General features: G+C 44.2%; 2 protein-coding genes and 1 non-coding gene across 3 annotated transcripts; all 3 read left to right on the top strand.

Moving 5' to 3' along the window:
- Window positions 1-37,419: 37,419 nt before the first annotated feature.
- Epcam (epithelial cell adhesion molecule) lies at window positions 37,420-52,746 on the top strand. The gene is made up of 9 exons (XM_057781586.1): window positions 37,420-37,609; window positions 40,682-40,789; window positions 41,269-41,509; window positions 43,066-43,131; window positions 44,033-44,096; window positions 45,836-45,937; window positions 47,923-48,126; window positions 51,968-52,012; window positions 52,302-52,746. The coding sequence occupies exons 1-9, from the start codon at window positions 37,534-37,536 to the stop codon at window positions 52,341-52,343; spliced, it is 948 nt and encodes a 315-aa protein (XP_057637569.1). The 5' UTR covers window positions 37,420-37,533; the 3' UTR covers window positions 52,344-52,746.
- A 10,591-nt stretch (window positions 52,747-63,337) lies between these two features.
- Window positions 63,338-117,746, top strand: Msh2 (mutS homolog 2). Its single transcript, XM_057782475.1, has 16 exons — window positions 63,338-63,637; window positions 69,419-69,573; window positions 71,961-72,239; window positions 74,716-74,862; window positions 80,407-80,556; window positions 81,343-81,476; window positions 85,649-85,848; window positions 94,416-94,525; window positions 103,585-103,708; window positions 104,982-105,132; window positions 106,319-106,416; window positions 109,939-110,184; window positions 111,315-111,519; window positions 113,007-113,254; window positions 114,559-114,734; window positions 117,376-117,746. Exons 1-16 carry the CDS (start codon window positions 63,427-63,429, stop codon window positions 117,541-117,543), a joined length of 2,802 nt encoding a protein of 933 aa, XP_057638458.1. The 5' UTR covers window positions 63,338-63,426; the 3' UTR covers window positions 117,544-117,746.
- Window positions 98,417-98,522, top strand: LOC130889507 (U6 spliceosomal RNA). The gene has a single exon (XR_009058592.1). It is a non-coding gene; the product is annotated as a U6 spliceosomal RNA (small nuclear RNA).
- Window positions 117,747-143,673: the final 25,927 nt, after the last annotated feature.

Here is a 143,673-nt window from a genome sequence, read left to right as displayed (position 1 = left end):
GCATTGAATCTGTAGATTGCTTTTGGTAATATTGCCATTTTTACTATGTTAATTCTGCCTACCCAAGAGCATGGGAGATCTTTCCACTTTCTGGTGTCTTCTTCAATTTCTTTCTTCAAAAATTTAAAGTTCTTGTCATACAACTCTTCCACTTGTTTGGTTAGAGTTACTCCGAGATATTTTATGCTATTTGTGGCTATTGTGAAGGGTGTTAATTCTCTGATTTCTTCCCCAGCCCTTTTATCATCTGTGTACAGGGGGGCTACTGATTTTTTTTAGTTAATCTTGTATCCTGCTACATTGCTGAAAGCATTTATGAGTTATAGAAGTTACTTGGTAGAATTTTTGGGATCACTTATGTAAACTATCATATCATCAACAAACAGTGAGAGTTTGACTTCTTCTTTTCCAATTTGTGTCCCTTTGATCTTCTTTTGGTGTCTTATTACTCTCGCTAGGACCTCAAGAACTATATTGAATAGATATGGAGAGAGTGGACAACCTTGTCTTGTTCCTGATTTCAGTGGGATTGCTGGGAGTTTCTCTCCATTTAGTTTGATGTTGGCTGTTGGCTTGTTGCATATTGCCTTTATTATGTTTAGGTATGTTCCTTGTATCCCTGCTATCTCCAAGACCTTTATCATGAAGGGATGTTACATTTTGTCAAAAGGTTTTTCAGCATCTAATGAGGTGATTATGTGGTTTTTATTTTTCAGCTTATTTATATGGTGGATTACGTTGACAGATTTTCATATGTTGAACCACCCCTGCATCTGTGGGATGAAGCCGACTTGATCTTGGTGGATGATGGTTCTGATGTGTTACGGATTCGATTTGCCAGTATTTTATTTAGTATTTTTGCATCAATGTTCGTGAGTGAGATTGGTCTGTAATTCTCTTTCTTAGTATTGTCTTTCTGTGGTTTGGGTATCAGGGTAATTGTAGCCTCCTAAAAAGAGTTTGGCAATGTTTCTCCTGTTTCTATTGTGTGGAATAATTTGAGGAGTATTGGTATGAATTCTGAGCTGAAACCATCTGGCCCTGGGCTTTTTTTGTTTTGTTTTGTTTTTTGTTTTTGTTTTTCGAGACAGGGTTTCTCTGTGGCTTTGGAGCCTGTCCTGGAACTAGCTCTTGTAGACCAGGTTGGCCTCGAACTCAGAGATCCGCCTGCCTCTGCCTCCCGAGTGCTGCGCCATCACCGCCCGCCCGCCCTGGGCTTTTTTTGCTTGGGAGACTTTTGATGACTGTTTCTATTTCTTCAGCAGTTATGGGTCTGTTTAATTTGCTTATCTGGTCTTGATTTAATTTTGGTAAGTGATATTTATCCAGAAAGTTGTCCATTTCCTTTAAGTTTTCCAATTTTGTGGAGTACAGGTTTTCAAAATATGACCTGATAAATCTCTGTATTTTCTTCATGTCTGTTGTTATGTCCCCCTTTTTATTTCTAATTTTGTTAATTTGAATATTCTCTCTCATACATAATAAATAAATAAATATTTAAGAAAAAAAATGAAAAAAAAATATGGGGCTGGAGAGATGGCTCAGCGGTTAAGAGCATTGCCTGCTCTTCCAAAGGTCCTGAGTTCAATTCCCAGCAACCACATGGTGGCTCACAACCATCTGTAATGAGGTCTGGTGCCCTCTTCTGGCCTTCAGGCATACATGCAGAAAGAATATTGTATACATAATAAATAAATAAATATTTAAGAAAAAAAATGAATATTCTCTCTCTGCCTTTTGGGGAAGTTTGGATAAAGGTTTATCTATTTTGTTGATTTTCTTGAAGAACCAGCTCTTTAGCCGGGCGGTGGTGGCGCACGCCTTTAATCCCAGCACTTGGGAGGCAGAGGCAGGCGGATCTCTGTGAGTTCAAGACCAGCCTGGTCTACAAAGGGAGTTCCAGGACAGGCTCCAAAGCTACAGAGAAACTCTGTCTCGAAAAACCAAAAAAAAAAAAAAAAAAAAGAACCAGCTCTTTGTCTCATTGATTCTTTGTATTGTTTTCTTTGTTTCTATTTTGTTGATTTTAGCTCTCAATTTGATTACTTCCTGCCATCTAGTTCTCTTAGGTGAGTTTGTTTCTTTTTGTTCTAAAGTTTTCAAATGTTCTGTTAATTCACTAGTGCGGGGTTTTTCCAGCTGCTTTATGTAGATGTTTAGTGCTATGAACTTTCCTCTTAACACTGCTTTCATTGTGTCCCATAAATTTGGGTATATTGTGTGGTCATTTTCATTGAATTTTAGGAAGTCTTACATTTCTCCCTTTATTTCTCCCTTGACCCATTAATGAGTCAGGTGAGCATTGTTTAATTTCCATGTGTTTGTGGGTTTTCTGGAATTAGTATTACTGTTGACTTCTAGTTTTATACAATGGTGATCTGATAAGGTACATTGCGTTATTCCAATTTTTTTGTATTTGTTGAGGTTTGTTTTGTTACCAAGTATGTGGTCAGTTTTTGAGAAGGTTCCATGAGGTGCTGAGAAGAAGGTATATTCTTTTCTGTTTGGATGAAATATTCTATAGATGTGTGTTAAGTCCATTTGAGTCATAACATCTGTTAGTTCTCTTATTTCTCTGTTCATTTTTTGTCTGATTGACCTGTCCAGTGGTGAGAGGGGAGTGTTGAAGTCTCCCACTATTAGTGTGTGGGTTTTAATGTATGATTTAAGCCTTAGAAGTGTTTCTTTCACATATGAAGGTGCCCTTGTATTTGTGGTATAGATGTTCAGTATTGAGATTTCCTCTTAATGGATTTTTCCTGTGACTAATATGAAATGGCCTTCTTTGTCTCTTTTGACTGATTTTAGCTTGAAATCTATTTTGTTAGATATTGGGATAACTACACTTGCTTGTTTCTTAGGTCCACTTGATTGGTATTTTTTTTCCCAACTCTTTACTCTGAGATGATGTCTGTTTTTGAGGTTGAGATGTATTTCTTTTTCCTTTTGGCTTTTCTAGACAGAGTTTCTCTGTAGCTTTGGGGCCTGTCCTGGAACTAGCTCTTGTAGACCAGGCTGACCTCCAACTCACAAAGATCCATATGCCTCTGCCTCCCAAGTGCTGGGATTAAAGGCATGTGCCGCCACCACCTGACCGAGATGTGCTTCTTGTGTGCAGAAGAAGGATGGATTCTGTTTTCATATCCAATCTGTTAGCCTGTGCCTTTTTATAGGTGAGTTGAGTTCATTTACATTAAGGGATATTAATGACCAGTGATTGTTATCTCCTGTTAATTTAGTTGTCATCATTGGTGATGTTAATTTGTGCATTTTTTCTTCTTTGGGATTTGCTGTTATGAGATCATCAATTATCTGTGTTTTTGTTGATGTACCCATCTCCCTTGGGTTGGAGTTTTCCTTCTAGTATTTTGTGTAGGGCTGGGTTTGTGAGTAGGTATTAGTGAAATCTAGATTTGTCATGGAATATCTTGTTATGTCCTTCTATGGTGATTGACAGTTTTGCTGGGTATAGTAGTCTGGGCTAGCATCTATGGTCTCTTAATGTCTGCATAATGCTTGACCATGACCTTCTGGCTTTCATCGTCTTCAATGAGAAGTCAGGTGTAATTCTGATAGGTCTGCCTTTATATATTACTTGGCCTTTTTCCTTGGCAGCTCTTAATATTCTTTTTTTTTTTTTTTTTTTTCTTTTTCGAGACAGGGTTTCTCTGTGATTTTGGAGCCTGTCCTGGAACTAGCTCTTGTAGACCAGGCTGGTCTCAAACTCACAGAGATCCGCCTGCCTCTGCCTCCCAAGTGCTGGGATTAAAGGCATGCGCCACCACCACCAGGCTCTTAATATTCTTTCTTTATTCTGTGTATTTAGTGTTTTGATTATTATGTGGCAAGAGGACTTTTTATTTGGATCCAGTATATTTGGTGTTCTGTAAGCTTCTTGCATCTTCATAGGCATATCTTTCTTTAGGTAGGGAAAGTTTTTTTCTATGATTTTATTAAATAAATTTCCTGTGCCTTTGAGTTGAACTTCTCCTTCTTCTATACCTATTATTCTAAGATTTGGCCTTTTCAAGGTGTACCATATTTCCTGGATATTTTGGGTTAAGCTTTTGTTAGATTTAATGTTTTCTTTAACTGATGAGTCTATTTCCTCTATAGTATCTTCAGTGCTTGAGATTCTCTCTTCCATTTCTTGTTTATCCTTGTGTTTGTGGTTCCTGATCTTTTTCTCATGATTTCTGTTTCTATAATTTCTTCGGCTTGTGTTTTCTTTATTGTTTCTGTTTCAATTTTCAAGTCCTGAATAGTTTCTTTTATATGTTTGATTTATTTTTCTTGGTTTTCTTTAAGTGATTTGCTGATATCTTCCAATTTTTCATTATTCTTTTCCTCAATTTATTTTAGGGAATTTCTCATTTCATCTTTAAGAATTTCAAACATTCTCTTGTATTTTTCGGTCATTTTCTTCTGGTCCATCCATATTTGTTTGTTAGGTCTTGCTGTTGTAGGGTCTTTAGGTTTTACTGGTGTTGTGTTGCTCTTTGTGGTGTAGCGTGTGATCTTACCTTTTTTATTCATCTTTTCCTCTAATAGGTGCAGTTGGGGCTGTCTGAGATTCTGTTGAATAATCTTCTAGGTGCTAGTGAATCCAAAGCTCAGATGGTTGTTCCTCATGGTACAGTCAGTGTCACAGTTCTAGTTACCCCATGGTTACTCTGTGTTCCTGGAGATAGCTCAGCACTCCTGTGCCTTGCTCTGCTCACTTGGAATTTACAGTTTCAGGCCTATTTGGCCTAGGTTGCTGGCTTTGCCCTGTTTCTGTAAATCCTGGTCTGGATCCCCTCCTGTAGAAGTCCCTGCCTTGGAGTTGAATCTCTTCTGGTGGAGATCGCTGACTCTGGATCTGGTTGCTGGCTCAATCCTGATCTGCCAGTGCCCCAGGACTGGGTTGGCTCCTGTGACTGGATTTGCTCCTGGCTTCTGCTCCTGATGGAGCTTGTTCACTCTCTGTCCTAGGTAGCTTGTTCTGTCCCATTCCGGTTCTGGTGGAGATCGCTGACTCTGAGTGAGATCTCTGGCTCAATCCTGGTCAGCTAATGTCCAGGGACTGGGTTGGCTTCCAGGACTGGATTTGCTCCTGGCTTCTCAGTTTTCCTTATTTTTATATTATGTGTATGGGTATTTTGTCTGCATGTATGCCTGTGAACCTTAGGTATGCAGTGCCCAGGAAAGTCAGAAGAGAACATTAGAGTCCCTGGCAGTAGAGTTACAGATGGTTGTGAGCCACCATATGGGTGCTGGACCTTCCTGAAGAGCCACCCTAAATACAGAACGCAGTCAGCTGAGTACAGCTCTCCCTGTCTTCCACCATGTTATGCCAGACCACAGGAACCCCAAAAGACTGGCTCACCAAAATGCAAAAGAAAGGTTTATTGAGTGCACAATTACAAGCCAGCAAGGACCTCCTCAAAGCAACTGACGGAGCAGTGGCAGCAAGAGGAGGTACCCTCTTCTAGGGGGTATTATTTAAAGCTAAAACCAGGAAAGTTACATTAACAGGGTATGGGGTGATGGGTTCAATCCTGATTGACTCGTATCTAGGAACTTTTCAGAAATTTTATTTTCAAACCTTGCCTATTGCTTGTCAAGTTTTCTTATTGACCGACCTTCAGGTGAGGACACTGGTTATCTGCACTATCCAGACAACTACCCTGTTACTTTTGCCCCTAGCCGTTTCTGAGGACTGGAATGTTTTAGAGAAAGTAGCTTACATAAGACACAAAATGGAGGTGGAGGACAAAATGGAGGAACTTTGGAGATGGTGGTGCAGGCCTTTAATCCCAGCACCCAGGAGGCAGAGGCAGGCGGATCTCTGTAAGGTCAAGGCCAGTCTAGTCTATAGAGCCACACAGCTGTCACACAGAGAACCCTGTCTCAAAAAAATAAAATAAATAAAAATCAATTAATTAATTAAATAAAAATAAAGAGTAGCCGGGTGGTGGTGGCGCACGCCTTTAATCCCAGCACTTGGGAGGCAGAGGCAGGCGGATCTCTGTGAGTTCAAGTCCAGCCTGGTCTAGAAGAGCTAGTTCCAGGACAGACTCCAAAATCACAGAGAAACCCTGTCTCGAGAAACCAAAAAAAATAAAAATAAAAAGTAAACTAGACACTGGGGCCGGACGGATGACTCAGTTAAGAGCACTGGCTGCTCTTTCTGAGATCCTGAGTTCAATTCTCAGCAACCACATGGTGGTTCACAACCATCTATAATGAGATCTGGCATGCAGACATACATGCAAGCAGAACACTGTGTACGTAACAAATAAATAAATTTCTAGAAAAAAAATAGGCACTGTGGACACCTGGAGAGAGCCTTCCTGAAGTAATGAAGTCCTCTGGTAGCAGTTAAGACAAGTTGGGGCCGGGCGGTGGTGGCGCACGCCTTTAATCCTAGCACTCGGGAGGCAGAGGCAGGCGGATCTCTTGTGAGTTCGAGACCAGCCTGGTCTACAGAGCTAGTTCCAGGACAGGCTCCAAAGCTACAGAGAAACCCTGTCTCTAAAAAACAAAACAAAACAAAACAAGACAAGTTGGGGGAGGGGATGGCTCCGCATCTCAAAGCACTTGCTCTTGCAGAGGGCAAGGTGAGTCACAACCATCCCTAACTCCAGCTCCAGGGGATCTGACTCCTTCTGGTCTGCACACTGCACATGCATGTGGTACACATACGTACACGTAGGCAAAACACTCAGCTATATTATATAAAATAAATAAATCTAAGAGAGAGGGAGAGAGGGAGGAGTTAGCTGGCAAGATTCCTGCTCCCTTTGTGTGGGATATTTGAAAAGGCTTGAAGTAGTAAATTTTATGGCACTTGCTGGCCCTTTGGAGTGAGGAACCACAGGGCTTCAATTGTTTGCCTAAGGTCTCAGGAGCCACTGGGTCAGGCCTCCAGGGCTTAGCGAGGAGTTTCGCTTTTTCTTCTGGCTCTTTTAATGTTGTGCTCTTTGTCTCTACAGATCAAGTGACTAAGAGGCAGTTAGGGGGCAACGAGCATGTGGCATAGCCCTCCAGACCACGAACAACCGAGGAACTTCAGAATCTCCAGGTGTGGCTTTGGGAGGCTGCCCAGGGCCCGGAATCCAGGAGATGGGTGGGGCTGGCAGCCATTGTTCTTTGAACATTCAAGGCCCTGGAACCTAATCGGCTAAACTCCAACCCGAGAATTAGGCGTCCCCGTTTAAATTCAAAACCAAAGACATCGGGGTTGTTCTCTAAGGATCTTTCCGTATTTGTCCTGTTTCTTGTGCCACTTTCTTCCCAGATTAGGGGTCAGGTTCCCCGTAACGTCCCCGCTCCACCCCACCCCCGCGCACTTTCGAGCCGCTATACCGCAATACGGCCAGCAGAGGGCAGCACTGCATTTCAGAACGGCAGAGAACGACCGGAGAGTTAAAACAAGAACTGGAGGCCTTGGTGCCACGCTCTGGTTTCATAATATTGCCCAAGGGGAAAAGCCCTTGTTTTCCTCTGCTGCCTAAATCTGGGAAAACTAAAGCCAGTTGGAAACGATTCTGCTTCCTCTGTGGTACGGAAAGCCGCTTTATCTCCTCATAGGGACAGGCGTGAACAAAACCAGACTATCCACACTCTCAAAGACACACGCATGCACACGTGAGCACAACACTTCCTCTTCCTCTCTCTGGTTTATCTTCCCACGCCGTTTTAAGTTTGCTCCGCAAGTCTTGGCTCCCCGTTGAAGGAATGCTAGGCATCAGGGAGTGGGGCAGGGCAAACATTCTCGGGAAGTACCCAGCTTGTCCAGCACACCTGCTCTTAATCCTACCTTGAAGTCAGGTCAAAGCCAGTTCCTGATTCCGGAGTTCCTGGTCCCAGAAATACAGGCAGCTCTAATCTGGGGCCCAGTCTCCCTGCCTGGATTGCCCCACTGCTACCCAGCCCTGCCCCCCTTCTCAATACTGGCAGTTCAGACTTGTTCCTAACCAGACCTGTAGCCAGAGCCCGGCGGGACTGCCCCATATAAGAAGAGCCAGAGAATTTCCTGTGTAGGACATTCTCCTTTGTCCTTCCCCAGTGCCACCTTTGGACCATCGACACTGCTGTTTGGGGACTGTGAGCTCACTCTGGCCTCCCTCTGCTTTTTGGACACTTCTGGAACCTGTGCCTTTTCCCTGGCGCTTTGGGTGGGTAAAGGGGCATTTCCATTCAGCCTGCTTTCCTCCGGTTTGACTTCTGCAGCTCAGGTGGCAGGGTATGCTCTCTGCTAGAAGCCTGAATGAAAAGGGGAGTGGAGGGAAGGGGAGGGAAGGAGAGGGGAGGGGAGGGGAGAGAAAGAAACACATTCACCATTCATGATAACACGTTCACATTTAATAAGGGGAAAGCCCCCTAGGCATCGAACTGTAAATCGACTCCAGCTTTTGGAGAGTGGGTCACCCAAGTGTCTGTACCCAGAGAACAGCAACACACCTGGGCAGGTTTGGTAGGCAGCCCTCTGCCAACCACTGTTTCTTTCTCAGCTCACTCGTGGTGACCTCACTCTAGTGTCTGTTCCCAGACTCCCACGAAGCCTTCGCTTCGCCTCAGCAGCTCCGAGTGTTCACTGGGCTCAACTCCATGGAGTTTACCTCAGCTCTGTTTCAGGTTTTTTCTTTCCACAGGCGTGGGGCCCAAGGCCATGATACCTCACTTTGCTGGTGTAGATCATACCCTTGACCTAGAACCTTCTGGTTCCACCCACTCCTTCCAGCCTCTCTCTGTGTTTTTCTCAGGGACTTGAATGGGCTCCATTGAGCTGCACTGCATGCTGGGAAGGCTCATGTCAGACTTTATTGTGTGTCCCTGCTGTAACCTTCTCAGTGTGATATATACATGAGCACAGACTCTCAACAGGAACTCCAAGCCATTTATGGACGTCTCTGGCTCTTTTAGCTTCCACAGGAGCCCTGAAGGTAGGCGGGGTTTATCACCTGTAAAAGAGCGAGCTGAAGGGAACTTCCAGGCCTTCTCTGTAGAAGAAATAACCCGTCCCATCCGGTTGTTGTATTGTGTTGATATGGGGCATTTTAGTTTGACAATCCTGAGACCCTTCCAAGGAAACTGCACTCTGCAGTTAAGACAATCCTGAGTCAGACAGTGAGTATGAGGCCAGCCTGGTCTACATGAGACCCTGTTCCACATCACCAAGGGAGAGAGGTTTTGAATGTTCAGACCACAAAGAATTATCTGAGATGGGAGTTATGCTAAATGGCCTAATTTGATCATTATCTGATTTCAGTTTGTTTGCTTGTTTGTTTTAGTGTTGTTTGTTTTTTAAATACTGTTTCCTGTAGACCAGGCTGACCTTGAACTCACCAAGGAATTGAAGTTGGTCCTTGAACTCCTGATTATCTGGTCTTTACCTATAGGGCGTACGCCACTGTCACCTGACTACCATTGTACACAAGAACTAAAATGTCACACTGAGCTCCGGTCTGTGTCAGGCTTTGAAAAACAGCTGCAAAGCCGGGCGGTGGTGGCGCATGCCTTTAATCCCAGCACTTGGGAGGCAGAGGCAGGCGGATCTCTGTGAGTTCGAGACCAGCCTGGTCTACAAGAGCTAGTTCCAGGACAGGCTCCAAAACCACAGAGAAACCCTGTATCGAAAAACAAAACAAACAAACAAACAAAAAAAAAAAAACAAAAGAAAAGAAAAACAGCTGCACTGATTTCCGTTCCCAGCACCCATTCACAACCACCTGTCACTCTAACTCCAGGGGATCCAGTTCCTTTTTTAGCTACCACAGACACCTATACTCATGTAAGCAAACACACATGCATGTACAATAGGTAAAACAGCCAGGTAGTGGTATCTTACACCTTGCACTCAGGAGGCAGAGGCAGAGACAGAGATAAGAGGATCTCTGTGAGTTTGAGGCCAGTCTGGTCTACAAATCAAGTTCCAGGACAGCCAGAGCTGTTACACAGAGAAACCCTGTCTTAAGAAACAAAATAAGGGGCTGGAGGGATGGCTCAGGAGTTCAAAGCCCTGGCTGCTCTTCCAGAGGCTCTGAGTTCAATTCCCAGCAACCACATGGTGGCTCACAACCATCTATAGTAGGTGTGTGTGTGTGTGCGTGCAAGGAAGACAGATCTCTGTTTGAGACCAGCGTGGCAGCCTGGTCTACACACTGAGTTCCAGGATAGCCAGGACTGTTACACAGAGAAAACCTGTCTGGAAAAACAAAACCAAACCAAAAGAAGTAACCTCCTTTTGCAGTAGGTAGCCATACTGCAGACTCATGACTGGGCAAGGTGCTGAGACTAAGGACTGTCGAGTAGGAAGTCCTGTAACAGCCCTCCAAGGCTCAGGGGACAGGACGAAGGAGTGAAGGGAAAGAATTGAGGAGCTGAAGCCCGAGGTGGAGCGCGGTAGAACTCTGTCTTCCCCTGCCACCTGACCACAATGCTCTTCAACTCAGAGCCTGTGATTGGTTACCTGCTCCAGACCAACGCCCGCAGGCAACCTGCTGCTGGGCGGGGCGGGGAGGGGCTCTGAGACCTCCACTCATCCTGAGGAGCTGGGGGAGGGAGAGATATTTTCTTCAGTGATGAAGTCATGGGTAAGGTAACCATGCTCAGATAAATAAACTGTCATCATCCATGCTCCTATGAGTCACCCTGATGAAACTCATTCAGCTTTGGGACACACACATCAAAGAGTGATTAGCTAGGAGGAAAGTGATCAGCTACAACTGGAGGGTGGGAAGAGGGCTTCATGGAGGGAGAATATGATCAAAAATTTTTTTTCATTTTTTTTCAAAATTTTATATATCTATAAAAATGTCAATGAAATTGTCGTTATAAAAATATAAAATAAACAGATAAAAATATTTTAAAAATCTTCCTTTTTCCAGATGTTCCCAGGCTTTACCAGGTTGAAGAAATGTCACGGTCACTGAAGTGAGGGGCTGGCAGACATCATGTTGACAGAATGGATCCGCTCAGGATCTGGCCAAGGAGAAAGCAGAGGACACAGCTCACTGCACTGGTTTTCTCACAGCTCTCAAAGGACTTAGTCAAAGGACTGAATTTTAAAGGCATTGATCCAAATCCCAGCACTCGGGAGGCAGAGGCAGGCGGATCTCTGGGAGTTCAAGGCCAGCCTGGTCTACAAGAGCTAGTTCCGGGACAACAGGCACAAAAGCTACAGAGAAACCCTGTCTTGAAAACCAAAAAAAAATAAGCCGGGCGGTGGTGGCGCACACCTTTAATCCCAGCACTTGGGAGGCAGAGGCAGGCGGATCTCTGTGAGTTTGAGACCAGCCTGGTCTAGAAGAGCTAGTTCCAGGACAGGCTCCAAAACCACAGAGAAACTCTGTCTCGAAAAACCAAAAAAAAAAAAAAAAAAAAAAGAAAACCAAAAAAATTAAAAAAATAAATAAAAATTAAAAAAAAATATAAAGGCATTGATCCAGCCCTGTGTAAGGTAGTCTCGCTCTCCGGGGAAGCCAGATGAGTCAGCTGCCCTCTGCCCGGGAGGAACCCTTTCGATGGAGATTACCTGTGCCAGGTGTAATTGGTCAGAAATTAGCCAAGATGGGAGCAGCAGGCTGTGAGGGTTCAGAATCAGGAGGGTGATTCATTCCACCTGGGGAAAGCATCTCATCCAGTCACTTCCCTGCGGAGGCAACATCTCACTAAGCAATGTCTGGCCAGAGTCCTTGCCTGAGAGGGCAGCATTATGTGTCATGTCATTGAGAGACAAACAGAGAAAACACCTACCTACCCAGGAGTGGTGGGGGCGAGGGGGTTCAAAGAGTGTTTGGCTGGCAATGAGTTAGTGCTGTCTCCTAGGGAGGTCATGGTGGCACAGGCCTTTAATCCCAGCCCTCTGGAGGCAGAGGCTGGTGGATCTGAGACTTTGAGGCCAGCAGTCTACAAAGCAAGTTTCAGGACAGCCAGGGTTGTTAGACAGAGAAACTCTGTCTCAAAAGAAAAAAAATTATTTTTATTTTATGTGTATTGGTATAATGCCTGTATTTAGTCTGTGTAGTACATGTGAAATAGCCTCAGAGGCCAGAGGAGGGTGTGGGGTTTCCTGGAACTGGAATCACAGATGGTTGTTAGCTAGTATGTGGGTGCTGGGAATGGAATGTAGGTCCTCTGGAAGAACAGCTGGTGCCCTTAACGGCTGAGTCATCTCTCCAGCACCCTCAACTACATTTTGTTAAATGGCTGGGGGCTGGGGGAAGGCCTTTGTCTAACACTTTCAAAATATGGCCAGCATATCTAAGCTGTACCTACATCACTAAAAGCATCAATGACAACCACTAAACACAAAACACACCTATTGGCCCCATTTGGGCCTTTCTGAGGCGTGGCCCACAGTAAAGAGAAGTGACCCAAGGAGGAGGCCTTGTAAATCTTGAGAGTAGAGTTGACTCAAGCAGAGAACTTTTGTGTCCAGAATGTGGTCCAGGGGAAGAGCGCTGGCTGCGGTGGGCACGATCCTGTTGACTCTTCCTGGGAGAAGGAACATGGCTACAACAAGTATAAAGCAGACTCAGTGAAGCCTGGGGCCTCAAAGGAGACCCCATCTCCCCAGTTCCAAGAACTACAAGGAAACAGGGCTAAGCTCCACAGAAACTGACAGCAGTTCCTCATTTTGTCCTGGTCACTAGACCAGCGCCAATCAGCGCCACTACCCAGTGTGGAGAAATGCCTGGGCGAACTTCTCTGGCGCAGGACTTCTTAATCGAGGGACATTTGGAGACATTTTCTGTTGTGCCTGAGTCCAAGGACCCCAAGAACACGACCACAGAGCCACACTTCCGAATGCAAAAGAAGGTTTTGTTTATTAGATATGGGCTAGCACGGGTCCTCTGCCTTATATTCTGACACAGCAGATGGAGGGAGAAGGACCCCGTCTACTATTGTAAGGGGTTAAACAAAACAAAAAACACAAAGCAGTCACAAGGTTACAGTCTCAAAATACAAAATTACTTATCTTATATCTCCATTGTCTAAAGGTGAGGTAAAGCTCGGCCGTTAGCTCCTGATAGGTTGTTAGTATCTAAGGGGGATCGCATAGCCCCCCTGGTTATGTCCTCCAGACATCTGCTGACCCTGTGCTAACCACAGGGGCAAATGTGGTTAATCAGGTACCTACAAGGACGTTTGAAGCAAGCAGATGTAAACAGATGTACCCTGGTGGGTCACTTTGACCAGGGCAGACACAGTTTCTTGGTAATGTTTATGACTTTGCTGGACTGCATTCCGCCCCCTAGTTATTCCCTGTCTAAAATGGAGTTCTTTTTCAAAATGGAGTTTGCTGTGCTCCTTCATTTCCCACCACACATAAGCCAGAAGGCTGGCAGCATGGCTCAGAAGGTCAAAGCATGTGTTGCACTGCCTGACGTGATCTAAATTCAATCCCGTGAATCCACATGGCAGAGGGCAAGAAATTACTCCCACTGTCCTCTGACCTCTACACACACACCATGGCATGTATGTACACATCCACAAACAGACATAAGTAAATAAACAAACAAAAAATAAATTTATACTTTAAAAAAAGCATGGGACTGGAAATATGGCTCAGTAGTTAAGAACACTGGCTGCTCTTCCAGAGGACCTGGGTTCGATTCCTAGCACCCACATGCAGCTCAGAACTGTCTGTAACCTTAGTTCCAGGGACTCTAACTCCAAAGCACATAAAATTAAGTTAAATAATAATAATTATAGTAATAATAATAATAGATGTAGTGGGTGATAGTCAAGAATCTTAAAAATATCCTACTATACTTTCTTTTTTTTTTTAAATATTTATTTATTTATTATTATACAATATTCTGTCTGTGTGTATGCCTGAAGGCCGGAAGAGGGCGCCAGACCTCTTTACAGATGGTTGTGAGCCACCATGTGGTTGCTGGGAATTGAACTCCTGGTTAGGAGCACTGGCTGCTCTTCCAGAGGTCCTGAGTTCAATTCCCAGCAACCACATGGTGGCTCACATTTATCTGTAATGAAATCTGGTGCCCTCTTCTAGCCTGCATGTCTAACTGTAGGCAGAACACTATATACATAATAAATAATAAATAAATAAATAAAATCTTAAAAAAAGAAGTGCCCAGAGTTTGTTCCTGGGAACGCATCCATGCGAAGGTGGAAGGAGAGAACCGGAGATCTACGAGAAGTACGTGAGAGTAACAGGCAGGTGTTGCGGGCCTAAGATCCCAGCACTTGGTGGGGCAGAGGACAAGTTCACGGTTATCAACTGTAGTTTGAGTTCCAGACCAACCTGGATTATGTGAAAACTGACCTCAAGAAAAAAAGAAGAAGAAGCAATAAAACAATTTGCTGGTGAACTTGGGACTGCAGTATCAGACTAGGGGGCCAGCCGTCAGCTGTTCCAAGCTCCAGTCTAGATTTTTCCATCCCCTTTCTCATACAGCTTTGCCACCCACTACACCTCCCATTCTCTGCACAGAGACCACTCTCCATGCGACCAAACCCCAAATGATTGATTGACTTGACTTTTGCAGTGGTGGGGAGGAACCCACACCCTCACACCTGCCAGGCAAGTGCTCTACCATCAGTCTATACCCCCCCCGGGGGGGGGGTTCAATGAAGCAGAGTTGGAAGAGGTTTTTAACATAGACAGAAGCACGGGGATTAATAGGGCTTTTTAGTTTTTGTACCACCACACCCCACTCTGAATGCCACGGGAAAAAAGCTAACTGTCTGGTTTTCTCTGGAATATAACACGCAAAAGAGGCTTTACACAGCCTACTTTAGAACATTGTTTGAAGTGCTTTGGCCTGCATGTATAACCAACACACTACTTGGCATGACCGGTACCTGCTGAGGCTAGAAGAGAGGTCAGATGCCCTGGAACCAGAGTTACAGACAGTTACGGGCTGCTATGTGAGTGCTGGAAACTGAACCCAGGTCCTCTGGAAGAGCGGCCAGGGCTCTGAATAGCGGAGCCATCTCTCCAGCCCTGCACTGTCTTTCCCAGGTTGTTCTATGTAGAGCAGGGGAGAATTTAGTCTTAGGCTGCCTGACCTCACCGGCCATGTTCAGGGTCTGGGATGTATATTTTGAGTATTTTAGCAAGTGTTTCGGCCTCCCTCTGGCCTACGCAGAAGATGGTTTTCTAAGTCTCGACCCTCCCTACCTCATCCCCAGGCCCATGACTTTAGAAACAGCATATTACAGCCACTTACTTCTTCCAGACAAAAACAACCAGTAACTGTGGTCCACTCTGAGCCTGTGCCACATCACCAGTGTGGCACAGGACATCAGGACACCGTACAGGAACCAGTTCTTACCTTCCACCGTGTATGTGTCTTCCAGGGATCTAACACTGGGCTGTCAGACTCAGCAGCAACTACCTCAACCCTCTGGGCCTTGTCTCCACCCGCCCTACGGAGACAGTTGGCATGCAATTTCACCGGAGCCAAACATCTCAGAAAAAAACTTTTGGTTCAGGGGGGAGATGGTGGCGCAGGCCTTTAATCACAGCACTCGGGACAGAGGCAGGTGAATCTCAGTGAGTTCGATGCAGAAGGAAGGGGATGCTACCAGTGCTGGCTTGAGGCTTTTCCTATGAACACTAAGCGGTGTGCATTCTTTCATCATCTGGGGCCGATACTATAAGAGTGCGAGCTTTAGAAAGAACTGGACAAAACCGCTTTCCCCGAGTCAAACCTTCGCAGCTTAGCACTGCTTTCTAAAAACGTTTTCACTGACCTTAAAGCCACAGAGAGCTAAGAAACTGGTGTCTGGAGTTAGAGGGAAGAAAATTCCAGGGCTGCGATTACGCAGCCACATTAGCAACCAAAACAAAGGGGAAATCCTGGTCCCCAACACCCAGGAACCGCCGCACCCCCACCCCCGCGTGTCACGTGATCATCCCGTAGCCTTCCTCCCAGACAAAGACGAGGGAGGAGACTTGGGAACAAAGAGCGAGGGCTGTAGAAACTAGACCTGGCAAGGAAGTTGTCACCCTGTCTGAGTTGTCTTCGTGTTTTACCTTACCTAAAGAATATTAAAAATTAACTCGAGCTCTGAAAAGGCTGAGCCGCTGCACCTGCCCACCAGCCCACTTAGAGGAGGGGCTCCTCCGCCCGCTCAAGCCCCGCAACCAGAGCCTCCTTTTGGGTGTCCTTCAATCCGTCAGGCTCAGGCTGTCGCCTCCCATCTCTGGAGCGGTCTGGGCTAACTTCCTCTCCGCCTCTGTCTTCAACATTTATATATTTGGAAAACTACATTGCCCTATGACAAATAGTTGTCACCAACGGAAACCTGGGGAAAGAGATTTGATGTTGTTTAGGAAAATGCAAACAGAAGAATGAGCGTTGAATACCAGGACCCGCCCCCAACAGAGACACACAGAGAGAGGCAGACAGTGAGTGAATATTAATAAATCAGGACCTGCTTTCACACTGAGACCCATGTCCTCTATTACCTCGGACTTCACACCTACGATTTCCATTATCTAGAATATTTGTGGCTGTCATAATCCAGTTCTGTACTTCGAAATGGATGCAATTTATGAATACAATCTGTTGAGCAGACTGTGAATTTAAATTTTTTGAGACTGAGTTTCTCTGTAGCTTTGGAGACTGTCCTGGACTAGAGACCGGGCTGGCCTCGAACTCACAGAGATCCGCCTGCCTCTGCCCTCCCAAGTGTTGGGATTAAAGAAAGGCTTGCGCAACCACTGCCCAGTTTATTGTTGTTTTCTTTTGTGGTGGGATCTTACTGTGCAGCTCTGGCTGTCCTGGAACTCACTTTGCAACCAACCTGACTTTGGACTCATAGAGGTCCTCTGGCCTAGGAACCCCAGTGTTGATATTAAAACCATGCACCATCACACCCACACTAGACAGAGTTTCCTTGTGTAGCACTGGAACTTGCTCTGTAGACCAGGCTGGCCTGGAACTCACAGAGATCCACCTGCCTTTGCCTCCCGAGTGCTGGGATAAAAGGTGTGTGCCACCACCCAGTCCCATAGGCAGTCTTACTAGGGTGCTAGCCCATATGCATGAGGCAACACCAGGCCCACGGCTCCTCTACCTCCTAACAGAATTCCTCGAGTTTCCAAGGTCTGGGCCACACACGCACCAGGTAGAGGAGATCAGCATCTACTACAAGGGACCCACAGCGTCAGGCTCTGAGGGAACCAGAGTCAGGCCTGGCCTAGAATCAGTCTTCCTGGCTTCCCGGACGTCCTTGCTTCCATGAGTCAGGCTGTCTTTCCTGGCTGCCGGTGTGATGATCTACAGTGACCAGGCTAAACAGAAGCATCACCTGCTGCTTTCCACGAGTTCCCCCAATGCTGTGATTCTACACAGTCCCGACAAGTTCGACAATCTCTGCTCACCATAGCCCTGCTTCTCCACTAATATTGCAGAAGACAGAAGACAGCAGCCATGTGGACAGTGCATAGCTCTTTAAGTGGGAACCCCAGCAGGCCGTTGCTTCCCCGTGCCCCACGTGCTAGAACGTTCAGGACTGAGACACCTCAGCTTCTCCCACACAGAATCCTGTTCCTCCTTTTTCCTTCCTCCCTGGACCACATCTGGCCACTTCTCCTTTTTACCTCACTTCACGAACTTCCTCGGGCTTTGCTTCTCATCTCGGGCTTAAACCCCTAGATCGTCACCCTGCCCATCTGCTTCCCTGCAGGTAGCTCGGTGCTGGAGAGAACCCCAGACCTGAAGAAAAACCAATGACCGCATGCCTCCTCAGTGTTGGTTGGCCTGGTTGGACAGGCTCACCGAGGGTTATTCGGTATCTAGAACAAAGAATCCACTGTGACTTTGCTATTTCCTGTGATTATAGCCCAGATACCTGAAGTTACATGGTAATTTGCAGGTCGTCGTCCAATGGAAAAAGTTTTGTTTTGTTTTGTTTTAAGATGGCCTCACTCTGTAGCTGAGCCTGGCCTAGAATTTACTATGCTGACATACTCCAGCTCCCAACCCTACTTCAGCCTGCTTGAGCAGGCTCGCGTGTGCTGCTATGTTCAGCAAGATACAAATAATTACTATCTGGTGGAAATAGAAGCTATGTTTCTACTGTTCTATAGGACACTGGCCATTTTTGTAACTATTTTTATTTTTGATTTTTCGAGACAGGTTTTCTCTGTGTAACAGCCCTAGCTGTCCTGGAACTAGCTTTATAGATCAAGCTGGCCTTGAATTCACTGAGATCCACCTGTCTCTGCCTCCCAAGTATTGGAATTAAAAGCATACTCCACCACCACCTTGCCATATTTAACATTTTTGTTTGTTTGGGTTTTTTTTTTTTTTTTTTTTTTTTTTTGATTTTTCGAGACAAGGTTTCTCCGTAGTTTTTGGTTCCTGTCCTGGAACTAGCTCTTGTAGACCAGGCTGGCCTTGAACTCATGGAGATCCACCCATCTCTGCCTCCTGGGTGCTGGGACTAAAGGCTCACCTGCCAATTTTCTTTTCTTTTTTTTTCACCTGCCAATTTTCATTGAACAGAGTCTGAATGTTGAAAATATCGGATCATTGCTTTCTGGCAACACCAAATGAGAGCAAGGTTAAATTAGAACTGAAATATGAGGAGCGCTGCAGGACTCCCTGAGAGTAGCATGCACCCCTGTGCCCAACAGACACCTTAGTGTCTCAAATGCAGCGTCATGTGCCTCCATCTCTTGTACTTTTGTTTGTTTGTGAGAAGTTTTTACATCTCAATAAACCTCTCCTCCAACACAATAATCCAAATCAGACCAAATCAAACCGAATTAGAAGAAGCCCAGGTTTAATGGATACTGGAGCTCCCAGGTGGCATTCCAGACCTCAGAGAGGAGACAGGAAGGAAGACCAGAAAAACCACCTGTTTGTTCTATGGGGGCAGTTTAAATACCCTGTGGGAGTGGTCTTGAGCATCTCTGGGAAGGGGTCATCATTTGGCAGGCTTTCTCAGAGGTGGAGTCTGGACTGAGGGAACACCCAGGGGAAAGGGGATTGAAATGGAACTTTCCACCTAAACATTCCAGACTCTTTGGGTATAAAGATATTAGGGGCTGAGGTGAGACTTCCAACCAACAGTTTGTTTTTGGCTTTTCGAGACAGGCTTTCTCTGTAGCCTGTCCTGAAACTAGCTCTTGTAGACCAGACTGACCTTGAACTCGGAGAGATCTGCCTGCCTCTGCCCCTGAGTGCAGGGATTAAAGGCCTGTGCCACCACTGCCCAGCAAGCAGTGAGCTTTCATTACTTAGGTGTATTCATTTTCTTTGTTAGTGATTACAAACCTGGGAATCGGTTAAAATAATTTAAAAGACTATTATTGAATAAGGGGACCACATAATTAGAGTTTTTGGGGAGGAGAGACTTATTTAATGTGTGTGTGTGCGCGCGCATATGAATGCGTGTGGTCAGAGGACACCCTGTGGGAGTTGGCTCTGTCATTTCACCACGTGTGCTCCAGGAATCAAGCTCAGGATGACAGCTTTGACAATGAGCACCTCTGCCCTCTGAGCATCTCACCAGCCCCATAATTAGGATTATTAGGTGAGGAAATTTTGCTTACTTGTAGTAGCAGATATCATACAAATTACACACTAACACCACCACCATCCCCAGTCAGCTTTCCTTAGTGTTTGTGTATTTAATATGGTCCAAGATAATCCTGCTTTGTCCAGTGTGGCCAGAGAAGCTAACGTCCTGGGTGCTGAGAAGTAGGGTTTCCGCCTAGGAGCGGTGGGAAGCCACTGCTGTGGGAAGGGAGCCAGCACGTTCCCCTCTGGTCACCGAGCCAAGCGTGAGGTGCTCCGCCCATGAGGAAGAGTAGGGTAGGGCCCAGTGAGGTGTCCTAGACGCCTGACCAAATGACTTCGTCTCGCACCCTTCACTCCCCTTATCATCCCTCTGCTCCACCTTCATGGTGTGCAAACCCCGCTTCTGCCTCTACCCAGCCCTCACTTCAGTGTTTCATTGTTCATCGTATGTGCTGAGGCCAGTCTGGTCTACAAGAGCTAGTTCCAGGACAGGCTCCAAAAGCTACAGAGAAACCTTGTCTCGAAAAACCAACCAAACAAACAAATAAACAAAACAAAAAGCCCGAAGAACTCTTAATCTGTGAGCCATCTTTTCAGCTTCTGTTTTCTGTTTCTGTTGTCGAGACAAGACTTAAATAGTTCATCCTACCCTCTAACTCACTGTGTAACTCATTCCTCTTCTTGTCTCAGCCTCCAAAGTACTGGGATTTATTGGCATGTGCCACACCCAGGTAAGAAGTACTCCTCCTTCTCCCTGCCCTCCTCTTCCCCAACCCCCACCATCACCCCCGCTCCCACCTGAGACAGGGTTTCTCTTTCTCTGTGTAGCAGAGTCTTGATTGTCCTGGAATTCACTCTGTAGACTAGGCTGGCCTCAAATTCTTAGAGATCCACCTGCTTCTACCTCCCAAGTGCTGGGATTAAAGGTGTGTGCCACCACCTGACTGAGACTACAGGCTTTTTCACCATCTTGCCTGCTTATTTGTGGGAGGTTTTTCCCCCTACATTTATTTTTATTTCTGTGTATAAGTGTGTGTCTGAAGGAATGTATACTACATGTGTGGGGGCTCATGGGTCCTAGAAGAAGCTATCAATTTTCTTCTTTTTTAAGGTACTTAATTCACGCTTGAAACATCAGCCACAAATCTAATCTACTATATCTAGCTATCTAGTTATATTTAAGAATTTTTTTTTTTTTTTGAGTCTGTCCTGGAACTCATAGAGATTCACCTGTCCAGGCTGGCCTCGAACTCACAGGCCGCCATGCCTGGCTCAGATATAATGTCTTTCATCGTGCCAGTATCTATGTCTCTGTGTAGCTCAAGTGCCTCAGGCTCACTTTTATCTCCAAGCCAGGCTCCTCCCAGTCCTTACTCCCTGTCCTCCTGAGTGGGACAATTTACAGTGTCACCAGATCAGGCAAGTGGGAGTCATCCCAAATCTCCTCTCTAAGCTCCTACACTATGGCAGCCATATTTCCAAAGACCTCTCGAACCTGGTCCCTGTTTCCATGGCCATCTCCGCACCGTGTTAGCTCAGGTCCAGTGATCCTTCTCTTCCCCTAAGTCAGTCTTCCATATTAATACCGAAGGAATTTCTCCACACATCTGACCAACTACCCATCTCTCCCCAGGTGAGTCATCAGGAGATAACAGCCAAGCTCCAGATCATCCGCCCTTTACCCTGGGCCACATCTCCCTTCTTCGTACACTGTAATAATCTGGCCATGTCCAGCCACTTTCAGTTTCCTGAACTTGTTGTAGAGTTTACCTATCTTCTGGTTTTTGTTTGTTGTTTGTTGTTTTTGTTTTTTATTTTTTGAGACAGAATATTGCTGTGTGGTGGAGTCTGGTTTCTAACTTGAGATCTGTGGTAAATTGCTTGTGACTAGCTCCATGGTTGATCTTATGAGCGATTGGGCCAAGGCTGGCGGATCACACCCGTAATTAACAGCAGAGGTGAAGGAAACAGGCCAGCTCCAGTTACCTAGCGAGACCTTGCTTAAAGAGCAAACAAACAATAAAGACAGGTGACTTGGAAAAGTCAAAAAGCTTAATCAAGAAATGTAGTTTTTGTGCCTGGCACAGCGGTGCATTCCTTTAATCCCAGCACTCTGAGACAGAGGCAGGAGGATCTCTGAGTTCAAGGCCAGCTTGGTCTACTTGGTGTGTTCCAGGACAACCAAAGATGTGTAGAGACCCTGTCTCAGCATCCCTACATGTATAAACCCTAAAATTATGTTTTGTTTTGTTTAAGACAAGGTCTTTTGCTGTGCCTGTGCCTGCTGTGCCTGAGCCTGCTGTGCCTGAGCCTGTGCCTACTGTGTCTGTGCCTGAGTCTGTGCCTGAGCCTGTGCCTGAGCCCTACTGTGCCTGTGCCTGAGCCTGTGCCTGCTGTGCCTGAGCCTGTGCCTGAGCCTGTGCCTGCTGTGCCTGAGCCTGTGCCTACTGTGCCTGCTGTGCCTGAGCCTGTGCCTGAGCCTGTGCCTGAGCCTGTGCATGTGCCTGAGCCTGTGCCTGCTGTGCCTGCTGTGCCTGAGCCTGTGCCTGCTGTGCCTGCTGTGCCTGAGCCTGTGCCTACTGTGCCTGAGCCTGTGCCTGAGCCTGTGCCTACTGTGCCTGCTGTGCCTGTGTCTGAGCCTGTGCCTGAGCCTGTGCCTACTGTGCCTGCTGTGCCTGTGCCTGCTGTGCCTGAGCCTGTGCGATATTCTGATACTTGTAAACATTGTATAATATTTGAATCAACGTAAACGTATTTATCTCCTCAAATATTTCTATTTCTTTGTGGCAAAAAAATCAAAAGAACAACAACAAAAAATATTTAAAACCTTTTCTTCTAGGGGCTAGAGAGATGAGTCAGTGCTAAGAAGAACATTAACTGCTCTTCCAGAGGACCCTGATTCAGGTCCCATCATCCACATGGCAGCTCATAACCTTCTGTAACTCCAGTTCCAGGGATCTGATACCCTCACCTGGCCTCACCTGACCGCTCCTGTCAGGCACACAAGTGGTGCACCGACAAACCCCTAGGAAAATACCCATATGTATAAAAAATAAAAAAGAGCCGGGCGGTGGTGGCACACGTCTTTAATCCTAGCACTTGGGAGGCAGAGGCAAGCAGGTCTCTGTGAGTTTGAGGCCAGCCTGGTCTACAGAGCAAGTTCCAGAACAGGTTTCAAAGCTACACAGAGAAACCCTGTCTTGAAAACAAAACAAACAAACAAACAACAAAAATTAAAACCTTTGCTTTTTTTAAAGAAAGATTTATTTATTTATTATGTATAAAATGTTCTGCCTGTATGTCAGACCAGACCTCATTACAGATGGTTGTGACCCACAACGTGGTCGCTGGGAATTGAACTCAGGACCTCTGGAAGAGCAGCCAGCGTTCTTAACCTCTAAGTCATTCCTCCATTCCCCCATCCCTGTTTTTGTTTAGACAAAAGGGGGAAAATGTTCTGGAATATTTCTTTACAGTGTGTGAAAATATGTCACTGTGACTCACTTAATAAAAACCTGAATGGTTAATAGGCAGGATTTCTGGGTCAGAGAGAATGCTGGGAAGAAGGCAGAGACGTCAGGAAACGCAGAGCAAGCAGGATGGGCACTATGGAGATGAGGTAGTAGAGCCACAAGGCAGAAAGTGTATTAATAGAAAGGGGTTAATGTAAATTATAAGAGTGCCTGGCGGTGGGGCACACACCTTTAATCCCAGCACTGGGGAGGCAGAGGCAGAAGGATCTCTGTGAGTTCAAGGCCAGCTTGGCCTCTAGTTCCTGGACAGGCTCCAGAGCTACAGAGGAACCCTGTCTCAAAAAACAAACAAACAAAAAACTAGACTAAGCTATCAGTTGAGCTTTCAAAATTAACACTAAGTCATTGTGTGACATTTTTGTGAACTGGTGGCCCAAAAGAAAAATCTGTCTATGCTCCAGAGTTCGGAACCTGGAGGCAGGAGGACTCAAGGTCAGCCCCAGCTGCACAGTAAGTTTAGACTCTATCTTTAAAAAGAAATGGGGACTGGGGGTTTTTGAGAGATGACTCAGTGGTTTAAAGTCCTTGTTGCTCTTGCAGAGGACCTGGGCTCAGTTCCCAGCGCCCGCATGTTGGATTGCAACCATTTGTAATTCCAGTCTGAGGGGATCCAACCTGATTTGTAACGCACATACATGCATGGCAGCAAAGCATGCATTACATAAAGCAAAATACATAAACCTAAAATTAGTGCATTCTCATTATCTGTAATTACGCTATTGTATAATAAAACATCAGAACTTGGGAAATTTTATTTTAGCATTATTTTTGCTGCCTCTGGAGATGGATCCCAAGGTCATTAGCACACTAAGTGGACACTCTACTACCACTGAGTGCATTTCTCAAACCTTTAAATGATTTTTTTACGTTTATTTATTTGTGTGTGTGTGTGCTCACATGTGTGTGATTCGCAAATACACACATTTATTTGTGAATACCTTCAGAAGCCAGAAAAGGCTATTGGTCCCTCTGGAGTTACAGGCAGTTGTGAGTCATCCAACTAGAGCGCTGGGAAACCAAATCCATTCCTCTGCAAGAGCAGCAAGCCCTCTCGATCTCTGACCCATCTCTCCAGTTCTATTTTATATTATATTATATTTAATTTACAGATTTCCTTTCTTTAATACCCAGTTAGTTACACCTATCAGACCATTACTTTTATATTTAGTAGAAATTTCTCATCCAAAAAGCAAATAACTATCTGTCTCTCTTTTCCAGTACTGGAGATTGACATTAGGGTTTGGCAGAAGCTGGGCAAGGCTCCTACCACTGAGATATTTTCCTAGTCCTTGAGTAGATTTTCTTGAAAATGATTTTGTCATTTGAGGTGGAGTTAGTATCAGAACATACCATGATATCAGGACTTTAAATCAATGACTGTTTAATGTAACCCTGCTGTGTGTGGTGGAGCATACCTACAATCCCAACATTTGGGAGGCTGAGGCAGGATTGAGAGTTTGAGCCCCACTGGGACTGATTAGTGACACCATAGCAAAACCAAAATAAATAAGATAAAAATAACCCACTGGGGGATGTATGTGTAACTCAGTGAGAACACTCACCTAGCATGCACACACCCTGGATTCCGTCTCCAACACCACAAAAATAAAGAAATAAGTCAGTAAATATACAATCCATGTTTTCTAACACAATTACATGAATTATCTATCTCTTTCCAGCAGTGTGAAGGTCCCTTTATCAAGACAAACAACCAGTAACAAAGTCCTGCTGGGATCGATCAGAAGTACCTCTGCTTATTTAATTTACAAACATTTTCCAAGCCTTGAGTACTGAGACATCAATATATGGTTGACAAGAGTATTCACTTAGTCAATACACACATGCCAGCCATGATTGCACCAGTTACCGAAATGCTGTGTGTTAGGCACAGATCGCTAGAAGTTACTAAATAGATATAGAAACTTAGAACAGTAACGATGATGTTTAATCATTAGCCAAAGTACTTTTCCAGCCGAAACATTTGCTCATTGGCCGGTTGTGGACACTTTCAAATAATAATTATTCTCTTTGGTGCTCAGAGGTGATGTGTAGTCAGCCGAACTTTGGAGCTCTGAAAGAACTGTTGTTAACTTCCTCTGAACGCTCCTCTGGGAATTGGTTCACCACAGACTGGTGTCTTCTGAAAGAACTCTGAGCTGGGCCCTAGTGTTGTTGCTCTTAATAAATACATAGCTCTTTCTCTTCTTTTTGACGTTGTCTCATGTATCCCAGGCTGGCCTTGACTTTCTCAGCTTCCTGCAGTCGCTTCAATGCTGGGGTTACCGACAGGTAATCCTACTCCACACAGTTTGTTGTCATTTCTTTTAAACCCTCTTGAGGGAAGGAGGGCTGGCTCAACGGCTAAAGTGCTTATTGCCAAGTCTGATGGCTTGAGTTTGATTCCTGGAACTCACATGGTAGAGGGACAGAACGGACTCTCATAAGATGCCCTCTGATTGTGCTTTGGTATGTGTACACGCGCGTGTGCGCACACACAGAGAGAGGCATGCACACACAATAAAGTGTAAACATTGGCTGGAGAGAAGGCTCAGTGGTTAAGAGCACTGGTTGCTCTTCCAGAGGTCCTGAGTTCAATTCCCAGCAACCACATGGTGACTCACAACCATCTGTAATGAGACATAATAAATAAAAAAAATCTTTAAAAAAAAAGTGTAAACATTTTGGGGGCTTTTGTTTGGTTGGTTTGGTTTTTTTGAGACAGGATTTCTCTGTAGCTTTGATGCCTGTCCTGGAACTCACTCTGTAGACCAGGCTCACCTCGAACTCACAGAGAACTTGAACTTCCCAAGTGTTGGGATTAAAGGCGTGTGCCACCACTGCCCAGCTTAATTTTGTGACAAATTTCTATCAGGGAGTTTAGGACAAGGATTGTGTCCAGGGAAAGAGTCAGACAAAGTTGACCCCACTTCAGGGACGGTGACCCTGATGGGTCTGAGTCCACTTTCAGTATCTATGTCAGGTGACTCACAATTGCTTGTCTGAAGAAAGAAAAAGAAGAATCGTGTGGGAACTGGTTGAAAAGGCCTCTGAGTGCTGGGGCCCAAACACAGACACACCCATGTCTGTCTGTTCCATGGGGAGAGCCGCCATGTTAACAACAGGCTTTTTCTGAGAAGGCAGAAGTCAGCAGCAACGGAAGGGAGTGAGCCGGTGACAGCCACCAGGCAGAATCCTGTGTCCTCCCACAACACTTAGCAGGAAGCAGACAGGGAAGGTTCCTATGGTTACAAGGGTTATTATTCTTTATTGCTTTCATTCTGACTTTTTTTTTTTTTTTTTTTTTTTTTTTACAAGAGGTAAGCAAAGTCCAACTGTTTTATAGCCAGGAAGTCAGAGAGACTGATACTGACCGGTGATTAGGAAGACTAAAGGCTCTGGAGAAAGCTGAGCCCTGATCCACAAGCTCGTAGGTTCTGCTGTAGGTTAGGGGCTAGTGCAGATCAGACACACAAATGTCTCTCTCTCTCTAACAGCTAACTACCAAGACACAGGTTTCCGGATTGGCAGCAGCGAGGTCACATGGGCTCGTGCCTATAGGCTTTAGAGTCCACAGACCTAGGACCAGGTCTTGTCTTCATACCAAATAAAATAGCTTTGAAACCAGTTTTCTTTTCTTTTCTTTCTTTTTTTGTTTTGTTTTGTTTTGTTTTGTTTTTCGAGACAGGGTTTCTCTGTGGCTTTGGAGCCTGTCCTGGAGCTAGCTCTTGTAGACCAGGCTGGTCTCGAACTCACAGAGATCCGCCTGCCTCTGCCTCCCGATGAAACCAGTTTTCTTGTGTCATTGGGAATAAGTGATAAGTGTTCACATTCTGAAGACCGAGATAGGGAAGGAGAACGCTATGAGAACATACCTAACACTTTCTTCTCCCGATTTAGAAAGGCTCAACTGAGTGGGTCAGTTGCTTAGAAAGATTTCTGACCAGTAGCCAATGAGGCCCTGAAAATCCAGGGTCAGGGGATCCTTTTATTTTATTTATCTAATTTCATGCAGGTGTCGTGAAACTGGAGTCGCAGGCCCTTGTGGGGTGATCAGCGCCATTGTGGGGTGTTCAACGTCAGTGCTGCTTAGCGTGAGTGGCCACATGGGTAACAGGTCCTCAGTGCATGCTCTCAAGTGCTGAACCATCTCTCCCATTCTGGGAAACTTTTTCCTTGTAATTAACTTTTAGCGCATTTATTTTAATTATTGTTTTGTGTGTGTGTGTGGCTGTACTACTGTGTGTGCCTATGGAGGTCAGAGTGCAGCTTGTGGGGTCAGTTCTCTCTTCTACCAGAAGGGTCCCAGAAATTGAACTCATGGCTCAAGCTTGGTGGCAATGGCCTTCGCCTGCTGAGTCATCTCATTGCTCCCAAGGGCATGAGAATCTTTGAGAAAATCTGTAATAAAGGAAAGGAGTATGTCTCACTAAGAATTGTAATTATTTTGGGATTGGAGAGATGGCTCAGTAGTTAAGAGCACTGATTGCTCTTCTAGAGGACCGGGTTCAGTTCCCAGCACCCACCTACCAATCATATGTAACTACAGTTCCAGGGGATCCAATGTCCTCTTCTGCATACTCCCGGTACACAGACTTACAGACCCGCAAAACACCCATGCACATAAAATAAAAATAAAAAAAGCTTAGTAAAAAGAAAAATTATAATGGTCTAGAATTGGATAGCGGCCTGACTGATACCAATCCTGTCTGTTTTGTGCACTGGGGTCTGGCCACTGAAGCAACAAACTCCTTGAGAAAATGTTTAAAGACAAGATACCATCTTATTGAACCCCAGTCCCCACAGAACTGCCTAATTGCTCATTAAAATGGAAGCATTTCAAATAAAGGCACAGATCTATAATCCCAGAACTCGAGCAGCAGAGGTAGGAGGTGTAAGACAGAGAGGTCAGTACTGCCAGAAAAAAAAAAAAAAATTTGGCAGGGCCTGGTGGTACATACTTATAATGTGGTGATACATGGCAGTACGGGGAAGGAACGTAGAACCTGGTAGGGTCACTTAAAGGTTGAGACCAACTTGGCCTATATAGCTAGTCCCTAGCCAGGCTGAACTCTTTAGAGTAAGACCCTCTCAGAAATCAAACAAGACTTCTTTCCAGACTCCCAGAAATCCCTTTCTTCTAACAAACACACCTGCACTCTTGAAGTCTTTCTCCTCTTCTCTCTCTAATTCTCTCTATTCTTTCCTAGTCCTAAGGACTACCCATCAGGGGCCAGGGTAGTGACAGACAGGCGGACTCCCAGGGACATTGCCAAGTGCACACATTCTGAAACAGTGATGTTTGTATGTGGTTATCTGGACTATGACATACAACTCTGGCCTCCTGAGGAACACTGCAAACTCAGTTTGTGATGTTTATACTTTTTCTTAACTTATTTACTTTTGTTTTATGTGCATTGGTATTTTGCCCACATGTATGTTTGTGTGAGGAGTTACAGACAGTTGTGAGCTGCCATGTGGGCTTGGGAATTGAACCTGCATCCTCTGGGAGAACAGCCTGTGCTCTTAACCACTGAGCCATCTCTCCATCCCTGTGATGTTTATGCTTAACAAACATCTTGGTTTATAGGGACAGCTCAAGAATCGGGGCAGATTACTCCAGGAAGAACAGTCATCTAAGCATGTGTTTTATTTTTCTTTTCTCCTATTATGGCATGCAAACAGGCAATGCATTAGCTCTCAACCAGCTTCCTGAGAAACCATAGAGGCATAGTTCTTTGCTGCATTGTGGCTACTGAGAGGAGCAACTTCTTGTAGTTCCCTGTAAATGCATGGCAGCGATACCATTAAACATGAAAACTGCCATGTCTGAGCGTCAGGTTCCGTCAGGGCACATGCTGTAAATGACCCTTTATAAAGACCCACCCTCTCCAATCCTGATGAGCCAAAGGTGAAGGTCCAGTTCTGTTCCGCACTCTCATTTCCTTCTGTCTAAGTCAGAGTGCTCTCTGGAACCAACTGTGTGACTTGGTGCCCACGGAGGTGGGAAGAGGTTGTCAGGTCTCCTAGGCCCAGAGTTATGCATGGCTGCGATCCACCATGTGGGCCTTAGGAACTTGGGTCCTCTGGAAGAGCAAGGGCCCTTAACTGTTTATGCAGCCTCTCCCTTTCTGTCCCCGCGCCTGTCCTCCACTTTTTTGTGTTTGACAGTCTTACTATGTAGCTCAGAGAAGCCTCAGACTCCATCCTCCTCACTCAGCCTCTTGCCACGCTGACAGCAAATCCTTTTTACAGTGTTGAAGAGTTAAATTTTACACCAAGTAGATAATTCTTTGTTTTGTTATTTTGAAACAGGATCTTACTATGTAGCCCGGGCTAGCCCCAAACTCACAGCGGTCCACCTGTCTCTGCCTCCTGAAGTGCCTGCTCTGCCATATCTACTTTCAAAAAATCATTCCCTTTTTGTTATTTGTTTGATTTTTTTGTTGGTTTGTTTGAGGCAGGGTCTCATTGTGTAGCTCTGGCTGTCCTAGAACCCTGTGTAGACCAGGCTGATCTTGAACTCACAGAGATCCTGCCTAGACCTTCTGAGTGAATGCTGGGATTAAAGGTGTGTGCAACCACACCCAGCCCTAATCATTCTTAATGGTCATGCGAGATTCAATCTTTCTAGCTCACTAAGGTGAGCCATCACCAGCTGCCTCTGGGTAGGTAGAAGCCACCATCCCAGTATTCTGCAGCAGCGTGTCCAACCTTCAAAATTCCCCCAGTTGAAGCTGATTTCCCATCCGCCTTCAACAACCCTGCATGTTAGTCCCATGGTGCCATATTCCCTCTTGCCCTAGTTATTCCCTGAAGGGTCTTCTAGTTATCCAATACCAGTTCTGCATACTTAACCTGTTTCTTCCTCTAAACCCATAAAAGTCCTTTCTGTTCCTCTCCCAGACTCCCTCTGAGGCCTTGGTAACTCCAGATCTGTCACCACCACCCTTGCCCAGCCTACTGCATGTTGCTCTGACACCACAGGCACCACAATCCAGAGGCTTGCTTTTTCTTCCCCATGCCCCTCTGTCTCTTCTTCCTCCTTTTTGAGATATGCTCTAGCCATGGAGCCTCAACTGGCCTTGAACTCACAATCCTCCTGCCTCAGCCTCCTAAATGTGGGGATTATAATTGTGTCACCATTCCCAGCTACAGAAGAATGCCTACTTGCCACCCCTACCAATGCTCATGAGGAAGGGGCGTCCTGTCTCTAAGAGGTCTCAGATTGCTGCTGTCTCTGAGAAACCTCAGACTGTATGCTCAGACTGTGTGCTCAGACTGTATGCTCAGGCTGAATTCTCAGACTGTATGCTTAGTCTGTGTGTTAAGACTGTATGCTCAGACTGTATGTTCAGACTGTGTGCTCAGACTGAATGCTCAGACTGTATGCTCAGACTGAATGCTCAGACTGTATGCTCAGACTGTGTGCTCATATTGAATTCTCAGATTGTATGCTCAGACTGAATTCTCAGACTGTATGCTCAGACTGTATGTTCAGATTGAATTCTCAGACTGTATGCTCAGACTGTGTGCTCAGACTGTATGCTCAGATTGAATTCTCAGACTGTATGCTCAGACTGTGTGCTCAGACTGAATTCTCAGACTGTATGTTCAGACTGTATGCTCAGACTGAATTCTCAGACTGTATGTTCAGACTGCATCTGAGCTCCTGTCTCCTCCACCTTATACTCCTTTCTCCTTCAGCCATTTCTCTTATCTCCACCTCCCTAGAGCTGGGATTAAAGGCGTGTGATCCCAAGTGCTGGGATCACCTTTGTGTAAACTCTGTTTCTCTTTTATGTAGATTGAATCTCATGCAGCCCAGGGTGGTCTTAAACTCACAAAGATCCATCTGCCTTTTTCTCCTGAGTACTGGGATTAAAGGTGTTTGCCACCACTACCTGGCCTCTATGGCTAACTAGTGGCTTAGCTCTCCACGCTGATCTTCAGGCTAGTTTTATTTGTTAGATTACAAACAAAATATTATGACCCATTATTACATCAATTCACTCATGAGAAAACATGAGATAGACCCTAGTTGAGGAATAGTATATCAAACACCTGACCAGCACCGATGTGGGATTCCCCCCCCCCCCATGCTATGAATATGTTTTATTTCCATTGGTTAATAAAGAAGCTACTTTGGACTATAGCAGGGCAGAATATAGCCAGACTGGAAGAGACATATGGAGAGAGTAGGTGGAGTCAGAGAGATGCCATGTAGCTGCTGAAGGAGACAGACACCAGACCCTTACCAGTAAGCTACAGCCTCGTGCTAATACACAGATTAATAGGAATGAGTTAATTTAAGATATAAATGTTAGTTAATAAGAAGCCTGAGCTAATAGGCCAAGCAGTGCTGTAATTAATATAGTTTCTGTGTGATCATTCAGGTTTGAGCCGTTGGGAAATGAGTGAGCAGTTGCCAACTACACAGCACTGTTCAAAAACGAAAGCTCGGGAAAGGATAGAAAAAGGCCGAGAGCTAGACATCCACGGACTGGAGGAGATGACGGTGATATACATGCTTATACATGATGCATGTAGAGAGCTTGCCTAACATGTGCCAAGCCCTGGGTTCACTCTCTAGCAGTCACAGGAGACTTCTAATGCCAACAATTAGGAGGCTGAGGTAGGAAGGTTGCCAGGAGTTGAGTTCAACCTGGTACAGTGAGACCCCTCATCAAAACAAAACTAAACAAATGCCTTTAATCCCAGCACTCCAGTGGTAGCAGCAGGCAGATTTCTGTGAGTTCAAGGCTAGCCTGGTCTACAAAGTGAGTTTCAGGACAGTCAGAGAAACATTGTTTTGAAGAAATCCAAACCCAAACCAACCAACCAACTCTCCCCAAAATACCGAGGTCAGGTGCAATGATAATTTGTTTTTGTTCTAACAAATAAAATTTGTTAGATCAGAGTGCAGAGCTAAGACACTAGAGGACAGGCAGTGGTGGCACTTGGGAGAAAAAGTCAGACATATCTCTATTAGTTCAACACCACCCTGCGCTACACAAAATCAATCCAGTCTCAAAGAGAAATGGAGCCAGGTGGTAGTGGCTCACATCTTTAATGCCAGTACTTGGGAAGTGGAGGCAGGAAGGGATATGGCTGAGCAGAGAGAGGAATATAAGGTGGGAGGAGACAGGAGCTCATTGCAGTCTGAGGTTTGGTGAAGACAGATGCAATCTGAGGATTGTATAGACAGGATATCCCCTTCAGACTAAGGATTTGGTAGAGGTAGAAGGTCTCTCTAGTGGCTGGCTGTACTGCTTCTCTGGACTCTCAGTCTTCACCCCCCAATATTTGACTCCAAGCTTTTTTTGTTTTGTTTTGTTTTTCGAAACAGGGTTACTCTGTAGCTTTAGAGCCTGTCCTGGAACTAGCTCTTGTAGACCAGGCTGGTCTCGAACTCACAGAGATCCACCTGCCTCTGCCTCCCAAGTGCTGGGATTAAAGGTGTGTGCCACTGCTGCCCAGCTGACTCCAGGTTTTTGTTAAGAAAAATTAGAATTCATGCTACAACCAGGAGTGTCTGTAATCTCAGTACTTGCCAGCCAGAGGCAAGATATTCAAGAGTTCAAGGTTATCCTTGGCTACACCGTAAATTTATGGCCAGTGTGTGTTGCCTGAGAACAATCTCAAAAAACAAGCAACAGCAAAAGACAGTGCAAAACGGGATTCTGGATTGATCTTGATGCAGGGGAGATTGGGATCCCCTCAGGGTTCATAGACTCACTAATCAAAGAATTTAAGAATGAATTCAACCAGAAGCTCAAGGACAGTTTTATTTGAGTTTAAAAGAAAAATACCCCAGGGCAGGCAAGCTATAAATCTTGGCAGCTTTCTGTGGAGGAGTTGGAGGAGAGAAATGGAAAAAACAATGCCTCCCAGTCAAGTCAGCATAGGGGTCAGCTGCATGGAGGTTGGCAGCACAAGGTGTGGAAAATAAGGAAGTTCCAGATCTCATGAAAAGCATACTTAGGCTCAGATCAGCAACAGAAAGAGAAAAAGAAAAAATTACACCGTTGACCCAGCAGAACCTCATGGCGACTTGGCTAGTAAGGACTGGACTAGGGAGAGGGAATTCTGGGAAGTAAAGTACAATATCTCATTAAAGGACTAAATATTCCACCTCTCTATTTAGCCGTACTTAAGGTGAACCCCCCCCCCTTCCTAAAGGTGATCTCTTGGCCAGGCAATTGGCCCAGCACAATTGGAACGGTAGGTCTCTACCCAGATCACTGATTCTCTTGACCAGAAGTTTCTCCTAAAAAGGCCTTTATTGTTACTTTAATGTGGGGATAGGGGGAAAAAACAATAGTTAAAAAAAAAGCTGGGGAAGTCTAAATAAAATCTATAGTTTAGTAGGTAATACTGCACCAATGCTAATGTCTTAGTTTTGATAAAGCTGCATGGTTTTGTAAGATGTCAACAATGGGAAGTGAAAACTTTCAGTTGTCTGTCTGTATCACTTCCGGTTATGGAAACAACTTCATCCCTCCTCATCCCCACACTGTTTCCTCTACTGCTAAATACTTTAGTAGAAAGGGAATCATGCAAGGCACTGTGGCACATGCTTGTATCCCAGTACCTGGGAGGAAGGGGAGGAGGGCTACATAGTGAATTTGAGTGCAGTCCCCATACATAAGACACTTCCTTTGGGCTGGGGAGATGACTCAGCACTTAAGAGCACAGAAGACCCAGGTTCAGTACCCAGCACCCACATGGCAGTTCACAACTGTCTGTAACTCCAGTTCCAGAGGATCTGATGCTCTCTTTTGGCCTTTGTGGGCTCTGCTTCCATGTGTTGTACAGACATACATGCAGGCAAAACACGCATACACATAAAATAAAAATAAATAAAATAGTAAAAAAAAAAGTAAGATATTGTTTCACAAAGCAAACAGCAACAACAAAAAGCACGTTGTCACCAGTTCAATCCTTTCTCATACATCTGTGGCAAAGTGGAGGACTCACCACATAACCCTTCATGGGAGGTGGATGTCTCTGCCTTTTGCTTGTTTGTTTTTGAGACAGGGTCCCCCCGGGTAGTCCAGGTTGTCCTGGAGCTTAATGTGTAGATCAGGCTGGCCACATATTCGGAGACTCACTGGCCTCTGCCTCCTGGGTGCTGGGATTAAAGACCTGTGCCATCATGCCCAGCTTTGTTTTCTCTTTTGAGTCTCAGATAGCCCAGGCTGGGCTCCAACTAGGATGAACTTCTGACTTTTCCCAGTTCAGGGATTGTAGACCTGTGCCACCAAGCCCAGGCTGTGAAATGCTAGAGGTTAAACCCAGGGTTTCAAATGCAGAGCTTCAACCATGCTAGACCAACACCTTCCTAAGTGATGCTCATCCCCAGAGAGCTAGGAATGTGTTCAGCTTCTTCTGAGTTGTGAGTTGAAAATCTTCTTGAAATGCTATAAAGAATATTGTATACAAAATTTTATCCGTGCTCTATGTAGAGATATCTAGTCTAATACTTTCCGTAAAACTTTTTTTTTCTCCCCATTTTAGTGGGGAGAACCACTGTACCGGTGAAGCTTCACCCCAACCCCAGGCATTCATATACACAGAGTCTGGAATGTTTCCGTGGAAGCGCCACCGCAAGCCTCCTCCCCATCTCTCTCCAAACCCTGTTGCATCTCAGAAAGCCTGCCAAATGATGACTCCTCTCCTAGAGATGCTCAAGACCACGCCCACAGTGTATTTAAACTGTACTCCAAAAAAACAAACAGGTCTTCCGTTTTGGTCTCCTTTCTGGAGGGTTGTAAAATCATCCCGGAGTGTTGTATCCATTAAACCTGGGCTCTTTCTAATTCGGTTTGATTTGATCTGATTTGGATTGTTGCGTCGGTGGAGAGGCTTATCAGGGTACAGAAACTTTTCAGCCACGTGGATCAAAGAATTGACTAATGGGAATTGTGTGTGTCCTACTTGGTGGTCTCAGGGCCTGAATTTAGGTCATCAGGTCTCAGTGAGGAACTAGGCGTTAGAAGATCTTTGACACACAGACATTTAGGGAGGGGCCACAAATAGAGGATGAAGATGGCAAACTTCCGCCTTTTTCCTCACTTTCCTGATCTGAGACAAAAGCCAGGCAGCCAGCAGAGGCCTGGCCTCCTTTTCCTCCCGCCAGGAGGCCCCCCTGCTGGCGGACCGGTTTGACGAGTTCAAGACAGGGATCTGGACAGTTTGCCCCAAAGTTGTGAGCCTATCAGCCTCACCGTCTTTGTTCAAATTGACCAACCCCAAATTAGGGGATGAGGACCTCCCCAAAGACCCTTACAACCCAGCCCCGGAGGAATGACTTTGGGCTTTCCAGTTCCCCTCGACTTTGCGGATGCTCTTTCTTTCTGTTCTCTCTCTCTCTCTCTCTCTCTCTCTCTCTCTCTCTCTCTCTCTCTCTCTCTCTCTCTCTCTCTCTCTCTGTTTCCTCTTCCTTAATAAAAGCCTTTTACTCCCATGCCTGATTCTGTCGTGTCTGAGATCTTCCCCTGATCCTTCCCGCCTCTCTCGAGATATTTTCTGTCTTTTAAAATCTTTAATTGGCAGAGAAGAATGAAGCCGATCAAGACCCTTAGCACCAAGTTTTTAATCCACTGAGCCATCCTGCCTGCCCCTAAGGCATTCTGGAAGAGATAGGTAAGAACGCTCAGAGGAGGCTAAGGATGGTGTACACCTGTGTGGGAAGCGGATGCAGGAGCATCAAAAGCTGAAGGTTATCCTTAGCCGCACAGTAAGCCGCCACGGGACTATATATACTCCTGCCCGGAAAACAACAAAACAACAGCCGTTACTCCTAGCAGAGGCCAACGATTGCCGGCCCAGGAAGGAGGATAGCTAGGAGTTGCTAAAGGACAGCCAGGGCAGGACACAAAGAGACCCTATCTCAAAAAAAAAAAAAAAAAAAAAAATGAGGCGGGGCAGGGTGGGGATGAGAAGGCTCGGTGGCTAAGAGAGATGGTTGCTCTCAGACAGGGTTTCTCTGTGGCTTTGGAGCCTGTCCTGGAACTTGCTCTGTAGACCAGGCTGGTCTCGAACTCACAGAGATCCGCCTGTCTCTGCCTCCCGAGTGCTGGGATTAAAGGCGTGCACCACCATCGCCCGGCATACTCTGATGTTTTCTGACCTCTGTGGGCACCGGACACACAGGTGATGCACATAGATCCTTGCAGGAAAAACACTCATACACACAAAAAGTTAGTAAATCTATACATTTCCAATTTTACTTTATTAGAAAAGAAATTTGAATTTTGAGAATGATTTTAGGACTATATTTGGGTATGAAATCTCACAAATATATTCGTGTTTTAAAAGTTATGTATTTTGGTAGGTGTATGTGTTTGCCTGAGGGGAACTGCATGCAGTGCCAGCAGAGGTCAGAAAAGGGCAGCCAGGTCCCCTGGAAAGAGGTTAAAGATGGCTGTGAGCCATCATATGGGCGCAGAGTAGCAAACTCAGGTCTTGTGGAAGATTCTAGGCATTCAGAACCGAGACACATCTTCAGTTCACATATTAGCACTTTTAATAGTTAATAAAATCGTCAGGTCATTACAATTATTTTAAGACTGTAAAAAAGAGTCTTAAAATGTCTTTGACTTCATTTCCAACGAAATAAACTGTCCTTTGTTTCTAAGACGTTCCCTAAATTTTCGAAAAAAAAAAGGTTTTATCAGCACTGTTCTTTTTAATACGTATAGGAAACCATGACTCTGTAAAAGAGCACAGAGGGGTATATGGTAGAGCTCGAGGGAGGGACAAGAAGGGGGAAATGACGTAATTCTACCATAATTTCAAACCATAAAAGAAATAATTTTAAATGTATAATAATAAAAACTGAAGCCCTTTGGTTTCTAGAACGTATCGGGCTTAAAAGATGGCTGGAGAGATGGCTAGGCGGTTAAGAACACTTTTGCTCTGGCAGATGACCCCGTTCCACTCCAGGTACTCACAAGGTGGCTCGCAGCCATCCTTAACTCCAGTTCCTGGAGATTCTGAGCCCTCTTCTGACTTCCGCGGGCACCAGGCAAGCACATGGTGCGCATACATGTGGGCAAAACACTCGTACACATAACATAAACTTTAAAAGAGTTTGAATAAGTCCTGGAAAGTAAACTGCCAGGCGTAGCACAAAGACAAGGCGGTGTTCGTTATTAGTCTTTCGGTACGGGAATCGCTCGGTTTGACTTGGTATCTCTTTCGGCTTCACGTCCAGTCTCGTCATCCCGTCCGCGACATCCGGTCCTTCCAGGGTACCCGGGCTTGTCCCCGCCTCGCGTCCCACGCTGGAGCGCCCGGGCGGCTCACACCTGGGGAGGGAGGCGGGGAGTGGGGCGGGTGACTCACCGCGGGGCGGGGCCCGGGGACAGCAAGTCCGCAGGTGGCTCCCCGCCCCGCCGCGCGCCCAGTGCGCTCAGTCCCTCGGCCGCTGCGCAGCGCGTCTGACCCCGGAGCCGCTCCGTGCCGCAGCCCCCGCTTGTCCCCGCCGCTCCGCGCGCAGCATGGCGCCCCCCCAGGCCCGAGCCTTCGGGCTCCTGCTCGCGGTGGTCACGGCGACGCTGGCCGCGGCTCAGCAAGGTACTGTGAGGCGGGGACCTGCAGCGGAGGTGTGGGGGTCCTGTCGGGCCGGGGATGGGGAGGGGACCTCCGGGTGGCCCCGAGACCCGACGGCGCGGGCCGGACGTACGCTCGGATGAGGCAGAGCTGCGGGGTACCAGGCGGGGACTTGGGATCTGGGGCCAGGGTGACGGTGCGGCCACCGGTGGCCCGGGGTCTAGCGGCTCCAACTTGGGGTTCCAGGTCCCAAAGCGCGGGCCTTTGTCGCTGCGACCCGCCGGTTCTCCCTCCTTCCTCCCGTACTTGCGGCGGTCCCCGGATGTGGGCCCCGGGAGGGGACAGGTAGCTCCCCAGAGGCCGCTATGCACCTGCGCGTCGGAGGCGGGCCTGCTGGGACTTACCTGCCGGAGGTGTGTTTTCCCTTTTCTAAGAACCATGACTAATGCCATGTTTATTGTAGGGAGGATAGATATAAACTGTAAGGATCTTTTTAAAAATCCAAAATCTTTCCACTCTTAAGAATTCCCTCGTTAAAAATTGTGCATATTCGTGGTTTCGGAATACAAGTAGATTTATATCGTGATCCAGCATTCATAAAGGAAGTTTTCCACTTCCTTTTGTCTTTTATTTGTGTGTGTGTGTGTGTATGCGCGCATGGAGTCAGACAACTTGGGAGCCAGTTCCTTCCACCACGTCGGTCCTAGGGCCCAAATTCAGTTGGTCATGGGCCTTTTATCTCCTGAGCTTCCGCGTTGCCCTCTCTTTCTTTATTCCTTACGAACTGTACTTAAACTGTGAGCGGACGATCTGTAGAGAGAAGGACATGGCGTTTGATCCTAGTTGTTCTTACTATAGAGCTGACCGTGACTTATGATTTATTTCTAAAATGGTGTCTGGAAACGGAGACAATTGAACAAAGCACGCTGGAAAGAAGTCTTCCTTTGGTTTCTTCCTAGTTTTTAAGTTAAATATAGTTTAGCTTAGCTTTGTTTCCTGAAAAGGATTTCGTTCTCTACCAACAGAGGTGGCCTGTATTCACTAATTACACTTTAAGTATTTTTCTAACTTCAGTCTGGGACTAAATTGTAGATTGAGGACTGGGCTGTAGAGTACTGGCTTGGCAGACCCTGGCCTTGATCCCTAACACCCACCAGCCAGGTGTGTACCTGTAACCCCTAGCACTTAAGAAGGGGGAGCAGGAGCATCAGCAGTTCAAGGTCATCTTTAGCCTGGCAAGGTGATGGGGTCTAGCCTGGGCTATAGGAGACCCTGTTTAATAAAGAAAAAGATTGAATAGAAACCTGTTGGGCCCCAAGGCAGGCTTTCCTTAAGAAAACTGGGTAAGGGAGGGTCCATAGATCTCAGACTTGGAACTGAAAAGTTAAATGACCAAGTAGACCCCGGTGTAAGGAAAGGAGGAAGACACTGGAAAGGAAGTTTCAGTCCTAAGCCCAGCACTTGGGAAGCTGAGGCCAGAGGGCAGTAGCGAGCCTGGGCGGTAGAATTAGACTCTTCCAGAATGGGAGGGTGTTGCTGAGAGAAGAAGGAAGGAAAAAAAAATTTCTTTTAAACGACAGAGCCATTAAAATGGCTCAGTGAGTAAAGTTACTCCTGAGTTAAATCCCCAGGACCCACAGGTAGAAGGGGAGAACGGACTCCCCAAGTCAGCCTGACTTCCACATTGAACTGCGGCATGTGTATGTGTGTGCACATACAAAATATATAGCTAAATGCACAAAGTAAATAGGTAAACGTTAGCTTAAAAAAAAAAAAAGCCTTGCATTGCAAAAGCAAGGCTGATAAGATCTTTAGAGCACTGTATTTAAAGCTTTGTTTATGGCTGGGCCTTACCAACTGTTGAAGAAGGCCAGCCAGGACTGCATAGTCAGAAACAATGACCAGCTGTAGTGGTGCATGGGTGTGATCCCAGTCCTTAGGAGGCTGAAGCAGGACGCTTGTGAGCTTGAGGCTAGCCTGGGTTTTGTAAGCAAGACTCTGCCTCAGAAACAAAATAATTAAAAAGTAAAAAGAAATCCAGCAACAACAAACTTGTCCATGGGTAGTAACTTCCCTTCCTAGCACTCAGGAGTCCGAGGGTACTCTAGTTTGGGAACAGTGAATGAAGGTGCTGTGGATCAGCCTGCAGACCAGAGTTTGATCCCCGGAACTCAAGAACTCTAGAAGTTTATCCTTTGACCGCTGTAATATACCACAGGGTGCCCCTGCTCCCAGTAAGTTAATAATTGTAATACATTTAAAGGAGAGACTCTTGGGTTTGACCTGGGCTATCTCAACAGCCATGAAATACAGGCCAAGGGTGTAGCACATTGGGAGGGGTTAAGTTAGCACGAGTGGGGCCCGGGCTTTATCCTCAGCACTGCCCCAAATTATTCCTCCCTTGGGGCTCCTCCCAGTCTGGAGAGTTCTTGGTCATATTTCCTTAATATATTTTTTGTTTGTTTGTTTGTTTCTCGAGACAGGCTTTCTCTGTGTAGCCCAGGCTGCCCTGGAACTCGCTCTGTAGAACAGGCTGACCTCGAACTCAAAGAGATCTGCCTGCCTCTGCTTCCCAAGTGCTGGAATTAAAGGCATGCAAGCCCCCCCCCCCCTTAATAAATCTTAATTTATGCTGCTCCCCCCGAAAAACCCAACATACAAAAAAAAGTGGAAGTGGGAACACACAGGTTAGATGTTCTAGCGGCACGGACTGGGGAGTGTAGACACGCAAGCACTAAGAGTTTAACTGTTGTTTCCATCATGTGGGCTTAGAGGTTGATCTTGGCTCATCAGGCTTGGTGGCAGGCACTGTTAACAGAGAGCCATCTCCTCACCAGACCCAGGTCCACCTCTTCCTCCTCCTCTTGTCTGTTTGTTTGTTTGGAGACGGGGTTTCTCTGTGTAGCCCTGGCTGTCCTGAAACTTGTTCTGTAGACCAGATTGGCCTCAAACTCAGAGATCCCTCTGCCTCTGCCTCCCGAGTGCTGAACTGAAGGTGTGCTCACATCTGGCCCAGACCCACTTCCTAAAGGCATGATTGGCTGAATGAGTTGAGGGTTGTAGCTACATTTTAAACTAAACCTTTTCATTTTCTAGACTGTGTCTGTGACAACTACAAGCTGGGGACAAGCTGCTTTTTGAATGAAAGAGGGGAATGCCAGTGTACGTCCCTTGGCACATCGAATACTGTCCTGTGCTCCAAATGTGAGTAAAAGATTCTTATTGCCTGGACGTTTAATCTTGATAATACTTTCTAAATTGAGGCACCTTAAAGTTTTTTGTTCTGTTTTTAAAGATTTATTTATTATGTATACAGTGTTCTGCCTGCATATGTCCCTGCAGGCCAGAAGAGGGCACCAGGTCTCATTACAGGTGGTTGAGCCACCATGTGTTTGCTGGGAATTGAACTCAGGACCTCTGGAAGAGCAGTCAGTGCTTTTGATGCTAAGCTTTCTCTCCAGCCCTTGAGTTGAGTTTTACTGGCTCTAATCCAGCTGTGTTATTTTGTAGACATTATCCGACTCGAGGTTCTTATTTCCAGCAAGTAAATTTGAGTGTGGGAAAATGGAAGGGATCGTGAAATAATCTTTGGCCTGGGATTATGACATTAAATTAAAAACATTTCCCCATGTGCACGTGAAATCGTAGTTACTTTTCAGTTCGACGTTACGTTTTCTTTTCAGTGGCATCCAAATGTTTGGTGATGAAGGCGGAAATGACTCACAGCAAGACTGGGAGGAGGCTGAAACCTGAGGGGGCGATCCAGAACAACGATGGCATCTACGATCCCGACTGTGACGAGCACGGGCTCTTTAAAGCCAAGCAGTGCAATGGCACCGCCACGTGCTGGTGCGTGAACACTGCAGGGGTCCGGAGAACCGACAAAGACACGGAAATAACGTGTTCCGAGCGAGTGAGGACCTAGTGAGTGCTTCTTCTTGTTGCTCTTTTCATGCTGTTCACATTTGCTTACTTAAATCTAGGTTTGAATATGAAATAAGATTGTGTGGTTTGGAATTCAAAAAAAAAAAAAAAAAGCTAGGAAAAGCTGGCTTCGTCACAAACACCTGTAAGCCCTGCGCTCTGGAGGTGGGGGCAAGGAGGATGAAGCATTCAGGGCTAGCCTTGTCTACACAGTGAGTTTGAGGCTAATCTGGGCGAGCTGAGATCCTCTCTCAAACATAACAAGAAAGGGGGAAAGGGTATTGAGTGATAAATGTGAACGTCCTATCCCATTCCTCATAAAACTGGTGCCACCAGTTTTGAGTTGAGTTTTATTGGCCCTAATCCAATTGTGCTAATTTTATTGGCACCAGACCAACCGTGTTATTTTGTGGAAATCATTTGGTGCCTGAAGCTTATCTTGGGCAGTAATTAAGTGTGAGAAAATGGAAGGACGCATGAAATAATCTTTGGCCTGATGTGACTTTAAGGTTTTCCCTCATGCACATGAAACGGCAGCTATTCTTCAGTTTGATGTTGTTTCCAAAACCGGTTTATGAATTCTCTCTGTAGATTTGTGGCTCTAGGTTTATGAATTCCCTCTGTAGATAGGTGGTTCTAGGTTTTACAGAGATGGTAACGTACTGATGCTGTTTGCCGTTCAACCTCTGTCCCGCATTTTGAAGTTGGGTTAGTGTTAAGTGAATATAAATGACTTAAACTGTATTTACTCATTTATTGTGTTTTAAAAATGAGCTGTTTGGGCGGGAGACAGAAGTGGTAGAAAAGCTGGAGGTCAATCCCTAGCATGCTGAGGGGATAGGAAAGAGTCCAATGAAAACAAACGGAACCCACTCAAGCTTGCTTAAGCAAAAAAGACTACTGGAAGGGACAAGCAACTGGAAAGGCAGCAGGCCCAAAGTCTGCACTTTGTTTCTTCCGACTTTTGGAACCTTGTGGTCAATTGTTTCTCTCTGTCTGTTTCTGTGCTCTCTCTATCTCTTCTCCCCCCGCCCCCCACCTCCATCTTTTTCTGGTATGGTTTCATATTAGAATCTTGGCTTGCCTCAAATCTGGGTCATCTCTTGCCTCTGCCTCCACAGTGCCGGCTGGCACCACCATGCCCATTCATTTTGTCTTTTCTCTGGAACAGGGCCAGCATGGCCAACTTAGCCTTGACTTCAGTTGACCTCACGTCTAGTCATTGTCACCAGCAGGTCAATATTAGAAAAGGTGTTACTTGCTGGATGGTGGCGGCACACACCTTTAATTCCCCCATTTGTGAGGCAGAGGCAGGCAGATCTCTGTGAGTTCGAGGCCAGCCTGGTCCACCGAGCCAGTTCCAGGACAGGCCTCAAAGCTACAGAGAAAGAAACCGTATCTTGAAACCAGCCTTCCCGTGTTCTCTGTAAAGGATGTGTGAAGTATATTTACCACATCACTTTATTTGTTCTGTTAGCTCTATTTCTATTTTGGGATTTAAATATTTGCCTCTTTGGAAAACAGCATAAAAGACTGTCAACCATTTTGTCTTACAGCTGGATCATCATTGAACTAAAACACAAAGAAAGAGAAAACCCTTATAACCTTCAGAGTCTGAAGACGTAAGTACTTACATATATATATATATATATATATATATATATATATATATATATTAGTGTATTTATGCACCTGGACGGTAATTAAATACATAGTGCATATGATGCCCCTTGACAGAAAACCATGTAAGTGACATTGTGTCTTTCTCAGTACTCATATCAGGAAATCATGATGTCCTTTGTTCCTTTACAAGCCGTGTCTGCCAGATTTCTCCATTGTGAAGTTCAGACCGACACTCAGTAGCTCTAGGATCAACGGCTGGTGCTGGCGTAAACCACTTACAGCTATGATAGTTGGAAAATGATATTAAAATTATACAGCCTAGCCACTGTTGCACACCTTTCATCCCAGAGGCAGGGACAATCAGGTCTCTGAGTTTAAAGCCAGCCTGGTCTATATAGCAAGTTCCAGGTCAGCCAGGGATACACAGTGAGATCATCTCTTAAAAAAAAAAAATAATAGTAATAATAACAGTCCTTTGATGTGGGGTGTCCTTCTGTATATGTGTTGCTAATATTGGTTGAGGAATAAAGCTATTTGGGCCAATGGCTTAGCAGAGTAAAGCCAGGAGGGAAAACTGAACAGAGATGTATAGAGAGAGTAGGCAGAGTCAGGGAGACACCATGTAGCTGCCCAAGAAGCAAGAGGTAACAAACTGCAAGCCTTGTGGTAAAATACAAAAGAGTAGACATGGATTAATTTAAGGTGCAAGAGCTAGTTAGAAATATGTATGAGCCATTGACCAAACAGTGTTGGAATTAATGTGTGATTATTCGGGTATGGGCGACCAGGAAACCAAAGCAGAGTCTCCCTTTACAGTTCTTGTCTAGCTGCCTAAAAAGTAGAGGTTCTATTATGTTTTACAATTGTTTTACCCCAAAGAAACTTTTAAATTATTTGCAGTGCACTTCAGGATACATTCTCATCTCGATACAAACTGAATCCAACATATATCAAAAATATTCTGGTAAGTTTGTTTGTTTGGTTTTGTTTCTTGGTTAATAAGTTAGCTTTAGCAGCAAGTTGGTAGGTATGGGTATAAATGGCAGCCACTGATTTTCCCCCCCTTCCCTCTTCCCCTCCCCAAACAGCCCTTTGCTGTCCTGGAAATCAGAGCTCCTCCTGCCTGTGCCTCTGAGTGCTGTTGAAGGTGTGCTCCACCCCCTGAGACAGCCAGTGATTTTCAGTGGTAGCTAAATGGATTTTAGCAACAGTTTAAATCCTGGGCACTTAATATGGAACCCAAGTTGCCTTCCTTCCATAGACTCTGAAAGCCTCAACTGCCCCTGAGAACCTGTACTGTCTCAACTATGCCTGACGTGTGCTGCCCTTATCCCGTAGGGCCTCTCTGTGACTGACTGCCTCAGCACATACTGCCATGGCCTGTCCTTACCCAGTGTCTTGCTTTCCTGTTGCTCTGATAAAATGTCCTGAACAAAGCAAGTTAGGGAGAAAAGGTTTATTTTACATGTGTGCATGTTGTGCCTGTATGTGTGTATGTATGTGTACCATGTGCGCCATGTGTTTGCCCAGTATCCCAGGAGTTCAGAAAAGGAGGTGGTGTTATACAGATGGTTAGTAGCTAGGAAGAACAACAAGTGCTATTAGCTGCTGAGCCATGTCTCCAGTGGGGAAGTCAGTACAGGAGGAACATAAGCAGCCAGCCCTGTCCACAGTCAAGAGCAGAGAGAATGAATACATGCACGCCTTGGCCACCTCTTTCTCTTTCTTTTCATTCAGTCCAGGCTGCAGCCCACAGTCAGTGTGGGCTACACCACCTCAGTTAACGTAATGAAGATAATCCCCACAGACTAGCCTACAGTCAACCTGATCTAGACAGTCCCTCATTGAGACGGTCTTCTCAAGTGACTCAGTGTTTGTTCTAGTTGACAATGACAGCTAACCATCCTACCCAGTTAGCCCTTTCCTTAACTCTTTTTTTTTTTTTTTTTTTTTTTAGGTTTTCGAGACAGGGTTTCTCTGTAGCTTTGAAGCCTATCCTGGTACTAGCTCTTGTAGACCAGGCTGGCCTCGAACTCACAGAGATCCGCCTACCTCTGCCTCCCGAGTGCTGGGATTAAAGGCGTGCGCCACCACCGCCCGGCTCTTTCCTTAACTCTTAAAAAAATATTTGTGGGCTGGAGAGATGGCTCAGAGATTGAGAGCATTGCCTGCTCTTCCAAAGGTCCTGAGTTCAATTCCCAGCAACCACATGGTGGCTCATAACCATCTGTAATGAGGTCTGGTGCCCTCTTTTGGCCTGCAGGCATACACACAGACAGATATTGTATACATAGTAAATAAATATTTTTTTTTAAAAAATTGTTTGTATTGCTATTTTAGTGTCTTAAGATAGATTGGAAGACCTCTCAAAGATTTTTTAATTACCAGTGATACATTTAATTATTCACCAATGAAAAGAGCTCCTGTGGGAATAGATTATGGAAGATCAAATTCTAAATATTCTGACTGGGCCGGGCGGTGGTGGCGCACGCCTTTAATCCCAGCACTTGGGAGGCAGAGGCAGGTGAATCTCTGTGAGTTCGAGACCAACCTGGTCTACAGAGCTAGTTCCAGGACAGGCTCCAAAACCACAGAGAAACCCTGTCTCGAAAAACCAAAAAAAAAAAAAAAAAATATTCTGACTGTTGACCAAAATTTTCATATATTTTAATTGTATTAATTTGTATATTTTACTCCCCCCAGTATGAGAATAATGTTATCACTATCGATCTGATGCAAAACTCTTCTCAGAAAACTCAAGGTGATGTGGATATAGCTGATGTGGCTTACTATTTTGAAAAAGATGTAAGTATAAACTATGTTTATGACTGATTGTTGCTGTTTTTTAATATTTATTATTTTTTTTATTATATATACAGTGTTCTGTCTGCATGTATGCCTGCAGGCCAGAAGAGGGCACCAGATCTCATTACAGATGGTTGTGAGTCACACCATGTGGTTGCTGGGAATTGAACTCAGGATCTCTGGAAGAGCAGCCAGTGCTCTTAATCGCTGAGCCATCTCTCCAGCCCTTGTTTGTTTGTTTGTTTATTTTGAGACAGGCCTCTCTCTAGCCCTGGGTGTCCTGAAACTAAAGGCGTATATAGACTAGGCTGTCCTTGTAGTCACAGATCTGCTGGCCTCTGCTCCCGACACACACGCCATGTCTGGTGTTTGTTCCTTTTTGAGACAGGCTCTCATACAGTCCAGGCTGCTGAGCTCTGTGTAGCTGGCTTTGGACTCCTGATCCTCCCGCTTTCGTGTCCTAAGTACTGGGCCCTATTAAAGAATAAAGAGAAGTAGCCGTTTGTGAAAGGAGGTGATGTGAAATTTGCTCTTCAGAAATGAGCTTTACAGGTGAGGGACCATGCAATCATGGGAGCTGTGACTGGGCTATGAGGTAGGAGTGTTAGGAGGGACAGTGCATCATTCCGGAAGCCACTTTGTAAAAACATTAGGTGTTAGGTGGGGCTGGAGAGATGGCTTAGCAGTTAAGAGCATGCACTGTTCTTCAGAGGACCTGCATTTGATCCCCAGCAAGCATATCAGGCAGCTGTCAACTGAAATTAAATTAAGAATAAAAGCCGGGCGGTGGTGGCGCACGCCTTTAATCCCAGCACTTGGGAGGCAGAGGCAGGCGGATCTCTGTGAGTTCGAGACCAGCCTGGTCTACAAGAGCTAGTTCCAGGACAGGCTCCAAAACCACAGAGAAACCCTGTCTCGAAACACCCCCCCCCCAAAAAAAAAAAAAAGAATAAAAATAAACCTAAAGCAAATATAAGATAAAAGGATAGAGATCTACCCTGGATGTCACAGCATGGGGAGCAGGCCGACTCAAGAGCCAGAGAGAACCCTTTTATAACTCTCCTAGGGACTGGGGAGTCCAGCCAGAGCTCAGAGCCAGTTTGGGAGGTGTCAGGAGCTCAGAGCCAATCTGGGAGGGTGGCATCCTAGTTGTTTGTTAGGAACAGCAGTGATAAGGAAGATGTCAGTCTCCTCTTTAAAAACATTTATGTAAAAGCCAGAGGTGACAGTACACACTATATCCTGGCACTTAGAATCATAATACTCTGGAGGTTGAGGCAGAAGGACTAAGTTCAAGGCCAACTATTTATAAGCATACGTTTTTATTTATTGTGGGTTTTCTTTTTCTTTTTTTTTTTTTCTTTTTTTTTTTTTTTTTTTTTTGATTTTTCGAGACAGGGTTTCTCTGTGGCTTTGGAGCCTGTCCTGGAACTAGCTCTGTAGACCAGGCTGGTCTCGAACTCACAGAGATCCGCCTGCCTCTGCCTCCCGAGTGCTGGGATTAAAGGCGTGCGCCACCATCGCCCGGCCCATATTGTAGGTTTTCTTATTGTTCCTGTGTGTGAGACAGAATCTTACAGCAGCCCAGGTCAACCTAGAATTCATGGTAGAGGGTAGACCTCCTGCTTCAGCCTCCTAAGACTTAGGATTACAAATGAAGGACATAATACCATAGTGCGAGTCATTACAGTCACATATTTCTTTGAGGTTTACTTTAGAATGCGTGGGCATGGGAGGTGAAGCGACAGAAGAAGGAGCGTTGTTGCTATGTTCTAGCGTGGAGGGTGGGACCAGGCTTCGTTTCCACTTTAGTGTATGACACTCGTGCAGTAAAGAAGTAAGTGCTTCAGCATTTCACGGCTCCGGGGGTCTCCTTAAAACTGGAAAGCTTCTTAGCAGTTTTCCTCTGGCACATAACTGTCATGTGATTATCGGTGCCCACGGCTGCTTCTTGTAAACGTTTTCCATTGTTTCCTCTGTTTTAGGTAAAAGGGGAATCCTTGTTCCATTCTTCTAAGAAAATGGACCTGAGAGTCAATGGAGAACAGCTTGATCTGGACCCTGGCCAGACCCAGATTTACTATGTTGATGAAAAGGCCCCCGAGTTCTCAATGCAAGGTCTCACGGCTGGCATCATCGCTGTCATTGTGGTGGTGGCATTAGCAATCATCGCGGGGGTAGTTGTGCTGGTGAGTACAGAACCAGTCAGGGCTCGCTGAAGGGTTGTTCTTACGGGTGATCGCCAAGAACTACAGTCATGTTTGCTGGGCAGCGCCATTCATGCCTTTAATCCCAGCATTAGGGAGGAGAGACAGGCGGACCTCTGTGATCTACAGAGATCTACAGACTGGTCTATAGAGCGAGTTCTAGGACAGGCAGAACAGAGAAACCCTGTCTCAGAAAACCAAAAAGGAAAAAAAAAACTATCCATGTTTGAAAATGTTAGTGAAGGACTGTTCTGCATTTCTGGTTCTTTTTTTTACACAATAGCCATCTTCTATAGTCAAAAAGGATTACTCATAAGAATAAACCACCTCATAGCCTAGTTCCAGGGCCTCCAAACACCACATAGCCTTGAGTACTCTGCAAGGAATTGGGCGCTCCTGCCAGAACACAGTAGAGAACTCCCCAATGTTCAGAGCCGGGCAACACAACACTGGTTTTTGGTTTTGGTGGTGCTGGAGTGCTGAGCTCAGGCTGCAAGTATTCCGGGCTATCACTATACCACTGAGCTACGCTTGACCCCAAAACAACACAAAGATCAAGAGTAATACATGTAGCAGTGATTCTAAATAAATAGCAAATCTGCATTGGGTACGAGGCCATAATCCCAGCATTGGGAGGTGAAAGCAGGAGTATTAGGGGTCCAGAGAAGGAGCTTTATCCCAGGGCTTTAAGAGTGCTTGGCATCAGGTGTTCTCATCAATATATCAGAATTCAGAAATCAATCTGGGTGGGGTATGATGACATAGTTGTGTGTTACAAGTCCTTGAGAAGCTGAGGCAGGAGGACCAAGACTTTAAGGCCAGAGCCTGGAGAGATGATGGATCAGTGGTTAAGAGCACTTGTTCTTGAAGATGACCTGAATTCAGTTCCCAGAACCCAAATGAGAGTTCACAACCATCTGTAACTCAGTTTCAAAGGATCTGACTGATACCTTCTAGCCTTTGTAGGTACCAGGTACTAAAGGTACTAGGTACCACGCACACAAGTACGTAGAATAAAATAAGTAAAAATCCCAGGTGGGGGAGAGCATTAAGGCCAGCCAGAGTTACATAGCAAGATCTTATCTTAAAAAGCCCCACTGCCACTGGCCAGTGGTGGAGCACACCTGTAATTCCAGTACTTGGGAGGCAGAGACAAGTTTGAGGCTAGCCTGGTCTACAAATAAGTTTCAGGACAGCCAGGTGTGTTACACAGAGAAACCCTGTCTCGAAGCTCCACTGCCCCCAGATAAAGAAAAAGAGGGGCTGGAGAGATGACTCCGTGCTTAAGAGCACTCACTTGCTACGAGAGGTCCTGAGTTTGGTGACTCACAGCCATTGGTAATGAGATCTGGCTCCCTCTTCTAGCCTAAAGGCAGAAGACTGCATACATAATAAATAAATTAATCTTTTTTTTTTTTTTAAAGAAAAAGCAAGATTTGAAGGTGAATGGCTACTTGATTTTAGTTCAGTATTGTTACCACACTTGTTCCCATCTGATAAAAAGAAACATTGAATTTCTATTTTACCCTCTGGGGCTGCCTATGTTACCCACATGTATGGACAGGCATGTGAGGGCATGGGAACATGAAAAGAGTTGGGCAATGCACTTCTGTTCAAACGTGAATTCCAGATGAATTACTGATAGAATGGAAAAGATAACATTAAATTAGTAGAAGGAATGTTGATATTTTGCAGTAAAAGAAACCATGTAATGCAAGAAACTTAAAATCCATAAAAGGATATACTAATACATATTTGAGAATTAGATTTTAGGGCCTCATATGGTAGGCAAGTGCTTTACTACTGAGCTATCTCAGCACCTCCAGCTGTCTTTTTCCTTTTCTATCGACGGGACAAAATACACGACCAAGGCAACTCACAAAATAGAGTATATTGGGTGCTCCTGCTCAGAGTTCCAGAAAGCTAAAGTCCATGACCATCATGGTGGGGAGTGTGGCTGCAGCAGGCAAGCAGGCAGGCGTAGCTGAGAACTTAGTCTGCTTCACAGTCACAGGGCAGAGAGATGGTGTGCGCTTCCGGACCGTCAAAGCGCAGTGACACCTCCTTTTACAAGGGCACACTAATCCTTCCCAGCCAGCCAGCTCCACCAACTTTGGACACACATTCAAGCGTGAGCCTCTAGGAGCCGTCCTCATTCAAACCTCGCATCCGCCTTTTCTTTTTCAAACTCTAGCCCTGGTCAGCCTCAAACTCTAATCTTAAGCCTCAGCTTTCCAAGTGCTGGAATTACAGATGTGACTCATAACAGACCTACCTTTTACTTTGTGTATTTTTATTTCAGTGTTTGTTTGTTTTCTAGCACTGCAAACAGAGATTTAACAAAAAGGGCTACAAGGGGAGAAATACCTTTATTTATGTGTTTGCTTATTTATGTTATTTTCTTATTTGTATGTGTGTGGTATACTTGGGTGTATGTGTTAACGTGTGGTGTGACATTTGTGTGCAAATGCCCATGCCCTTGTATGTGAGTTCATATGGAGGCCCAGATTAATGCTGAGAATCTAGGTTGGCGTTGAATTCCTAGGTTTGGTTGATCATCCCACTTTCCTGGGACTGTAGGAATGTTTCTCTATGCTCAACTAAAATTAAATATTTTAACGTCTTGGGCTGGGCTTAGTGGCTCATGCCTAAAGTCCTGATCCTCAGGAGGCTGAGGTAGGAGGATTTGAGAGTGAAGTTGGTTTAGGCATCTACCAAAAGGAAAAAAAAATCACATTTTCATGGTAAAGATATTGAAAAGTAAAAAGGTAGAAATAGCTGGCCATGGTGGCACACATGGTGGTACTCTGGAGACCGAGGCAGGTAGATCTCTAAACTCCAGGACAGTCAGAGCTACACAAGGAACCCTGTCTCAAAAAAACCACAACAAAAATAGAAATAAGCCAGGAAAATATTTATGACGCATAAAGTAAAATGGATATATGCACAACACGTAAAGAATTCTTACAAGTTGATGAGGAAACCTACAGAAATGGCAACCGGGCTGGCAGTGGCAGAGGGCTTGTGCTCAGGCACAGTTTAATCCTCATCTCACAAGGTGGCCAAGGAGAACTGACTCCTGACGGGTTGTTCTTCCTCCTCCACACACAGAGTGGAAATAAATGCAACAAAGCTAGACATGTGGCATATACCTATAATTCCAGCAAGGGGGCTGAGACAGGAGGATTATGGGGTCAAGGTTCTAGGCTATGTTTTACAGCCTTGTCTTAAAACAACAACCTCCTCCCTTTCATTAAAAATTGGTAATAGGTAGGGATAGATGGTTTAAAGAAGAGGAACTCAGTTGGCAAATAAACACACAGAACAAACAGAAATGGAAACCAAAGTAGAAGTTCAATAAAGAAACTTCACTGAGTGTGGTAGCACACACTTTCAATCTCAGCGCTCGCTCGAGGAGGCATCAGAGTTTGAGGTCATCCTGGTCTCCATAGTGAGTTCTAGGCTAGCCAGGGCTACATAATGAGACCCTGTTTCAGAAGAACCAAGCAGCCAACCAAAAACCAAGAAGCACATTCAGGGTTATATATTTATGTTATCTGTAACAATCTAGAAAGCAACCTGAGTGTTCATTATCTGGAGAATGGTTAGGTGAATGCTTACATGAGACATTTTATCTGCGCTCAGTTAAAAGCTTTTGCTCCAGAAATGGTATTGATATAGCTTGTCATCTGTATGATCAGTTTTTAGACACCCTGCCTCAAACTTGTACACATGTGCTTACATGGGATCAAAGCACAGATGTTCATTTTGGCCACTTTTGTCTGAGTAATAGTTTCTAAAGCACTAAATGTTTTTCTTTCAGATAATTACTACAAGGAAGAAATCAGCAAAATATGAGAAGGCTGAGGTAAGCGGAGAACGGGATGTGCTGAATGTCTGTCTTGCAGTAGTCACCACCTCTTCCTAGTACTTAAAAAAAATGGGCGGTGGTGTCCCACGCCTTTAATTTGGAAGGCAGAGGCAAGTGGATATCTGAGTTCGAGGCCAGCCTGATCTACAGAGCAAATTCCAGGACAGCCAGGTCTAGGTCTACAGAGGGAAACCATGGAGGGAGCGGGGTGACAAACAAAACTTTTCTGAATGGAGAATTAAAAGTTACTTAAATTTTCTTGCATGCTCCTCCCTTTCTGTTGCAGATAAAGGAGATGGGTGAGATCCATAGAGAACTCAATGCCTAACTGCTCTGCTTTGAGAATGGAACTTCCAGAAGGAGAACTGGCAAAAGAACTCAGATTGCAAATGTTCAAAAATGGGACAAGATGAAGACCTTTAAAGGGTTACTGTCCTGTTAGTTAACATCACATCTTTGTAATAGTGAAATTTATACTCATAAATATAAGCAGCTTGACATTGGCATTACCAATCTTGAAATTAGACAGGTGTCTTATATATGCAGGCCAGTGTGGAGCTCAGAACTTAGCCTGCATAGTTAAAATAATTTATGCTTAATATTGAGAGTGTGTGTCACAGGCATTCCACGGGAGAATATATATATACCAGTCTCTTCTGATTTAAGCTGCCTTTCTACATACCTGGGTCTTGTACATAATAAACTTTTTTTAATGAAATAAAACATTTTAAAACTGAGTTCTAAGTTTGTTTGAATCAAATTTCCTAGCACATGCATATATTAGATAATAAAATTTAAAATTCTCTATGCCAAGTGGCACAAACCTCTAATTCTTGCTCTTGGGAGGTAGATCCTAGAGGATTAGGGTTTGCGGGGTATCCTGCTACATACCCAGTTAGGGACTGACTGGCCTTGGCTATCTGAGACCCTATGTGAAAGAAATAAAAATCAAAACATGAGCCAGGCGGTGGTGGCGCACGCCTTTAATCCCAGCACTTGGGAGGCAGAGGCAGGTGGATCTCTGTGAGTTCGAGACCAGCCTGGTCTACAAGAGCTAGTTCCAGGACAGGCTCCAAAGCCACAGAGAAACCCTGTCTCAAAAAACCAAAAAAAAAAAAAAAAAAAAATCAAAACATGAACTCTGGTGATGTGTTGTGGCTCATGCCTAAATCTCAACACTTGGGAGACTAAGGCATGATTGTGGTTTTGAGGCCAGCTCAGGCTATGCAGACACATACAGAGTTCCTGGCTACACAGTGAGACCCTGACCATCGGTTACATTCCTAGAGCTGAGGTATCTGGTTCAGTGATGGTAGATGCTTAGCATGTGAGAGGCCCTGGGTTCAATCTGCACTTGAATGTGTGCACACAGAAAATGAGCCAGGCTGCAGCAGTGATCACTGCTGATCACTCTGGTTACCATCACCGTGATGGACTTGAGCCAAAGTGGACCTTTCCTTCTGTAAGATGCTTTGTTGGGTCTTTTTCTTATAGCAATGGGAAAAGTGACTAAAACTCGTGCTTTTCAGTGCTTCGGAGAAAAAGATCAGAATACTGCTACTTAGCATGTGAAAATGATAGAAAACAAGCAAAGCTTTTGGGAACACAACTGCAGCGGTTCAGCGGCAACCGCAGAGCCAGTGGTACCCGCTGAAGTACTGGGAGAAAGCTACAGGAAGTGTCCCACTTTGAAAGCCACAGGCAGCCTTCAGGCATGGTCCTGCTTTGATCCCAGCTTTGGGAAACAGGCACATGGATCCCTGAGAGTTTAGAGCTACCTCTCTTCATCGACCCTTTCTAAAATAATAATAATAATAATAATAATAATAATAATAATAATAATAAATTAATTAATTAAATGGCATTCTATAAAATTGCACCAGCAGGTGTGTTGGAGAAGCTGCTGGCTGTGAGAGCTAGAGAAGCCACCGGTAGGAGCTGGATGATGGACCTGCAGCAGGGCATCTTATCTGAACAAGAAACAGCCCTTTTTCCCTTGCTGAGCCTCTCTAGTGCCCTCTGCTGACATAGCTCCATGTTTACTTGCGCAAACCTGGCCAAAAGGGCGAATTTGGAATTGGTACATTATTTAACAATATGGCTCAGCACTGATTGCTCTTCCTGAGTTCATTCCCAGCAACCACATGCTGGCTCACAAATGTCTGTAACAAGATCTGGCGTCCTCTTGAGGAAGAGAATTGATCAGTCGTCCTCATCAACGACGAACCCAGTAAGAACAAGTTCAATAGAACCGCCATATACAGGCTGCCCGTGCATGCTTCAGCATTGCCAGGTCATAAATTTATTTATTTATTTTTTTACATTATTTAACCCGTTGCTTTCTATTCCAAAGCTAAGGCTAAGGTCCACGTGTCTTTATGCATGGCCAGTACATCCTCTGCAAGGCCTCCCATGGTGATATCTGCCACATTCCCCACCCAGAATGTTGTCTATATGTATATATATATATATGTTATCTATCTTTGGTGTCTCCTGGCTATTTTCTGCTCTTACCAATTCTGAATACTAACGTTTCCAGGATTTGTTTATCCCTTTGGAGGACTCTATCCTTTGCCTTAGTTACCTGCCATCTAAACCTAGATAGCAGGTCAACAATCTCCATTTCTTAACCTTCATACTGAGTTCCAAACTGTTTCACAGAACTAGCCTTCTGGGATTGGACTCAGGCCTTGCATGTGTTAGTCAGGCGCACCATCTCTGAGCTATATCTGGCCTGTTTCTTCTCAACTACTTAATGGCATGTGGGGCCTGGTGACATAGACAGGTAGCATTTGTGATATAGAACAAGACGATCCCTGTGAAGTTACAGCCCCTTTGGTATACACGGTAAACTCCAGGTCCACCTAGTGAGACCTCCCCTCAAAAACCAAACACTAGCACAAAGCAAAAGCAAGGATCTGTGCCGGGCGGTGGTGGCGCATGCCTTTAATCCCAGCACTCGGGAGGCAGAGGCAGGCGGATCTCTGTGAGTTCGAGGCCAGCCTGGTCTACAAGAGCTAGTTCCAGGACAGGAACCAAAAACTACGGAGAAACCCTGTCTCGAAAATCCCCCCTCCCAAAAACAAACAAACAAACAAACAAAAAACCCAAAACAAAACAAAACAAAAAAACAGCAACTTTAATCTCAATAAGTGGGAGGCAGAGACAGGCAGACTCTGTGAGTTCGAGGCCAGCCTGATCTACAGAGCAAGCTCCATGACAGGTTGCAAAGCTACACAGAGAAACCCTGTCTTAAAAAAATTAAAAAAAAAAAAAGAAAGAAGGAAAGAAGACTAGAAGACTAAACGGAGTAGGCCTTCCTGTGAAGGCATTTGGACTGAGGATTCATGATGACCAGAAGCTTCCATAAGAAAGGCCAGGAGAGCAGGAGAGGACGATGGCTCTAGAGCACGTCAAGTGTGTCTAGGAGTTTCTAGTTGCAGGGGAAGCTAAGCTCATGGTCTCGGATGGGGGTTGGGGAAAGAGGCAAGCTTGTCAAGCTCCAGGAAATGTGGCTGGGGAGGTAGTCTGCAGTTAGATCATCTTCGCTTCTGCGTTTTCCAATGTATATGGGGCCTAGTAGTGTCTAAATTCAGCCGGCTGTCAGAAACACACTGGGAAAGGGCCAGGCACGGCAGCTCATGCCTGTAATCCCACTGCTAGGATGGTGGAGGAAGAAGGATCAAAACTCCACCATCATTCTCCGCTATATACCGAGCTTGAGGTCATCCTGAGCTACACAGAACCTAGTAAGGAGTCAGGCCATAGAATTCAGCAGGTAGACAGTACCACCTGCCAAAACAAAAACAAAGACCTAATCCATCCAAGTCTGGAGTTCTGGGAAAATCTCTAAATGTACTAACCTGCTTTTTGGCTTCTGTAGTTCCACTTCTTCCTAACTGCTCTTGTTAACTGAAGCATGTCAAGCCAGGACACGGTTTTTGTGCTTAAAAGCTCACACTGAGAAAGGCTCAGCTACACTGGGCTCCTGAATACCCAGTGTAGTCAACACTTAGCTAATACAGACTTTCTATTGGCTTAAACCCATGTCAAGTAGTCTCTGGTGGGTACCCCATACCAGGTCTAGGGATGGAATTCAGGTCATCAGGTTTGGTGCAAGAAACTTTACCCAGAGCCTTTTTAATGGCCCCCAGGAAGTTTCATAGTAACAGAACAAAAAAAGTTATAAATCAAAGCATTTTCCCAATGTATTGGTTAAACATCAAGTAGGCAAGTTACAGCAGGGCGCGGCGGGAGGTGGTGCTCTTCCAGGCCTTAGATCTTCTGGGATGACGGTTTTAGTCTTTTTTTGTTTTGTTTTGTTTTTCGAGACAGGGTTTCTCTGTGGTTTTGGAGCCTGTCCTGGAACTAGCTTTTGTAGACCAGGCTGGTCTCGAACTCACAGAGGTCCGCCTGCCTCTGCCTCCCGAGTGCTGGGATTAAAGGCGTGCGCCACCACCGCCTGGCACGGTTTTAGTCTTGAGTCAGTAGAAACTAATGTTGGACTCCAGCGACCAAACACTGGGGAGGAGTCGCCCCCAGAGATCACTTCATACACCACAGCCGATGCAAAAGCATGAGGATTTTATTAATTCTGTCATGACAGGGTCCCCCAGCATTCGGGAAGCTGAGGGACCCCAAATAGATGGCACAGGCTACTTTTAAAGGAGAAGGCCACAGAAGCAAGGGGGGTTGTGATTGGCTTATTCAAAAGGGCTATCATCAATAATTGGCTGGAGAGCTGTTGCCAGATCAGATGAGGTAAGAGGTCATTTTGACCCCGTTTCCCAGGGGACCGAATCAAAACATATGTATATGGGTAATTGTTCAGGAACTGAGTACATGCGAGTGTAGCTGTTAAGTCCTTGGTGCCCAGGGGAGGAGGGGAAGCACTATGGCACAGAGGCTGAGAGGATTCAGAGTTGTCAGAAATGGCTTCAGGATTGTCTTAAAGTCTTACATTCCCTCCTCTTATTTGGTCAAATATCTCAATCTTGAGATATTAGTAAATTTGGGGGACTAATTGGATCTGTACACAGAAATTAACAAACCAGTGTTGTAGGCCCATCATAGATCAATAGAAGGCACCAGGTCCTGTCGTCGTGGGATTTGGGAGAGTTAGGTTTGTCCCCAATTACAGGAGGTATAAGAGCTGATATGGTTGAAACTGCCAGATGAGGCTATTTCCTCGTACTAAGAAGGTCCTGCTGACAAGCATAGCCAGCAAGATTGTGTCAAGCTGGGGTCAGTATTATTTAGCAAAGAAAAGGTTCTCACTATCAGATTAAACAGTTGCTGGCCTGTATTAGAGCTTGCCAGCAGTGAAGTAGGGGTTGCAGAAGGGTTCTTAGCACTAGGAGTGGGGCCCAGGGCCCTGGCAAGGGGGGCCAGCTCAGCAGGGCTAGCTGGCCCTGGTCAGGTAATATCGGGTTAGGTCCTAGGACTATGGTCATTGGAGGTGCTACAACAACTCACAGGGTGAACAGAATCCCTGTCTTTCCTTTCTGGATCATATATCCATAAACCCCAAGTATTGCCTGTTAACCGGTTAACTCTTTTTTTTTCTTCTCAGTGAAAGTGATTGTGATTTCAGAATTTTTTTCTGGTGTGGTATGGGTGAAAGAGACTAAGTCCTTTTTGTTAACCCTCAACCAAGAGACATTGACATTGGTTTTACATCCTCAGGCAGCACAACAAAATACTTTAGGCCCCCCATACTGCAGAGTTTGCTTTTCCCCTTAGACAAATATATCATTCAGAATATTTGCATACAGGATAAAGGTTTCCGGGGGTTTGCTCAGTATCCTCCCAAGAGTCTTTTGCTAAAACACACAGGTCAAAAGTTAGCTGGGGGAACCAGGTATTCAGGGGACGAACTCCAGTGGCCAGCCTTAAGGCTTGCCCAGTCTCAAAGTTAGTCAGGGTCCAGGTTAAGTCCTGAGGTATAAACATGACAGCAAAGATCAGCAAGCCTGGCAGAGTCAGGCCTCCTTGAGAGGATTTTGGGTATGCTGAAGCTTTTATTTGGATGGTCCTGGGTCGTCCTGTGGAGGTGTAGGCTTGACGTGGTAGGGTCCCTTCCAGAGAGGTTTAAGATTCTGGGACCGGTGTCTCCAAACGTACACAGAATTGCCAGCCTGGAACGGGTGTTAGATTTCTGGGTGGCCAGGCTGGTGTTGGGAGGTGCCGACAGAGAAGCAGGGAGAGTAGTTTAGTCCAGCGGACAGCAGCAGGGATAGCTAGGGCCCCTTTAGGGAGGGTCTAGTCCGGCTGGCAGCAGCAGGCTCTGGTCAGATAGTAGTTGGTTTTAAATACCATTTCATGCCCCAAGTCCTTCCCGACATCCATGGAGACAGTCCGCTGCTTGCCCCTGGGAGACAAGTGGGGGAGATGTCACAGGTCCCTGTGCTCCACATGGAGCATTGTTTTGGGGAAGTATAAAAATCTAGCTCTTTTAAGTGGCATCTATGTTTTGGACCCCCGTGCCCAAATATCTCCTACAGGGGAAAATCTTCTGACAGCCTCCAGGGGCAGCTGTGGGGGATATGCATCTCGGATATCCCAGGAGGCTAGCCCTGCTACTAGTTGACAGAAATCAGGGGTGAGGGCAGGGGTATCAAAGCAAGGGCTTGAGGAGGCGTGGATTGCAGGTATGAGCGGGCAGCTGCTGTTCTGGCTGTGGGGTGCTGTAGCTTTCCTCCTGTCCCTCCGGATATATCCCAGGCATCAATTCTGGAATGAATGCGAGATTTCCAGGTGTCAGGGTGGCCAGGGGTCTCTATGCCTGGGCTCGGAGATCTGGAGAGCCTTCAACCGCGCCTGCAGATCAGGTTTGTGAGCAAATGGGTCATGATGGGTCTTAGGAAACCAATGGGGGAGGTCCCCTATATTGGATCTCATAGGGGGTTAGTCCAAGCCGAGACGGGGTGTTTCGCACACAGAACAAGGCTAGGGGAAGGAGCTGTACCCAGTCTCTAGTGCCAGATTCCAAAGGCTAATCTGGTTTTGTTTATCCTTTTTACCTGTCCTGAACTCTGGGGTCTGTATGTACGATGTAATTTTTCCCAGTCTTACCTATACCCTGACTTTTCTGAGCAACAAGGCAGTTTTACCATCAACCTCGATTACCTTGAGCAGGCCAGACCTTGAGAAGATTTCTTCTTTGATCTTCCTAGTCCTGGTAAGAAGAAGCTTTTCTGCCATCTGGTTTATGTCCCTTTAAGTAGGCTGCCCAGCTCATTCACCATTGCTGCCCTGCCTTCTTACCAGCGTGCGCCACCAAAACCGGCTCTGCTTGGTCATTGCTATACCCCAAGCTTCCCACAGCTGCAGTCTGGGAGCTGGGGGCAGTTGTTCTCTGTGAGACTTGCAAGCAGCTCAGGAAGGCTGTTTGGAATTGGGCTCCCGCATCTCCAGGGCCCTTCTCCCTTCGGTCAGTCGCTACCTGCTGGGGCAGGTGGCTGTAAGCAGAGTTCCCAGGCTTGGGCTGTGACCAAGGCAGCAGGAAGGAGGATTTAGCTGGCAGTGGCTGCAAAGCCTTCCTCAGCAAGGTGGGCATGGCGAAGGCAGAAAGCAGCCTGCTTTTCTTTACAGCCCTGAAGAACAGTAGGGGAAGTCAAAGTCTCCAACAGGTCTTTTTCTAATAAAAGCGTGGGACACTCAGGAATAATCAGTCCTTGTGTCCATGGTCAAATGCTTTAGACATAGCGAGGGGGAACTCTTCCTCCTTTTCCCCCCCCCGTACACCCTAGAATCGGACACCTGGGTGCACAGCGTAAGCAAGGGGGGGTGGATTTCAGTACTGTCACTGTGGCTGCTGCACAGGCCTCTCAGGTGGGCAGAGCGCTGCTTCAGTACCCGGATGTGCTCGGCGCCATTCTCCGACCTGCTTCTGCTCAGCAGCTACTTTGGGAAGTGTCTCCAGCCCAAAGGCCTGTAGAGCCATTCCTCCTCACTGAAGTCCACATTTGGCTACTCAGGGGCTGCTCTGTCTGAGGTGCGCAGTCTCTGCAGCTGTCGTCTTCTGTTGCCTCCCTATCTGTCTAAGTTTTTTCCTTTACTAAGTCCTGGAGGGAGCATCTCTGCAGTCCCTCCATTCTCTGCAACTTGTTGTCTGATGCTGACTGACCTATAAAATACATCATTACATTGGCTTGGTGATCTGCTGCCATGGGATCAAAATGGGTGTACATCCTGTACCCCTCCAATAGTCTTTCTAAAAATCCTGTAGGAGTACTATCAGACCTTTGTACTATTGCTCTTACCTTAGCTGAATTAGCAAATTAGTGGGGTGCTTTGCAACCTCCCCCTTTTTTTTAGACCCGCCAATTGGACTCTGGCAATAAAGACGGAGCTGCTCCCTACCAGCTGGAGTATTGAAGTCCAATTCTCTATCTTGTCCGGTGATTGGTTTGGTCTGCTGTCAGCTCCTGGGACATTCTTTTGAGCTTAAAAGAGAACTCACTGCTTTTCCTCTGTGGTTAGGAGCACCTGTAAGAGCTGCTGGCAATCACCCAAGTGGGCTGATGGGTAACCAGAACAGATTCTATAAGCCTGGTCACGGCCTGAGGGTCCCGAGAAAAGGAAGGGTTACAAGTAAAGATTAGAGGCAGAAAAAGGTAGTATTGTAATTGGCCTGCTACTGAGCGAAGGGGAAATGCTTGGGAAGTCACTCTCATCCTTCCCCTGTCCCAGCGTAGAAGCTGAGTACTGAAGTTTTCAGGGCTAGGGCCTGACCAGCAGGGCTCCTCAGGAATGAAGTTCTTCCTCCCGGGGAGGAGGAGGGAGAAGTCTGCCATGCTGGGCTGGATATCAGGAAGAACCAGAGGTGCCTGGATTCTGGGTTTCTTTCACTCCTGTACAGGAAAGAGAGAAGACAAAAGGCTCGCGGATGGGCAGCCACCACCTCTTCCAGCAGCGGGGCTGCTTTCAGAATCAGGGGAACTGATGATGGCCAGGGGGCCCGGTGCCAGGTTCTGAATTCCTGCAGGTGGATTTTAACAAAGACAAACCAACATACAAAAACAAAAATACAAAGAGACAGACATAAACTCAAAACCAGAAGCTGGTGCTCTCACCACCACTCTGGTGTAGAACTGAAAATACACAAGAACAAAAAGACATAGACTCAAAATCAGAAGCCGCGCAGTAGCAGATCCAAAAATACAGATGGAGGATCACATCTCCCCTGGAGATTAGGGTGACCTGGTCGCCCCTCCCTCCCATAAACGCCCATGAAACGTCTTTCAGGGCTAGGGCAAGGGAACTCAGGACACGTCTGCCTCCTCCCTGAGCCCCGTTTCAATACAGACCCTGCGCAAGTACAATTCTCAGACTACTGATTCACAGTTACACAGAAACAGAAACACAATACACAAACAGACAGACACAAAAATGAGCTCGTTTCTTTACACCTCCAACTGGGTCTACAGCGTGTCTGGGAGCGACTCGATTCCCAGTCAGGGAACCAAATGTTGGACTCTAGTGTCCAAACACCGAGGAGTCGCCCCCAGAGACCACTTCATACACCACAGCCCATGCAAAAGCATGAGGATTTTATTAATTCTGTCATGACAGGGTCCCCCAGCATTTGGGATGCCGAGGGACCCCCAATAGATGGCACAGGCTACTTTTAAAGGAGAAGGCCACAGAAGCAAGGGGGGTTGTGATTGGCTTTATTCAAAAGGGCTACTATCAATAATTGGCTGGAGAGCTGTTGCCAGATCAGATGAGGCAGGAGGTCATTTTGACTCCGTTTCCCAGGGGACCGAATCAAAACATACGTATATGGGTAATTGTTCAGGAACTGAGTATGTGCATGTGTAGCTGTTAGGTCCTTGGTTCCCAGGGGAGGAGGGGAAGCACTATGGCACAGAGGCTGAGAGGATTCAGAATAGTCAGAAATGGCTTCAGGATTGTCTTAAAGTCTTACACTAAGGGGTCTGTACATTTTACAAAGACTTTACTTGACAGTCACAAAGGTGTAAACACAGAGGTGGGCACTAAACAGTTCTCTAGGAACCAAAATTAGTCCAGGATGATTAGGCTGGACCTGCGACAGTTCAGCTCTCTGCAATCACTTATGTCTTAGTCGGCTGATTAGCCCTGTAGAAGATTTATAACACTGCAGGGTTTCCCTCTCTGTGCGATAATTTACAGTCTCACGGAGCTCAGCCTGTGTAGCCACAGATGACACTGAGTTAAGGTTCTCATCTTGCACTTTAGTTCCTCCTTCTCCCAACTCCTCAGAGCTGGGCTTTCCGGCATCGGTCACTACACTTGTTTCCAAAGTAGAATTTTTCCTTTAAATTAAAAAAAAATTAAAAATTATTGCTTATGTAACACTCCCTCCCCCTGAGGATCTGGAGTGAGCTGCATGCGTGCTGGGGACGGAACTCAGGGAGGCAGCTGTAACAGCCCTATGAGGTTGAGAGACTGCTCAGCCGTCTCTCCAGTGCCCCAAAGTGTCATTTTGTTGCTGTTGTTTGTTCTCAAGTCAGGGTTTTTCTGCGTAGCTTTGGCTGACCTGGAACCCATTCGTATTTGTTAGATCAGGCTGGCTTCGAACTCAGAGATCTGCCTGCCTCTGCCTCCAGAGTTCTGGGATTAAGGGTTTGTGTCACCTCATCTGGCTTCCAAAGTGTCTTTTGAATAAATTAGTTAACGGACACATGAAGTGAGAAACTGAGTTAGTGGGAGGTTGTGGAGGATAACCCTGAAATCTTATTTATTTATTTATTTATTTATTTATTTATTTATTTATTTATTTATTTTTCCCTGACATAGTGTTTCTTTTGTGTAACAACAGCTCTAGTTGTCTTTGAACTGGCTCTTTAGAACAGGCTGGCCTCGAACTCATAAAAATCTACCTGCCTCTGGCTCCTGGGTGCTGAGATTAAAGCCGTGCGCCACTACCGCCTGGTCACCCTGAAATCTTAAAGTAGGGAGTTTGCCGAAAAAGGAAAAGTACTGTGTCTTGTTATACATTCAAGACTGGGTTGAGGAAAAAGAGTAGCTGTTCTTTGTTTACAAGTTCTTTGTGTTTCCCTCCCACGTTTCCGACCACCCAAGTCCCCCCACCCACCCGGACACCTGCTGTGCAGACCTGAAAGCACAGCAGCAGGAGGATGTTTAAGGATGCCCGTCTGCGGGGCTGCAAGGCCCAGGTCTAGCGAGCATGCGCAGGAGCTAGAGCCCGAGAGAACGCGGGAAGCTGGGGCCTCGTTCGCTTATGATTGGCTACAGAGGTAGAGTCCCACCTACCTGGCCCAGTGCTGCATGTTGATTGGACGAATTTCACCGGGAGGTGGGGTGTCCGCCGTGGCCTTGCGGCGTGGAAGGGGAGGCGGGAATCGACCCAGCGGGCGCAGGGTCGCGCTGTCTCTCCTGTACTTGTGTGCAGGGGTTCGGAAATGGCGGTGCAGCCTAAGGAGACGCTGCAGTTGGAGGGCGCGGCGGAGGTGGGCTTCGTGCGCTACTTCGAGGGCATGCCGGAGAAGCCGAGCACCACGGTGCGCCTCTTCGACCGCGGCGACTTCTACACGGCGCACGGCGAGGACGCGCTGCTGGCGGCCCGCGAGGTGTTCAAGACCCAGGGCGTGATCAAGTATATGGGTCCGGCAGGTGAGGGAGGGTAGCGGCGGCGACTCACCGGTGGGCTCGGGCCGGGAGCGCGGCGGGCACCTTTGCAGCGCCGAGACCCGGGGCCGGAAACCTGCGCGCATCCTGCAACCTGCGGGACAACACCGGAGCTGCTCCCCCAGCGCGCGCGAGGTGGCTCCCGGGGCCTCGCCGCGTTTACTGTGTTGATCCAGTCCATCCTCCCATAGCTCGACTTGGCTAGGCCCGGTCGAGCACATGATCAAAACACCGCCTGGCCCAGGCTGTCTTCGAACTCCCGACTCCTCGTGTTTCAGCCTCCATAGTTGATAGGATTAAAGTCGTGTCCCTCTATGCTTAGCTTTTAATCTTTTACTACAGTCAGCGGCCTAGGAGGGAGGAGTGGTGGGCTCCTTGGGAGATTCCTTTTCATTACCCTCATTTTGGCAACATAACTTTTTTTTTTTTTTTTTTTTTTTTTTTACTGTCCCGCTTGAGACCTTGCGAAGGACCATTGCTGAAGGGTTGTATTGCAAAGTGGTCAGTACCAGGCCGGGGGGGGGGTCTGTCTTGGACCTGAACTGCCCCGATTTCAGTTGCAGCTCTCCCACGGCACCGCCTTTTGCTGTGTGCTGTTGGGCCTGTTGGAAAGCAACATTGCTCATTGTTTTCTTTCACCTGGCTCTGCCCCCTAGCATCGTCTGTCCCTAAAAAATTGCAGACCTCATTTGCAGGCTAGGTAGATTATCTATCCCTGCCCCCCATTGCTTTTTCTTTCAGTTGTAATGAAAGAGCGTTCTAGGACACGTTGGAATTGTGAGTTCTAATTCTTAAGCTGTCACTTGCAAACGACTTGACAGACAAAAGATAGATAGCCTTCTACTTCTACCTGGCCAGTGCTGGGTGTGTAGTCTGAGGTCACCACACCCGGTTGTATTTGTTTTTTAGACAGCTGTTCCTTGAGTTAAAGAGTGACACACGCCCGCCCGCAGGCACACGCAATCCTGTGTCCATTAGTTACTTGTTTCTGCCACAGTCTTTCTAGCCCTTGCCACTAGTTTATTCTGTCTAAATATGTTTACTCTGGAATGTAACGTGGAAATTAAGTTATATTTTGTCTTTTTTTTTTTTCAAGGCTCTTCTGTGTTCCTTTTAGTGGCTAAATAATTGTGTGGATTTCCTACGTTTTATTTAGCTCTTTGTTCATGGGAATTAGTTTCGTTTTGGCTTTTGTGGATGCGGTCTCGGTATTTAGTCTTGGCTGGCCTGGAACCCAGTTGGTTTCTCAGGTTGTCTGTGAACTTTACGCTGCCTCTGCCTCCCGGAGCACCACACTCAACTGTGCATTCTGGAACTTTTGCTTTCATTTGCATGTGTACCCATTCTTCCCAGCAAGGCAGTGGAAAAGTAAGTTAGCTTTTTGCGGTGTTCTGGGTCCTATCCCGTGGGCTCAGATAGGTTTCTGCTGGTTTTTCATATTCCTCTGGAGCCTGTATCTGGCATTTTTTTTTTTTTTTTTTTTTTTTTTTTTTGGTTTTTCGAGACAGAGTTTCTCTGTGGTTTTGGAGCCTGTCCTGGAACTAGCTCTTGTAGACCAGGCTGGTCTCGAACTCACAGAGATCCGCCTGCCTCTGCCTCCCAAGTGCTGGGATTAAAGGCGTGCGCCACCACCGCCTGGCTCTGTATCTGGCATTTATTTATTGACATTTTACCTGCTTAATTGTCATTGTGTGATGATCCATTAGTATAAAACCCTGTGGTTGGGGAGAGTCTCCTACTCCAGCCCTCACAAGTTCAAACACTGGAATTCCGTATGTGTATCATCACAATTCCCGGTTTAACCCATTTCTTCTTTATCGAACTACCTGGCACAAATTATTTTCAAGAGAATCTTGTACGAATTTGAGTGTATTCCTTCTGGGTAGAACATGGGTAGTTTTCAGTTCTGCTCCTTTGTTTCACGGCAGAAAAATCAGCCCTGTTCCCTATAGAGGTTGGCTCTTCAAGAACAGAATACACACAGACAAGCCCTTCAGATGCTGGCCAGCAGGTGTGCACCGCAGGTCAGGGGTGTGCTCTGCTGGTCAGCGGGTGTGGACTGCAGGTCAGGGGTGTGCACTGCTTGTTGGCAGGTGTGCACTACAAGTCAGCGTGTCACATATACTTCACCTTCTAGAGAAATGGTGTCTTCAGTGGACAGCCAGTTAGCGTTTTTTGAGATATGGTTTCTAGCATAGTGCGGGATGGTCTTCAGCCCTCTGTCTTAGCGTCCTGGTGTGCAGCACCTTGCTTGGGAAGTCTGTATCTCTGTGATGCTAGGATTAGAAGAGGGGGTCACCCCATTTACCTCTTTACTCCCATTCTTTAGAAATCAGCACACTTAACAGTGAGTTCAGCCCCTGTGAAAAGACCAAGAAACAATTCTCTGGGTTCTAGCTAGTGACTGGTAGATGCCAACTGCTGTGTATGTAGTTAGGCATAAAAGCAGAAGCTGGGCGAGGTAGCACACACTTCCAGTCCCAGCATGGGAGCAGGTGGATCTCTGTGAGATCAAGGCCAGCCTGGTCTATAGCCAGGACTACAAAAGAAACCCTGTCTCAAAACAACAAGAACATTAGCTATAAAAAAGAACAGAGGGCTTGTACGTCTGGAGAGAGCTTCATGAAGCGATGAGCCTTCATTGCAGGGCTTCATGAGCCCTGACCACACTGGGCAGTGTGGCACAAACCTTTAATCTCAGCACTAGGAGGCAGAGGTAGGCATATCTCAGTGAGTTTGAGGCCATCTTGGTCTGCAAAGTGAGTTCCAGGACAGCCAGGATTATTACAGAGAAGCCCTGTCTGGAAAAAACAATAAACAAAAAGAGTTCTGGCACGTTTCTTGTAATATTTTTACCAAGTTACACTTTGCATTTTATTGTCTAAATTGAAAACTGATAATTTAAAATTTTTATTTATTTATCTTGGCTTTTTGAGACAGGGTTTCTCTGTGTAGCTTTGGAACTAGCTCTGTAGGCCAGGCTGGCCTCAAACTCACAGAGATTCTCCTGTCTCTGCCTCCCGAGTGCTGGGATTAAAGGCTGGGATTAAAGGCGTATGCCACCACCGCCCAGCAATTTTTAAAATTTTTTATTTTTATTTTTTTGCTTTGCTTTTGAGAATTTGCTTTTGAGACAGTATGTAGCCCTGGCTGGTCTGGAACTTAGCGTGATCGCACAGTGGTCCACCCGCCTGTTTCTCCAGTGCTAAGATTATAGGATTCACTACCAGACTGACTTCTTAAACAGTGAGTTACTTGATTTTTATATGTATGTGTTGTGATGTCTGTCTTGTCTGGGCACATGTGCATGCCTGGTGCCTGTGGAACCCAGAAGAGGGTACAGATTCCCTGGAACTGGAGTTACAGATAGTAAGCATCCATGTGGATGCTGGGAAAATTAAGTTTTTATTTCAATGGATGGTGATTTTATTTTTTATTTATGTACTCGAATGTGTGTGTGTGTGTGTAGTATAGTATTTTAAGATTTATGTGTGTGGGTATTTTGCCTACATACTTGTCTGTATACCATGAGTGTTCAGTGCCTGAGGAGGCTAGGAGAAGGCATCAGGTTCCTTGGAACTGGAGTTGCAGATGGTAGTTATCTGTGGGTGCTGGGAACCTAACCCATGTCCTCTGCAAGAGCAGTAAGTACTCTTAAGCTCTGGGCCACCTCTTCAGCCCCAGATTTTATTTATTTTATAAAGTTCTTGGTATTTGCGGATCACTACTCTTTTTTTTTAAATATTTATTTATTTATTTATTTATTTATTTATTTATTTATTATGTTTGCAATATTCTGTCTGTGTGTATGCCTGCAGGCCAGAAGAGGGCACCAGACCCCATTACAGATGGTTGCGAGCCACCATGTGGTTGCTGGGAATTGAACTCAGGACCTTTGGAAGAGCAGGCAATGCTCTTAACCTCTGAGCCATCTCTCCAGCCCCGGTATTTGCGGATCAGAATTAAGCTTGAAATGCTTATTTTCCATCTAAGACAGGTCCCAGCCTCGGCACTGTTTATATTTTGGAGAGTGAATAATTCATTATTGTGATGGCTCTTCCGTTCTGTTCATATTCACAGCTTGCCTGCTCCTGTCACTAGATCTCAAAGTGGTGCTGCTCCCTTGTGACAATTTATGTGCCTCCTTGTGTTGTTATATGCTCCCCCAGAGGAGTGAGTAGAATTACTCCCAGTTGAGATACTGATGAGAAAGTTTGAAAACTTTTTAAAAAATTTACGTGTATGGCTATTTTGTCTGCATGTATGTGCACCATCTGTGTGTCTGATACCCACAAAGGCCAGAAGAGGGCGTCTGATCCCCTAAGACCAGAGTTACAGATGGTTGAGAGCCACCATATGGGTGCTGGGAATTGAATTTGGGTTCTCTGGAAGAACAGCCAGTGTTCTTAACCACTGCACCATCTCCCCAGCCCCCGAAAACTCATGTTTGTTATTTTGAGACTGAGACTTCACTGTGTAGCCCGGTCTGGATCTGAAACTATATAGACCAAGTTGGCTTTGCACTCACAGAGGTCTTGCCTGTTTTTGCTTTGAGTGCTGAGATTAATGGTATGTGCCACACCCAGCCCTCTGAGAATTCTGTGTTGATTGTAGGAAAATAGATTACTCATAACCAAAAGATGCGTGTAGCCTGGCAGTTTATTATAATCATAAATGCAATAAAATTGGATTTTAGAACTTTTATCCTATTTTATTTAATAAAAGTTTATCACATTCAACCCATTGGGAGCCTGAAGCATTGTCAGAGTTCTTATGAAGTATTTTAAGATGCTGAAAAGATTGGAAACCACTATGCATATCTACCAGTACATAAAAGCCAGTTATGTATTGTTGGACCAGGCTGCACACATATTAGACTTAGTGATGCGGAACAGTGTGTGGACTGTGGTTATGTCAAAGGGAAGTACAGAAATTTACATTTGCTGGTCAGTATAGACTGAAGGTGTAGCCTGTAACCTGTGACTGCTGTGCGAAGGGGCAAAAGGGAGGCTTTGCTCTACTCCCTTGAACCCTTCGCTCCTGAGTTCTGTGACCAGGCAGTGAGTGACTGGGTTTTGTTTGTTTTGTGTCGCTGAGATTCTAACCCAGGAGTCACCCATGTTGGGAAAATGCTTTAATGCTGAGCCATAAGCCCCAGCCCTGAGCAATTTCATTTTGTTCTAAAGATTTATTTATTGTGCATAGTGTTTTGTCTGCGTGTTTGCCTGCAGTCCAGAAGAGGGCGCCAGGTCTCATTACAGATGGTTGTGAGTCACCATGAGGTTGCTGGGAATTGAACTCAGGACCTTTGGAAGAGCAGCCAGTGCTCTTAACGCTGAGTCATCTCTCCAGCCCTAGCAATTTCATTTTAAAGAACTCCAAAGTCCTTCATAAATTTATTTTTATTCGTTTATTTATTTTGTGTGCTGTGTATGGGTTTAAACAGTGCAGTAGGTGTACAGGAATTGGGTCTTCCTTCCACCGAGGGTACCAGGGATTGAAAGATTGCCTTGGTGGCAAGTGCCTTTAGCTCACTGAGTTATCTACAGATAGCCCCGTGTTTATTTGTTTTGAGATAGTATTTGGCTATTTAGTCCTGATCTGAAGGGGTCCCTCAGTCTCAGACTTCAGGTAGCTGGACCTGTACCTGTGCCTGGCTTGTAGTGTGTTTGTTCATTTAACAGTTTGTTGTGGAGCGCTCGAATGTGTGTTACCTCAGCATCTCACCTTTAACATTTAATTGTATTTATTTATTGTCTGTTTTAGGGGCAAAGACACTGCAGAGTGTTGTGCTTAGTAAAATGAATTTTGAGTCTTTTGTAAAAGATCTTCTTCTGGTTCGTCAGTATAGAGTTGAAGTTTATAAGAATAAAGCTGGAAGTAAGGCCTCCAAGGAGAACGATTGGCATTTGGCATTTAAGGTAATTATATTTCTTTTTAATGTTTGTTTTAGAAAGTAAAAAAAAAAAATCCAATGCATGTTTTACTATATTAAGTAGGCTATGATAGCAAAATGCTTTGAGAAATTTATATATAATATAATAGTGGGTTTTTGTTTTTTTTGAGACAGTTTCTCAAAAAACTGTGTAGCCCTGCCTGTCCTGGAACTTGCTCTCTAGACCAGGCTGGCCTCAGACTCACAGAGATCCGCCTGCCTCTGCCTCCTGAGTGCTGGGATCAAGGGCATGCACCACCATTCCTGGCTTAGTGTTGGTTTTTAAGTTACAGATTAATCATAATTTAGAAGTTCAGTATATATATATATATATTTTTTTTTTCTTTTTTGGTTTTTTTGAGACAGGGTTTCTCTGTGGTTTTGGACTTGTCCTGGAACTAGCTTTTGTAGACCAGACTGGTCTCGAACTCACAGAGATCCGCCTGCCTCTGCCTCCCGAGTGCTGGGATTAAAGGCGTGCGCCACCACCGGCTAGTAGTTCTTATAAAATGTCTCTGAACACTGAGCCTTGTCTAACACTGTTCCTAAAATAAAACATAACTGTGGATAATAAATTGAACGTAAATATTATTAAATAAGGTATTGGTTTTATTTAATTTTTTAATGAAAAATATTAATTTTTTTAAACATGTATCAGGTCTGTCTCTGTGTACCACTTTCATGCTTGTTGCCAGGAGTCTAGAAGAGGGCACTGGACCCCTGGGGCTGGAGTTAGAATCGTGGGCTGTCTGAGTTAGACACTCTGAACAGCCAGTGCTCTTGACCTCCAATGAGACTTCTTTCTTTCCAGCCTTCAGTTTTGTTTTTTTCTTTTGGAGTCAAGGCCTCACTGTGTAGCCCAGGGTGGCCTAGGGTTGGTCCGTGGTGATTCTTGAAAAGTGCCTAACTCACCCTCCCGTGTTCAGGGATTAAAGGTTGCCACTTTTTTATTTTCTTAGAAACGCAGTATATCGTCAAACTTCTGGTTGTCCTGCCTCAGTTTCCTCTGTGCTGACGTGGCTATGGGCATGCTCTTCTACATTTGGCTTAGATTTTACTATTTCTGAAGTGTGTCAGACTTTTTTTATTGTCCCTAACCTTTCTTTCTTTTTCTTTTTTCTTTCTTTTCTTTTCTTTTTTTTTTTTTTTTTTTTTTTTGTTTCTCTACAAACAAAACGTAGCTTTGGTGTCTACGTCCTGGAACTAGCTCTTGTAGACCAGGCTGGCCTCAATCTACAAGATCTACCTGCCTCTGCCTCCCGAGTGCTGGGATTAAAGGTGTGCGCCACCACTGCCTGGCCCTACTCTTTTTTTATAAATACTATATTTGTGTCTTTGTATATATATTTCTCATTAAAGGTGTAGATTCAAACAAGCCTGGAAGTTTTTTTTTTCTGTGGGTTTTTTTTTTATTATTTACTATTTATTTATTTATTTGAGGTAGCCTCTTTCTGTAGCCCAGGCTGGCCTTGTATTGAGCTCTGTCATTCTGCTGCCTCAGACTCATGTGCTGGGAAGTTTGAAAATCACTTTTAGCAGAATAATTTTTTTTAATTTATTTTTTGTTGTTGCTTTGTTTTTTCAAGGGTTTCTTTGTGTATGTAACAGCCCTAGTTGTCCTGGAACTCGCTCTGTAGACCAGACTGGCCTTGAACTCAGAATTCAACCTGCCTCTGCCTCCTGAGTGCTGGAATTAATGGCATGCACCTGGCCTTGGCAGAATTGTTTTTAGTTTTAGTTGTTTAAGTTACAAAAGCAACTTGGAGGCAGGCGCGCTGTTGTGTGTTCAAGGTAGGACAGTTCATTATTCTCAGGCCAGGCTAAGCTGGGAGGGAAGCCCTTCTAGATAGAAAATGGTAACTTCAGCTGGGCATGGTGGCCTTTAATCCCAGCACTCAGGTGGCAGAGGCAGGTGGATCTCTGGGAGTTGGAAGCCAGCCTGGTCTGCAAAGTGAGTTCCAGCACAGCCAGGGCTGTTACCCAGAGAAACTCTGCCTTGAAAAACCACATACGTACACACGTGGCTATGCACACGCACACACACAAATTGAAGATACACAGACAAGCATGTTTTTTAAGAAAACATAAGGGCTGGAGAGATGGCTCAGAGGTTAAGAGCATTGCCTGTTCTTCCAAAGGTCCTGAGTTCAGTTCCCAGTAACCACATGATGGCTCACAACCATCTGTAATGGGGTCTGGTGCCCTCTTCTGGCCTGCAGGCATACACACAGACAGAATATTGCATACATAATAAATAAATAAATAAATAAATAAATAAATAAATAAAAAGAAAACATAAAATTCGTCAAGTTTGCACTAGCAAAATTTTAAGTATGTTCAAAATTTCTTAAAAATTGTCTTGTTCTTGCTTAGGCTTCTCCTGGCAATCTTTCTCAGTTTGAAGACATTCTTTTTGGTAACAATGACATGTCATCGTCCATTGGCGTCGTGGGTGTTAAAACGTCCACAGTTGATGGTCAGAGACAGGTCGGAGTCGGGTATGTCGATTCCATCCAGAGGAAGCTGGGGCTGTGTGAGTTCCCTGATGATGACCAGTTCTCCAACCTCGAGGCCCTTCTGATTCAGATTGGACCAAAGGAATGCGTTTTACCTGGAGGAGAGACTGCCGGCGACATGGGGAATCTGAGGCAGGTAAGGGAAGCCAGTCTAGGAAAGTCGTTAATATCCCTTACCCCATATTAACTGAAGCCAGGACCTCTAGAATGCTGGGTATGTGCTCCGCTACTGAGCTGTGATTCCAGCTGATGAGGTTCATTTGTGGGGCAAGAAACTGTAAATTTTAATTAAAATTGTTTTTATTTGGGGAGCCACATTTGATACTTAGCATTGAGAGAAACTTGGAATCCTTAATGTCTTCAGGACCAGTGTTTGTATAAGACTTGCTCTGCCTTAGATCTCTTCCCCCTCTCCCTTTCTGTCTTCACTTTAAGAAAATAATTATTACAGTAACTATTACTGTATTTAGCATGGTTTATAAAGAGCATACAGTTTTTTTTTTTTTTTTTTGATTTTTGGTTTTTCGAGACAGGGTTTCTCTGTAGCTTTTGGTTCCTGTCCTGGAACTATAGTTCTTGTAGACCAGGCTGGCCTCAAACTCACAGAGATCCGCCCGCCTCTGCCTCCCGAGTGCTGGGATTAAAGGCATGCGCCACCACCGCCCATCGAGCATACAGTTATTTAAGATGTATTTATTTTGCATACTTCTGGGATCTTGGCCAGGAACATGCTAAGCAGGTACTCATTGTAGCATTGAGCTGTATCAACCCAGACCTAGAGTTTTATTTAATTAAACAATTTTTAAAGATTTATTTATTATATATACAGTGTTCTGTCTATGTATGCCTGCAGGCCAAAAGAGGGTGCCAGATCTCATTATAGATGGTTGTGAGCCGCCTTGTGGTTGCTGGGAATTGAACTCAAAACCTCTGGAAGAGCAGCCAGTGCTCATAACCTTTGAGCCATCTTTCCAGTCCCAATTTTTAAAGTTTTTTTTGAGTCGTGGTCTTATGTGATAGTCCAGGTTATCCTAGAACTCAGCCGCCTGCCTCAGTATCCGGGTTCTGGGATTACAGGTAAAAACCACCACATGTGGCTTCTGATTTTTTTTTTAATCTTTATCAAAGTTTTGTTTGTGTCTTTTATGTGTGTGTATGTGTGTGTGTGTGTGTGTGTATGTGTGTATGTAGTTTTTTACTATTTAGATTTGCTTAGGATAGTGTCTTGTGTAGCCAAATCTGACATTGAACTTCAAAAAAAATTAGAATTTTTTTGTTTAGTTTTGTTTGAGATGGTGTCTTAGGGTTTATATTGCTGTGAAGAGACACCATGACCGTGGTAACTCTTACAAAGGAAAACATCAGAAGTTTAGTCCATTGTCCTCATGGTGGGAAGCATGGCAGCACCAGGCAGGCATGGTGCTGGAGAGGTAGCTGTAGAGGCAGTAGGAAGAGAGACACTGGGAGTAGCTTGAGCATTTGAAACCCCAAAACCCATTTCCAGTGATACACCTCTTCCAACAAGGCCACTCTTCCTAATAGTGCACTCCCTGGTGACCTAGCATTCATATACATGAGTCTGTGGGAGCCATTCCTATTCAAACCACTATATAGGGTCTCGTTATGTAGTCCTGGCTGTCCTGGAACTTGCTGTGTAGATCAGACTGGCCTCAAACTCACAGAGATCTAGCTGCTTCTGCCTCGTAAGTACAGGGATTAAAGCTGTGCACCACCATGCCCAGCTGAAAATTTATGGGTGTTTTACCTGAACATGTGCATATGCAGCGCACGAATGCCTGATGCTCATGGACGTTAGAAGAAGACATTGGATCTCTTGGAACTGGAGCTACAGGAGGTTCTGAACCACCATGTGGGTGCTGGAAATTAAACCTTGGTCCTCTGGGAGAGCACCCAGAGCCCTTAACCACTGAGCTATGTCCCCAACCCTGGTAGGAATCTTTTTTAAGTGGATATTCTGTCTACTAATAGATAAATTGTATAGTCCAGCCTGGCCTGCCTCCCAAGGGCTATAGGTGTGTACCACCTTGCTGACCTGATAACACCCACTGCCTTTGCAATCCTGGGCATTGGTAAGGTTTTCCGCATGCCAGGTAAGTTCTCTAGTACTGAACTTATCCCTAGCGTCTCTCAGAAAGGGTCTCAGTCTGTTACTCGGGTTGTCGTCCCATTTGCTACCCTGCCTCAGCCTTTTAATTGCTAGAATTAAAGGTGTGCATCACCGCACCAAGCAAGGAACTTTTTTGAAAGTTTTTCTTATAACTTTAAAGCTGAATTAATAGTTTGTAGTTTTTTGCTTTTCTCTCTCTCTTTTTTTTCTTTCTTTCATGATTTTTCTTTCATGAATGACTGGCTTTTTCTTTGTAGCCCTGGCTAACCTGGAACTCTTTGTGAAGACTAGACAGGAATCTACCTCTGCCTTCAGAGTTTGTTCATAGATTTAAAAGATGTTCATAGGGACTTGTACAGTGAACAAAACTTGGTAGGTTCATAGTCGTTACTTCCTCCTTGCGGATGCTAGAATTTCCCTTTGCTCATTGATTTTTCTTTGCTCATTGATTTGCTCAGTGATTTGAAATGTTTCCCATAAACAGGTTATTCAGAGAGGAGGGATTCTGATCACAGAAAGAAAGAGAGCCGACTTTTCCTCTAAAGACATATGCCAGGATCTCAACCGGTTATTAAAAGGCAAGAAAGGAGAGCAGATAAATAGCGCTGTCTTACCAGAGATGGAGAATCAGGTATGTGGGTTGTAAGCATGAAGGTATTTTAAATCATAACAGTAACATTTTAAAAGACTAATTCAGTCACTTTAAAAAATTGCCTTTATTACATGTGTGGTTGCATGTGTTGTGTTTTTTTTTTTTTTTATAATTTTTTTTTTTTTTTTAGATTTTTATTTATTATGTATACAACATTCCATCCATGTATGCTTGCAGGCCAGAAGAGGGCACCAGATCTCATTATAGATGGCTGTGAGCCACCATGTGGTTGCTGGGAATTGAACTCAGGACCTCTGGAAGAGCAGTCAGTGTTCTTAACCTCTGAGCCATCTCCCCAGCCCGCATGTGTTGTTTTTAACAAATTCTCGGTCGTTCAATTTTACCAATAAAGGCCTGGGAGCCAGATGCTGGGTGAAATCCTATTAGCTCAGAGAGGCAGAGAAAGCACCCCGCTGACCTTCCTCCTCAGCCAGCATCCCAGAAGCCTCCTGCCTTCTCCTATGCAGTCTCAACAAGAACTCATAACTCCTCCTTACTCTTTTGTGTTTCTTTTTCTCAATAATTCTATGTTCACTTCCTGTCAACTGGTGCTTGCTCTGCGTCTTGACCTATGGTTGGTTTTATTCCATCCTGGTTGCAATATTCAAGCAGAAAACTCTTGGATTAAAGGTGTGCGTTAAGGCTGAGCCACACCACAGTCTCGGGGTTCACGGTGTGACCACACATCCTGCAGCACACGGGCTCGTGTATATTCTCGCGTGCACACACACAGCATGCAAGTGGTCCTGCCGGGCTTGGCAGCGAGTGCTTCTGCTGCTGAGCCGTCTTGTTGGCCCACACTTGTGTCACATCCATCTAAACGGCACATCAGTGATGCTCTTTTTTTACGTACAATAAAGGTTGTGGGGAAGCCGGTTGGTGGTGGCGCACGCCTTTAATCCCAGCACTTGGGAGGCAGAGGCAGGCGGATCTCTGTGAGTTCGAGACCAGCCTTAATACAAGAGCTAGTTCCAGGACAGGCTCCAAAACCACAGAGAAACCCTGTCTCGAAAAACCAAAAAAAAAAAAAAAAAAAAAGTAATAAAGGTTGTGGGGAAACTCAAGAAAATGGCTAGGAAATTTTTTAGCATAACCTGATAGTCTTATATTTAAAGATTTATTTTTAATTTTTTTCTGTGTGTGGGTGTTGTGCTGCCCTTGGAGGATAGACATGGAGTTACAGTGGATGTAAACCACCTAATGTGGGTGCTGGGAACTGAACCCAGGTCCTCTGGAAGAGCAGCGCAGCTCTTACTGCTGGGCTCTCTCTCCAGCCCCGCGGTCGTACATGGCTCATGTCTGTGGAGTGTCTATATGGAAGGAGTCTACCATTTGCGTGTGAGCCTGCTATGGAAGCCTGTGATCCCAGCAAGTGGGTCAGGAGTTTGTAGCAGATTTGAGGCAGGTCAGGTGATCTGAGACCGTGTTTCCAGAGAGAGAAGGGAAGTTGTTGTTAAGAAGCTGATTACTGTCACGTGAGTAGGAGACGTGGCCTAGTGTTCCGTGTCCCAGCTGTGCTGTGCACCAGTTCTGGGGTCTTTCATAAATCCCTTAGTCTTTTTTTTTTTTTTTTTTTTAAATATTTATTTATTATTTATACAATATTCTGTCTGTCCGTGTGTCTGCAGGCCACAAGAGGGCACCAGACCTCATTACAGATGGTTGTGAGCCACCATGTGGTTGCCAGGAATTGAACTCAGGACCTTTGGAAGAGCAGGCAATGCTCTTAACCACTGAGCCATCTCTCCGGCCCTCCCTTAGTCTTTCTAAAGACAGTTTAATGTTCTGTTAAATGAGGATAAATATGTCTGCATTGAAGGATTGTTGTTGGAGGTGTTTTTTCTTTGTTGTTTTGGTGGATTTTTTTATTTTTTATTTGTTTTTTACTTTTTTTGTTGTTGTTTTTTAAGTATTTATTTATTATGTATACAATATATGCCTGCAGGCCAGAAGAGGGTACCAGACCTCATTACAGATGGTTATGAGCCACCATGTGGTTGTCGGGAATTGAACTCAGGACCTTTGAAAGAGCCGGCAATGCTCTTAACCACTGAGCCATTTCTCCAGCCCCCTTTTTTGTTGAGACAGGGTTTCTCTGTGTATCCCTGGCTGTCCTCTTAGACCACACTGGTGTCAAGCTTAGAGATCTGCCTGCCTCCCGAGTGCTGGGACGGGACTAAAAGTGTATGCCACCACCGCCTGGCTGTTTACTTTTTTTTTTCTCTTAAAGATTTATTTTATTTTATATATACAGTGTTCTGTCTGCTTGAATACTTGCAGGCCAGAAGAGGGCACCAGATCTCATTATAAATGGTTGTGAGCCATTATGTGTTAGTTGTGGTCGGGAGATGGAGGCATCTCAAATATAGACTGAGTTGAGTTGGAGGGGAGATGGAGGCATCTCAAATATAGACTGAGTTGAGTTGGGGCCCTTGTTAGCTATAAGAAACTGCCTCAAAAAGGCAAAAAAAGAAGAAAACAAGGATGAGTGAAAATCTCAAGGGTTAGAAAACGGTCTTCCTTGCTGAGAATGAGAAGCTTGTTGGAATTTTAGAGTCCTCCCTCCCTCCCTCCCTCCCTCCCTCCCTCCCTCCCTCCCTCCCTCCCTCCCTCCCTCCCTTCTCTCTCTCTCTCTCTCTCTCTCTCTCTCTCTCTCTTCCTTTCCCTTCCTTCCTTCCTTCCTTCCTTCCTTCCTTCCTTCCTTCCTTCCTTCTTTCTTTCTTTCTTTCTTTCTTTTCTTTCTTTTCTTGACCAGTTCTTGCTATATAACCCTTCCTACAAAGTGCCAGGAACACACTTTGTAGACCTGGTTGGCCTGGAACACTCAGAGATTTATCTTCCTCCTGAGTGCTAGAACTAAAGGTATACGCCCCCTGCTTGTCAGTATATATATATATATATATATATATATATATATATATATATATATATAGTTTGTTGTTTTTTGAAACAGGGTTTCTCTGTGTAACCTTGGCTGTCCTGCACTCACTCCGTAGACCAGACTGGCTTCAGATTCACAGAAATCTGCCTTCGTCTAGGCTGGGATTAAAGGCGTGTACCACCACTGCCTTGCCCAGTCAATATTTTCCTCTTTTTATTTTTATTTATTCATTCATTCACTCATGTATCTATTTATTCATCTAGTTAGTTTTTTGTAAATTTCTTATGACTAGGTCCTAGTACTTAGGAAGCTGAAGCAGGAAAGTTACTGATTATAACAAACCTGGGCCACGTAGTGTCCCTCTGTCTCATAACGAAAACAAAGACTGTTGATGTGTGCTTCCTGGTGACATAGGGAAGGTTCTTTGGACAGCCTTGTTTGTTAATTAGTTTGACACAGGCAATTATCAGTATATAAAATGAATCAGTGTTTTGAGATGGTTTCATACAGGCTGGCCTTGAATTGGCGATATAGACAAGGTGGACTTTGAACTTTGATCTTGTCTTCATAGCCTGAGTCGTGGGTTTATAGGTAGGGGCCAGCATGTCTGGCTTGTCGGATATAGTTTATGTATTATTTGTGTGTGGTTGCATGAGTGTGGAGGTCGGAAGGCAACTTTCCTACAGTCCACAGAGACCTCAGTTCAGCAGCCTTGTGCTCCGAGTGGAAACACTTACCAGTGAAACAGCTCGCTAGCCTTCAAGGGCGGTTTGAACCACTGTTTGTCATGATTTGATGTCTTGAACTTATTACTGTTTTAATTTTTTATTGTATATCAGTAACATAGAACTTGTTTAATTCTTTTTGTATAGTCTTGCGTATTACAAGGTCCGTATGATAATTTGTAACCGAAATTCTTACAGCTTGTTACGAACTAGCATCTATGACTCAGTATCGTTAAGATTCTCTTATACTTCCTGCCGGTGTGGTTTTGTATTTTTAAGACTTACCATCTTCATCTACATTAGGGGTCTATCCTGGTTCTGACTTCTGACAGCATAGATTAGTTTGCCTTTATTTGTTTGTTTATATAAATGATTTATAGGGCTATATTTTTATATCTTTCTTCCCCTATTTTGATTTTAGAGATAAGGTTTCTACTTCTATGTATACTAAAAATACTAAAATAAACAATGGTGTGGTTTATTTATGAATGAGTGCAAAATAACCAGGAGCAGTATTTCAGAAGTGTAAAAAGGCAGCCTGGTGGCGGTGGTGGCGCATCCTTTAGGCCCATTTTAGGCGGGGGGGCATAGGTAGCTGTCTCTTGAGTTGGAAGCTAGCCTGAGCTACAGATTGAGTCCTAGGACAGCAGCAGCTACGCAGAGAAACACTGTCTTGGAAAAAGAACAAAGAAGCAGCAAAAGGGCAACATTAACAGGACTGAATACAGGCCTTTATTTCTTCCAGACCAGAGAATTGGTATTAAATTATATAAAGATAAGTTTTGCAACCTGAAAATATTTACTTAATAAAACTCTATTAATTAAGTAAACTATACAAAGAAGGTAAGGGGACACACATGTATGCTTATAGAATTGCATGCTAGCCAGTTCAGCTCCTCCAGCGGGAATTCCCAGCATGACCTCATCATCTGTGAGGAAGGACGCAGCAGTCCTTGTTTAGATAGACACCTTCATCTTCTCCACTGAGCTGTTCTCCACTTCTCGGTGGTTGTCTTCTGCGCTAGTGCATGCCTCCTTGTCTGCGTCTATGACATACATTACCTTCCTCGTTCACCAGCTGTTGGAGGTGGGCAGGGGCCATGACGATGCCTGGTGCAGCTTATTGTATGTGGTTCTTGGTGGCCTTCTTCCATCAGACCTGGAGTCAGATGAGCTCCCGTAGCCTCTTCTTTTTTACATCTTGCTGAAGCAGAGTTTTTTTTTTGGGGGGGGAATAAAGGAAAAAAGAAAAAGCACAGCAAATTCTGCTATTCCCTAGAAGATCTGTTATGAAACAGTCTCTCTGGGGACGGATTCCTAACACTGTCCATTGAAGATGTAAACCATCTTCCCTCTGGTTCCCCATTCCAAGAGACTGAGTTTTTCTACCTTTCTGAGACAGAGTATCACTGTGTATCTTTGCCTGGCCTGGAACTCACAATGTAGTCTAGGCTGGCTTCGAACTCACAGATCCCCCTGCCATTGCCTTTCAACTGCTGGAAATAAAGGCTGTACCATATTACCTGGCAAGTTTCACTTTAAACGTGCACATACATTAATTATTGGGTATGAATATGAGTGTATGGTCATTAGGGTGCCCAGCATGTATGTGAAGCTCAGAGGACAACCTCAGGAGTTCTTTTTCTGCTGTGGGTTTAGGGATCAAGGTGTGACCATGAGACCCATGGGGCCGTCTCACTAGCATGAGAGACAAAGTTTCTCTTTGTATTCTAGATTTGCCCCAAATTCTCTAAGTATTCCAGACTGGCCTCAAACTCTTGATTTTCCTCTTTTGGTCTTTCGAGTACTAGAATTCTAGGCACATACCTCCATGCCCAGTTAGTCTTACTTTTGTTTTGCCTTTCTAGTCTCTAGTCTTGGTGATGGAAGAATCTTTTATTTAATATTTATTTTTAGGTTGCAGTTTCATCATTATCTGCAGTAATCAAGTTTTTAGAACTCTTGTCAGATGATTCAAATTTTGGACAGTTTGAACTGACTACTTTTGACTTCAACCAATACATGAAATTGGACATGGCAGCAGTTAGAGCCCTCAACCTTTTCCAGGTAAAAAAGACAACATGGGTTAAAAATATTGAATAGTTTAGCTGGGCGGTGGTGGCACAGGTCTTTAATCCCAGCACTCGGGAGGCAGAGGCAGGTTGTGAATTCTGTGAATTTGAGGCCAGCCTGGTCTACATAGTGAGTTCCAGCATAGCCAGAGATACACAGAGAAATCTTGTCTTAGGGAAGAAAAGAAAATAAGAAACTGAGTAATTTTTTAAAAGTTCCCTTTCACAAATAATGATCTATGTAAGGCATTTGTATTCTGTAGCATTATTATAGTTAAACTAGATAGTTTTAAAAAAAAATATTTATTATATATACAGTGTTCTGCATGTATGCCTGCCTGCAGGCCAGAAGAGGGCACCAGATCTCATTACAGATGGTTATGAGTACCATGTGGGTGCTGGGAATTGAACTCAGGACCTCTGGAAGAGCAGCCGGTGCTTTTGACTTCTGAGCCATCTCTCCAGTCCCCATAAGTTGTTTTTAATTATTGTATTTTATTTTGCTAGTGTCAGACAGTATGTGTAGACTGTCCTGGTCGTTCGGGTGACTCTGTGTTAACACAGGGCTTTACAGTCCTGTTCTGAGTTTAGACACTGCAGTCACTGCGTCAGCTGAGGGTGAAATGTGTGTCTGTCAATGCAGATGCACAGGTTTCGCCTTAGAGGAACTATTGTGGGCAGTTCCCAGTTTATATTTGGAGAGCAGTGCTCACTATTCTAGTTCTGTTTCATGGCAGCATAAAGTCTTTGCTGATGGTTTTTTCATTTTGTGTGTTACTAGGGTTCTGTTGAAGATACCACTGGCTCTCAGTCTCTGGCTGCATTACTGAATAAATGCAAAACTGCTCAAGGACAAAGATTGGTTAACCAGTGGATTAAACAGCCTCTCATGGACAAGAACAGAATAGAAGAGAGGTACAGCATTTAGTGTGCGCTTCTCCTGCCTTTGTGCAATTCACTGTTGACCCTGTATGGTAATGCCACGTGTTCTGATAGACAGTTTACACTCAGTTTATTTCTTGTTTTGTTGTGTTGTGGGTCCTGAACTGACCTGGAGCTCATATTTAGTTGAGGATGAATTTTAACCTTTAAAAACATTTTAATTATATGTAGTGTGTGTGTGTGTGTGAGTGAGTGTATGAGGGTGCTTACAGGGTGTGGAGCATGCATCTGTAGAGTCCATTCTCCTTCCACCTTAATGTAGGTTCCAGGGTTCTAACTCAGTGAGGGTCGTCATCCCAGCCATCCTGGCCCCCATCTCCCAAGCACTGGTGTAGGTAGCGCTACCCCTAGCTACGCGGTGCTGGAGGTGGAAACTGAACTGGAAACTCAATCCAGGGCGTTGTGCTGAGCTCTATCTCTAGCACAGATAACCTTTCTTCGTGTTTTAAAAGTTATTTTTACTTATTATTTGTGGAGGAGCACAAGTGGAGGCCAGAGGACAACTTTCTGGGGTTCTTGTTATGCCTAGACTGAGAGATACCACTCAAGGCTCCGGAGACCCTAATAATTCACTCCAGGAGCGGTCACTGATCGAGCAGGGCAGCAGGACAAGGACTCTGGAGCCTTGTTTCTCCCAGCAGCCCCAAGCAGGTGCAGAGGTGGGGTTTATGAGCACAAAAACCACAAACACGTGTTACGGTTACAATTTTCACCGATCAGAGTTAATGACTGGGGACTTTCCTTGTGTTTCCCATTGTTGTCCGCTGACACACAGTGCAAGCCTTTCAGTCTGACCAGCCTTCTGGTAGAACAGCCATGATGTTTCTGAAAAACTAAGGACTGTTTCTATGGTTTGGAGAGGAGGTTGATCAGCTCTCCTACAGCTTGGGAACTTGAACTTGATTTCACCCTATAGATAAAATAGAATCTGAAGTCAAACCGATAGTATTTAGGCCAAGGTACTTTTTTTTTTTTTGGTTTTTTGAGACAGGGTTTCTCTGTGGTTTTGGAGCCTGTCCTGGAACTAGCTCTTGTAGACCAGGCTGGTCTCGAACTCACAGAGATCCGCCTGTCTCTGCCTCCCAAGTGCTGGGATTAAAGGCGTGCGCCACCACCGCCCGGCTAGGCCAAGGTACTTTTGCCTGCTCTCTTTATCCTGAGAATTGACTTCAGGTCTTTTTTTTTTTTTTCCTGAATGAGCCTTCCACTGCCACAGCAGCTTTTCTTTAAAAGATCAGACTTGCTGTGTTTATATTTATCTAGTTTATGGGTATGAATGTTTTGTCTGTGTACCACATGTGTGCCTGGTGCCTGTGGAGGTCAGAAGAGGGCATCAGATCCTCTGGGACTGGAGTTACAGATGGTTTTGAGCTGCCATGTGGGTGCTGGGAATCCACCTGGGTTTTAAGAGCAGCCAATTGCTTTTAACTGTTGATCTGACTCTCTAGACTTTCCTGGTTTAAAAGAAATGATTGAATACTGTTGATTTTTAAGACACTATGTAGGCCTAGCTGGACTGGAACTGGATGTGTAGACCAAACTGGCCTTGAACTCCTTAGACATTGTCTTATCTCTGCCTCCAGAGAGCTGATGTCAAAGGTGTGCCCTACGTCTTTTCTGTTTTTTTTTTTTGTTGTTGTTGATTTTTGTTTTGAGACAGACAGGGTTTCCTCTGTGTAGCCCTGACTGTCCTGGAACTATGTAGATCAGGCTGATCGCAAACTTACAGAGATCTGCCTGCCTCTGCCTCCCCAGTGCTGGGTTAAAGCATGGGTGATGGCCACACTTCTTAATAAGCTTATTTGACATAAACCACCAACTTATGCAAGACCCCCTGGTCCCTACTTTCCTATTTTTTTCCTATTTTTTCACCATTGATGCTCCTATGCTGGACCCTGTCACTGATCCAGGTTCTGTCTGAGTGTATGCACATCATGTGTGTGTGAGCTCTTGAGGCCATTAGAAGAGGGGTGTTGGATCCTGAAATAGGTTATACGCAGTTGTAAGCTGTTGTAAGGGGCCACCCCGAAATAACCACACGGAAACTGTATTAATTAAATCAATGCTTGGCCCATTAGCTATGGCTTCTTATTGGCTAACTCTTACATGTTAATTTAACCCATTTCTATTAATCTGTGTATCACCACGTGGCTGTGGCTTACCGGCAAGGATCTGTCCATTGTCTGTCTCTGGCTGGGCTCCATGGCTTCTCTTTGACTCCACCTCCGTTCTCCCAGCATTCAGTTTAGTTTTCCCCACCTAGTTCTGCTCTACCCTATCACAGGCCCAAAGCAGCTTCTATTAACCAGTGGTATTCACAGCATACAGAGGGGAATCCCAAATTAGTGAGCTGGTACATGGGTACTGGGAATCAAAACTGCTTTCTCTGGAAGAGTAGCCAGGGCTCTTGGCCATTCTGTCATTTCTCCAGATTCCAGGAAACCATATGTTGAGTTGGTGAAAGGCTCAGGTGGTTGCTCCCAAGCCTGGTGACCTAATTCATCCGAGGGAGAAAGCTGACTCTTGAACTTTGTCCTTTGACCTCCATGTGTGTGCTGTACATGTATAAGTACACACACACAGACAAGTGTAATAATTTAAAAAAACATGTTTTATGATTAATTTCCAAAGAGTTCTGTTGGAATTTTAGGGATTAACTGACACTAAAAATTTATCATGCATTCCAGTTAAATTGTGATTTAATATAATATTAATTTTGTGCAGCTGAGAGATTGAATTCAGTATGACTGATAGGTACACTCTGTTAATGCCAGTGGTAGCTTTGACGTGTCTAAATTTGTGATTTTTAAAGTGACATTGTCAAGGAGACAGAAGTCTCTCCCTTTTTTACTGTTATCTAGAAATGTAAACTGACACTGTAATTACTTCTGAAGTGGTTTACTGAACAGGCTTCTGAAACTAGCAATTCATTCTGGGCCAGACTGAAGGAGCTTTGCAGTTGCTGTGTGCTAGTGCGTTGGTTTTGCTTTGAGGCAGGGTGTCATGTAACTCACTTTGTTAGGCAGGGATAGCCTTTACCTTCTAGGCATTTTGAGATGGCTTACCGTGCCTCTCTTAGGTTAGGTTTGTAGACATTCTCCCCGCTCCTCCTCTCCTCTCCTTCCCCACCCCATCCTCTCTCACTCTTTTTCTCTCCTCTCCTGTCCATTCCTCCACCCCACCCCCACCCCCACAGGGTTTTTGTTGTTTTTTTTTTGTTGTTTTTTTTTGTTGTTGTTGTTGTTGTGTAGCCGTGGCTGTCCTGGAACTCACCCGTAGACCAGGATGGCCTTGAACTCAGAGAGATCCACCTGCCTCTACCTCCACAGTGCTGGGATTAAAGGCGCGTGTCACACCACCCAACTTTCTTCATTTTTCAAAGCTACTTCTTTTCTTTTTTCCTTTTTTAAGTTAGCTACAGTGAGACCCATATGTAGTGCTAGTGTGTTGGTTTTTGCCTTGAGCCAGCCAGCCAGCCAGCCAGCCAGCCAGCCAGCCAGCCAGCCAGCCAGCCAGCCTGCCTGCCTGCCTGCCTGCCTGCCTCCCTGCCTCCCTGCCTGCCTGCCTCCCTGCCTGCCTGCCTCCCTCCCTCCCTCCCTCCCTCCCTCCCTCCCTCCCTCCCTCCCTCCCTCCCTCCCTCCTTCCCTCCGTCCTTCTCTCTTCCTTTCTCTCTCTCTTTTTAAAATTATTTTAACTTTATTTTATGTGCATCAGTGTGAGGGTGTCAGGTCCCCTGGAACTGCAGTTACAGACAGTTGTGAGCTGCCATGTGGGTGCTGGGAATTGAACCTAAGTCCTCTGGAAAAATAGCCAGTGCTCTTAACTTCTGATAACCACTGAACCATCTCTCCAACCCCATGGCTTTTATATATAGATATAGATATTATATATCTTTATATATATTTAAATGCATATGTATGTGTGTTTTTTTAATGAATGTGTGTGTACGTGTGTACGTGTGTGTGTGTGTGTGTGTGTGTGTGTGTGTGTGTGTGTATGTTTGGCATACTCCTGGAAGTCAGAGGACAACTTGGGTGTCAATTCTCTCCGTGGATCCCCTGGTGTTTGAACTCAGGAACTCAAGCTTGGTGGCAAGTGCCTACCTATTGAGCCATCTTATCTTTTACTCTAATATTTTTTTCCAGATTAAATTTAGTGGAAGCTTTTGTAGAAGATTCAGAACTGAGGCAGACTTTACAGGAGGATTTACTTCGTCGATTTCCAGATCTTAACCGACTTGCCAAGAAATTTCAGAGACAAGCAGCGAACTTACAAGACTGTTACCGAATATATCAGGGTGTGAACCAGCTCCCCAGTGTCCTACAGGCTCTGAAGAAATACCAAGGTAATGACAACTTGCTTTTCTTAACTCTTGCTTTTTTTTTTTTAATTATTTATTTTACTTTATGTGCATTGTTGTTTCACCTGCATGTGTGTCTGTGTGATGGTGTCAGGTCCTCTGGAACTGGAGCTACAGACAGGTGTGAGCTGCCATGTGGATGCTGGGAGTTGAACCCAGGTCCTCTGGAAGAGCAGCCAGTGCTCTTAACTGCTGAGCTATCTCTCTAGCCACATCTCTTGTTTTATTTACTTATTTATTTATTTATTTATTTGATTTCTTTCCTCAACCCTGTTTTACTTCACTCTCGCATGCTGGGCAGATGTACTGTTCTTTATGAAAGGCAGGTCTAGTACCCCTCTGATGATTAGCTTCTCATAGGTTTGTATTGAGCGTTAGGGCGGAAGCCAGAAGTCTTGAGATAATTTGGAATGTCCGCTACTTAGCATTCTGTGTGTATATTGCAATACTGGGGGTTAGATGTGACTTTGGCGCTTTTGAAATGAATGTTCACCAAGACTGGTGGCTCAGTCCTGTATCCCAGCTACTGTGTAGCTTAGGCAGGAGAATAAATAACAACTACAAGACCTACCTAGGTTACAGAGTAAGTTCAAAATCAGCCTGGGCATTTCAGTGAGATTCCTGCAGCTAAACAAACAAATAGTCCAGGACTCAGGAAGAAGATGCAGGCACATCTCTGTGAGTTTGAGACAAACCTGTTCTACATAGCAAGTTCCAGCCAGCCAGGGCTGCCCAGCGAGACCCTGTCTCGTAAAAAACAACCACCTAAATAAGCAGAAAGTAGGCCAGACATGGTGTGCAAGCCTTTAGATCCAGCACTCAAGAGGTAGAGGCAGGTGGATTTCTGAGTTTGAGACCAGCCTGGACTAGCCACAGAAGAAGACCCTATCTCCAAGAAAAGGAGGTAAAAAAGTAGCCTGGGATGTGGTTCAGTGGTCAAGCACTTGCCTAGCACACACAGTTTCTAGTACTTTGACCCAGTTAAAGGGCAGTGTTACGTTACTGGGTTTATTATTCCTAATGGGTTAGTCACATGGTAGCAGGGGATTAAATGGTGCCGTTGCTGGACTCATAGGACAGTGTGTACAGTTGTAGCTGGCTATAGGAGAAGGGAACAGCCCAGCAGGAATGTGAGATATCAGGGTGTACATCTTGCTCTTTGGAGCCACAGAGCACAAGGTGGAGTCCTATGGGGACTTTTTAAGATGTTTTCTGGGGGCAAAGGGATATGGCTCAATTGGTAGAGTGCTTGCCTAGCTTGTACAAAACCTTGGGCTCAGTCCTCAGCAGTGCGGAAGGATAGGTGTGGAGGCACACTCCCAGAAGTAAGCAAAGGCCACCTTCAGCTGCTGAGAGTTTGAGCCTAGTCTGGGCTAGAGTTCTTGTCTCAAAGCCAAACAAACATTTATTTATTGTCCAGGGAGCATTTTCCTGTTTGATAACTAAGCCCCACAGCAGGGCTACTCTGAAATTCTACCACTTTGTATGTTTACGTTTGTGTGTTTATTATAGTTAGGCTTTAACAAGCACACTTGAGCCTTAACAAAAGGAACAGGCAAATTGGGCTCTGCCAGAACCTGTGTTCCTAGTTCCTCCGAATGCTAGGTTGGAGGACTAACTTGGGTTTGAGACCAGCCTGGCCATTCAGCAAAACTCTATCTCAACAGCAAGCCAACAGGCTGACTTAAGACTTGGTAGAATTAACTCCCAGTGCATATCCCATGACAGGACAAAAGGTCTTGGTATTCTCACAGTTGAGGTTAGAGTGAAGTTCTTAGCTAGGTGTGGTGGCGTAAGCTTATTAGCCAGTCCCTGAGAAGTAGAATCAGGGAGACCAGGAATTTTGTGTGATCCTTGACTATATAGTGAGTGAAGGGACCCGCGTACTTTGGGGTGCTCCTCATTGGACCCTGGATTAGGCACAGACTACACCCAAATAACAAAGAGATCCTTTTTAAGCAAGGCAGAGAGACAAGGTGACTGAGTCAGAATCCAGCAAATAGCTTTGCAAGTGTTAATTTTAAGAGGGAAAGAGTGGGGCGGGGGTTCTGCGCTGGAATGAGCTGAGATGGGTTGATAAATTCTGATGGGGTATTTAAACTAGAGTAGTCAAATGGGGATCTTTGGTGAACTTTGGTGATCCATCTTAGGAATGAGTCAGGCATAAGAAAGGGGCCAGATAAGGGGATAGACCTTGGTGACTAGCTTTAAAGGGATATAATCTAGGGTTTAGCAAGGGAAAGGGGAGGGGGAAGGGTAAGGTCTGTCCCGGACCTGCTGGAGCCCTTAATGTGAGTTCAAGGTCAGCGTAGACTGCACAGCACCCTGTCTCAAAAAAAGTTACTAACGTAAACAAATAGAATATTAGTGAGTAAAGTCGACTGACTTGACAAATGTGTGTGTGCGCGCGTTGTGTGGTTTATGGATGTAAACACAGTGTATGCACCCATGCATACATGTGGCCAACGCAACAAGTCAGGTGTTTTTTGTGCTCTCTGTCTTCCTGCCTGGGAACAGGGTTTCTCTCTGAGTCAGATACTTGCCTTTCTAGTGGGGTTGACTGGCCCATGGGGTGAGCTCTGGGGACCTGTGCTATTGCTCAGTGAGGTCATAGGCAGGAGCAGTCATGCCTTACTTACTCTTTATCTGGGTGCTAGCATTTGAGCTTAACCCCCATGAAGAATAGAACAAGAAACCTTACCTGTAGCTTTTACCTTGAAATGAATGTAAGTTTCTTCAGCATCAATTTCAGTTTCTATAGTGTTATGAAGTCTCTAATATGTAAAGCATTTTAAGTTTCAACCAAACATCAACAACTCTGAGAACTATTAAAACAAACCCTCGGGGGCTTAGTAGTGGAGAGTTTGTGTGCCTGACTGGTTTGAGTCCCAGTATTATGAAGTAGATCTTTTAGTATTATGAAAAAATTTGGTTCTTTTCCAGATAGATTTAAATTCAGATTCATGATGACAGAATACACATTAAATTTTATCTTACCTTTAGAAACTTAAAACAGTTCTTGGGACCAGGCAGTAGTGGCACAAGCCTTTAATCCCAGCACTCTGGAGGCAGAGGCAGATGGATCTCTGTGAGTTCGAGGCTAACCTGGTCTACAGAGCTAGTTCCGGGACAAGCTCCAAGCCACAGAGAAACTCTGTCTCAAAAAACCAAAAAAAGGAAAAAAAAAAAGAGTTCTTGAGATGTCCCGGTTTCCGTACTCTGATTAATTTCTGCTCTCTGTACCTCATTTTCCCCTTTGTATAAATGAGTAGCATTTGGATTTCCATACTATATCATTTTGTCTGGTTTCATCAAACAATATAAGGTGATTGGCAGGCATTAGGGATGCAATATGACTATGGAGATAGGCTCTCTAAACAATAAAGTCAGCTATTTTGGACTCTTTTTTTATGTGTTTCTCACCTTACAAAATAAACAAATATCCATTTGTTTTCTGACAACTCAGCCCATACATTTTAAACCATTCAGTTACCTAATTTATTTATTTTGGTCTTTTTGAGACAGGGTCTCATGTACCCTGACTGGCTTGGAACTTATTGTGTAGATCAGGCTGGCCTCAAACTCACAGAGATGCCTGCCTCTGCCTCCTGAGTGCTGAGATAAAAGGCGTGTGCTGCTGTCCATCTCTCTGTGTGAACTAGCACTTTAAAATTTTCCCATTTGCTGTTATTTTCTTTCTTTCTTTTTCTTTTTTCTTATTCTGAAACAGGGTTTCTCTACGTATCCCTGGCCCTTTTGGAAATCAAGCTGTAGACCAGGCTGACCTCGAACCTCTGCTTCCTGAGTGCTGGTATTAAATGCCTGTGCCACCACTGCCCGGCTACATTTGCCCTGCTTTCAAAAACAGATCCTAAGGCTGGGCGTGTGGCGCACACCTTTAGTTCCAGCACTTGGGATCTGAGTTTTAGGCCAGCCTGCCCTCTACAGAGTGAGTTCTAAGATAGCCAATACTATGTAGAGAGATTCTGTCTCAAAAGATAAACAAAACCCAAACTAAATCAATACAAAGTCTGTGTCTTTTTGATACCAGTTTCTCTTTCTCTTCCTGTTTGAGTTTCTGAAAGCCTGCACTGCTTTTCATCTTCTCTTCACCCATGTGCGTAATTCCGTCCTAGAACACGGGACCAGGCTGGCATTGCTGAGTTAGCTGTTTGCTGCTAAGTCTGGCAAGCAGATGCAACCTGAGCTGGTAGACTCTCTGCTGCCATCTTGTTCTGTTGTGTTTCTGGTTTCTTGTTCTGTGGGTAATTCTATCCCCATTAGTTTTGAAAAGTTCAGCACAGTTCCTTAGTTTCACAGAGAAAACCAAACAGACTAATTTGTAATAAAAGAGAATAAAACAAGTGTAATATTTTTTAGAGCAAAGTTATGATTTTAAAATACATTAGCATATATTATTTCTAGAAATTACATATAACTTGTCATCTTGTGATTCCAGTTTTGATTAATTCTAGGCTTAACTGTCAGGCTAGAAAAAAAGCCTTGAAAGTAACGTCTATTCCCAGTCAGCAGGGGGCAGCAACGGTACAGAAAGTATATTTGTGGGATTAACGCTTTCTCTGTAAGAAACAGGCACTTGCTGACTTATTTGGAAGTTCTAGCAGGGTAATACAGCTGCTCGACGCCCTTGACAAAAGAGCGCCTCTCTCTCGGGGAAGGTGCTGCATAGCTTTAGTTGGGGTCCCATGGAGCATTAGGGAAGGAATGACACCTGTCTTTGTTACTGTCCTGTTTCTGTAAAGAGACCATGACCACAGCAACTCTTATAAAGGAGAGTGTTTAATTGGGGTTGACTCCCTTACAGTTCAGAGGTTTCATCCATTATCATCATGGTGGGGAGCATGATGGCTTACAGGTAGATGTGGTACTGGCTACATCTTGATCATCGGCAACAGGAAGTGGACTAAGACACTTGGCAGTATCCTGAGCATAGGAAGCCTTTCAAGCCTGCCTCCACAGTGACACACTTCCTCTACAAGGCCATACCCACTCCACCAAAGCCATAGCTTCTAATAGTGCTACTCCCTATGTGATTATGGGGCCAGTCACATTCAAACCACCACAGCACCTGTCTTAACAGACCAGTCCTGTCAGCAGAGTGATGTGCTAACCTAGGTCACCCTAACAGTGATCTCAGAAATGCTGCTATAATCTAAAGGAACAAATTTCCAGCAGGCTGAACAGCTCACCAGCTAGGTGCACAAATTATTTCATGCCCAGTTTAGCCTCGATTTTTGTTTAAGATATTACAACTATCTTAAAAAGTCTCATTTTGTATGTGTTTTGCTTACACATATGTTACGTATGCATGTGTCTGTATATGTACTGTGTTCGTGACTGGTGCTCACTGAGGTTAGAAACAGGTGGTCAGATCCCTTGGAACTGGAATCACAGACAGTAGGTGCTGGGGCTTGGACCCTGATCCTCTGGAAGAACAACCAGTGCTCTTAACCATTGACCCATCTCACCAGCCCCTTGCTGTTGCAATTTTGATGGAGATGCATTGAATCTTTAGGTTGCTTAATGCACCATTTTCACAGTGTTCTGCCAGTCTACGAGCATGGGTGTCTTCAGTTCCTCTCTCCACCCTGACACTTCACACTTCAATTCATTTAGGAAGCTTACAATTCCCAGCATGATCTCTGAAATCCACAATCCTTATTTTGTAACTGTAAGTGTCAAAGTTAATGGCCAGTGCTTGATTATTTCATGTTTCCTGTGCTCGTGTTCTCTTAGCAGGTGACTACCAACTGTCTGCTTTGTGCTTACGGTACCACAAGACTGAGTGACAGTGACAGCTGTGGTCCTTTCTCTTGTGGAGAGTCTTTGAGAATGGAAGGGTAGAAGAGATAATAAGGAAATAAATAAGCGAGACTTTCAAACGCATAGTAAAATATGATAAAGAAAACTGCAGCCTAGGGAAATGCTAGGTGCGGTCAAAGGCATCTATGATTTTTTTTTTTTTTTTGGTGGGGGGGGCAGCAGGTTTCAAGACAGGGTTTCTCTGTGAAATAGCCTTAGCTGTCCTGGAACTAGTTATGTAGACCAGGCTGGCCTTGAACTCACAGAGATCCACCTGCCTCTGCCTTCCAAGTGCTGGGATTAGAGGCGTGCACCATTGCTGTCTATCAGGACTGGAGAGACAGCTCAGCACTTAGGAGCACTGGCTGCTCCTCCAGAGGACCTGGGTTTGATTCCCAGCACCTACTTGGTGGCTTATAACCATCTGTAAATCCAGTTCCAGGGCATCTGACTCCCTCTTCTGGCTTCCTGGGGTACCACATAGAAAACCCATATACTTAAGGTTTTAAACTTTGAAGAAGGGAATTGCTATTGTTATATGTAGTGGCTGACAGCCGTAATCCCAGCTTGATAAACTGAGGCAGGAGGGAGGAATGCCATGAATTCAGAGCAGTCGGGACAGAGTGAGCAAAAGAGATTACTTTCTGATATCTGACTTGGATGATGAAACAGCCAACTTCTAAGATGTGAGAGACTGGGGAACTACTGTATTGGCCAGGGAAGCATTTAAGGCTAACAGGGTTAGATGTGTGTAAGAAGTGAACTAAGGGAAGTGGTTAGTTACCAGACACTGACCAAGAATGGTAGGATTCTAGTGTGGTTCTCCCCTTAAGATTAAAACAAAAGGCACTTACTTTAAAAAAAAAAAAGATTCTTTTTTTATTTTCTTTTTTGGTTTTGTTATTGTTTTTTTAAGATATGGTTTCTCTTTGTAATAGCCCTGGTGGCTGGCCTGGAACTCATTCTGTAGACTGGGTTGACCTTGAATTTACAGTGATTTACCTGCCTCTGCCTCCTGAGTATTGAGATTAAAGGCATGTGCCACCCTACGTGATGGCAGGGTGTTTGCTTTTCCTAGAGTCCAGTTTCAGTAAATAACAGATTTGCACTGAGGGTCAGAATTCCGCCCATGTGTTCATTGCTAGGCTTTCTTTTCTTTTAGGCATTGGCAGACCTTTTGTACCCTTCGTCTGCACATCTTCACATAGAGGAAAGCAAAATGGACATTAAACTAACGCCCAAGATCTTTGTTGCTAAGGTTCGTTCTTGGTGGGAGTAGTTAGTTTTTTTGAGACAGGCTCTCATAGTATAGTCTAGGCATCCTCAAAGCTTGTGATTCTCCCACCTGGGTCTAAAGTGCTGGGTTGCAGGGTCACACTGCTGTATCCCGCTGAAGATGTTAATGAAGTAGGGGAGAAAATCATTCTCTGATCCAGTATCACTGTTTTGCTTGGCTGCCATTCATCTTTAGTAGTTTCTAAGCCAAGGGGATAAAGAGCCAGGCATTGTAACACAACAGACACTATGTAGGCAAAGTGTTGTTTACAGTCTGTCTAAATGTTTCACACGTATGTACTGTTTTCTCAGTGTGTCAGAGGCTGTTGTGATTAATAATGAAACATGACTTCATGATAGCTTTTCATAATTCTCGTTCAAGAGCTACTGAAATTGAAATTTATTACTTCAGTAATAAATTCAGTGTGCCAGGGATCACTTGCAGAATTCCTGTAAGAATTTATTGGCAATGAGGAGAAAAAAATCTTTGTGTCCCAAGTAGTAATTGTAGATAGGGTTTTCCTGCCCTGGCTGCCTGCTCCCAGATAGCTGACACAGAGGCTTAGTGTTATTTATAAATGCTTGACCGATAGCTCAGGCTTGTTACTAGCTCTTACACGTAGATTAACCCACATTTCTTACCTGTGCTTTGCCACATTGTTCATGGCTTGTCACCTCATTTTCTGTATGTCCTGCTTCCTTGGCAGTTGGTTAGTGTCCTTTTTGATCCTCCCTTCTTCATCCCATCCGTCTGAGTTTGGCTTTCCTGCTAAACTGTTCACCTATTATCCTGTCCAGCTATTGGTCAGTCAGCTTGTTTATTATACCAATCATAGTGACATATTCACACCACGTACAGAACTGGTGGAGCACTGCCTGGGTGCTGCTTCACGTACCTGTCCTCTGGCTGGTCGCCATTGTACCAACAGGGAAAGAAGGCTTGGGACACCAAGTTGCAGATGAGAAAGCCAAAGGGCAGAAAGCTTGGGGCTGGCATCCAGCTCTGTTGATCCTGTTCCCCTCCTCTCTTAATTTCCCAGCATGACTCTTACACATCCAAGTTCAGTTTAAATACTTGACTTGATTTAGCCCCTGTTAACTGGAACACCGTGTTGTTAATGGAAATTAGAAATGTAAATTAGAGGTCTTATTTTAATGGCTTTGACTTTGTCTTATTAGATCTGCAAGAAACAGTGTTCATTTAGTCGTAATTAATGTTTCTGCATCACTTATGAAGGAGACGACAGACACGCAGGAAGGGTGCATTCGTAGGAGGCGTGGGCGCTGCGCAGTATTTCCGCGTCTGTAGAATGAATGCCGTGTTCATCTTGATTAGAATAAAAGCAGAATGACGTTTGCAGACCTGCACAGTTTGTGCTTTGTGGTTCACATGGTGTTCATTATTTTAGTTTTGTTGGGAGCTCTTGTCTTTATTTTGTTTTTCTTTGTTTTAGGAAGACACCAGGCATTGTTGTCGGCAGTTTTTGTGACTCCTCTTACTGATCTTCGCTCTGATTTTTCAAAATTTCAAGAAATGATAGAAACAACTTTGGATATGGATCAGGTATGCAGTTTACATTTAATCCCACAGCAAAATATTTTTGGAAAAGAAAATAAGCATAAACAAAGCTAAAAAGAGCACGTAAGAAAAAAATAAGAAAAATTGTCTAATTTCTTTTGAGTTTTTTTTTTTTGCTTTTAAGTGTGGCACCTTTGGAAGCCAGTCGATGTAAATTTAAATGGTAGACAAGGAAGAAATGGATTCGCTAGGTGGTCCTGGGGCTCAAACCCAAGGCCTTGAATGTGGCGGGCAAGTGTCTTATCCCTGTGCTCCGTCCAGCCCAGTCCAGTAATCACTTCAGTGAAGAGAAAGGCAGCGGCAGTGGTTGTGTGTGTGTGTGTACGTGTGTGTGTGTGTACTGGTGCAGGAGTCGGGTGTGTATGGGTGGGCACGGGGTGACTCAGTGTCCCCTGCCTCGGCTCAGAGTGCAGGATTAAAGGGTGCACCACTGAAAGAAGTGACCCCTAAGTGACCTCGAATGTTCAGTGAATTATATTTTAATTCTAAGATAAAAGGGATTTTAGTTGCTGGAGAAGTTGGCCATGGTATTTGAGTTTAGGGGCAGTATGGACTATAATGTAAGATTGTCTCAAAAAGTAGAAGTTAGGGGCTGGCGAGATGGCTCAGAGGTTAAGAGCACTGACTGCTCTTCCAGAGGTCCTGAGTTCAATTCCCAGCAACCACATGGTGGCTCACAGCCATCTATAATGAGATCTGGTGCCCTCTTCTAGCATGTAAGCATACAGGGAAGGAATGTTGTATACATAATAAATAAATAAATCTTTTAAAAAAAAAGTAGAAGTTAGGGGTAAATGAAAACGTTTGAGGTGAGGTTAATTTGTGCTTAAAATGTGCATAAGTTTTTTTTTTTTTTTTTTTTTAAGACTTATTATGTGTGTGTTTGTCAGCATGCATGTCTACACTGTATGTTCTGGCCCCCACAGAAGCCAGAGAGGTCATCTGATTGCCTGAACGAGATGTAGATGATTGTGTGTTGCCACATGGTGCTGGGAACTGAATCTGGATCTTCTGCAAGAGCATCAGGTGTTCTTAACACTGATGATCTCTCCAGCCCTTCTTTGGGTGTTTGGAGATAGAATCTTATGTCCCTCTGGCCAAGGCTGGTCTCCAACTCAAGGCAGTTCTCCTGGCCGCCCATTTTAAGTGCTGGGAGTACAGGCATGTAACACACTATTCGTCTTGAAACTTTTCTAAACTTAAAAATAAAAACCTTAAACACAAAATAAAAAAACCTGGGCAGTGCTGGCTCACGTCTTTAATCCCAGCACTGGGGAGGCAGAGGCAGGTGGATCTCTGTGAGTTCAAGGCCAGCCTGGTCTACAGAGTGAGTTCCAGAATAGGCTCCAAAGCTACAGAACCCCCGCCCCCAAAGACCTAAGCTAAATTCCCAATTAATTGACCATGCAAGAAATTTGTACTCAAATTATTGATATCCAGGTAATGCAGGTAATGATTTGGTTGGCTAAATTGTTAGTCTATGGTTCTTAGTACTTATAGATTTATATGAGTTAATAATTTGCCCTATGTGATGTTGATTTATTTTGGTCGTATTAGGTTATGTTTGTTATTTGTACTTATGTGTGTATGCAGGTGTGAGAGCATATTCTAAAAAGAGTAAAATAGCAATTATAGTTTTAAAAGGCTAAGATAGGATAGATTTTATTTTATTTATTTATTTATTTATTTATTTATTTATTTATTTATTTTGGTTTTTCGAGACAGGGTTTCTCTGTGGTTTTGGAGCCTGTCCTGGAACTAGCTCTTGTAGACCAGGCTGGTCTCGAACTCACAGAGATCCGCCTGCCTCTGCCTCCCGAGTGCTGGGATTAAAGGCGTGTGCCACCATCGCCTGGCTAGGTAGGATAGATTTTAATTAGAATTGCTAGATCCAGTGAGACCCTGGTTTCTTGGACTCTTATGATTTTAATTTAATCAAAGTCAGTTTCCTTTTTGGCCCTAAAATGGTTCCCAGGAGCTGGTGAGTTAGCATCCCGAGCCCTGCCACGCACCATAATGGGACTGTTTGAAGCAGTGGTTGTGTGGAGTAATGGTGATGATTGCCTGAGCTAAACACAGTTACTTACAGTGTTGGCTTCCTCCAGACGGGCAGAGGACTGCTGTGCCCGGTCACTGTACCTGGAGGCTCTCACGGTTTGCACTCGAGAGCTAACTGTGTCCATGTCCACGCCTCTCTCTACCTTTATCCCAGGTTATAAGGCAAATTCAAGCTTTCACCGTTCACACAGATATTTGTGATGATTTTAGGCATTTAAATTACATTTTTAGAACCACTTTGAGAAATTCTCTCGGGACTCTTCAACTTCCTGTCTCATCTTTGAAAGGCTCACTGTTTTCCAGCTGTGCTCTTAGGAGTTCATGCGATGAAGGAGCCTTCATTTACTCAGTGGCTGCTTTCCATAACTCCTCTTTTTTCCCTACTTTTGAAATAAATGTAGATCAAAATTATCCTAAGCCAAGATTTCAAGAAGGCGTTGATTTTCACAGAACTAAACACTTTTCCTTTATTGGTATTTTAGTGAATTATATCAATTCTTAAGATTTTTTTGACAATTTTGACCATGTATACTATTTATCTTAAACATAATCCAACCCAAGTCTTTCCACTTGCCCTGGCTCTCCACTGTCATGTCTTCCTTTTTTCAACGACTATCTAGTTAGTCCTGCCTGCATGTTCGTGAGTGTGGTGCCATCCAGTGGCGACCTACCAGAGGCCACACCCCAGAAGACATATATATATATATCTATATCTATATATCTATATATATAGATATAGATATATAGATATAGTGTTTGTGTGTGTGTGCACGCGCGCGCATGCACATGTAGAGATCAGAGGACAGTTTGAGGGAATCATGTGTGTCCTGCAACTCAAACTCAGGGTGTCAGGCTTGGCAACAAACACCTTGATTTCTGAGCTGTCTTCCCAACCCCAGTGATTATTTTTAAAGATGCTGCTGTACTTGTTGAAGATATGTTCTCTGATTAAATGTTCATGCCTCCCCCAGCATTTCCCTCTCCCTGGAGTTTAGCTGTTTGGAGAACTTAAGACTTAAAAAAAAAATTCTTTTGAGTTGTCTTTCTCTTTCATTATTTTCAAACATTACCAATTTTGTACCCTATTATTGTTGTTTTTACTTTGAGTGTATTATGTGCAGGTGTCCAGGAAAGTCAGAAGAGGACATGGATCCCTTGGAGCTAGAGTTACAGGTGGTTGTGAGCCACCTGCTGTGGTTACTGGAAACTCTGGAAGACAGCGAGTACTCTTAGCCACTGAACCACTTCTCCAGTCCCCTTTTATTTGTGTGGTGGGGGAGTGGGCATGGTGTGTTTGACATTTTACTTCCCTTCAATGTTTCTCTTTAACTGAATGCATTTCACAGGTTTAAGCAGGAATGATTTACTCGATTTGGTTTATTTCCATTATCAGTTATTTAGAAGAATGTTGATCTGTGCTTGATCTGTGCCAGTTTTCAAACGTTCTTTACCCACTCGAGATGGAGCATGTTTTCTAGCTTTGGGGAAAGTAATGTGGGTTTCTCCCCCCCCCCCCCTTTTTTTTTTTTTTGGTTTTTCAAGACAGGGTTTCTCTGTAGCTTTGGAGCCTGTCCTGGAGCTAGTTCTCTTGTAGACCAGGCTGACCTCGAACTCACAAAGATCCGCGTGCCTCTGCCTCCCAAGTGCTGGGATTAAAGGCGTGTATCACCACAGCCCGGCTAATGTGGGTTTCTTACCAGTTGAACTTTCATCATTATTTAGGTATGGCATCTTGAGTGATAATTTTTGTCTTGGATTTGATTTTGTCTAATAGAAAAGATAGTTGCTTGGTCTATGGCATGAAAGAATTTCCCGTATGTGGTCACTTTGACAGCACATATACTAAAACTGGAACGACACAGAGAAGATCAGCGTGGCCCTGCGCAGGGATGGCGTGCAAGTTCATGAAGCGTTCCATGTTTATAAGCTTGGAAACAAAACCCAAAGGATTTCCCCGCCTTTGTGAGTCTTTAGGGTTTAAGTTACAAAGCTTCTGCCTAGATATTGTTTCTGGAATTAGCATGCTCTTTTGTTTGTCAGTGCTGGCTGCTGCGTCCAAGGGTCCTGTGTAAACAAATACACACTAGACAAGTTCCACCACTGAGCTGGGACTGTAGCCCTACCGCACCCTTTGGTAGCATTTTAGCCTATTGACACATTTTGTGGTTTCTCTAATCTTTGAATTTGCATCAGATTGTTTGTTGGTTCTTCCTTGCCTGTTGTCTCCCTGGAACAGTCCCACAATGCAGCTCAGCTGACTTTAGGCTGCTGCTTTAGCCCACAGTGTGGGTTACCAGTGTACACAGCCCTGGTCTTACTCACTTTTGCGTTGATTGGGATTTCTGAGTTTGAGGCTGGGAGCTGGTGTTACAGACTCATTGGTTTGTTTCTTAGAGTCTGCTAGTCAGGCTTTTTTATTTGCTTGAAAATCTACTTTTCACTCCTGACGTTTAAGGGTCCTTTAGGTGCATGGTCCCAGGTTTGTAGTTCTCCCTTAGTTGCCGTAAGTATACTGTGCTGTGATTTGTCTTACTGATGTTAGGTTTTGTTCCAGATGTTATTTCTGTACACCCAGAGGTTTATTTCTTTCATTCTCTTTCTTTCTTACATTCTCTCTCTCTCTCTCTCTCTCTCTCGCTCTGGCTCTCTCTCTCTCTCTCTCTCACACGCATGCACACACACGCGCACAAAAAGTATGCCATAGTATGCATGCGGAAATTAGAGGACAATTTGTACAATTATTATTATTTTGATTTTTCAAGACAGGGTTTCTCTGTAGCTTTGGTGCCTGCCCTGGAACTAGCTCTTGTAGACCAGGCTGGTCTTGAACTCACAGAGATCCGCCTGCCTCTGCCTCCCGAGTGCTGGGATTAAAGGCGTGCGCCACCACCGCCCGGCCTTATTATTATTATTTTGATTTCTCAAGACAGGGTTTCTCTGTAGCTTTGGTGCCTGCCCTGGAACTAGCTCTTGTAGACCAGGTTGGCCTTGAATTTACAGAGATCCACCACCGCTGGACTGTATTTTAAGACAACAACAAAAAAAAGGGTCTCACCCTGGCTGCTCCGAAACTGACTATATATAGAAGACCAGGCTAGCCTCAAATGCACAGAGATTTACCTGCCTTTGTCTCCAGACTGCTGGGATTAAAGGCTCGTGCCCCTGGCATGAAGCAGATTTTGAAATAACCTCCGATTGTGTATTGGAGAGTCTTCCCTTGACCGCAGTTAGACTGGAATATTCTCCAACTGCTCATTTATTTGGAAAAGAATGCTTATAATCTTTTATCTAATACTTGTGGGGTAGTGGAGCTTTTAAAGTTAGCATTTAGCATTGGCTCAGCAGTTAAGGGTACATGCTTTTGCAGAGGACCCAGATTTGATTTTAGCCCCAACATGGAAGGGCAGTTTACAACTACCTGTAACTCCAGTCCCAGGTTTCCAAGGTCACCAGGCACCCGCGGTACACACAGACATACAAGTAAGCAAATCATATATACAAAACATTAAAATATATAAAACTTAAAAGTATTGTAAGATACTTAATATCTTTTATATTTATTAGTTTTATAATTCCTTCATCTTTTGATATGCATCCTCTATAGAGTCTTTCTATTCTTTCAATATTGGTAATTTGATTTCAGCAAGATCTATGTTGTATTGAGTTCTCTAATGATTTGGTGAAGGGCTAACTTTCTTGTTCTCTCCCCACCCCCTGAGACAGGGTTTCTCTATGTATTTCTGGCTGTCCTGGAACTCACTCTTTAGACCAGGCTGACCTCAAATTCATAAATGAGATAGAAACTGAACTTGGGTCCTCTTTAAGAGCTATTAGCTGCCCAACAATCTCTCCAGTTCCCCAGCAGCTTCCAGAACTGTATGTTTTGTTTTGTGATTTGAGAGAGATGATGCCTATAATGTCTTGAGATTGGTTTTGGGGAAAGTTTAAAAAGGAGTTAAAAATATGGGGAAAAAAAGTTCTTCTACATAGATTACAAAAATATAAAAAAAAAAAAACTATAGACTGCTTGCCCGCAGCCCAAAATGCCATAAACTTATAACTTAAATAAAGATTTATATCAAAACTATGCCGAGCCATGTCTAGCATGACCAACCGCAGACTCACACGGGAGACATCTGTCTGATGAAATTCTATTCTCATGTATCTGATATAATGATTCTAAGAGTAATCTGTATCACATGAAAAATACATGCAGTTAAACAATTTTTTTCTATAAAAAGGATAAGTGGTGTAGGAGGGTCATCTGTCTATGTGTTACTTTCATTGGTTAATAAAGAAACTGCCTTGGCCTTTTGATAGGCCAGCTACTTAGGTAGAGTAGACAGAACAGAATTCTGGGAGAAAGAAAGCAGAGTCAGGCAGACACCATGCTTCTCCTACCCAAAACGGACGGTGGTTAGACTCGTGCAGGTAAGCCACAGTCCAGTGGTGATATACATGAATAGAAATGGGTTAATCAAGATGTGAGAGTTAGCCAGTAAGAGGCTAGAGCTAATGGGCCAGGCAGTGTTTAAATGAATACAATTTGTGTGTTGTTATTTTGGGGTATAAGCTAGCTCAGGCAGCTGGGAGCTGGGCTGTGGGAAGCGGCCTGCCGCTCCTTTTACAACAGATAAGTCTCATGCCTAATAAAGATGCATTCAGATGCAATTCCTTTGAGTCTTGTGTCTGTCATTCACCGACTCCTTACCCACCTATTCCTGAGATCCCGTCCCATACGTCCCCGTACCCCCCAATACCCCTGCTGAGCTGCTCCTTCACAATTTCTCCTTGTAGCCCTGGCTGCCCTGGCTGCTCTGTATGTAGACCAGGTTGGCCTCAAACTCAGTGATCTGCCTGTTTCTGTCTCCTGAGTGCTGGGATTAAAATTAAAGTGTGTGCACCACCTGCCCAGCCACTGCCCTTCCCCTTTTGAAAGCAGTCTACCAGCGTCCACTCTCACCAGAGTGTGGTTTCAGCGAAGCCTCGCTAGTGTCTGCTGCGGTTTCTTGTTCTTGGGGGCTGTGGTGGAACGCTGCACAGCGGGAGTTTAAATACTCACACCTCATTCATTACACAGCGCTTCCTTCTCCCTTGTTTTGCTGCTCATTTTAGGTACTTATGCATGCCCATTTAATGACCTTAATACATAATATGCAAGAACTGCCTTGACGAAAAGGAATCTTATCCTTTATGTTTTTATATTTTTGGTAAAACTATAGTATATCTTTCATCTTTAAAAATATTCATAATTTTAGCTTTTAGTATTTTATATAGTTGAAACATTTTGTTTTAAAATTTTTTCCATTTTCTGCTAGTTTTCTGTAATTTGATTTTTATTTCTCTTGTAGTTCACTTTAGGAATGTGCAGATGTGCTCTGATTAAGTGGATAATAATAGGAGCAATTTGTTTCAGTCTTATTTAGTGAATATGTTTTTGTCATCTTGTTTTAGAAAATTGACTCTCCTATTAAGCTTTTATGTATAATTGTCTATTTAATAATTTTAATTCCTGGTACAGATAGACTGCTTTTTAAAATGTTCCTTTGTAATTTTATTTGTTGAAATTTTAGTCATTTGTTTTTTTAAAAAGAACAGTCATTAGGGTTGACGAGCTCTTAGCATCTGATTTAAGTGCCCGTTTCCATGGGGCCCATCACTTGAAACCAGTTCTACTTAATCTTCAAACAAATTGCCTTTATAAAGGTCTCTCACAATAAAGATTTGACAGTTTCATGTATGTCTTTGCTCTTATAAATGATAGTCATTTTTCATTACAGTTTCTTGTTAGTTAATAATAGGTGCAAAAGCCAGGCATGGTGGTGCACACCTTTAATCCCAGTCCTCTGGAGCAGAGGCAACCAGAGCTCTACAGTGAGACTCAGTCTCCAAAGAAGTAATGTAGGAGCAGCTTACAACAACAGTATTTAAGAATGCCGTGACTGGGTTTGACCCAGCATTCACTCTCTCCCCACCCCACAACTGTGTTTTTAAATAATGAAATCTGGATGAACTTTGGGACTTGCTTTGAGCCGGGGTCTCGTTTAGCCAGACTGCCCTCCATCACAGGTGTGCACTGCCGTGTCCAGCTGTACTGTATCTTCTTACTGATTTTGTGTGTATGGTGTGGTATATGTTGATGAGCTCCAGGGCTGCTTCTGCCCTGTCCTCAGGTTATAGGCACACGTGCGGGGGCTGGGGACTCAGATGTGTTCTTACAACTGAGTCATCCCCCTACTGCCTCAGCTGAACTTCAGTTTGAAGAAAACCGGTTTTTAGGTTTTTAATTTTTTGAGATAAGAGTCTCACTATGAAACTTTGTCTGGCCTGGAGCTCACTGTGTAGACCAAGCTGGCTTTGAACTCACAGAGATCTTCCTGTCTCTGCCTTCTGAGTGTTGGGAATAAAGACCAGCGTCACCATACCTGGCAATTCTAATGGTTGTAGGGGGGGGGGAGTATTTATCTGTGGGAGGGCAGCCCAAATGTGCTGATCAGAGGTCAGCTTTTGAGTGGAATCCAGGAGTGAGCTCAGGTCTCCAGGCTTGGCCTGTAACTTGTAGCAGTTCTTTTACCCACTGAGCCATCTCGCCGGCACTTGCTAGATACGGTTTTCAAAGCGTGGTCGTTGTGGGTGATTGGGAATGGGGTGCTGTGCCGAGTTAGACCTGTTAGTTGAGATTCTTCAGGTCTTTGGTTTGGGAAAAGCTGCAATTTGACGATGGTTCTGAATATTGAGCATTCTTGAGTAGTAAGGGTAGCGTTGGATGTGTGTGCATCTTGTTATGTAGCTGTTCATATGGGTAATTCCTGTGTTTCTAGAACTCTTAGTCTATTAAAATGTTAATGAGTAGAAGGTTCTCAGTGCTGTCTGACTCAGGGGTGGTCAGTCACACCTTTACGTAGGCAGTTGAAATGACATGCCTCCTAAAATCTGTCTTCCCCCATTTGTTTGTATGACTTGGCGACTCCTTGTTCTGTTTGTAGGTGGAAAACCATGAGTTTCTTGTAAAGCCCTCATTTGATCCTAACCTGAGTGAACTAAGGGAAGTGATGGACGGCCTGGAGAAGAAGATGCAGTCCACGTTAATAAGCGCAGCCCGGGGGCTTGGTAAGAATGATTGTTAAAGTGTTCACACTGGTGCCTGAGTCTTTGGCGTTGTCACCCCGAGAGCCCTTGCTGATGGCAGCTGGTGACTGTTGGACATGGAACTTTATTTATTTATTTATTTATTTAAGATTTCTGCCTTCTCCCTGCCACCACCTTCCATTTCCCTCCCCCTCCCCCATCAAGTTCCCCTCCCTCATCATCCCTAAGAGTAATCCGGGTTCCCTGCCCTGTGGGAAGTCCAAGGACCACCCACCTCCATCCAGGTCTAGTAAGGTGAGCATCCAAACTGCCTAGGCTCCCACAAAGCCAGTACGTGCAATAGGATCAAAAACCCATTGCCATTGTTCTTGAGTTCTCAGTAGTCCTCATTGTCCATTAGGACATGGAACATTAATGCTGTTATTGACCTTATTTTTACTTACGCATGGCTGTCTGCTGTCCTTTTTCTACAGATGAGATCTGTCCATCGTTGCTATTAAATTCAGTTGCTGTTCTTCAGCCAACAAATTTCTGTATAGTATTTTTGGTTTTTAGTGTGGTTTAATAATCACTTTAAGTAAAATTGTGAGCAGAGGCCATGATAGAAAATTTTACAAATCTTACATACATAAAGTTTGCTTGCTCTGTGAAATTTGCTCTGCCTAACAGGAATAAAGCCTAGTTCTAGACTTTCATTGTCCAGTCGCAGTTTTGTTTAGAAATCGCGTTTGGCCACTTTCAGTTCTACCCCAATTTTCAAACATTCTTTGGTTAGAGGAGCCTGGCCTGGAACGGTAGCTTAGTGGTTAAAGGCACTAAACCACCAAGCAGCCTTTCCCGGGACCCACATGATGAAAAGAAAAACTGACTTCCATAGTTTGTCCCCTGACCTTAGCACACAAACTGTGTGACACAGTTCCACACACACACACGTGAAAAAGAAGCCCTGTGCGAAACTCCTTAAGCACGGACTGTGCCATAACCATTTCCATCGGCGCCGAGCATCTGGAGCTGTGTGCTGCCTACGACTGGTCCTCTGCCCCCTTGGGTGGTTTACCCATATAAAGAGCATCTTCTTCCATGTTAGGGGCCAGCATTTGTAAGAGATTAGGATTCCATAGGTATATTTTGCGTGGTTTCCCAGGGCAGTAAGACTCACATCTTTCCCAGTGAGATGATAATTTGCGGTATGTTGCCCTGTCATAAGTGTGTTGCATTCAGATGCAGTGATTTTGACCATCTACACTGAAAAGAGTATGTATTTATGACCTAATTGTTCTTTCTGATCATAAAGGATTGGACCCTGGCAAACAGATTAAGTTGGATTCCAGCGCACAGTTTGGATATTATTTTCGTGTAACCTGCAAGGAAGAAAAAGTCCTCCGCAACAATAAGAACTTCAGCACAGTGGATATTCAGAAGAACGGGGTTAAGTTCACCAACAGGTCCGAGAACATGATGCTCTCTCAAGCTTTTGGTAGTTGATGGGTTCTGATAAAATTGAATGCCTTTGACAAAGAGTTTTTACTTTTATTGTTCACTGTTTTTTTTAAACAAGAACTAAGAGTCAAGCTTTGCTTTCTTCCAAGAAGCTTATCATATATTCAGCTCTGTTAGCTGGGAGGCATGCTTGTGTCTGGGGTCCCAGTTCCTCAATGGCTAGGGGATCGCAGTGAGTTCAAGTGATCTCATTCAAAATGAGATCCCACCCAAAGCAGCAAAAACAGAAAGACTGTTTCCCCAGCTGTCTCATCGTCTTCTAAAAAATCCAGATAGGTTGAATAATTAATGTTTCTGTGTTCTTTGAGCTAGTTCCTCTTGTTCTGCTTTATTTTTGTCTATTTTTTTTAAAGTTTATATCTGTTTTTTAAGTTACATTTAGGTATGTGTGACTGCAAATGGATCCAGGATCCAGAGACCTTATATACATAAGGATCCAGAGGCCTTGGATCCTCTGGAGCTGGGGTGTTAGGTGACTATGAGCTGCCTAACGTAGGTGCCAAAAGTTAACTCTGGTCCTAGTAGAGCAGCAAGCACTCTTAAATGCTGAGCCATTCTCTGGTCCCTCATCTGTCTATTTTTCTAGGAAAGTCTCAGTATCATTTACCAAGTAGAAAGAAAAAAATCCTGATATTTCAGCTGAATGTATACATTAGTGAAGGGAGATACTTAACTGCATTACTGGGGCTGTTCACTATATATTATAGCTATTTTATGTTTGCTGCTAAAAAAAACTTATTATTTTTTTTCTTTTAACTGATCTTAGAAAGTTTTGGATAGACTTATTCATAGGTAAAAAGTTTTTTGTTTTTTGCTTTTTTTTAAAAAAAAATTTTATTGGATATTCAAGACAGGGTTTCTTTGTGTAGCCTGTTCAGGAAGGAGCTTACTATGTAGACCAAGCTGGTCTGAAACTCACAGAGATCCTCCTGTCCATGCATTTTGAGTGCTGAGATTAAAGGTGTGCATCCCAACACCCTGCTTGGTTGCCCATTTTTCTACTTGTATTTCCATTTTTAATTTTCATTGTTCAGGTGCTTCATAAGACAAATATGAATATATTTTGCGTAATGTACATTACTTCTGGCAAACATTTTGATATTTTTAATAATGCCATGTTTTGATTTGCAGTGAACTGTCTTCTTTAAATGAAGAATATACTAAAAATAAAGGCGAATATGAGGAGGCCCAGAATGCCATTGTTAAAGAAATCGTCAATATTTCTTCAGGTAAATTTAATAGAGCATTGAATGTTTTGAATATCACCTGTTTTTTCTTATTTAATAGAAAAGCATCAGGACGTTTGAAGATAGTTTTGCTTCTGTTTTAATTTTTTTATTGTTATATTTATTTAATCTGTATTGTGGATGCATGTGTGCTTGTGGAGGCCAGAGGACAACTTGCAAGAGCTGGTTCTCTTTTCTGCTGTGTGGATCCAGGGATTGAACTACAGCGATCAGGTGGTCAGGCTTGGTGGCAGGCGTTTTTCTGCTCAGCCGTCTCACTGGCTCTTATTTTTTAAGGCTGTCACAGCTCGTCTCTTCACTCCTTAGCTGATGTGTCCTTTTGCTGTGCCTTTCGAGTTCTGAGGTTGAAGGTGTGAGCCACTATTCAATGTTAGTGTTAAATCTATCTGTAGGTTCACACCGTAGGGTATGGAAATGAATATCACTGAAAAGTGAATACAGATTAATTATACAAGACCAGCTGTTGGGAATTCTGTGTGCTGCTTCATAGATTTTCATAGTCCTGTTAGGCCATTGGTGGTGGTATTTTTTATTTGAAGGGGATGTGACTCACTATGTGTTACCAGCCTAGGGAATGGAGTGAGTCTGTGTTTAGTGTTTGGTGGGTAGTGATGTGTGTTAGTCTGAAGGCTTTAGACATAAGCTTTGCAGAAATATCCAGGAGGTGAGTGCTGACAGCAGCAACTGTGGGAGATCTGGACTGTGGGGCCATCTTTGTCACGTGTGGACTCTTTACAAATGGTTCTTTCAAGGGTCATAAAAGGGACAAACAGGCTGTGTTCAAGATTAAGGGAGACCTAAAAGGACAGTCCAGCCAAGTCAGAGGCCCAGAGGGGCAGTTGAGAATAGCTGGGCAGTGGGAACACTACTGTAAGATGCTGTGACACCATCGTGCTCTAGAGCTCACTTACGGCAGGATGGAAAAACAGGAGGATGTTTTTTCTGAGGGCTGTGTACTGAATTGTTTAGGAATTATGAATTTTGAAAGACTGTATACATGTTTAATTCTCTAAGTTGTTTTACTTTTTGAGTGTTCATAATAAAGCAAAAGAAACAACTTAAGGTTTGTTTTAATATGCTGTATGTATTGGTGCAGAAATGAATGGGGTGGTTTATGAAGATTATATTCTTGCTTGATGATAGCAGGTAAGTGAAGCACAGTAATTAAGTTGATTTGTGTTCTTGAATCTAATTTGCATTTTGAAGAGCACTATAGATACTGTTTATTTCAACCGTGAGTCTTCCTCCAAAACAAAACAGAAGCTGTTCTTCACCTGGCTGGTAAAGGTCTGGTTTTAGTCTCTGAATCTGGGGCTTCGTATCATTCGCCATCAGTTTGAACTAATGTGACTTCTTTAAAATGCGGTGGACATAGAAATTCCTTTCCTGTCCCTTTCTATGGGTTCAGTTTTTAACCCAGGCTAGCCTCAAAGTTGAGAAAAGATGCTTTTACAAAAATTATAAGGCTTGTGAAATGGATAAAGGTGCTTGCTTTAGGCTGTGTGACCTGGGTTTGATCCCTAGGCCCCACGGTGGGAGGAAAGACCTGACTGTCGCCAGAAGTTGTCCCCTGATGTCCAAATTTGTGCAGTAGATCATGGGTGCACATGCATGCTCACACAATAATAAATGCCTATTTTTTTAATTATAAAAATTTTATTTTATTTTGTTTTAAGATAGTTTAAAGATTAGTTTCAAGATAGTTTTAAGATAGTTTAAAGTTTGAGATAGTTTATACATTGCAGGCTAGCCTTGAGTAGTTCATCACCCTCTTGCCTCCCAAGTGTTGAGATTACAGCCCTGTTCAACCCATGCATGCAGGTGTCTGCAGTGGCCGAAAGAGGGCATTAGAACCCCTGGAAATGGAGTTCCAGACAGTGTGCCACCCAGTGTGAGTGCTGGGCACTGAGCTCAGGTCCTCTGCCGAAGCCGCCGTTGTTCTCAACCACAAAGTCACCTCCCCAGCCTCAGTGTGGTTGAAATCTTAACAAGTTTAAAATACTAAGGAGTGGGAGTGTAGCACAGCTATAAAGAGAAGCTCGTCTAACACGCACAAAGCCCTGGCTTTTTTCCTACCATTTCAAATTAAGTATATTTTAGTAAGTTCTACATTAATGGTTAATTAATTTCTAGAGGTTCTTACTGCTTTTTGATAATACAGTGTGACACTTTCATTTCCTTGCTTTCCCTCCCAAACAACAAAACAGGAGTATAATTTTATAATACGAGATGATTATTTTATTTGGCCATTTTTAAGTTAATTATCACCAAAACATTACTTTTATGTAGAACAAGATAATGAAAAATGTCATGTTGGGGCATGCTGGCACATGCTCTTTTTTTGTTGTTTTGTTTTTTGTTTTTTCCAAGACAGGATTTCTTTGTTTAACAGCCCTGACTGTCCTGAAACTCGCTCTGTAGACCAGGTTGGCCTTGAACTTGCAGAGATTCTCCTGCCTCTGCTTTCCAAGTACTGGGATTAAAGGCGTGTGCCACTACAGACCAGTTGACACACACTCTTAACTTCATAACTCAGGAGACAGAAGCAGGCAGATCTCCGAGTTCAAAGCCAGCCAGCCTGGCCTAATATAGGAAGAGCATAATCTAAAAAAACGCAAAATTTTGAAGCAAATTTCGAGCCATTTAAACAGAAAGTCTTATGTATTCCTAAAGTTGAGCTTTTTCCTGGACTCTCCAGAAGCACTGCCATTGGTAATCACATGGTAGGCCATGACATGTGGAGTGAATCACACGATAGGTCGTGAGACATGTGGAGTGAATCACATGATAGGTCGTGAGACACGTGGAGTGAATCACATGATAGGTCGTGAAACATGTGGATTTGTTCTGTCAGCCACTCCACTTCATTAGCATTTAGAATCCATTCTGATTTTGGCCATTGCTGTCTTCACGTTTTTTTTCTAGCCCATGTTAGGGAGTTGTCGTGATGGCTTTTAGTTCTAGTGCTATGGCAGAGTGGGAACTTAAATGTGTGCTAATGACTGTCGGGTCAAATTACGGAGAAACCCTCTGCGTGTACCAGTTGAACAATTGAAACTCAGCTAATATTCTTATGGTGGCTGGCACATTTCTTGTGATCCTAACACTGTCATCGTGGTGTTTCCCAGCATTTAGGGGAACGTAAGGCTAGAAAAACATTTAACACCACATTGAGTTTCAGACTTTTTTAGAAAAGATTTATTTATTTCATGTGCATTGGTGTTTCGCCTGCATGTTTGTCTGTGTGAAGGTGTTGGGTTCCCTGGAACTGGAGTTGTAGGCAGTTGTGAGCTACCATGTGGGTGCTGGGAATTGAACCTGGGTCCTCTGGAAGAGCAGCCGGTGGTCTTCACTGCTGAGCCAATTCTCTAGCCCCAAGTTTCAGGCTCATTTCATTATAGCAAACTTGTCAATTTTTTAAATGGTCTTGAGCTAAACTTTCATTCTAAGGTGTACTTTGCTGTTTGATAGTCCTGTGTACATGTCCTGCTTCATGTTTTTCAGGCTATGTAGAGCCGATGCAGACGCTCAATGATGTGCTAGCTCAGTTAGATGCCGTCGTCAGCTTCGCACACGTCTCAAATGCAGCACCCATTCCTTACGTACGGCCTGTCATCTTGGAGAAAGGAAAAGGAAGAATCACACTGAAAGCCTCCAGGCATGCTTGTGTTGAAGTCCAAGATGAAGTTGCATTTATCCCGAACGATGTGCACTTTGAAAAGGATGCCCAGATGTTTCACATCATCACCGGTAAGGTTTTTGTTACTGTTTTTGTTTTTCAAGGAAAGGTTTCTTTGTGTAGCCTGGTTGTCCGGGAACACAGTTCTATAGCTTCGAACTCAGAAATCCATCTTCCTCTGCCTCCTGAGTGCTGGGATTAAAGGCGTGAGTCACCAATACCCTGCTGGTAAAGTTTCTTTAAGGAGTGGGGAAAAGTCACAAACCAAAAATGTATTTTTGGGGCTTTGTGTTAACACTTCTTTAAAGCACTGGAATGGAAACAATGTGTTATAAATGATGAAGGAAGTCTCTGTTTCTGACGTTAGAGAAAGAATGCATTCTCGTGTTTGGTAATGCTTTCAGATCCTGATTAGAAGGAAAACTTTGGGGCGACTAAAGTTTAGGAGACGATATTGTTCTGATAGAAACCTTCCGTTTCAGTTGTTCAGAGCATTTAAAAGAAACCTTGTTTCACCCACAAAGCTTACCATAATCAGTATGTGGAAGATTGGGCCTGTTTGCTGGAAAAGCTTGTGGTAGGTAGCTCCATCTAGAATGGAGCTGAGCTGTCTGGAGAGAGAGTAACTAGATCCAGAGTCTAGAAAGCAGTAGGGAAGTAAGAGGACCACAGGTACTGGGCAAGTGACAACTCCATTCCATCGCCTTCCTAAGTGGGTGTTTAAATTGTGTAACCTAACCCAAACAAGGAAACCGTACATTTGCCAAAAGAAGGGTTGTGTAGCATGGAGTTTAAGTGATATGAGGATAATCAGCTCAGGCTGATTATTCATTACTAACCCACTTATTACTATTGACTATCGCTTGGGTCTACTCTTGACATCATTAAATTAGTCTGCCGGTATCTTTAGCCGCGGTAATATATGTAGATTTATTTGCCGCAGTCAGACTCCAGGTTAGCTGTATATTTCACGAGCTCTCTCCTGTTAAAGGGCTCAGTATAGACTTGTTGGTAGAAACGGTAAGAACATTGCGTTTGGAGGCTGTGGACAGCATCTTTGCGCGTGTGTTCTTGATGGCTTTTGTGTCTGCTTTGGGTATCATTGTGACTTAAGTAATCTTCAGTTATAGTTTTGAACTACCAGTGTCTTGTTAGTGAAAGAAATCAAAAGTCTTGCTTTTTGATATAATTCATTTTATAGGTCCCAACATGGGAGGTAAATCCACATACATTCGTCAGACTGGGGTGATTGTACTCATGGCCCAAATTGGGTGTTTTGTGCCATGCGAGTCAGCAGAGGTATCCATTTTGGATTGCATCCTGGCTCGAGTTGGGGCTGGTGACAGTCAGCTGAAAGGTGTCTCCACGTTCATGGCTGAAATGCTGGAGACTGCGTCTATCCTCAGGTATGTGTGTGACGCGTGGCTCCATTCTCTGTGAACTGCATTTATGGATTCATCTGTAAACGAGATAGGCTTTCTTAGTTTGGCGATTGTTTGCCTGTGAGCTGCATGTACTTTCTATGATCTTCAAAGGGTGACTGGAGCTACGGCGCCTGCTGTCCCGGCTAATCAGGAGACAAGGAGTGACTCAATCTTGGTTGCTTGAGTCCAGCTTGGGCTCCATAGCAAGTGTCCAAAAACGAACAGGGGAAGCAGCTTATAATCTTTAAAAAACAAAGTTCTTGGACCAGAGACGGCTCATCAGTTATGAGTACTTACTGCTCTTGTAGAGGAGCTGGTTTGGTGATTTACAGCTGTCTGTAACTCTGGTTGCAGAGGTAATACCTCTGAAGCCTCTGGCCAGCATGTGTTCCTGTGTGCCCGTGGTGCTCATAATACACTCCAGCACATACAGATACACTACCTAAAATAAATGCTAAGTTCTTACTGTTCCTAGTGGTCGCCTCTGCTTTCACCTCCACTCTTCACAACACCTAGAACCTTCTTGTCTTCTATTCAAATCCTTTCTCTTCTTTAAAGTTCTTTTATGTGCATGTTGTTTTACCATGGGTGTCCAGTCCCCTGGAACTGGAGTTACAGACAGTTGTGAGCTGCCATGTGATGGTGGGAACGGAACCCAGGTCGTGTGGAAAGAGCAGTCAGCGCTCTTAACCACTGAGCCACCTCTCCAGCCCAATCTTTAACATTCTAATGGTGAAAATACTCCTTCCCTGATGGTTTTTACAGTCATGGTTTTGTTTGCTGTGTTTCCTGCTTTGTGAAGTTGCAGTTTAACACTAATGAGTGGTTTAGTAATTGATCAATACATCTATATCTACAACTTTAAAAAAGAAAATGAGATAGCAGTTGACAGAAAAAGAGGTAAATACAGGGAGTGGTGGTGCACACCTTTAATCCCAGCACTTGGGAAGCAGTGGCAGGCGGATCTCTGTGAATTTCAGGCCAGCCTGGTCTTTATAATGAACTATAGGATAGCCAGCACTACAAAGGCATACCCTGTCTCAAAAAACCGAGAGAGGGTGTGGGGAGAGATAACACACATATCAAACTCGCGGATGTGGGTTCATGTGTGCTGTGTCCTGTGTTCAACAAATAATATTCTGCTGCAGACACCCAAGACCTCTTTGTCGTCCCTCTTCTGTGATGATCCCTGAGCTACATTGTGTGTGTGTGTGCGTGTGTGTGTGCGCGCGCGTGTGTGTGCGTGCGCGTGTGCGTGCGTGCGTGCGTGCGTGTGTGCGTGTGTGTGTGTGTGTGGCTTTTTGAGACAGAATTTCTCTGTGCAACAGCTCTGGCTGTCCTGGAACTCTGTAGACCAAACTGGCCTTGAACTCACTGCCTGCCTCTGCCTCCAAAGTCTGGGATTAAAGACATGTGCCACCATACCAGGCTTCAAACTACATTTTATGTCCTATAATTGTGCATTTCAGATCAGCAACCAAAGATTCCTTAATAATCATCGATGAACTGGGAAGAGGAACATCTACTTACGATGGGTTTGGATTAGCATGGGCTATATCGGAATACATCGCAACGAAGATTGGCGCCTTCTGCATGTTCGCAACCCATTTTCATGAGCTCACTGCTCTGGCCAGCCAGATACCAACCGTGAATAATTTGCACGTCACTGCACTAACGAGTGAAGAAACCTTAACTATGCTTTACCAAGTTAAAAAAGGTGGGCACAGGCAATTCGAGACGGGAACTTACTTCCTGGAGTGGTATCTATCTGTCACATTATTTATTCTCGATTGTTATTGTTGTTTTTTAAGGACACACTTACTGCTGGTCGTCTAGAGAAAAGAACAGTATACATTATCTGCATTACTGCATCAGAATGATAAAGGGGGAGAGGGTTTGGTTTATTCCAGTTACAGATTTAAGTTGGTGCTGTTTTTTGACATATGTGTGTGGAGGAAAGAGACTGTTAACATGATTTGTTTTCAAAGGATCTATGTTCTTTTGAACTGTGTGTGTGTGCCTTGTCTGTGTATGGGTTAGTGCACATGAATACAGGCAGAGTCCAGCAGGAGACGTTCGAAGGCCTCCAGCTGGAGTTGGGACTTGTGCTGGGAACTGAGTTCATGTCCTCTGGAGGGGCTGTCCATGCTTTTAACCGCTGAGCCATCTCTGGCTCTTCATGTTTTTAAGGTTGTGTTCTGGAAACACGCTCATTTGAACCTGGTGAGTCAGATTCACTGACAGTGTTAGTAGTGGCTCTGTGGTGTTCATCCGTCCGCTGCTGTGGCATAGGTTTAGAAAAGCTGTGGGTGTGGTGTGTCCCCCCCCCCCATGGTGCTGACCTCCCGTGAGGCATCAGGAGGCTTCTTTATCATAGTGGATGGTTATTTCACCAGTCACCAGAATAAGGATTTTCACACGTCTGACTTCCCATGAACATGATTTTGTTCTTGTTACTGCTCACATAGTCTTGATGTTGTCCTCTTTGTTGTTTTTGCTGAATAGGAATTACTTTGATTTACTGTGTTTGCATTATTGATATTTGTTAGAGAAGACAGTATTTGTAGTAGATCTAGCATTCAGCACGAAACTCTGGTTCTGCTTTTGTTATCTGTGTGCTGTGCACTACAGAAGTGGCTTCAGAAAGAGAAGTAAGTTCACCCTTGTGGGTGTGCTAGCAGATCTTGTTTACGTCCAACTGAGCAGTCCGGCTTTAGGTAGTGTGTGAGATAAATAAATAATAGTTGGTGCATAATTGAGGCGCTGCAGCTTTGTAGTGGTAGCCTCAGTCGTCCTTAGTACAGCCGCACAGCCTCTGAGCTCACTGTTCCTCAGGTCGAGTGCGCTCAGCACCACAGTGAGAGTGAGGTTGTGAATCACGTCATTGAAAGTTTCCTCTGAGTGTCCTGAACCGCTTGGCTAATGCATTTAAAATAATCTAAAATACATTTTCTAACAGGACAATAAAAAGGACACTCCATTAGCATAACTGCTCTTTCCTTCTACCCTGATTTCCTGCAGGTGTCTGTGATCAGAGTTTTGGGATTCATGTGGCTGAGCTTGCTAATTTCCCGCGGCATGTAATAGAGTGCGCCAGACAGAAAGCTCTCGAGCTTGAGGAGTTTCAGAATATTGGAACCTCACAGGGACGCGATGAAATGGAGCCAGCCGCCAAGAGACGCTGCCTGGACAGAGAGGTTGGTCATCTGGGCTTTAGTTACTGCACCTCTGTTGTAGATATTGGGACCACAGTGAGCTGGGCTTTCCCCCAGTGGAATTTCAGTTCTTGCTCTTTGATCGGTCTTAACTGACTCTCATTTCTTAGCATAACCAAAAATATCCCGAGTTGGTTGTTTTGGTTTTTGACATAGGGTCTCACCATATAGCTTTGGCTGGAATTCCCCGTTTAGACTGGGCTGACCCAGAACTCACAAAGATCCACCTGCCTCTGCCTCCAGAGCGCTGGGATTAAAGATGTGAACAACCATATCTGGCTCCCAGCTTTTCTCTTTATTTTCTGTGCTGTCTTCCTTTGTATGATGAACGTACAGGAGCTGGAGAAGGAGTCTCTGGAGCCAGCCCCTGTCACTGCACTGCTCCCAGCCCCTGTCACCCCACACTGCCCCCAGATCCTGTCACCCCACACTGTCCCAGCCCCTATCACCGCACTGCCCCCCCAGCCCCTGTCACCCCACATTGTACCCCAGCCCCTGTCACCGCACTGCCCCCAGCTCCTGTCACCCCACACTGCCCCAGTCCCTGTCACCCCACACTGCCCCCCAGCTCCTGTCACCCCACACTGCCCCAGCCCCTGTCACCTCACACTGTCCCAGCCCCTGTCACCGCACTGCCCCCCGAGTCCCTGTCACCCCACACTGCCCCCCGAGTCCCTGTCACCCCACACTGCTCCCCAGCCCCTGTCTCACTGTACTGCTCCCCAGTATCATTGAAAGTACTAGATTTGATTGTAGAAATAAGGAATATAAAGAACTAATTTAAATATATGTTAATCTAGATTTAAGGTTTACAGCTGTAGATGTCCAGCTAAACTGAATAAGTAAAACAACAGAAACAGTCCCGCCCTTCATTTGTTTAGAATATATTTAAGCAAGTAAGAGAAATGGCTGTGTCTCCGACTTATTGAGGAGCCGTTTGTGGGCAGAATGTTTGTTCCCAGAGTGGCTCTTGTGTTGAGCCTTCTGAGTTGGTGGTCAGATTTAGATGCTCACGCAGTGCTGCGGCAGATGTCTGACGTCTCCACTGCTGCCTCTCCTGGCAGCACTATAGCTGTATATTGGAGAGACTCTGACTTGGCATGTCTTTAGTTTTTACCCAGTGCATTTTTTTAGGGGTAGATAGTTGCTATATACAAAAAGGACAGCCATAACTTGCTCATAATTTTAGATGTGGAAAGCTGCCACCCTGAGCATGGAGTGGTTTTGAATCCGCCTTCCCCTTGATGTATCAAACTCAGAGATTCTGGTGGTTGGAACCAGGCAGTCTGCTCCATGTAATTCCTGGTTTCCAAGAAAACTGAAACCATGTACTTCTGTTAATAAGATATGCTTTGAAAAGTTTTAAAGCTAAAGGAGACAACATTCTTACTGCTATTAGTATAGGGTTTGTCTTTGTTTTTTAGAAAGTACTTGTGAGAGTTTGAATTCCCCTGGGGCGGGGGTGGGTGGTGGTAGGGGACGAGAGAGATTGTGTGTGCCCTGGTGCACATGTGCAGGTCAGGGGTCAGCTGACGGGGTTGGCTCTCAGCTTCCACCATGTAGGTCCCAGAGATCAAACTCAGGTGTCCAGGCTTGCCTCTGCTCTCCGCATCATCTTGCCAGCTCCTTCCACGCGATTTTTAGTGGAGAAGTGTTTCTTTCTTACTAGTTAGACATCTGCCACTCACCTATAGACGCTTGCTGTGCCTGTCTGATAAAGGCCACTGTGTGCCGCTCCAGCTCCAGTGAATGACACAGCCTCGCCTGCCTTCAGACCTGCTGTCAGTCACTTGGCTCCTCAGGACAGATGTGTGAAGTTGATAATAGCCGTGTTTTATAGATGGAGAGTGTGACTCAAGTCACCAACCATGTCCTTTGTACAACACCGAGCAGTAAATAGAAATGGAAACATCCTGTGTACACGCATATGTGTATGTGTGTGCGTGTAAGAGAGAATTTCAGGCTTATAATCCTTAAATTCTCTTTCCCTGAGATTAAATTCCAAGTCAGTTAAAGCTTGAAGAACTACTAAATCTCAATTCCTTATCATCTGAGAATAAAATATAAATATCACTAGGCCTTTAATCCCAGCATTCAGGAGGCAGAGGCAAGCGAATCTTTGTCAGTTCAAGGCTAGCCTGGTCTTCAGAGCAAGTTCCAGGACTTCCAGGGCTACACAAAGAAACCCTGTTTTGAAAAACAAAAAACAAAACAAACTCAAAAAGTATAAATGTCTTACTTATGACTTGCTCTGGAGACATTCTTAGAAACCAAGGGTTTTGCGAGTCTAAGAATTGCTTGCCCACTTAATATGAGAAAAATGTTTGCTAAACATTGAGTAGCTCATTTAGATCAAAGTAAAGAGTTCATTGCTCTGGCTGGCTGGAGGAAGAGTGCTTGCTGCTTTTCCAGAGGCCCCAGTTTGGTTCCCAGTACTCAAATGGGTCATGGTCTATAGTCTAGTTCCAGGGGACCCAACACCATCTTCTGGCCTTTAAGGGCACTCATGGACATATGTCATACAGATACATGAATAAAAATCTTTAAAAGAAAAAAGTTCATTACTGCTTAAAGTGACTTTAAACAGACGCTTTAATGATGGCGGGACACGGGTGTTTTTCAGCAAGGTGAGAAGATTATTGTGGAGTTCCTGTCCAAGGTGAAGCAAGTGCCCTTTACTGACATGTCGGAGGAGAGCATCATGCTGAAGCTGAAACAGCTGAAAGCCGAGGTGGTCGCAAAGAATAATAGCTTCGTAAATGAAATCATTTCGCGAATAAAGGTCACATGAGAAAGCGCCAGCGGCACGAAGAGGGTAAGGATGAGCTCGCCCGTGTGTTGCTCTGCCGTGCTCACCATCGGGACCGGGAGAGCGGTGTACCCAAGTTTTTAATGATACTTCAGCTGAAAACGTCTTAAAATATTCTCAAGTTGAGATCTGTAACTGGGTCTAACGGGCATGGGCAACTTTAAGCAATATGGCGAATTTTATAAATAAAGTCATGTAGTTTGTAGAATTGGCGGTGCCTTGTATTTCTTTGCAATATGACTTGTATATATTTACTCCACTGATACTACCTATAGGCTTTGTACAAAAACATCTCAAAACAGAGGCCATGAATATCTGCACACATACATAATAATTTAAAAAAAAATTAAGCCAGGCGGTGGTGGTGCATGCCTTTAATCCCAGCACTCTGGGAGTTTGAGCCAGCCTGGTCTACACATTGAGTTCCAGGACAGCCAGGGCTACACAGAGAAACCTTGTCCTGAAAAACAAAATAATAATAATAATAATGATGATAATAATAATAATTTTAAACCTAGCATGGTGGTGCACACCTTTAATTCCAGTATGTGTGTGTCGGAGGGGTGGGGGGCAGAGGCAGAAGGCTCTCTAGAATTGGAGGCTAGCCTGGTCTGCATAATGAAACCCTGCCTCAGAAAATTCCTATATAACTAATTGACAACAAAATAGGCAAGAGACGTACATAACTGTCTTTCCTGAGAAATGATAATGGATGGTAAGCCAGTGAGAAGGGACAGATCTGAGACACAGAGTGAAAACCACGTGAATTGCCTGGGCAGTCTATGGGGCCACTGGCAGTGGGACCAGGATTTATCCCCTAGTCCTTGAACTGGCATCTTGGAGCACATTCTCTTTGAAGGGATACCTTGCTCGGCCTAGATATGGGGGAAGGGCCTTGGTCCTGCCTCCAAGTGAAGTGCCAGACTTCGTTGACACCCATGGGAATCCTTACCCTTTCTGAGGAATAGGGTGGGGAGGGAGAAAAGATTGTATTATTAAAAATTCTTAATTAAAAAAAAAACAAACGTGACCCATTTGACTGTGAGTTGGGATGGTTAGAGTCAGGTGAGTATTGGCAAGGGCGTGGGGAGATGGAACTCTTGTACACCCATGGGAGTGGAAAAGCTCCACCCCTTTGGAAAAGCAGTCTGGTAGGTCCCCTAATCAGTAAAAAGCTGGTTCCTGTCCTGGTGTCTGTCTTAAGAGAAAGAAAAACATCACAACAAAAATTGGCACACAAAACATCAAGATTTTCATTTCTCATTGTAACCAAAAGTGGAAGCCGTCCCAGTGACCTGGCAGTGGGTGAGTGTGTCAATAAAATGTGGTCTGGCTGTTTGATGTTAATCTGTGTTAAGAGAAACAGTGATACATGGGTAAGATTGGGCGAGTCCTAAAAATGCCGAGTGTGAAGCCAGTCACGGGTTCACACTTGGTCTGTTTGTACATTGAGTCACCTGCCAGAAATATCTTGATAAGCAGTGGTCTGGGGCTGAGGTTTGGGCTCAGCATTTGTGAGGTGCAAGTTTAGGCCTGGGTGTACACACTTGTGAGCACACTGAAACCACTGGGCTGTAGACATGAAATGGGTAATCATGGTATCCGAGCAATATGAATAAAGGTCACTTCGCCCAAAAGACAAGGTAAGAAGATGGCTGTAAACATAGAAAGGTTTTCAGCTGGTCGTGGTGGCACTTGGGGACAGGCAAATGGATCTGAGTTCACAGCCCCTCCTACATAGTGAGGCCAGACTCCCTCCCCCAGTGTTATAATTACCAGACACAATTCCATGCCAAGTTAACTCCTGCATCCTCCTCCAGACATGACTAGTTCCAAGTGGCAGTGCCCACTGTTGGTCAGGATATGAGGGGGCACTGTTGCTGGGCATAAGCTTTGTAAAGTGGAAATCATGCCCCAGCATTTTCTCTAAAATGTCCTGTTCCCGGGGGACACTAGAATGCTCGTGCTACCTGAAAGAGGGTGATTAGCTACAGCCCACAAAGAGCAACCACAGACCTTGAAACAGGAAAGAGTACTTGCCCTGACTTAAATGCCATGTATTCATTATCATTTGTTTATTTTGTGTGTGTGGTGTTTCTACTGCGTGGATGTCTGCATCACTTCATGCCTGGTGCCCATGGAGTCCTGACAAGGGTGTTGTAGCCTCTGACTCGAGCTCCAGACAGGAACCACTCCTGGGTCCTCTGGAAGAGCAAGTGCTTCTAACCATTGCACCATCCTCTCTAGACCGGTGTAGAATGCCTGAGTGAATGCCTGAGGGAAGTGTGGAAGTGTGCCCACTGCAGGGTACTACGAAAGAAACAAACGGTCAAGTGAGCCCCGAGAGCCATGCTTGTAGACTGGGCCTTTCCCCAGGGCGTCTGGAGAGAGCATTCCAAGTGTGGTGCGCAGGTCTTTTTTCATCACTGTTCAGTCGTGCAGTTTTGTTTCAGACATGTAAACTTTAGTGTGAAGAGAAATTGAAAATGAAGCCTAACCTTTAAAATAGTTTACTGTGCTCTTTTTCTTCATCGTTGACGGATGCTGGCTTTTCCTTTTTTGAATACCAAAAGCTCAGGAAAAAGGCCAACTTGGACAAATATGTGTGTGGCTTGTATCTTGAGACGGGAGCTTCCAGGCTGGCCTGGAACTCTAGATCTCCCTGCCTCAACCTCCCGAGTATTACGCCATGACCAACTGTAGGGCCTGTTTTGTTTTGTTTTGTTTTTACAACTGTCTCGCTGTGTAACCCTGGCTGTCCTTGAACCTCATAGAGATCCATCCACCTCTTGAATGCTGGGATTAAAGGCATGCGCCACCATGCCTGGCTCAGCCAAAAATTTTTACATAATTCGAAAAGCAATTTTTAAACCGAGCTGAAATATTTTCATCCCTTGGATGGCTGCGAAAGGGTGTTTTTAGATTGCTGTACGGAAGCATGTTGAAAATGGAAATCAGCTATGATGGTTTTAGTTGTTAGGACTACAAGAGACGGAGGAGCTGGTACTGAGTCCAAGAAAACATTTAGTCTGTCAAGCTCTAACAGCCAGGCTCCTTCCATTTATCTAAAAGGAGCTTCGTTTTTAGTTTTAAGACATTTTTGAAAAATGATTAGGATGCCAGGGACTGGGGCTGGACTCCTACACATGCTAACAAGACAACCTGGCCTTTGCTTAGAGGCCCCTTCCTTTTGGGACCTAAAACGGGTGAGAACCTGAGTTCTCACCTGTCAAAGACTGCATTGCGCCGCAGAGATGGCTCAGTGGTTAAGAGTGCTGGCTACTCTTCCAGAGGATCTGAGTTCGACTCCCCGCACCCACAGCAAGGCTTACCACTGCCAGTAATTCCAGTTCTAGGAGTTCCTAGGCCTCTGGCCTCCTAGGGTACAGCACGCATGTCTGCATACTCTTACAGATAACATACACATGTACAATTAAAAAATCATAAATCTATTTTAAAAAGGTAATTCATACACATCTTTAGCTGTAATTTGGTGGATTTCCTCCCCCCACAGTTGAAATATTAACCAGTAATTCCAGAAGAAAGAAAATTTGTTAATGTCTAAGATTACAAACCCAATGCTAGTTAGTTGGAAATCTGTTAGCATATAACTATGTCTCAGAGAAAACACAGTAAAATTCCTTCCTAAGAGCTGGGTGGTGGTGGCACACTCCTTTAATCCCAGCATTTAGGAAGCAGAGGCAGGTGTATCTCTGAGTTTGAGGCCAGCTTGGTCTACAAAGCGAGTTCCAGGACCACCAGGGCTACACAGAGAAACCCTGTCTCGAATGCCCCACCAAATCCATCTAAGATGTAATTTTGTAATTGATTATACTTTTCCTCAAAAATATTTTTTTTGGGGTTAAATATAATGAAATGGATAGTGGAAGGTGGTGTGTGTGTGTGTGTGTGTGTGTATTTAGATACATTAAGTTGCCAGCTGTACCAAGTTAGCTGGCGGGGTGACAAGGGTAGGTATATTTAAAGAATAACTTGTTCCCCTCCAAGTCTCCGTGTTCCACATACTAAGCACATCCTGTGATACTTCTTGAGTATTAAATACATCTTCTATCCTTGGGCTTTCTGCATTTAGCTCTTTTGGGGAAGTGTGTTTTTACCCTTAGCATATGGTAAGAGCTGCTGATTCAGTATTGAATGGATCTGGAAGCTTGTTAGTTACATTCTGTTGATTAAAATGGTGTGCAGAATAGTCAGGAAAAGCCTGTCCCTGGTCTGAAATAAACATTGTTAATTAGCTGTGGAGAACAAATGAGTAAAGAGACTTTTCACACAGATTCTGTATGTTTGGGTTAAGGGAGGGGTTGTGTGTGGTCAGGCAAGAGAACGGAAATGCCCAGAATGGCAGAGCTTTAGCATGAAGCTGGAATGCAGCCCAGCCTGAAAGAGCAGCTCCTGCCCCATGCCCCTTCTGTGTCCAACAGAGCTTCTATTGCTCTGCTTTAGAACGTATACCTAGGCTGTCACCCACCTGTGATCCCAGTACTGAGAAGGACCCTGAGTTTGAGGCCAGTCTGGATTTATATAGGAAGATTAGGCTAGCCTGGATTATATAGGAAGATTGAGGCCAGCCTGGATTTATATAGGAAGATTAGGCTAGCCTGGATTATATAAAAAGATTGAGGCCAGCCTGAATTTATATAGGAAGATTAGACTAGCCTGGATTATATAGGAAGATTGAGGCCAGACTGGATTTATATAGGAAGTTTGAGGCCAACCTGTGCCTATACAGGAAGTTTGAGACCTGTTGAAGACCAGCTTTGACAAAACTCACATGCTCCAGGGTAGGAGCATGTGGATTAGAATTATTAAGCAAAAGGAACAGAGATATAAGAGAAATAAGAGAAAGAAACACAGAACAGCGTCAAAAGGGACAATGACTACTGAATCTGCCTTGTTTATTTTCCACACGCTCCATACTTCACTCCAAAAGAGGAAGAGGCGGGGAGGCAACACGCTTCATTAACATGATGAAAGGAATAGACTTGGATTCTCTGACCTTTGGTCCAGGTGGATGGATCCGTCTCTACATCCAAAATACCAATTAATCACACCCCAGGTCAGAACCTCACCTTTGTAGCCACACCTGTTAACAACTTTGAGAGAGCGAAAATAAGCCCAAACTCTCCTCCAGTCAAGATGGAACAGGCTCACTCACATCTGTGAGCCCTCACAGAGGCCAGCCAGAGCTACATGGTGAGACTGTCTCAAAAGACTAAAACCATCAGGGCGGTGGTGGCACATGCGTTTAATCTCACCACTCGGAAGGCAGAGGCAGGCAGATCTCTGTGAGTTCGAGGCCAGCCTGGTCTACAGAGCTAGTTTCAGGACAGGCTCCAAAGCTAGAGACACCCTCTGAAAGCCTCTCATCGTGCACAGCCCATTAAAAATGTAGGGGTGGTAGCTCCTTTTACACAGCCACTGTGTTGAGTCCATCTTCCTGTTTGCTCAGGAGGGAAGTAGCCTTGCCTTGCACTGACCAAGCATTTCCTTCCATTCCTACAGTTTACAAAAATGTTCAAAATATGATCAGATTCCAGTCAGCACGGTTTTACTTTAGGATGTGGTTTGACCAGCCTGAAGTGCCCCCCTGCACATAAACAGTCATATGGGACAGTCAGGAGAGGGAGAGCCTTATGATGGTGGTGGAATGTTGCCTAGCTTCATATGGACTGTGCTAACTTATTTTCTTGAGCCCAGACTGGCCTCTGACTTGAGATCCCTTCTGCTTCAGTTTCCCTAGTTCTGGGATTATAGGTGTGAAACATGCCTTTCCCTACCCAGCTCAGTCATTGTCTAGACTCGGTGATCAGGACACTATGTTCTAGTCTTTGATTCATCTTGATGAGGCAAAAAAAAAAAAAAAAAATTACCTTAAGTGGTTAAATTTAGAAGGAAAAAAACTATCTGTAAATAGTTCTGATTCTAAAGAGGATCACAGTAACAGATTTGATTTCCAGAATCTACTGGTAAATGCAGCCCTAATAAAATTTACAAATTATCTTGGATGGAGGTGTATCTATAGCCCAATTGAGAATAATTAAACTTAAGACAGTTTAACTTTTCAGTTCAGTCACTGACCTTCAGGTTTAAAATATACCGCCAGGACACTTTTATTCATTCATTTATTATTGACCTAGAGCTTCATGTAGCCCAGGCTAGCCTCAAATTCACTGTGTAACTGAGGATTGATAGGTTTTGAATTCCCAGTTATTCCGCTGCCACTGATGTAATAAGCCGATTAAACAAAATTAATAGACCCAAGCTTAGTGAACAGAGCAAAGCACTTCTCGGTGACCCTCAGGAGTGCAGGAGGAATCACATGGCAAATATGGTGTCTTATATAGCCTCTAGGTGTGGTCTTTTTTTTTTAATATTTATTTATTATGTATACAATATTTTGTCTGCGTGTATGCCTGAAGGCCAGAAGAGGGCACCAGACCTCATTACAGATGGTTGTGAGCCACCATGTGGTTGCTGGGAATTGAACTCAGGACCTTTGGAAGAGCAGACAATGCTCTTAACCACTGAGCCATCTCTCCAGCCCCTAGGTGTGGTCTTGAGTGGCCCCAAGGAGGGACTGACTTTTGGCAGGCTTTCTCAGGGGTAGAGTTTGAGGAGGGCAGCTCCATGGGAGATGCTGCTCGGGGTGCTGAGGGTAGGGTCTTGATGTGGGATGCTGTAAATATGTTTTATTACCATTGGTTAATAAAGAAGCTCCTTTGGCCTATGGCAGGGCAGAATATAGCAAGGTGGGAAATCCATGCAGAGATAGAGGAGGAAAGAAGATGGAGCCAGAGAGACACCACGTAGCTGCAGAAGGAGAAAGACCCAGAACCAGTAAAGCACAGCCTTGTGGTGATACAGAGATTAGTAGAAATGGGTTAATTTAAGATATAAGAGATATCTATGTAGAAATATAGTTTCTGTGTTATTATTCAGATCTGGGTGGCCAGAAAATGAAGGCACCATCTCTGCTTACAGGATCTGGAATGGGGTTCCGAGCTGGAGAGTCCAAACATGCCAGAGCTTTCGGGTATATATGGATGTCAGTAGGGCTTCCACCTAAACAAGGATGACCTTGGACTTTTTCTGCCTCTACCTTCCAAGCAATGGGGTTATAGGGTTATGCCACCATGCCCAGGTTATGTGGTGCTGGGGATGCACATTTTGTGTGTGCTAGGCAAGAACTCTACAACTGAGCAATATGGCCAGCCTCCATTTTTTAAATAATGGCTAGGTTTAGGTTTTAATGTTTATTATCAAGCATACTGGGATGTTTTATTGCAGAACATTGTCTAGCTCAGTCATATTTATCAAGAAAATGACTCTCCATGCTGAGTCCTTAATGTCATAACATGGATTCACAATTTGTAGAAACTATTCACAGTAAATACTTCCTGATGGTCTGAGAAGGACTCTGGCTGTTTAGAAGGTTCCTCTAAAGACTCCTTAAGCAATAATCTTAGTTACTATTGTCATGACAAGACACCATGACCAAGGCAACTTATAAAATGAAATGCTTAATTTGAGAACTCACAGTTCCCGAGGATTAGAGTCCACGACTATCATGATGGGAAGCTTGGGAGCAGGCAGGTAGGCATGGTGCTGGAGCAGTAGCTGAGAGTACATTTTTTTTTTTTTTTAGATAGAGTCTTAGTATGTAGTTCTGGGACTCAACTATGTAGACTAGTCTGGCCTCATACTCACAGAGATCCACCTGCCTTTCCCTCTCGAGTGCTAGAATTAAAGGTTTGCGCCACCATACTCAGCTGAGAGCTCACATCTTGATCCACACACATGAGGCAGAAAGAGCTAGCTAGGAGTGAATGGTGTGGACTTTTGAATGACATGCTTCCTCCAACAAGGCCACACCTTCTAATCCTTCCCAAACAACTCTGTGCCTATGTGGGCCATTCTCATTCAAACCACCACATTCAATCCCCTAGTCCCTCTCTTGTATTATATCATAATACAATATACATCTAGTCCAATTTCAAAAGTCCCTAGTCTTCCACAGTCTTTTAAAAAATGTTTATTTATTTATTATGTGATGTGGGAGTGATTTCTTTCTAATCTGTTGCTTTCATTGGTTAATTAATAAAGAAACTGCCTAGGCCCATTTGATAGGCCAACCCTTAGGTGGGTGGAGTAAACAGAACAGAATGCTGGGAAAAAGAAGCTGAGTCAGTGAGTCTCCATGATTCCCCCATTCGACACAGATGCAGGTTAAGATCTTTCCTGGTAAGCCAGCTTGTGGTGCTACACAAAATATTAGAAATGGGTTAGATCAATATGTAAGAGCTAGCCAATAAGAGGCTGGAACTAATGGGCCAAGCAGTGTTTAAAAGAATACACTTTCCGTGTAATTATTTCGTATAAAGCTAGCCATGTGGGCGGCCGGGCGCAGCCCCGCCGCTCCTATCACAACAATTATGTATACAGTATTCTGTGTATATGCCTGCATGCCAGAAGAGGGCACCAGACCTCATTACATATGGTTGTGAGCCACCATGTGGTTGCTGGGAATTGGACTCAGGACCTTTGGAAGAGCAGGCAATGCTCTTAACCTCTGAGCCATCTCTCCAGCCCTGTCTTTCACAGTCTTAACATAGTTTAAGAAGTCTAAAGTCTCTTCTGAGACCCAATCTCTTGATTATAACCCTCTGTCAAATCCAAAAAGCAAGTTACATACTTCTAACATACAGTGGCACAGAATACATGTTACCATTCCAAACAGGAGGAATAGAGACATGGTAAAGAAACTGGACTGAAGCAAGCACCAAACCCAGCAGGGGTGTCCAGCACAACTCAGGCTTCACTTTCACAGATTCATGTGTAGTGATATTTCACTTGTATTTTAATAAATAAAGTTTGCCTGAAGATCATAATGCAAAGCAGCCACACTAGTCAGCCATACACGCCAGGCAGTGGTGACACACACCTTTAATCCCAGCAGCCACACTAGTTAGCCATAGAAACCAGGAGGTGGTGGTGCACACCTTTAATCCCAGCACTAGGGAGGAATATAAGGTGGGATGAGTAAGGAACTCACTCCTTTTCAGTCTGAAGATTTCACAGAGGTTAGAACTCTAGTGACTTGGCTGCTTTGCTTCTCTGATCTTCATGCTGAACCCCAATATCTGTCTCTGGGTTTTTATTATTTGTGCTACATTTGTGAAATGATCTCTCAGAGCCTCCATGTAGGGACTCTCTTGCCACATGCCTGACCTTAGTGACTCCCCTTAGCCATAGAGGATGATTCCACAGCCCCCTTTACTTGTGCATCCTATATGACTCTAAAGCCAGAACCTCATGGCTCATGTTGCCAAATTTGGCTCCCTGGTTGGGATGGAGCCTGGCCTCTCCTTGAGTCACATTTGCATAGGTTTTCCATCACTTCCTTAGGCATTTTCTTTTTAGGACTTTGATGCTTAGTTGGGTGGGGTCTTGCCCTGGGGCAACACTTCCATTATTCCATTTCATGGCAGGCCTCTCAACATTAAGTTTCCTGATGCTCCTCTTCTCAAACTGCACACTTTATTTCTTTTTGTCCCACTTGCTCATTTTCATTATAGACCTGCATAAGCATGACCACTGATTATTAGGCTGTCTTGAAATCTCCTTTGCCAACAAAATTAGTCCAAAACTTTTTAATTTAGCCTCAGGCAGATTCGTAGGACAAGGACAGAAAGTAGCCACACTCTTTGCCAAAACATCACATGACCAGACATTGTTTCCCTCTGAGACCTCTTGAGCCAGGCCTCCATAGTCCAGACTGTTCTCAGCACTGCTGTCTTTCAAATTCCTATTAGAATGGCCTGTCAAGTTTCACTTACTTTCAATTGCTTTTCAAGTCCAAAGTCCCAAAGTTGTCCACATCCCTCCAAAAAATATCTCTTCCAGGTCTATCACAGCAATAGCCCAATTTCTGGTACCAACTTCAGTCTTAGTTACATTTCCATCATTGTGACAAGACTTCATAACCAAAACACCTTATACGTGAAAATATTTAATTTGGGGATCTTGGTCCCAGAGGGTTAGAGTTGGTGACCACCATGGCAGCAGGAAGGCATGACACTGAGAGCTCACATCTCAATCCACATGCTTGTAGCATAAAGTCCAATTGATTTTAATCATAAAAACTCAGAGTCAGCTATTAGGGAGTGAAAGATAAAGGATCAGAGAAGCAAAGCAGCCAGCTACTAGAGTTCTTACCTCTACCAGTGCTCAGACCATAGGGGTAGTCCTGTCCCTACAAATCCTCAGACTAAATCTCTCTATGAAACCACAGAGTGTGTTAGTCTCTATGAATCCTTAGACTGCCCTGAGCTCTGTCTCCTCCTGCCTTATATTCCTCTCAGCCCAGCCATATCACTCCTGTCTCTGCCTCCCTAGTGCTGGGATTAAAGGCATGTGATACCAAGTGCTGGGATCACCTTTGTGTGAGCTCTGTTTCTCTTTTAGACAGATTCAATCATGTATAGCCCAGGATGGCTTTGAACTCACAGAGATCTGTCTGCCTTTGTCTCTGAAGTGCTGGGATTAAAGGTGTATGCCACCACTGCTTGGCCTCTATGGCTAACTAGTGACTTAGCTTTGCACTCTAATCTTCAGGCAAGCTTTATTTGTCATAGCATAAACAAAATATCACCTCACATGCATGAGGCAGAAAGAACTAACTGGGAATTGGCAGAGGCTTTTGAAATCTCAAAGCCAGAAGCGTGGACAATGATAGAGAGTGTAATGGTTTAAGTAAAATGCTGCAGGTCCCTGAGTGGCAGCAGGCAGTGGGTCTCAAGACCACAGCAGGCCATGAAGGCAGCTGTGTCCCAGGCAGGAAGCCATGTGGTAGGTGAGAGACCGAGACAGATAGGCACACTATGCAGAATGAAGTTAGATATTTATTTAGTGGGTTGTGGAGGAGAAGGGGAGAAGGGGGAAGAGCAGAGAGAGGAGCAGAGAGAGAATGAGAGAGAAAGGAAGGGACTCAGACTGGAAGCTGAAGATCAGCTTGCCTTGGTAACGGGGGGGGGGAGGGAGTGGGCGTGGCTTGTCTCTTAAAGGGACAGGACAGACCATTACAGCAAAAATACAATGTTAGCAGTATTTGGAGCAAGACACAGAGATGTCCTCAAATCTTGGGAGGCCATGTATGATCTTCCTCAAGCTTAAGAAAGCTTCAACCAGCCTGGAGGGAGTTGCCCTGGCCTTCTTATAATTATTCTGCTTTGAATATGTGCAACTGATATCTGAGCCACATGAGCCAGGGCACAGCAGCACTAAAGAGAGCAGTAGTGGAGCCTCTTCTGAAGACTGCCTTGGTCTGCAGTCCCTGCTTGTCTGGTGACTTTTAAACTTGTCCCCACCCCCTTGGTTTTCTTCCCTCTTCTGTAACCTAAGACTGGATGATTAGGGTTCTCAAATGCCATTCTTTTAGGATTGAGTGAGTAAGGGGCAGAAAGTGCCCAAACCTAAGAGCAATTCAGAAATGTAAAACAGCACTAGCCAGGTGTGATGACTGTTCTTGGTTATCAGTTTGCTTACATCTAGAATAAACTACAATTCAGAATTGGAGGGCACATCTGGGAGAGATATTCTGCCTGGTTTGAGATGGATGAATCCACTCCTCGTCTGAACCTTTGAGGTAGGAAGACACAACTCTGATTTGGATCTTGAGGTGGAAAGACACACCTTTAATCTTGGCCATACCTTCTGCTGGCAGCCTATGGAAGGACATGGAGGAAAGTTTTGCTCCTTACTTGCTGCCCTTGCCTTGCTAGCACATCCATCACTTCACTGACATTAGAGCCCATTCCTTTGGGATTCCAGCATTGGCTGAAGACCAGCTGAGACACCCAGCCTCGTGGGACTGAGCAACTACTAGATTCTTGGGCTTTCCGTTCACAACTAGCTATTGTTGGATTAGTTGGACTGTAGCCTGTAAGTCATTCCAATAAATTCCATATGTATGTACATATATATATATATATTCATTTCATAAGGTCTGTGATTCTAGAGCAGCCTGATTAATACATTAGAGTTGAAGTATAGGTTCTGGAATACAGCCTTACATGAGATTTTTAGTTCATTCCCCAGCTTCACAAAATAAAACAAAATAAAAGCCCATTAGCCAATAAAATGGACCTTCTGTCCTTAGTTTGATACCTGGGAACCACATGGTGAAAGGGAACAGACTCCAGCAAGTACTCGTCTCATTTTCATGTGTATGTGTACACACACACACACACACACACACACACACAACTAAAAGGAAACCTGAACCCTAAATAATAATAAAACATATAAAGGATATGTTAAAGCAGAAGGTGATCTTTTCATGCATGTATGTGTGGGTTATATGTAAATGATATTAAACATAGGTGCCCATAAAATTTTTCTGGTCATCAGACCCAGGAAAGCATTCCTCCTCCGAACTACATCCCAAGTACTTATCCTTTCTCTGTGATGAAACCACTCAAAATCATTTCTTCCAGCTGTTTGAGATACAATTTCTTCTGAGAGATGCAGCCCACAATTGCTACATTCAGTCCCCGTGCTGATGAGGAGCGCAGTAAGCTCTGGCCTATCAACTCTGTCAACCTCCCCCAGTTCTTTCCTCCCTTGCGCCTCCAAGCTGCTGGTCACCACATCCACTTCCGTGAACCAGCTCTATTGTTGGCTGGGAGTGAAGCTACCGGAGACTTTCTCTTTCTGTGCCTCCATTATTTCCTTTATAACAATGGCATCTGGTTTGTGGTGAGCCTGGGCCATGGTAGCGTACTCCGCACGTGTCTGCTGTGAGTTCTATTCATTTGCTCACACAAATGTAAATATCAGCAAATGTTAGGATAACAACTACACTGGACTGGGGGAAGGGTGTAAGCATGCAAATCTGCTACTCTTTGTAAGAGAATGTCTAAAATTGGAAAACAGCCACATATGCATGCTACTGAAAACTAGACATAAAAAGCTATGGGGAGAGGGTTGGAAGTGGTTCCCTCAGGGACAATGAAGAAGAAGGCAGCATTGGGAAGGGGCTGTGCTTTCCACTGTGTGCTTCCCCAGCATGCTAATTGTGTGTGTGCATGTGTGCATGCATATGTGCAAGTGAGTGCTTGCTGGTTTAGTGTTTGTGCATATGTACACAGGCATGCAACACAGGCTAAGGTCCAAAGGAAGGGCTTTACATGTGCTAAATATGTGCTCGTCCACTGAGCTGCCTGTCTTCAAACTCAGTCATAATAAGGATGCAAGAGAACTGATGGCTCCGTGGATAAAGGATTTTATTGCCAAGCCTGACAACCCAAGTTCTATTCTGGACACCCACATGGTGGAAAGAGAAGTAGGACTTCCAAAGGTTGTCCATTGGCCCTACGGCCCTATGGTTACTCTGAGATTTTTTCCTGAGATTTTTGTTTTGTTTTGTGGCTATTAAGAAGGATGATATTTCTCTGATATTTTCCCTATTTATGGCCCCGTCTGCACTTGACCTCATCGAACTCAAGACCTTTGGAGGAACAGGCAATGCTCTTAACCACCGAGCCATCTCTCCTGCCTCTTCCTTCTGTTGCCAGTAGAGGGCACCAGATCTCATTGCAGATGGTTGTGAGCCATTATGTGGTTGCCAGGAATCGAACTTCTGTCCTTTGGAAGAGTAGGCAATGCTCTAAACCACTGAACTATCTCTCCAACCCTTCTTTCTGTTGCCAAAAGGGGGCACCAGACCTCATTACAGATGGTTGTGAGCCATTATGTGGTTGCCTGGAATTGAATTCAGGACATTGGAAAAGCAGTCAATGCTCTTAACCACTGAGCCATCTCTCCAGCCCCCTTTTCCACTTTTTTAACTAAACCAGGTTTACTCGATGTGGTGTGTGGATCACATCTGCATTCCCCTATCATGTGGAGCACAGGGGTCTCCATGGACCTATTGACTGTTCGTGTACCTCATAGAGGAGGTCTAGATAAATTGTTTCTCTGGCTTTAAATTGGTTAACCTTTTGCTGGTGTTTGTAGTCCTTTGTATATCTTGGATGTGAGTTCTTCATCAGGCACATGAATGTGCCATTATTTTCTTCTTCTATCCATCTTGCCTTACTCTCCTTGGTGGTGTCTCTGAAGCATGCTGGTGCGTGTTGATGGAGCTGTTAGGCTTTAATCTCCTAACACAAAGTTTTGCCTGATCCAGTCACAACACCGTGTGCCCATGTCCTTTCCCTAGAATTTGCGCATCTCATTTCACACTTTTAATGTTGCATTCTGAGTGAATTTTATTGGTGGTATTTCATAGTCACCAGCACTTGTTTTTTTCACGTGTGGATACCAAATTGCCCCAGAATCATTTATTGTTGGAAAAAAATTGTCCTGGAACTAGCTCTTATAGACCAGGCTAGCCTCGAACTCACTGAGTTCTGCCAGCCTCTGAGTGCTGGGATTAAAGGCGTGCACCACCACAGCTAAAAATATTGTTTTTAAAAATGATTTTGCAGCGTTTTGTTGAGATTCAATTGATCATAAACATGGGAGTTTGCTTTGGGTCCTGCAAGCCAGGACCAAATCAAGTTGATTTCTCAGCTGAGAACTTTGGTGAGAACTTTGGTAAAATCTCTAAAATCCCCCTTCAAAGTGCCAGTTACATTTTCTGGTCTAAAACCCTCCTTGACTAAACTTCCCCACTGGAGCAGAGTGGAACTCTAAGGGTCACATCTGGGGAACAAAGCCTTTCCCCACCTAGGAGAGAACACAACCATACCACAAAGCTAGAAGGATCATTGATTTGCAAATAGAATGTAAAGGAAAGGCCCAGACTTGCAGGGTGGGGACTCCTCAGCCACCCACAGCATAGGCCAGCCTCGTATTTGGTGCAGCACAAGTGTGAGGAGACTGGCTTTGAAGACATCGGTCGCTAGAGCACCTGGCAGGCCAGACCCAGGCTGTACTGGAGCCCAGGAGCCCGAGTCCAAAGGTCCACGAAAGCCAATGGAGATCACTGTTTTAGAAAACTCACAGAAGAGGAACTGCCATTTGGCTTTGTTCAGAGGTGAGGAAAGAGCCATGGCCTTGCTCTCCTTGGTGTTACTTTACCATTATGTGGGTGAGGCTGGGCTTCTCATCACCTAACATCAGAGGGAAGCTCTGTGAAAATGGAATTACCCGTCAAGGGGCGCAGACTTTGGCAGGTGGAATCGATGCAGCTGGCCCCGCAGGAAGCAGGTGGTGTGGAAGGAATTGTGGCATGCTGGGTAGGGTTGCTTTGTTAGTTGCAAATACAGTAGGATCATCTGGGAGAGGGAACCGCAACTGAAAAGAGATTGCCTCCATTAGACCAACCTGTAGGCAAGTTGGTGGGAGTATTTTAAAAATTATGATTGATACGTGTGGGGGGGGGTTCAGTCCGGGAAGGGTGGTGCCACCCATAGATGGGTGGTTCTGGGCTGTATAAGAAAGGAGCAAAGCCATGGGGAAGAAGCCAATAAGCAGCATCTCTCCGTGGCCTCTGCTTCAGTTCCTGCTTCCAGGTTCTCGCCTGGATTCTTTGCAGTGGCTTCCCTTCATAATGCGCTGTGATTGGGATGCCTAAGCTAAAGAAACCCTGTCCTCCCCAAGTTCTTATCAGTCACTGTGTTTGATCAGAGCAGTGGACTCCAAACTGAGACCTCTGGTCTGGGGAGGTTAGGCCAGGAGGGACGACCAGAGCAGCCTGGGTATCTGTGTGTTCGCTATCAGGGAGAAGATGCTTCATGATCAGAGGCCGTCCTCTTCTGTACTGCAGGATACATGAAGGGAGAAACCTGTATACATGATAATAATAATAATAATAATAGCAGCCATTTTTGACTGGGGAAAGACAGACTCTCAGGGCATCTGATGGCCTCCTCTGTCTGCAGCAGGCATGTACAGACATATGGTCTATGCTTATGCAGACACGCATACATATGCATACAATAAAGAAAATAAAAAAGAAATACAAATGGTCAGTGATTGTTTTAAAAAGTGTTCAACATCCTTAGCCATGAGGAAAATAATAAAAACGAAACACCTGCCTTGAGATTCTGGCTCTCTCCAGTCAAAAATCACTGCTAGTAAACAAAAAAGGAAGAGGTAGAAGTGAGAATATGGAGGAAGAGGAACCATTATCAGCTGCAGGTAGAACAATAAACTGTAGCCACTGTAGAAATCAGTGTGGAGGTTCCCAACAAAACTGAAAATAAGACAATCATGGTGGTGTACTCAGGAGGCAGAGGCATATGGATCTCTGTAAGTTTGAAGTCAGCCTGGTCTACATAGCGATTCCCAGGACAGTCAGGCTATATGGAGAGACCTAACCAACCAAACAAAAACAACAAAAAGACAAAAACAAAACACCAAAACATAATAGCAAAACAAAACTAGAACTTTGAAAATAGAACTAATTTTGTTTTAATGTCTAACTAATGGGAAATATTAATAAATAAAACCCCCAAAACTAGTTCTTTGAGGTTCTCCATAGTTTTTAAGGCTATAAAAGTAGGGAGGCAAATCTCTGTGAATTTGAGGCTAATGTGGTCTGTATAGCAAGTTCCAGGCCAATCAGGGATACACAGTGAGGCTCCATCTATAATGAATGAATAAAATCATAAAATGGAGAGGCTTTCTTTTTAGAAAAAAATTCCACATATAACAATGAAGTTATTGTTTTGTTCTTGACTTAGAGGGTTTCCTGGTCTGTGTGTTCACCTGTGGTGTGTCTGTGTACTTCCAGTTTCCAGGACCTTGGGTCATATTTTCTAAATCACTGTTCTTAGACAATTGACCATGTTAGATTTATGCGTATGTTTGCATGGTGTGTGAGCACATGTGGAGGCCAGAGGTAGATGCTGAGTATCTCTTTTAGTTGCTCTCCAGCTTATCTTTTGAGGTGAGGTCTCTCACTGAACATGAGGGCCATGATTTAGTCAATGAGCCCAGGGAACAACCAGTCTCTACTCCCCTGCTGCAGAAGTTATAAATACATACCACGGCATCCAGCATATATGTGGGTCAGGGGATTCGAACTCAAGTACTTATGAACTTAGGTAGCAAGCATTTTACTGACTGCATCTCTCAAGCCCCTTAAATTTATGTATATATACATTATATATATATGTATTTAATGAGCTTATGATGTATATATATATTTAAATTAACAAATTTTAAAAATGACTAAAAACTTGAGTTAGAATTGCATTATTTCAAAGGAGGTAAATTGAAATGGTTTCTCAGCTGATGCTCTCACCCAACTAGAGAAATACACAAGTTAGCCAGAAACCTCAAGTTTGCCAAGATTGTCAAAACGAAACTACAAATCCCACAAAGTAATGAAAAGTGAAAACATAGTTTTGCTTAAACGAAGAAAATGGATAGACAGAACACAATCAAAGTACCCCAAAAATCATATGCAAGAAGAGGCCTGGGATTAACCCGGTACCTCTGGTACTATAAAAAGTAAATAGAAATGTAATTGATGTAGAAGTCAAGGAAATAAAATCCTAAAGTGTGTCATTAAAACTAGGAAGGGGGTGCATAAAACATCTCACTTGGTAAGTGTATACACACACACACATGCATGCACACGCACACACATATACACAGACACTGGGAGAGAGAGAGAGAGAGAGAGCGGGAGAGAGAGAGAGAGAGAGAGAGAGAGAGAGAGGAAGTTAAGTCACTTGGTTTGGTGGTCCTTCCCACAAGAACCATAGACCAGCCAAACTTCCAGTACCAAAACAAGAAACCTTATTTCGAATGATTGACCAGGGTAGTCAAAGTTTTTCCAAAATTAATAGAGATTATCCATGTATGCCTTGGTGGTCTCTCAAGAGTTGATGGTGGGCCCTTATCACTGAAGACACCAATAGTTAGGCAGGAGAGGGATAAGCAGCACTGATGGGCATAGAGAATAAATAGGAAAATGAGGAAAAAGAGAAGAAGTGAACAAGAAAGAGAGGGACATGCCTGAGACCAGAAGCCAGGAAGCAAAGGAGAAGCAGTGAAAGTAAGATATACAGAGGGAAAGAAAGGCAAAAAGCATCGAGTCAAAACATAGATGAAGAGAAACAGGTTACATTATAAGAGCTCGAGAGAAATGAGCCTAAGCTAAGGCTCAGTTACAACCAATCAGAAGTCATTTTGCTAGACCAGTATTCATTTCCTGCTATATTCTAAATCTTACCCTCGTCTTGTTTATGTTTTTGTTGCCGTGAAAATACCATGAGCAGGGCAACTTAGAGAAGAGAAAGTCTAGTAGGGGCTGGCTTACTTCCAGAATAGGAAATGTTAAAGGCCAGACCCACTCCTCACCTACTTGCATTAGTCATCTACTTCTACTGCTTCCATTTGATTGATCACACTCCTGAACTGACCTAGTAGGACAGAGCCCAGCTGTTCTCAACCGCACAGACTGGGAAAAGGTCAGCAACAGACAGGCATCCAATTTGGGCTTTAATGTTTTAAAACTAGATTTCATTTCCCACAGAGTTTTTCAGAGTGGGAATTAGGGAGACCCGGGAGGGGTGAAGGGATCAGAGGCCACTTTGGCTGACCTCTAGTGGACTCTACACAACACTGCAGAGAAGGCTGTGATTATTCCTCCAGCTCAGATGCTGCATGGGGTTAATTTGTCAACTCCTAAACTGTTTCTGGCCAGAGTAAATATTCTCACTGGAAACTGAGGAGCCCTGCAGAGAGCCTGCAATCAGCAGGAGTGTGCTGCATTCTAATAATCTGAAGAATAGAAATTCATCTCTAAATGTGATGTACCTGAAGGAAAATAAAGTGGCAGAGAACACCCTGTCCTTCACAACTGACCTCCTACTTCTAGGTTTGGGGATACCATGGGAATATTTGTGGGGAGACATAACCTAAGGAATGAGATACTTAGACCACACTAGAGATCTCAGAAGAAAAGAAGGGGTCACAATCCCCAGAAGACTAATAACCAAGCATATTTTTGCCTGGACAATTCCTAGTGATTAACTAACTCGATACTCTGAACTTTCTTCCCATGGCTGTGGTTGGGAGTCTTGCAAAATGAACAAAAACCCAAAGAGTTCAGAGATCCAGTTACAGGGGATCCACTAGACTGCTGCTGCCAGTCTGGGCTCCTACCTCATCTGGGACACAGGGAAGTGATGCTATAGTTTGACTGCTAAGTCCTTTTGCTGGGTAACCAGTTTCTTCAGTTTCAGTAGGGTCTGAAGATATTCTTCCAGTCTTTGATGTTCCTATTCATTAGAAGGTTGTATTCTTAGGGCAGAGTTGTCTGCACCCATGCACATGTGTGTGTATGCATGTACACAGACACACCCAAGCACACACAGAAGTACATGGATGCACACATACAAGCACAGTGCATTGCATCCACATGTTTAGTTCCTAGCTAACCTAATTTAAGAAGAGATCACCTGGGATACTATAGAGAAGAGGGTTAACTTTCATTAGCCCACACCCTCTCTACCCATATTTCAACCCAGGCAGAGTGATGTGGTGATGTGGTGAGGATTATGTATTTTTGGTCTCTTTTGATAAGTTTTCAACTTATTTCTACTTTATATGTGCGGTATAAAGTATTTACCCTGCCTGTATGTCTATGAACCACATGCATGCCTGGTAATGTGGGAGAAGATCACAGTGGACAGATCAGTCAATGTAGTGCTTGCCTTATAAACCCAAGCCGCAAATTGTGGTTGCCAGGGTTCCTTGACAAGTTATCCCAGCTTGCATAGCAAGTTTTCCAGTCTGTACATTAAAGGCTTAGTTTCCTGGTACAAGACCACTACATGATGGTAGACCAGCCCCTTGCTCTCACTCAGAGCTTCCCAGAGGCTCCAAGGAGGGCAGCGTCCCCTAAAAGGAGCTCTCTAAACCACAGGTTACCTCAATTTCAGCACAATGAGCTCAAGCAATGAGCACAGAAAACCAGAAAATCTCTCCAATCAGGAATAAAATGTAAACCTTTCCGTGCATTAGATGAATGTGTCAGAGATTTCTCTAAGTATCAGCAGGCTGACTAACACATGGTCAAATGAGCACATGTACTTCATGCTCAACAATATTCCATGGAAGGGCTGCACGTCATTGATTTTTTTACTCATGAGTGATGGGAATTTGAATATTTGCTGTTTGGGGGGTGCTCTTAGGAATGCTTCTATATTCTCTGTGGACACTTCTCATTCTGGGATCACTAGGTCATCTGGGAGCTGCTATTCAAGTTTCTGTAAGTTATACATAGCTTCTAAGAGGGCTAGACAATTTTACATCATAGCAATATCTGAGGGTCCCCATTTCTTCCAACCCTCCATCAGGCCAATTTTAACTCAGTATAAAGAAGTTTGGAAAGAAAGCAGTTTCTGAGTGCTGCAGACACAACATGCAGTGAGTGCTTTAGACTAGGATGAGCCTAAGTGAACTGCATGAAGACAGCCTGTTCTCACACCTCAGCATGACTATGGAACTTCTGCTGACTTGAGACACCTCTGCAGTTCAGAATATCTTAAAGGATAAAATCCAGGCTAAGATCCAAGGACAAAGTTAACTGAGCCAAGGTTAGACAAAGGTTAAAGAATAAATGGCAGCAGGCAATGATGGCCACTATCAGCTGCTTCTCTTGAACAATAAATTTTTAGATCTCACAAAAGAACAACTGCTCCATAGTAAGGAATGGCATAGTAAGGAACACCAGGGCCCATTATTAGTAGGAGCAGCCCTATCAGGAAAGTACAAATGGCCTGACGCCCTTCCCCAACCTCAAAATTCAGCTGGAAAATGTAAGAAAAATTTTGTTATGTTAAAATGCATAAACATGGCCAGTAAATATTTATTTATAAATGTATCTAAATGTATAAATTGACTTGGTTTGATGTGTCCTGTCTGCAACCCTTACTGACTGCCCAACCTTAAAATTTACTTCTGGATGTTCTGGTTATTGTGTCTGATATAATAAGGATTAAAATAGTAATAATAATAATAACAATATCTTTAAATAATACTTTAAATTCTTATCTTAGGACTTACAGATTGTTCATGAGATATGGGTTAAAATCTATGTAATTTATAACAAAATTTGACTTTCAGCAAATGAATAAAGACTTATACTAAAATTTCCATACATGGGTGGGTATATATATATATATATATATATATGGTTCAACTCCTATTTAAAATGTATATACACATATATGACTTAAATTTAACTATATAAGAGCTTGATTTAATTACACATATGTGCTTATAATTAAGATGCAAATATTATTTTTATGATTACACGTTATATAACACTTCTTAGTCTTAATGAGCTGTCTACATTGCATCTCTGTACATCATATTTCCTTCTAGACTAAGGAAGCAACAAGTTTCAAGTATTTTAAATTGATATGAACTTTTATATGATGATAAAAATTTAAGATCATAAAGATCTATTCAGAGTAACAAAAACTATTTTAGAGATTTACACATAAAAACTTATGCCTTTGCCAATTATCTAACACCAAGACTTCAGAAACTTTAATGAAATGACAACATCTGTTTGATAAATAAGGTATTTGATAAACAAGACATATATTCTGTGATAAAATACCTGCCCCTCAGAGAGGTTTCTTTTTTAGGACTGGAGATTTAGGCAGGGGACCCATGGCAATGTTGGCCTCTGTGTTCCTCAGTCCCTGCTCAGGGCACACACCCCACCTCACAAACCGCTTTTCTCCTACTACCATTTGGCCCTGGGGTCTTTCCCTCATCACTTTTTCTTCCTTCTCATGAGACAGTCTTAGTTTGGCACAAACCTGTTCTGCTATTACCAATAGAATGGCTATCTTAGTTTCTTTATTGAACTCATCATTTACTATTAAAAAATTGTATTTTGATACTAAAAGAGCTTCAATTAAAATCATCATTTTAAGACTAAATCCAGCAGGAATGTAATAGAAAGTCCTAGTTATGAAAGCTGCTAACATATTGTAGACTGTTAAGAAATACAAGTTAAGAGTCATCTTATGAATGAATATACTCTTTGGTTATAGTCATGCTAAGCACTGATGTGGTTATTGCAGGGAGAAGCCCTACCTAGTGCTCTGTGTGCTTAGGGCAAATAGCTGGTAGCAAGGGTTGTCTGCTGAGAGCTCCCTAATGGACAGACTGTCCTCACATGCTCAGAGATCTGCAGAAAATAGCAACTAAATGTTTTATTTAAAAGCTTTGTGTAATAGAGAGGCAAGCCAGTTCCAGACATCTCCCCAATTTCTTCCAAAGAAGACTGATGGAAGCAGAAGACTCTCTACCCAAAACTGGCCTCAAAATTGGCAGAACTAGCCACTGAGTGAACCTGCCTTTCACCTCAAGCTGCAAAGACCCTCTTTAGATGGTGGATAAAACAGGACACTGGGGAATTTAATGCCTAGAGTTGCCTAAGTCCTCATGCCAGGGAAGCTTGTGGGATCTTCAGGGAACTTGCAAGCTGACCTCTGCCAGCTGGAAGACAGATGTTGCCCTATGACCTGCCCTTAACGACCAAGGAGGACCTTGGGGTAGCTGTCTAGACAGCCAGCAAGTAATTCTCTGTCAATTTTTAATCAATAATTCAGGTAAAGTTTACTCCCTTCAGAACTCTGACACAGTTTGACAACTAATACCTTTGCCAACTTAAAAGCAGCAACCAGGGCTTCAGCTGCTTTCCCAGTTCTCTATAAAATTCAAGTCACAGACCTCATTCTCTTAGACCCAATACTAAGTCCAGACACAGTTCACCTCGTTACCAGACTCAAAAATAAATAAATAAATAAATAAATAAACTCACAAAAGAGATTTCAGAATAACTTCTTATCATTCCTTTGTTTACAGGAACTTACTTTACAGTGACTGTGCTCAGTGGTCAGCTACTTGGAATTAATGGCAAATTAGATAAAAGTTGTTTTAAAATGCAAAACTTAAGATGTGAGGGCCTAAGAATGTTTGAGGGTCTACGAAAGTGTTTTAAGACGTGTAATGGAAGTTATGAAGGTCTGAGGATAGGAATGTTTCAGGGTGCCTAAAAGTGACTTAAGGTGCATAAATGCAAGTTACAGAGGTCTGAGGGCAAAAAGGCTTAAGTGCTGAATACGTGAAAAAGATTTGAGATGTTTAAAAGAATAAAATGTGCTCCAGATATCTCTCTCATTACGCTACTGTCATATTAAGACTCCAAAATTCCATAGTCTTAACATGAATTGACAAAATTCTGGTAAGCTATTAATCTAACTCTGGCAGAATACTACCACAGTCACCATAGCAACAAGCTCAAGATTCCAACTTCCCTTTGCTTGTTTCCTAACTATAGACCTCAAAGACGCTTTGTATTGCACAGAAAACACCTGTCCCAGTTTTCTGGATAAAGAAACAATGTTAATGCTTTCAAGCAGATCTATACATGGTACAAGTATACTGTCATTTCTACAGTATAAATTTCACGACAGATTATAAACAGGTTCTCTGATTTCCCTCTCTGCTTCTCTATCCTTTGTGTACAGGAGGGCTACTGATATTTTTGAGCTGATCTTGTATCCTACTACATCACTGAAGGTAGAAGTTCTTTGGTAGAGTTTTTGGGGTCACTGATGTACACTATCATATCATCTGCAAATAAAGAAAGTTTGACCTCTTCCTTTCCCATTTGAATCCCCTTAATCTCCTTATGTTGTCTTATTGCTATTGCTAGAACTTCAAGCACTACATTGAAGAGATATGGTGAGAGTGGACAGCTTTGTCTTGTTCCTGATTTTAGTGGAATGGCTTTGAGTTTTTCTCCATTTAATTTGATATTAGCTGTTGGCTTGCTGTATATTGCTTTTATTATATTTCGATATGATCCGTGTATCCCTAACCTATCCAAAACCTTTATCATAAAGGGATGTTGAATTTTGTCAAATGCTTTTTAACCATCTAATGAAATGATTATATGTTTTTTTTCTTTCAGTTTATTTATATGATGGATTACATAGATAGATTTTCATATGTTAAACCAGCCCTGCATCTCTGGGAAGAAGCCTACTAGACCGAAATGGATAATTTTTTGAGTGTTCTAGGATTCGGTTTGCCAGTATTTTAATGAGTATTTTTGCATCGATGTTCATGAGTGAGATTGGTCTGTAATTGTCTTTCTTGGTTGAGTCTTTGTGTGGTTTTGGTATTAGGGTAACTGTAGCTTCAGAAAAAAAAGTTTGGCAAAACTCTTATGTTTCTATTATGTGAAACACATTAAGGAGTTTAGGTATCAGCTGTTCTTGGAAGTTCTGGTAAAATTCTGCATTAAAACCATCTGGTCCAGGGATTTTTTCCTTTTTTTTTTTTTATGACAGTTTCTATTTACTCACAACATATAGGTCTCTTTAAATTGTTTACCTGTGGTTGGAACCATTTGGAGTCCTGGCCTCCAGCTGCTCTTCCTTGCCTAGAGATCTTTCCTTTCCTTCAGATTTGGGTTACTAAAGGTTGTGTCAAAATTGTTTACCAGCACTGCTTCATAAGCCTTGGCCTTGAGGATCAGAGGATAAGGTTTTCAGCTGTTGGCCCACTTGACTGTTGGGTATATAAGCCTCCAGGGTGCTACTGAATAAAGGGCTTCTTACCAGTGACCAGAGCTCTGTGTCTCTGTCTCTCTGTCTGTGTGTTTGTGTATTTCAACCTCCAACCACTTGCCCGAAGCTCACAAACTGTATTGTAGCACATAGAGCGCAGACCAGCACTGTGAGCTGCCCACCTGGTCTTGATTTAATTTGGGTATATGATATTTATCTAAAAACAAGTTGATTTCTTTTACATTTTCCAACTTTGTGGCATATAGGATTTAGTATTAAGACCCACTGATTCTCTGAATTTCCTCAGTGTCTGTTGTTATGGCCCCCTTTTCATTTCTAATCTTGTTAATTTGCTTGTTCTCTCTCTGCCTTTTGACTAGTTTGGTTAGTGGTTTGTCAATCTTGATTTTACTCAAAGAACCAGCATTGCTTCATTGTTTGGATTGTTTTCTGTGTTTCTATTTTGTTGATTTCAACCCTCAGTTTCATTATTTCCAGTCTTCTACTCCTCCTGGGTGAGTCTGCTTTTTTTTTTTTTCTAGAGCTTTTAGCTGTGCTGTTAGGTCTCTAATGTGAGCTTTTTCCATTTTATTTTATTGTGGGCATTTAGCGCTCTGAACTTTCCTCTTAGCACTGCTTTCATGGTATCCTATAGGATTGGGTATTTTGTATCTTTATTTTCATTGAATTTAAGGAAGACTTTAATTTCTTTAGTTCCTCCCTGACCCAGGGGTCGTTCAGTAATTGACTGTTCAGTTTCCATGAGTTTGTAGGTTTTCTGGAGGTAGAATTGTTGTTAAATTCTAACTTTATTCCATGGTGATCCGATAAGACACATGTGGTTACTAAACTTTTTATATTTGTCGAAGTTTGCTTTGTTACCAAGTGTGTGATCAATTTTTGAAAAGGTTCCATGAGATGCTGAGGAGGTATTTTTTTCCTCTTTGGGTGGAATATTCTAAAAATCCCTGTTAAGTCTATTTGATTCATGACCTCTGTTAGTGGGGCAATTGGGCAGGAAATAGAAGCGGGGCAACAAGTACGTGAGAATTGTGGGAAGAGGAAAAACAGTCTGCACTGTCACAGAGGAAATCAGACATAAGAGGAAGCAAATAATAACTAATAACGGTACCAAGCCACATGGCTAACATAGACAAGAATTTTGGTTACTGTATGATGTAGGAACTAGTTACTAAGAATCCTGAGCTAATAGACCAACCAGTTTACAATTAATGTAGACCTCTGTGTTTTGGGGGAGCTGACTGGCTGTGGGATTGGCAGGACGCAAACCTCTGTCAACAAATGTATAGACCTCTGTGTTTATTTAGGACTGAATGGCTGCGGGACCAGGTGGGACAGAAATCACTGTCAACAGAAGGTTCCATCGGGTGTTGAGAAGAAGGTATGTGCTTTTGTATTTGGGTTGAATGTTCTAGAGATGTGTGTTAGGCCCATTTGATTCATAACATGTTAGTTCTTTTATTTCTTTATTAACTTTATGTCTGGCAGACCTGTCCAGTGGTGAGAG

This window comes from Chionomys nivalis, chromosome 1 (assembly GCF_950005125.1).
Source record: "Chionomys nivalis chromosome 1, mChiNiv1.1, whole genome shotgun sequence".
Taxonomy (NCBI): Eukaryota; Metazoa; Chordata; class Mammalia; order Rodentia; family Cricetidae; genus Chionomys; species Chionomys nivalis.
The sequence above is the reverse complement of the archived record's forward strand: the minus strand, read 5'-3'. Positions and strand labels throughout refer to the sequence as shown.

Coding starts and splice junctions, on each gene's coding strand:
- Epcam (XM_057781586.1), top strand. CDS start 37,534: ATGGCGCCCCCCCAGGCCCGAGCCTTCGGGCTCCTGCTCGCGGTGGTC. Junction 45,938..47,922: donor CTTACTATTTTGAAAAAGAT/GTAAGTATAAAC, acceptor CCTCTGTTTTAG/GTAAAAGGGGAATCCTTGTT. Junction 52,013..52,301: donor CAAAATATGAGAAGGCTGAG/GTAAGCGGAGAA, acceptor TTTCTGTTGCAG/ATAAAGGAGATGGGTGAGAT.
- Msh2 (XM_057782475.1), top strand. CDS start 63,427: ATGGCGGTGCAGCCTAAGGAGACGCTGCAGTTGGAGGGCGCGGCGGAG. Junction 85,849..94,415: donor GGCTCTGAAGAAATACCAAG/GTAATGACAACT, acceptor TCTTTGTTTTAG/GAAGACACCAGGCATTGTTG. Junction 111,520..113,006: donor GAGACTGCGTCTATCCTCAG/GTATGTGTGTGA, acceptor TGTGCATTTCAG/ATCAGCAACCAAAGATTCCT.